Source organism: Lagenorhynchus albirostris, chromosome 17 (genome assembly GCF_949774975.1).
Source record: "Lagenorhynchus albirostris chromosome 17, mLagAlb1.1, whole genome shotgun sequence".
NCBI classification, from domain to species: domain Eukaryota; kingdom Metazoa; phylum Chordata; class Mammalia; order Artiodactyla; family Delphinidae; genus Lagenorhynchus; species Lagenorhynchus albirostris.
The window spans coordinates 81,059,145-81,185,246 of NC_083111.1; the positions used below are offsets into that span (position 1 = coordinate 81,059,145).

The window sequence follows — 126,102 nt, forward strand, 5'->3', positions numbered from 1 at the left end:
ATACTGCGGCCACCACCCCCATTCGTTACCCCACGGTGCTTACTGCTGAGAAGACACCTGCCTCCCCGCCCCCCAGGCATCCAGACTCGCCTGGTCCAGGGCTCCTACCTCAGGGCCCCTCGGAGGCCCCAGCCCTGGACCCCAGTGTCCAGCTGAGTCAGCCAGGGTCTCCCCCGGCAGACCCAGGGGTCCCCGCACACTGAGCAATGGAGCAGTACGGTGAAGGTGGGGTAGACAGGAAGGGGGATGCTGCCCGGGGGGTGGGCTGTGATGTCGGTGTCCACGCAACTGGCCGCGTGGGCAGAAGACTGGCTGTGGTCTCGGCAGGGCTGCCCGCGGTCTGTGGCCGTGAGGGTCAGTGTGGCTGGCGATGGTACTGCTGGCTGTGGAGACAGGCTGGTGCTGCCGTGGTGACCGTGCTGAGCTGGGTGGTGGGAGGTGCCAGGCCCGTGAGGGGGAGTGGGAAGCTGTGGGAGGGGCCGGAGGCCCTGCGCTCTGTCACTCCACGGAGGCCTCAGGGGCCAGGGGTCGGGACAGCAGGAGGGTCCTGGCTGACCCCAGACCCGGGTACTGCCAAGGGGACTCCTTCCCCACTGAGAGGAGGGGACCGTGCTGTCCGAGGTCCTCCATGCCCGACAGGTGGCCTGCACCGGGCCAGGAGGCTGGGCTGCTTGACTTTACATTAAATCGGCACATCTCTCCTTCTCTCCCCTCTCTCCTGGAGCCCTGCCTTAAAACTCTCCTGCTCCGCCAGCTGCATCCGTCAGCGGCCCGTCTCCCTCTGATCCCTCTAAGGAGGTGCGGTCAGCACCCCTCCTGTCACCTTGTCACCCACCCCCCTGGAGGGGCTCCCTCGGGCCCGGCCTCAGGCGGGCAGCACCCCGGGGAAAGCCCAGGGCCTAGAGGGCTGCCCCCTCACCTGGCGCTTCTCCCCGGGACCCCTGCCTGACCTGCTATAGTGACGGCCACGTGGCCTCGCCCACCGTGTGCCCACACCCCACCCAGACCCTGGTGTCTAGTCATTCCGAGCTGCCACCCCCCTGAGTCTTCCTGGGGCTCTGCTCGCCTCACTTGTTCACCATTCATTCATTTGCATGGCTCCGGAGCCTGTCCTGCGGTGCCGCCCGGCCGGTCCCCGCTGCCCAGATGGGGCTCAGTCCCGGTCCCTGCCCCTGAGAGGGGGTGGGTTACGGGAGGCCAGGCAGGTAAGGGGAGGGCCCACGGGTGTGGGGCAGGAGGCCAGCCCCGGGGTGGGTTTGGGGCAGATGCGGTGCTGGCCCGGGGATTGGCCCTAACGGTGGGTGCTGGGCGCAGCAGAGGGTGGTGCCGGGGGCCGGCCCGGGGCGGGGTGCAGCCCCGGGGGGCTGAGGCCGCTGGAGGAACCCCTCAGGGCCTGCGAGCCCACCTCACCACCCTGGGCCTTGCTGCAGGAGATGGCCCACGGGGAGCGGCACACTCAGGGGGCCTCCCCGCTGCCTGGCTGTGGGGACCCTGGCCCAGAGGGGTGGCTGCCCCGGGCCCTGAGCAGGCGGGGCAGCGGGCCCAGTGGGCTCCGGGCCTGACTCCGCTGCCCGCCTGCCCCTCACCCGCCCGGCTGGAGCCAGACAGTCGCGCTGTGGCCGGCTGTGATGTTGTGGATCAAATCCCAATTCATTAGCGGTGCTGGCCGGGGCGGGAGGGTAATTGTGGGCAGGGGCCGAGACCCTGTCTGCAGTTTTCCGGGTGGCCTGGCCACCTGGCTCCAGAGGCTCCCAGACCCCACCAAGGGGACCCACTTCCAATAATCGGTCGGGGATGGTGCGTGCCAACTGTGAACCCCTCAGACAGTGCGGCGAGCGGCCCAAGGTGACCTGAGCCTGGTCCCGCCTCTGAGGGGCGCCCAGGAGCGAGCGGTGGGGGCCCAGGTCCCGGCCCAGCCCTTTCTCTGTCCTGGTGTGTCCGTTGCCCCCCTTGTATTGGTCTCTCCTCGGGGTCTCGGCTCCCTTCTGCTCCTTCCATTCCTGGCCTGTCTCCCAGGTGCCCCTCTCGTTCTGGATCTCGTGCATGCATGCCCTCTCCGTCCGGGCACCTGTCACTTCTCTGCCTGCACCCTCATACCTGGGCAGGTCTGGGATGCCCAGGACCAGCCAATGCAGGAGGGAGCCAGGCCCTCCAGGTCAGAGGGCCCCTCAGTACAGGCTGGCAGTGTGCCTGCTAGGGTTCAGAGGTCACAGCCAAGTTCCCACTTTGGCTGGGCCGAGGGTCTCCCTGCCAGGTAAGGACAGTGTGTCAGGGTGTCTTGAGCCTGCACAGGGCCAGGGGCTGGCCCGCTGAGGCCACGGGAACTCTAGCTCCCCACCGCCGGCCAGGCCTCAGCTCTGCCCACTGGGATGATGCCAGGGCAGCATCCAGATGCCCCGGCCTGGGCTTCCCTGGTGGCGCCGTGGTTGAGAGTCTGCCTGTTAATGCAGGGGACGCAGGTTCGTGCCCCGGTCCGGGAAGATCCCGCATGCCGTGGAGCGGCTGGGCCCGTGAGCCACAAGTACTGAGCCTGCGCGTCTGGAGCCTGTGCTCCGCAACAAGAGAGGCCACAGCAGTGAGAGGCCCACGCACGGTGATGAAGAGTGGCCCCCGCTCGCCACAACTGGAGAAAGCCCTCACACAGAAACGAAGACCCAACACAGCAAAAATAAAAATAAATTAATTAATAAACTCCTACCCCAACTTCTAAAAAAAAAAAAAGATGCCCCGGCCTGAGGGTCAACCAAGCAGAGGCTGGTGGCACGAGGAAGGGAGTGTCTGCACCTCTACGCCCACCCCCTGACCACACTGCATGGGCGGCCCCCCGCCTCCCCCGGGGCCCAGCCAGGCCAGCATCTGTCTGATCTGACATCCTGAGCGGGGCATGGATCTGCTGACCCAGGCCAGCCTGCCGCATCCGTCCCATCAATAGCAGGTCATCCGGTGCTGTGCTGCTCTCAGCCCTCCAGGGAGCCTCGGCAGGACGATGGCCGGGCCCTGCAGCCTCAGTGGGGCAGGCCCTGAGAGCGAGGTGGGCAGGTGGGCAGTCACCTGGAGGCTCCTGGGCCTCTCCACCTGCCCGTCTCCCTGGTGGCCTCCAAGCCCCAGCAGAGTGGGCCCCCAAAGCTGCCTGGGGGCCTCCACGAGGCCTCACGCCCAGGACTCCTGCAGGGCTTTCAGGACAGCTGACCCCTCACCTCTGAGGCATGGCCTGCTGGGTGGAAGGGACTGGCACTGGGAGGAATTCCTGGGCCAGACTACTCTCAGTTTGGAGAACTTTCTACGAGGCAAAGCTGTCTCAGATAGTGGGGGGCCGTGGAAGGCTGAGCTCCCCGTCACAGAGCTGTTCACGAGGAGGCCTAGTGGCCCTGACGGCAGGCAGCCAGGCCCTGTCTGGTCAGAGGCTCCACCACCCACTGTCCCCAAGAAAGCGGGCCCGAGCTCCCCACGCAGCGTTCACACCACGTCGTCCTGCACTTCTGTGAGCAGCCTGACCCGCCAGACAGGGCTTCCTGCCCAAAGAACAGGGGCTCCAAGAGGAGATTAGCCAGCTGGGGGCAAACCTGGCTCGAGAAGGCTTGGCAGCCTGGCCCACCAACGGGCCGAGGGCCAGTGAGGAGTGGGTCATGGCCGGGCAGCGGAGCAGTTGGTCAGAGGCAGTGGAGGGTGGGCAACCTGAATCAGCAGCCCAGGGCCCCTCTACCACCGGGACCACCACCCCTGGTCCTTCAACCCACAGTCTCCATGGTGACTGAGCGACCTTCTGTCTGCAGGCACTGGTCCTCCAAGCCCTGGACCATGACACAGCCTCTCAGGTTCATGGGGCAGGGCTTGGACTTCTGTTGTAGTGCCCAGAGAGGTTCAGAGACCTGTACAGTGTCACATAGCATTTGGGCAGAGTCGGTGGACCTAGACACTCACCTCTGGGCCTGTTCAGAGCAGTTTGTCAGGGTCTGACTGGGAGCCCCGAAGGGCAAGCCCACCTTCTGTCTGCCAGTGCATCCCCTGCCATGGGCGATGTGCACAGTGGGGGTGAGAGGAAGCAGGGCAGGGCCCCTGCACTCTCTGCCCTGGAGGGAGGTTGTGTGAGGGCATCCAGCTGCGCCCCGCCCGCCCCCCCCCCCCCGTGGCTGACTTGGGAGGGGGGCTGGGTTCACCTGCTCTTGGAACCGGTGTTTATGAATATTCCTAAAGAGGAAAAATCAATCAATTATCCCGGAATGTGGCCATTTCTCTAACTGGGAGAGCATGCAGTTTTATACACCTTGGAAGAGACGCCGGGGTGGATGGATGGCGGAGCGAGCTACCCTTTAAATCCTCTCTGGGCTGGCAGCCGCGCGGCCGGCCTCCGCAGGCAGCCTGCCATCTCCCCGCCCGGCAGAAGCCACACTGCCAGGTCAGCAGCCCTCACCTCCTGCTCGGCAGGACGGCAGCCGTGAGCCCTGGGGTGGCCAGACTGGCCAGCCTGGGACAGAATCACTCCTTATGGGCAATCTCAAGTGCCCCTGCCAAGGTCGCCTCCCCAGGCCTGAGGGCCCCCCACCTACACTGTAGACACAGCTTGTGGCCAACACGGGGATCTGTGAGGAGCGCCCTGCGGGGTCGGGCCTGCCCTTTCCCAGCCGGGCATCCAGATGGTCTTGTGCTGAGGGGAGCGGCCAGCCTGCCCTGTGCAGGCAGAAGGGGGTGGGTTAAACAGACCAGCTAAAAGCTGCCCTGCTTTCTATCATCACCGCACTAACCAGTGTCAACGAGAAAGTGCCCCTCCCTCTGGAGGACCCTCCCCTGGCCCCCTGCCCTGCTTCCTTCAGTCCCAGCGCTGGTGCCCAGCTCTGCTCACCGGGACAGCCTGGGGTGCCCTCCTGAGCCTGGGCTTCTCCTTGGGGAGCCCCAGGCCCAAGCTGGCCTGGAACACCAGCCTCCCCAGCCCCCCTCGGCCCTGCCCCCTCGCCCACTGCCACCCCACCCACGACAGTCCTCAAAGGAGGGCCTGGCTAGCATGGGAATAGAAGGAATACGTGAAATTTATCTTAAGTATATTTTAACATGTAAAAAAAAATCTGTATAAAATCTTAGCATTTTTATAAGCACAGTTCAGTGGCATTAAGCACATTTATATTGTGGTACAACCTTCACCACCTTCCAGCTCCAGAACTTTCTCATCTCCCCAAACTGAGGTTCTGCCCCGCTTAAAGTCCCCCAACCCCTCCCCCAGCCCCTGGCCCCCTCCCGGAGAGCGGACACATCCACCAGGCTCGGCGGCGTCATGGCGTGTGTGCCCGCAGCTCTGGAGGAGGGCAGGTATCCTGCCCAGGGAGTGGCAGGCCTCACCCAGGGCAGGGAGGTGGGGGAAGCCAAGGGAGACCCCGTGGGTGGAGGGTCTGATGGAGCAGGCACGGGGGAGGGGAGGCGGCAGCGGTAACGGTAACTACCGTCCAGCAGCAAATTGATGTCTCCAGGCGGCCAGAGGCGGAAAGGGTTTTTAATGGTCCCTCAAGCCCTCGGTCAGCCGGCAGCGCTGAGCTCAGCATTCCCCCGTGAGGCTGGGAGGGGCCCACCCCTCTCCTACTCCCCTCCAGGGCCACCGGAACTGGCCGCCAAAGAACTCAAGGAGCGGCGGGCAGAGCCCTGTCCTGTGGGTCTTCAGACCTCAGTTCTGACCCCTGCCTGCCAGGCCGGAACTGCCCTGCCCTTGGGGGCCCTGTTGGGGGGCAGGGACAGATCGGAAGCTCCCCCAGCATCCTCCATCCTGTGTGTCAAGGGACCCATTAGGTGCTGACAGCTGCTTCCCCGTCTGCCCACCTCGGTGCGGGGCCTCGGCCCCCAAACCCCATCAATCATGGACCCTGGGGTCTGCAGCCCCCTCCACCTTGGTCTGGGCCGGGGGCCCTCAGTAGGACTGTTCGTTCGGGAAGGGCACCGTGGAGGGCTTGGGAGCATGTAGCGGGGAGGCAGCTCCCAAGCCAGGAGGGGCAGTAGTACAGCCAAGCCCCGGGTGGCTGGTGGCCAGACCAGGTGCCTGGCCTGGAGCGTCCGGGTCAGGCCGGTCACAGCCCCGCCCCTAGCGGCCCGCCCTCTGGAGGGGGCCTGAGGCTGACACTGCTGGGTCTCTGGGCCTCTGTTTGCCCATCACCTGGGCTAGAGGGTGCATGGGAGGCCAGTCAGCCCCCAGGAGGGTCCAGCCGCTGGTCTCATTGGGCTGAGCCGCCGCCGGCATGGGTGCTGGGCCAGGGAGAAGGAAGCCACCGGGAACGCCTGGCAGCTCCTTCCGTCTTCCGGAGGCTGCGTGCAGGCCTGGATGCAGGTGATGGCCTGCTCAGGCACACCAGCTGCCCCGGTCAGGACCGCCCAGCAGGCTGTGGTTTATTTATATGACGAGGTTTATTTATTTCTAGGGCTTCCACTGGGCAGTGTCCAGCCATGGACTGGGAACTCCCAGCTGCCAGAGGGGCCTGGGCCCTGAGATACTCAAGGCCCCACTGCAGAGAGGCCCACTGCAAAGGTGGCTGGTGTCCACCCCCACCACGGGGAAGCAGTCCCCAAGGGGCCTCCCGCCTCCTTCTGGGTGGGGAAGCAGCGGTCACGCAGGTGAGGGTCACCAAGGGGTGTCAGGTCACAGCCGGGCGGGACCACGATTATGACAACAGTCCTCCAAGACCACGTTTCTGGAGCGCCCACGCCCTGGACCGGCTCTCGGCTTCTTGGTGCCCTGCTGGTCATGACTGTGGGAGGCTGGTGGGGCTGACTGGGCCTGGGGCGGTGTGGGCCCTGCCAGGCTCTGGGGTCACAAGGCTTCCCTCCTGCCTGTCCCGTGCTCCCTCGCCAGGGTCTTCAGGTACAGCCCAGGACCCAGGGGCATGTGCATTTTACACAGGCGATGAATACTTCTTAGTGTAAGTAGTCCCCAAATCAAGCATGGGGCGCACTTATAACTCGAATTGTTAAGTTTTGTTGATCTGAAATCTGACTGTAACGGGGCCTCTTGGGTTTTTATTTGCTAAATCTGGCTGCCCTCCAAACACCGGCCAGGCAGCTGTCTGGGACCCCCCCTGAGGACAGAAGCAGCCCCACCCCCGCAGAAAAGGGCCCTGAGGGCCAGCTGGCCAGACCTGTCCCTGCCCTGCTTCCTCATATTTCAACCTCCACTTGCCCTGTGCCCACACCCCTGCGCCTGGATTAATTTGGGAAGGACAATGTTTATATTAACCATTCATTTATCGACGTCTGCTTGCTGGGTCAATGGCCAAATTTATTGTCTCACAAGATGGGCCTCACTGAGCCGTGTACGCACCTCCCCCCGCAGCCCTGGGTGGACAGACGCTGTCAATCACAGACAGCTGACCTTGGGCCTGCCAGGCTCTGCTGGGGGCTGGGGGTCTCCCGGGAGAGGCTGCAGGAACAGGGAGGAGAGCAGGTGGGGGGGTTCACCCCCGGACCCCACCATCGCTGTGGCCCCTTAATCGGCTGCACCCTCCCTCATGGATGGGGGTGGCACTGCCCAGAGGCCAGGGCTCTGACCCAGGCATCGGGAGTTCAGAAGCTCGAGAGGATGGGGGACATCGGACCACAAGCCCAGTGGGCACTGCCCAGTGATGCGAGGCCCGAGGCATCAGTGCGTAATTACACGTGGCACCTCGTGCCCAGAGCCTGCGGGGAGGGCCCAGGGCGGGGACGGGGCAGAGGAGCCAGGGGTGCAGAAGGCCTGAGAGCTGGCCACCCACCCTGCTGCCTGGCCGTGTAGACGGCTGGCGTAGACGCCTGGGTCAGCGCTGAGGTCCTGTGCAGAGAGACCGGGGTGTGTGCAGGCCTCAGGGACGCCTGCGCCTCCAGGCCCGGCCCGCCGCTGGCTGAGGGGGAGGGCGAGGCCCGCTCTTGTCCTCCCTCTGTCTGCAGAGTCCTGCGGGGCCTACAGACTGGGCTGTTCTGGGCAGGGGACCTGCCAACTCCAGGGTCCGGAGCAGGAGGGGCAACAGGCGGGGGGCCAGGGGCCAGCAGAGCCCAAGGAGGCTGTTCAGCTCAGGCTTTGGCGGGGCCGTGAGCAGTGAGAAGGTGAGTTCTGGTGTCTTTGAAGGACGATCACGTGGGTATGAGAGAGAGGGGCCTGGCGCTGGCGGTGGGGTCTGCACACTTCCGGGGCAAGGAGCTGGCTGGGGGTGGGGGAGAGGCGATGCTGTGGAGCTGCTCCTGCCGGAGGTGTCCTCCTGGGGCGCAGCCCGCACGAGCCCCTTCCAGGTCCTCCCCTTTCAGCCCCACCCCCTGCACTGTGCCGCCAAGGGGAGCTGGCGGGTGGGCTCATTTGTGGGCAGCAGGTGGTTTACGGGCCTGGGACAGCCTGGCGCTGATGAAGATGCCCCTGGAGTTACGGCCTGCTGGAAACAGGGGTGATCCATCGGTCAGCTCAGCTCGTCCGGGGAGCAGGGCCCAGAGGCGGGAGAGACGGGGATTGGGTCCGTCCCCTTGGGGTAGGTGGATCCCAGCCCCTCAGAGATGCCCCTAGCCCTCCATCCCTTCCAATGGGGACAGGGTCATACCAGGCCCACATCTTTTTTCTGTTTTCTTTGATAGATAGATAGATCGATCGATCGATAGATAGATAGATAGATAGGTGTAGATGTAAAATTAATAGACTTTTCTGGGTTCCAGTGGTTAAGACTTGGCGCTTTCACTGCCGTGGCCCAGGTTCAACCTGTGGATGGGGAACTAAACCCCACAAGCTGCGCGGCCAAAAAAAAAAAAGAAAGCATGTTTTTGAGCATTTTTATATTTATGGAAAACTGAGCAGGCAGCACAGCGTTGCCACATCCACCCTCAACCCCTTCCCAACGCGTTGCGTTAGTTAGTGTGACACTTGATGAGCCAACGTTGATACGTTATTATTATTGACTAAAGGCCATAGCTTTCCTTCGGGTTCCCTTCGGTGGGGCATTGTATGTTCTGTGACGTGTACCCACCACTACAATGTCATACAGAAGAGCTTCCCTGCCCTAGAAACCCCCTGTGCTCCCCCTGTTCTTCCCCCCTCACCACACACACCCCTGGCAAACGCTGGTCCTTTTACTGTCTCTATAGTAGTTTTCCCTTTTGCAAAATAGTCATAGAGACAGAATCACACAGTATGTAAGCTTTTCAGATTGGCTTCTTTCATTTACTGATAGGCATTTAAGGTTCCTCATGCCTCTTCATGGTTGGTAGCTCATTTCTTTCTTTTTCTTTTTTTTGGTAGCTTTGAAGAAATCTCTCTCTCTCTCTCTTTTTAATTGAAGTGTAGTTGATTTACAATATCATGTTAGTTTTAGGGGTACAGCAAAGTGATTCAGTTTCATACACACACACACAGAGCTGTATATCAATATATAGATTCTCTTCCAGATTCTTTGCCCTTATAGGTTATTACAAAATATTGAGTACAGTTCCCTGTGCTATAGAGTCGGTGCTTGTTGGTTATCCACTTTCTATGTAGTAATGTGTGGATGTCAATCCCAACCTCCTAATTTATCCCTCCTGATAGTTCATTTCCTTTTAGCACTAATATTCCATCGCTTGGATGGACCACAGCTTATCCACTCACCTACTAAAGGACATCTTGGCTACTTCCAGGTTTGGGCAATTGTGAATAAAGCTGCCATAAACATCCAGGTGCAGGTTTTGTGTAAACATAAGTTTTCAGCTACTTTGGGTAAATACCAAGGAGCAGCAACCCTGGATCCTGTGGTAAGGATATGTTAGTTTTATAAGAAACCACTAAACTGCCTTCCAAAGTGGCTGCGCTATTTCGCGTCCCGTCCAGCAATGGATGGGAGGTCCAGTTGCTCCACACCCTCGCCAGCACTTCCGGCGGTGTTTTCTCCATGTTTCCAAATAATCTGTGAACGTGGCTCTCTTGATCTTTCAGCTTTAGTTGTCCCCAGTCCCTTCCTCCTCAAAACCAGGGTCTCCAGCCCCTGATTTGTTCACATCCTCATCATTGCCAGCTGTGGTTAGAGCACCGTTGCTGGTTGGTCATTACTGTGGCAGTGTAGATCTGTCCACGGCTGACACTGTGTGTCCTACAGCCCACAGGATCCTGGAGCCAGTCCCCCTCCCCCTCCCCACCCGCCCCCTCCTCCCTGAGGCTCAGTGCCCTCCCTACGTGGCTTCCCCCCACCCCTGTCTGCAGTGTGCCCTCGGCCTGGGATGACCTTGCCACTCCTGTGGCTGCTTCCCTGGGCCTCTCTCCTATGCCGGGTCCCCCTTTCTGGGGACCCATGTCTTCCCCCTCCCTGGCTTTCTCTCAAGCTGCTGTCTGCTCACTTCCCCAGGGACACTGCAAGGCAAACCTCTGGGGTCTTTGCACACCTTAAATTGTCCTGATTCTACAACCCACCTCAAGAGGCAGCTGGCCCAGGATTCTGGTTGCAAGTCGGCTGTGAGGGGACGCTCTGCTGTCTTCTGACTCTTCCCCTTTCTGCTTTTCTTCTCTGTATGTGACCTGGGCCACCCCCTCCCCCAGTCTTTTAGGAGATTCTCTTTGTCCTCAGGTTGGGGAGTTTCATAATGATGTTTGGCCTCTTTCCACCAGGTGTCAGAGCAAGAGCTCATGGTCCAGGAGTGGGACGTGTTCCACCATCCACAGGCCATGACGGGCAGCATCCCTCCTCCGTGTTCTGGGAGTCGAGCGACGGGCACCGTGGGACCCACTGGGGAAGATCCCACCTTTCCACACAGAAGAGGGGTGCCCCCCTCCCCAAGCTGCTGTGCCCCCTGCCTGCCCCCAGCAGCTTCAGCTGCACTGCCGCTCCACCACTCACGGCCTAGCAGGGGCCAAGGGAGGCTGAGGTATAGGTGGGCAGCCAACTGGATGCCCAGGCAGGGCAGGGGCTGGGAACCTGGTGTCCTGGTTGGCAAAGGGGAGGCTAGGACAGGCTGGAGGCTCTGGGGGTGTCCCCACCCCCCAGGCTGAGGTCACCTTCCAATCTCAGCCAGCTGCATTATTCATGTCACGGTGGAGTGGCCTGAAACCCAACCCCACAGCTCCAGTTCCCTCTGCAGAGCCCAGAGCCCGACGGGAGGGCCGGGAGGGCTGGCCCACTGAGGTTGCTGTCCATCACTGCCCACCAAGGGGGGCCATCACTGGCCAGGGCAGGTGAGGTGAGCAAGGGAGAGGGCAGAGGGGGTGGCGGCACTGCTTACAGTCACCTGGCCGGGGCCCTGTCCTCTCCATTCCCTGGCTAGCCTCTGGCCTCTCTGCCCTGGCTGCAGGTCACCTGTGAGGTCATTTCAGTGCCACCTCCTCAGGAAGCCCTCCCTCCCAAACACTGTCCCTCCACCTCCCAAGGCCCTTGTGATCAGCCATGTGATCCTGGGCCCTAGGAGGCCCTCCCCAGACTCCTGAAGGCAAATTCTGGGTGGGTCCTTGGCCCCTGGGCTGTTCTGCCACCCTGCCCGCGACCCCTCATCCATGGATGTCCCCCCCAGCAAGATCGCCTCTCCTTTCCAGCCCAGCTTGCCCCCTCCCACCCCCGGCCCAGGGTCTGGTCTCCTACATGCTTGGCCTGATGCCAGGTGTCCCCAGCGGAGTAGGTGGCAGGATCTCTGGGGCATCTGTAAAATGCAGATTCCCAGGCCTGCCCTCGGGCCTTGGGATCCCCAGGGTGGGATGGGGAGTGTGCACCTTGGACTGCTCCTGGTGCTGGGTGGGCACTGTGGAGGGGGCCGCCATCAACCACACGAGGTCGGGGACCCCTACAGAACTAAAGTCTCCGGAGGACAGGAACGTGTGGCCCTTCTCAGCCTTTGAGGACCTCACCCCCATCAACACGGGTTATTTACGATAAATGTATTCCACTTCGGTTAAATAGATTTGATTAGGAAAACACCTTAATTTCATTGCTTTGAGAAACATAGCAAATGCAGGTTGGAATGACATTTATTCGTTTTAATAAAAGTGCACTGAGCCTAGTGGGTTTTTTCTTTTTTGGGGGTGGGGTGCCTAGTGGTTTTTAAAAGAAGGCCACAGGCCGGAGCCTGTCCCAGGTCCTCACACCAGCCGTTTGCCTCCGGGCTAAGCATCCCGTGCCCTACCCCACACTCACTCCCGTAATTCCTGGCTGGCCACTCCTTCCAGGAGCCTTGTCTGAGGTGCCCCGTCGCAGGCTGCAGGACACCCCGCTCAGGACCAGGCGCAGGAAGAAGTCCTCAGATCCTCCAGACCCTTCTGCAGCCTGACCCAGTGACCTCACCCCGCTGCCCACAGCAGTCCCTGGGCTGCAGCACCACAGCACCATCTCCTCCAGGGCCTGGGAGGCGCTGCCCCTCTGGGGATCCCTGCCACACTCCAGGCCCCGCCCCTGGCCGCCCCTCCCCCACCCCTTTGCCTGCTGCACCGGACTCAGCACAGGGCCCACTCAAGGCGGCGGGAGGGCAGGGGGCCCCCTTCAGCGTGGGGACCCAGCAGGCTGGCCTGGCCTCCCCGCAGGGCTGGACAGGAAGCATGCTCCTCTCACAGCAGCCCTTCACACACCTGCCTTCACTCCAGGGCGGTCTCAGTTGTTCACAAGAGAGCCAGCTCCTGGGACCTCCACCTCCTTCCCGGAAGCCTCTTCAGCCCCAGGGGACAAGGCCGGAGGTGAGGCTGCGGGGGGGAGCAGACCCTGGGCTCCGGGAACGCCGGCCGCTAGCTCTGCCCTGCCTACTGCCTGCCGGGGAGCTGCGACCTCCTCCTCGGTCTCCAGCACCCGCCCCCACCAAACTGGGGGCCTCACAGGTGCTCACAGGCTGGCTGCAAGAGTCAGGGGACCTGCCTCCCCTGGGCCCCTAGAGCCACCACACGGGGGCAAGGCCACTGTCCGGGGACTCCCACCCTGTCCTGTGGATGTCTCGGGCAGTCATGTGCTTTGAGGCTGTGTGCCCCCCACTGCCCCCATACTCATCCTCATCCTGGGAGTAGCCGGCCTGGAAGAAGCTAAGATGGACCCAGTGGGCCCACCAACCATGCCCTGAGGGTGCCCTTTTAGCTCCGTCCTTGGCATAGGGCTCTCCGTGGGGAAAAGCCCCCAGGAAAACCGCGGTGTTTTTCACTTTCTGACAAGGAGACAAGGGTGACTGGGGTTCAGTTCAGTTGGGCCACGGGAGCTTCTTTTTGTTGCTGCATCTCCTCTTCTTTTATCTTAAGAACGTCTATTTTCTGCCTTACCTGTGGGTTTCCTGCCCATTACCTCAAATCGTTATACGGCCCCACGCCCTCCTTACCCCCAGCCTGCGTGGAGAGTGAACAGCTCACCTGGGCCGCAGGGTCAGCTCCGGGCAGGTGCCATGGCACAGAGGCAGTGAGAGCCCATGGGGGGATGCGAGAGCCAGTGAGAGCCTGTTGGGGAACGCGAGGGACAGTTAGGGCGCGTGGGAGGGGTCACAAGGGCTGGTCCCCGGGCCGCCCGCCCCGCCCTGGGAGCCCCGGCCGCGCACGCGCACTGGCGGCCCGGCCTGGCGCCGAGCAGCTGCGAGGAGACAGCTGCGCCCGCCCGCGCGTTCCCACCTCGCCCCGCCGGGGCGCGTCGGGACAGCCCCGGGCACCGGCGGTGGCAGCTCGGCGTGTCACCTCTCCTGCCACCCGCGCGGCGCAGCGGGCACGCGGCCCCTCCAGATGCGCAGGGCCCAGGGCCCCAGCACGCTTCCTCGGCGGAGGCGGGGGTCCGCCCGGGGCGGCACCATCTGACGCCCCCCTCACCTATCCGCCCACCCCGCCCGCTGCCATCTGTCTGCCGTGGAGCCGCGCCAGGCCAGGGGCCAGGGCCCGGGGAGCGCCCCAGCCCCTCCCCACGTCCAGCCGTCCCCCGTCCCCACGCCGGGCTGGAATGCAGAGCCCCTGCTCGTCCCGGATGACGCCCCTGGGGCCGAGGGCGAAGCAGGGGAGGGAGGGTGTCGAGAGGTACGGGTGCCGGGACCTCTACGTGGAGCCAGAAGAAGAGCTACTGGGATCCTCCTTCCCGGGAGTCTCCACTGTGGGGCCTCCTCAGCTTCAAGCACCGGCCTGCTCTGGCCCTCACCGCGCCCCGGGCCCTGCCCACCCCCACACCCCGACCCCCAGCCCCGTGCTGCCTGGCTCCGGCTCTCCAAGCGCCCCCATCAGGTTCCTCAGGTTGGACCCTAGTTTGCAACCCCCGACATCTGCAGCCCCAGAGCAGCAAGGAGCCTGGAGGCGACTTCCTCCTCCACTGGTTCACTCTGCATGGCCCCTACTCAGGACCGCCAGCAGTGGGGGCTCCCCTTGCCCCCATGGCCATGCCTCCTCTCTCCTTGCCAGGGAATCAGGCTGATCAGCAAAGAACCACAAGGGGGGGCCAGCCCCATATCCCTGGAGGGAGGCCTGTCATCACCACCCACTTTACAGATGAGGAAACTGAGGCTTAGAGGGAGTGTGGCCATCCTTTGGCCGTTCCACCCTCCTCACCTGCCCATTGGCTCCTTCAGGGAGAGGAGGGGTGTGGTCCTCCTGTGGGGGGCAGGGTGGAATCCCCCAAGCCTTACTGCAGTGGAACACAGGCATTGTGGGCTGCACAGGGATGCCAGGAAGTCCCTCAGAGGTACCCCAATCCCTGGGCTCCCCACCCACCCCCAGCCTCCCCTCTCTCCCCCTTTTTCATCAGCCTTTCTACTCTCTACCACCTCTCTACTCACCCCCATGACCCAGTGGGGAAGGGGCTTCAAAGGTATGGGGGCCTGGCCACAGTCACCTGCCTGTTAGGCCACTGTGTCCACGTCCCCTGTAGGTCTGTGGCTGCTTGGGGTGAAGGGAGGGAGAGCCAGAGTCCAGAGGACCCCGGGTGGTCACAGATGGGCCAGGAGTCTGGAGAGGGGCAAGGGCCCTGCCGTGAGGTATGGGCACGCTGCCCTCATGGCCAGGAGCCACGGTCAGTGCTGGCGGCTGGAAGCTCTAGGACACATCTTCCCTGGGAAAGCCATCTCGAGAGGGAGGGGGCTCTCTGTCACTGGATGAGCTAGTCCTTTGGGCTCTCCTCTGGGCAGGGGTGCTGAGGGGGAAAGAGTGGCCAGGGGCTGATCTGTCTAAGGTGGTTGGAGAGGGACAAGAGCGGCCATGGGGGCTGTCTTGAGGGTGAGGGCCTCAGGATGGGGGCCAGGCTGGGAGACTCCAGCTGGGAGAGAGCCAGCCCTGCGGGGAGGAGCACCACTGCCAAGGTTGCCCTTCACCCTCCTCCAGCCTCCATCGAGCGGCTAATTAGCATCCTGACCACCCAATTAATTAGGCTGTGCGGGCTTAATTATGACGGAGTGCCCGGCGAGGGCGGGGTGGCACCGTCAGCCCACAGCCCCAGGCCCCCAGGAGCTGAGGTTTATTGACCAGAAAAGACATATGAGGAGACCCTGGCCATGTGCAGCAGGGTGGGGTGCGGGGTGAGTGGAGGGGTAGGGGAGGGAGGCGGGAGCCCCGAGTGTGTGTGTGTGTGTGTGTGTGTGTGTGTGTGTAGGGGGCACTACCGTATCCTTAGCCCGGTTCCTGCCCAGGTCCCTGGGGGCGAGTCCTCCCCTTTCCACATCTCTGGCCCCCAAGTTTCTACCCATACCTGCCTTGCCTGAAGACAGCAGTTACCTGAAGTTATCCCAGGCAGGGTGGGTGTGTGGCCTGGAGCCCCCAGAGTGGAGGCCACACCCCTGCCCAGCCCTCTTCTCTTGGGGCCTGGAGCAGGTGTGTGCCCTGGGCCAGCCAGGACACCTGGTGTGCTCACCCCAGATCTGTCTGCTATGCTGTTCAGCTCATTATGTGTTCTGCCAGACCGCCAACCAGAGTGGCAAGGCTCAAGGCCCTCCCAGACGACCCCAGCCCAAGAGACTCCTCCCGGTTTACTGTTCTGTGGGCAGAAATAGTCAATTTGGCATTGAGTTTTTCTCAGAAATACAAGAGGTTGTGTGTTATCTCCCAGCTAGATGATCATGAATCTAGCGAGGTCCACAGTAGGCACTGATAGCGCATAATGAAGTGGTGATAGTGGTGCTGGTGGTGCTGGTGGTGGTGGTGGTGATGGTGGTGGTGGTGCTGGTGCTGGTGGTGGTAGTGGTGCTGGTGTTGCTGGTGTTGGTGGTGTTGGTGGTGATGGTGGTGGTGGTGGTGCTGGTGGTGGTTGTGGTGGTGATGGTGGTGATGGTGGTGGTGGTGGTGGTGCTGGTGGTGGTGGTGCTGGTGGTGGTGGTGCTGGTGGTGGTGGTGGTGATGGTGGTGGTAGTGGTGCTGGTGGTGCTGGTGTTGGTGGTGTTGGTGGTGATGGTGGTGGTGGTGGTGATGGTGGTGGTGGTTGTGGTGGTAGTGGTGCTGGTGTTGGTGGTGTTGGTGGTGATGGTGGTGGTGGTGGTGATGGTGGTGATGGTAGTGGCAGTGGTGGTGGTGATGGCAGAAGTGATGGTGGCGGTGGTGGTGGTGGAGATGATGGGTGGTGGTGGTGGTGGTGGCGGCAGTGGCGGTGGTGATGGCAGAGTTGGTGGTGGTGGTGGTGGTGGCAGAGGTGATGGTGGCAGTGGTGGTGGTAGTGGTGATGGTGGTGGTGGTGATGGTGATGGTGGTGGTGGCAGAGGTGATGGTGATGGTGGTGGTGGTGGTGGTGGTGGTGGTGGTGATGGCAGAGGTGATGGTGATGGTGGTGGCGGCGGAGGTGATGGTGATGGTGGTGGTGGTGGTGGCGGCGGCAGAGGTGGTGGTGGTGGTGGTGGTGGTGATGGCAGAGGTGATGGTGATGGTGGTGGCGGCGGAGGTGATGGTGATGGTGGTGGTGGTGGTGGTGGCGGCAGAGGTGGTGGTGGTGGTGGTCGTGGTGATGGCAGAGGTGATGGTGATGGTGGTGGTGGTGGAGGTGGTGATGGTGGTGGTGGTGATGGCAGAGGTGATGGTGATGGTGGTGGTGGTGGTGGTGGTGGTGTTGGTGGTGGTGGTGAGGGTGATGGTGGTGGTGGTGAAGGTGAGGTGAGGGGACCTGCCTTGGGACGTTTCTCACAGGCTTGAGTGGCACGTGTCCTGAACACAGCCTGGCGAGGCTGAAGGAGGATGCCCTCATCTAGGAAGGGCAGTGCAGGGTGTGGGCCCCAGGGGCCTGGGAAGGTGTTTGGTAGAGGCTGGATGTCCTCAACAGAGACTCAGTGGGCTCTGGGGTTCCTCTGTCTCCTGATGTCACCATTTGTGTGGGGAAACCCAGGGTAGAGCTCTGCCTGATCTCTGACCTCTATCCCAGATGGCTTATCCCAGGCACACAGTAAGGCCACACTGTTGAGGACCCCAGTGCCTTCTGCCCAGCTGGGCCTCGTAGGTGACAGAGACCTGGAGGCAGAAGCATGGGGAGGAGAGAGACTGGCAGTGCTGGGGCTGGGGGGGGGGCAGCGGCTAGAACCCTGGGGGTGTCCAGGGCCTCTGAGGAGGGTCTGAGGGGTTGGCAGCAGCTCCCTAACATGTGGGGCTGGGGCAGGGTCCCCAGGTGTCTGGCCGGCATGACCCTGCAGTGACCGAGGCTCCCCCAGTGTGTGCCTGCCCCCCATGCAGCCAGAGTGGGCCTGGAAATCGCTGCTGGAAGGTCACACCCCAGCAGATTCAGAAGCCCGCCAGCCACGCCGTACAGCCAGGAGGCCCCACAAGGCCCTGCGGGGAAGCCGGGAGGCCAAGCGAGACCCAGACAGGAGCCCGGGGCGCCCTGGGGAGGGAGAGGGGGTGCGCTGTCTTGAGGCGTGCAGCCTCATCCTGGCTCTAGTCGGGGTGCCCTGGGCCCCTGGCCCACCCTGGGAGGGAGGCCCCACCAACCCTGGGGAGCTGAGAGCCTGGCGTTCCCCAGACAAGCGAGGCCAAGGAGGACCCCTGCACCGAGGGGTCAAGGGCTGGAGGTCGGTCCCAGGCAGAGGGCAGAGCTGTCCCGGCTGAGAGGGCCAAAGGCTGGTACACCCCCGCCTGCCCATCCCTGCAGCCATGGTGGGCGCTGGGAGTCAGATACAATTACTCACTCCGTGCATCATAATTACCGCAAATAGCCCATTAAAGGAAATTACCATCAATATGATATTAGCAGACAGCGGGGAAATGAAGAAAGAAAAGTGCTTATTCTCCCATTGTCCCCCTAATGGGGACAGGGGATGGGGAGGCAGTGACACCCCCCTTCACTGACCTGCAGGCCCAGGGCCGAGGCCTGGATTGGGGTGGGCCTCACACCTGCCCAGCTACCAGAGGCTCTGCCCGCCCCCTCCCAAAGGCAGCTCCAGCCGGACCTGGCTGGCTCAGGCCGTCCTCCACGGGCCTCCCCAAGCCCTTCTCTAGGGCCCTCCCACCCTCCCACCTTGGGGAAAGCCCTGCAATCGGAAGGGTCTGAGCTCTGCGCAGCCTGGCTCAGTGTGGAGACACCAGGGCCCTGTCAAGTCCTGGGAGCCCAGACCTCTGTTAGACGTGGCGGTGAGGGCAGGGGTGTCACCTCTTGGTGTCTCCCAAAAAGTGACCAGAATGACAGAGAAACAATAGAGAGAGAGGTGGTCTGTGGGAGCACAGCAGAGCCAAGAAAGCCGGAGAAGGGACGCCCAGCAGGAGAGAAGCCAGAGGTTCTGCTCTGGGCCTGGGGCACTATCTGTGGTCAGAGCCACTGGCCGCCCTGTGGCCTCTGCCAGCCACAGGGGACCAGAGACCTGCTGTTGGGGAAGCTGGCTGTGGGCACGGATCGGGGTGGTGGTGGTGGTGGGGCGTGTGGTGAGAGGACGTCTCTGTTTGCAGAGCACTGAGTGTCCCCTGTCTTGGCAGGCGGAAGGGACGTGATGACTGATGGCCAGGAGGCCACCTGTACCCAGGAGGTACTTGCAGGATGAAGGACCCCATCAGCGGACACAGAGCAGAGAACTGGCCAGTGGGGGGTGGCCTGACCCCGCCCTGTGCCCCCGCCTGTGTGCCAGGCCCCCGCCTGGGCTCACTCTGGTGGTAGCAGGTGAAGCGCGGACTTCAATCTTGGGGAGAGATGGCGGTGGGCGGGGGTCGCAGACGGACAGTGGCTCAGGGCGCCCTCAACGCTCAGAAGAGGGCGGGGATCGAGAGGGAGGGTCTCAGCACTTTTTTTTTTTTTTTTTGCAGTACGCGGGCCTCTCACTGACATGGCCCCCCCCACCGCGGAGCACAAGCTCCGGACGCACAGGCCCAGCGGCCATGGCTCACGGGCCCAGCCGCTCCGCGGCATGTGGGATCTTCCCGGACCGGGGCACAAACCCGCGTCCCCTGCATCGGCAGGCGGACTCCCAACCACTGCGCCACCAGGGTAGCCCGGGTCTCAGCACTTCTTGAGCAACCCAGGCTACCTGGAGGGAAGCAGGAGCCAGAGAACAGCTTAGGGGGCAGCCGTGTGTGGGCAAGGTGATCTCTGTACGGAGAAGGAACGAGGGGCTGGAGGGGGGCCTTACAAGGTCAGTCCATCTCGCCACCCCTCTTTCCTTTGTTTTCTCCTTTCAACACCTATTTATTAAGCACCTCCTCTGTGCCAGGCACTGGTGTCAGCTCTAGGAAGCCAAGAGTGGAGTCACACAGACCCCGCCCTCCTGAAGCAGATATTCTGTGGTCAAGAGAGACAGTAAATCGAGCAGTAGGTATATTAGAAGGTGACAGGAGTCCAGAGAGAAGCAAGCGTGGGAGAGGAGAGGGGAGCATCGGGGGCCCCAGTGATGATACAGGTTTCTCGAAAATGCAAGTGCAAGATTTGAGGAGGGCTCTGAAAAGAGGAGAGAAGGGGAGAGATGTGAGAAGGTTCTGGTGGGAGAATAATAGTTTGGAGTTGCCCTGTAGCTTTCTACAGCATCCACGTACCTATCCAGCCATCCACCCACCCACCCACCCATCCACCCACCCATCCATCCATCCATCAATCCACCCATCCATCCATCCACCCAACCACCCAGCCACCCAGCCATCCATCCACCCACCCAGCCATCCATCCACCCTTCCATCCATCCCCCATCCACCCACACAGCCATCCATCTAAGCCATCCATCCATCCCCCATCCACCCACCCACCCAGCCAGCCATCAATCCACCCATCCATCCATCCATCCCCCATCCATTCATCACTGTATTCGTCCACGCATCATCAACCATCCATAGATCCTTCTATCCAGCCACCATCCTTCCATCTTGTCACCCGCCCATCTCTCCTTCCATCTTCCTAGTCACCCATCCAGTTTTCTGTCTGTCCGTCCAGCCAGCCAGCCTACTCATATTATCAAATGTCTTCTCACTCCAGGTGGCCAGTCCTGACTCCAGGTTCCAGCTGCTACCCCAATAGTGGTCTGGATTGTGGTGGTAGGAGTCTTGGGGTCTAGACCTGGACCCTGGATTGTGGGCCTGTGGCTAAAAGTCATGCTTTCCTGGATCATAATCTCGACATGGCCCTAAGTGCCCTGTCCATGCACCAGATTTTCTGAACTCAGCTTAATTCAGCTCCCCAAACTCAGTAGGAGGTGCTGAGAGATGGGAACGGGACTGTCCCCCAAGAATAACCCCTGGTGCACAGGTCTGGACAACGGCAGTGGAGGGACAGACCTAGATTGGAGGTGGAGGAAATCTGAGGGGCGGACGGTTGGGCACCTCTGCGTGTCCCTCCTATGCTTCTTCCTTCCCTGCCCACCTCCCACCAGGACCAGGAGCCTGGCGCTAAGCTCCTTCAGGCGGTGGCTTCCATAAAAGTGTCTATGGACTGGGGACAACCCCTTCTGCAAACCCTGCCCCAGTGCACCTGGAGAGGCATGTCTTGCTCCATGCCCTCCCTTCCATACAGCACCTCCTCTTCCAGGAAGCCTTCCCAGAGTGACAGAGAACTTGCCTTTTCTCATTTGTCCCTCACAAGGACCCTGTGTGGGCAGGGGGAGCTCAGTGTCCTTTTTACCGATGAGGTGACCGAGCCCACAGAAGTCACTCCCTCCCCCCACTTCCATCTGGTGAGGGGCAGAGCTGGGAGTAAAGTCAGACCTGGCTCCAGCCTTGGTGTGGATGGTGACTGGGGCAGGGGAGGCTGCAGAGGTGTCCCTCCAACCCAACCCGGCCTTTAGGCCGGGCCTCTGCCCACCCCAAACTACCATGACCCACTTCCAAGGCATGGGCAGCCCCTATTCCACTCTAGAGAAGGGTCACTGAGGCCTTTTCTGGCTCACCAACCCCAGGCAGAACCCTCCACGCCACCCCATGCTTCCTGAGCCCTTGGAGTGTCATGGTGCTGGTGGGCTGTCTCCAAGCGCCCACAAAAGTGCCCGAGGGGCTGCCCTTCGGGGGCACCCAGACCAGCCTCCTGCTTTGGCTCTCTTGGAGGGCTGCTGGGATGAAGGGAGGGGCTCTGATCCTTCAGAGGGGGTGGAGGCTCTGGGGCCAAAGTTAACCTCACTACACCCATGGGGGACATCTGTGTCACCCCCAACCACAGAGGAGACTGACGCTAGAACGGGGCAGCCGTTGGCCCAGGTCTCACCCCAGGCAGCCTGGGGAAGTGCATGCCCTAGTACAGCACCCCCAGAAACCGGAGGGCTGAGATGATGGCCGGTCAGGAGGAACAAGAGGCTGAGGGGACCATCCACGCCCCCGCCGTGGCTGTACCTGCCCCATTTCATCCCCAAGCAAACCAGGGGAGCAAGTTCTATTATCATAGTCCCACGCTCCCGCTGGGAGGACTGAGGACTCTTGCCCCTCTGAACTACAGCACAGGGGAGGGAGAGAGAACTCAACTGGCCTGGCCAGCCTTCTCCCTGCACCTGGCGGTGGCCTCCAGCTCCATCCCCCAAGATCTGTCCCTAAGGACGAGAAGCGGTTGGGGCGGGGGCGGCCTTGCCCTGTTCCCACACCAACCAGGCTTCTGTGACCTGCCCTGCTCCCTCTCAGCCCTCCCCCAGCCCCTCCCCTGCAGCTTTGTGGGCCCCACCTCCCCTTCAGGCCCAGCCAGGCACCTCTGCACCTGGGCACCTGCTGCTGCCTCTGTCGGGAGGGCTCTTTCCCTCTCCCCTCCCCCCCCCGCCCTCCCCTCCCCCTGCACCCCCCCCCCAGCCTCCCTTCTGCTCCTCCCCACCCAGCTGCGCTGTCTCCTGTGCCTACCTCACCTCGCTCTCTGACTTACTCTATCATTTACTTATTTAACTTGCTGACCGGCTCCTTTCCCAATAGAGCAGAGCCCCCCACCCAGCTCTGCCCCTGCAGCTCGAGGTGGCGGCAGTGCTCACGCCGGCCCACCCTGGAGTAACAGGTCCCAGGGCTCTGCTTCCACGAGCTCTGTGTACTGATCCATGTATGTGTCCTGCAGTGACCCAGCCAGAGCGTCTCACCCACTGACACACATCTGGAAGGGCCACTTTTTGACACCTTCTGCCACTCACACCGACAGTCACAAAGTCACGTGCCCCACCCTGGGAAGGCGTGGCTCCCACCCCCACGGCAGCACTTGAGGAAAGCCTGGGCTGGTGGTGGGTGCAGGCCAGGGAGCCCTGCCACCTTCCTCCGGTGCCCCTCTGGCCACGCCCCAGCCCCCTCCCAAACCCCAAACGATGGGGTCCCCCGAGGATGGGGAGGTTTCAGCTGTGTGGCGGCCCCAGGCAGTGGGGGTGGAGCTGGGGCTGAGCCAGTGGCCTCAAGGGGTGGGTGGGGCTCCATTCACCACCGTATCTGGGGTGGATGAGTGTGGGGTCAACAGGAGCTGGCAAGCGGGATGCTGGGAGCAGGTGGGAGTTAGCGGGAAAGGTAAGGAAGGAAGAGGCACCTGGGACAGGAAGCAGAGAGCCCTGAGGCCCCAGGGCTACAGTCAGATCCCTCAGGAGCTGGGGGTGAGGGCACTGGGGAGCCACAGGCGGCTCCTGCCTGGAGTTGAAGAGGAGAGACCAGAAGCACGAGGGAGAAGCTGGGGTCAGGTCTGGGTGGACCCTAACCATGGCCAGTGGTGTTTAAAACCCCTTGTGTCTCAGGGAAGTAGTGGGCTGTGCCCCCTGCCAGGGCCAGGTCGTCAGCTGCTCGCTGGGGCACCTGTGCCCTGCAGAGAGCTTGAGGGGGCCTCGAGGGGACCCCGCCCCTGTCCCCTGGGTCTGACACTGCGGGAGAAGGGGCAGCGGAACTGTCCTTAACAGAGGGACTGGCCATTGCATCCTTGTCGACTGGCCTCTGGGGTCCAGCTGGGCCCCACTGAGCGAACTTGAGGACAGTCCCTCAGCCCAGCGCCCATCCAGGACCATTCCCAGGAGGCCTTCGAGCGATCTGGAACCTGGCACATGCTGGACACTCCACCGTGGCATTCCTGGGCCCCTCTGTGAGGACAGGGTGGGAGGGAGGAGAGTCAGGGGAAGGCCCGTGGGAGAGGAGTGCGGGGCAGCCTCCTGGGGGCTGGGCCCCGACTGAAGTGATGCAGGTGTCGAGGTGGAGCCCGCAAGGGACACGGCCGAGGCCACAAGGCAGAGGCCAAGGCGCCCGCCCCTGTGGGGACCGGGAAGGGAGGGAACGGTGGGATGGGGGGCAGAGGCAAGTCGGGGGGCGGCAGAGCGTGGCTCTCTGGGAAGGCGGTGGCCCAGCGATGGGGAACAGTTCCCCTTGAGGCCGGCACGGCCGATCCCAGCTGGCCTCAGGACACCTAACTGGGGCGTCCGCCAGCAAGCGCTCCAGAGGCAGGGAGGCCAGTGTGGAGGAAGTGGCAAGGCTCGGGGTAGTGCCAGGGCCGAGAGGGCTAGGAGGAGGCTGCTGTTGCAGGCAGCTGGAGCACGCCTTCCGCACGCTGCTCCCATCAACACTGGGCCGAGGTCCCACACCCACAGTCTGCTTCTTGCAGCACCACCCCCTGACTCCTGGGGGCGTCTCCCTGCAGCCCCTCCATCCTCCCAAACCTGTTTCCTCCTGCGATCCCACCCGGCCCCCAAAGAAAACCTTCTGGTCTCCACACCCCCTGCCCTGTGGCTTCAGCCCCGAGCGCCCTAGAAATGCTGGTTCTTGCTGCCCTGAGGTTCAGGGCGTCTGCATTTTAGCAGGATTCTAGCTTGGCGCCCGAGTCCTGAGAATGTTCCCGACCCGTTCTCCTCCCTAGGCGAGGACGTCAGGTCAGCCCGGAAGCTCCCTGAAGGAGGGGGTGGAGGAGGAGACGGAGGCGGGAGAGCGCGCCCGGAGCACTCGGTCTGCCCCTCCCCTGCGCCTGCCCCTCCGCGTCCCCTCCTCCGCCCCCGCCTGCCAGCCTTCTTTCCTCCGGGGTCGCGGCTAATCGGCTGTGACAACTCGAGCCCTCAGCAGCTGAGCGGTGTCACCGCGAATTAGGCCGGCGCTGAGCCCGCCAACGGCAAATTACTCGTCGCTGCTGCGCTGGGGCTGCGGGCGAGGCTGCGGCGGTGGCGGCGGGAGCCTCGTGAACGGCCCAAGGGCAGGTGTGCCGGGAGCTCGGCGCCAGCGAGGGTGTGGTGGCAGCGAGGGGTGCCCCACAGCGGCCCTGCCCACCTTGCCCTGCCCTCCCCCGCAGCCCAGCGCTCCCAGCACTGCAGCCCCCGCCGGTCCGGTCCTTCCAACTCCCGCCCTGCTGCCTTCCCCAGCCCCGCGCCCTCACCCCCAGGTCCACGCCCACCTTCTCTAACTTTCTTCCCAGCCCCGTTGTTGATCTGCTCTCCTTTTAGCAAAACTTCCCCCACAGTGACCTGGGCCCCCTGTCCCACTTCCCGGGCCCCAGCGCCACCCCGCCGGCTCACCAGCAGCAAACGCAGGACGGCCCTTCCGCCTCCTCTGCTGGTCCGGCCCCCAGGCTGGAGGGCAGCCTCCCACCAGAATAGGACCCCCAGGCAGTGGGCTGTCTGTCCTGTTCCCAGTTCTGTCCTCACCTTCTAGCATAGACCTTAGCACACAGCAGGTGCCCCATGAATAGTCTTGAGTGAATGAATGAGTCCCCTCCCCCTGGAGGAAAGGCAGACTTTTCTCCAGGCTGGCCCTCCTTCGATCCGGTGTGCTGTCCCCGTGGTGGCCAGGCGGGCTGGGCTTGTATCTGGGAGAGCAGGGGTGAGACCAGCCTCCCTGCACCCCAGCAGGGCCTCCCTGGCCCGTGGCCAGACTCTGTGGCCTCAGGAACTTCTGACAGTGTAGCTGGGCCCAGGGAGGTGACAGAGCTGGTCCTGTGGAGTCAGAGCCGCAGGCAGGGCTACGGGCTGTGCGGGGGGGCAGCTTTGGACCTCCACGGGACTGGTGGCCCTTCCCTGTCCCCCACTGTCCCCTCAAGTGCTGGGGACAACGCAGCCTGTCATCTCTGTGGCCAGCTCAAACCTGCCACTTGTCTGCTTCCCCGAGCAGCTAGAGGTGAGAAGACCCAGGCCCACTGGGGTCTGGGTGACTTGTCCTGATGCCCAATGCTCACCCTGTCCCAAGTCCCTCGGCCTGGGGCCAGAGAGTCCCAGGGCCGGTGCCACGGGGTGCTTTGACCCTTCCTTGGGCCCCAGGCTCCCAGCCCTGCCTGGTGGGCAGGTCACACAGCCCCGGCCCCACCAGTTCCCCACAGGTCAGTCTGCAGCTCGGAATCCTTCACAGCTCCCTGCGCCCTTCTAGGCCAGGCCCGCCCGGCATCACGCAGGCCCAGCCCGGGTCTGGACCTGGTACCCGCTGAGAGAGTGAATTCTGGACATGGAGCCCCCAGTCCAGTGCAGCTGGTGATGGTTCCCACTGGGGCAGGGCCTGGCCTTTACCACATGGCGGGGGACGCGAGGTGAGCCTGCAGAGGGCTCTGCTCTTGGTCCAGGCAGCGGGAGGAGGCCTCCATCCGGGAGGGCATCTGGAGCCGCACTAGTGGCACGGAGGACCCAGGCTGGCCAGAGGGAGAGGACAAAGGGGCAGGTGGGGCAGCCGTAGGGCCCGGAGCCGGGCAGTAGCGGAGGGTGGCACTGCCCTGGGGTGGCCAGTGTCAGAGCTCATGAGGTCACAGGGCCAGGACGTGGGGTGAAGGGCCTGGGCCTGGGACAGAAAACCCACGCGGTCCCTGTGTGTGTCTGTGCAGGTCCCGCGTGTGCCGTCATGGGTTCCGGGATCTGTGTGCTCCCGGGCACATCCATTCCTGTGTGTGCGTGTGTACGTGGGTCTGTGCATTTGCACGTGTCTCAGCCACGCGTGTGGCCGTGTCTATCTGCGTGTGCGTGTCTGCGTGTGCGCCCATCCTGGGGAGGGGGGAGGCCAGGGAAGAGGACACCTTGGCCTTGGCCGGCCCCACCCAGGAGCAGCTATAAATAGGCCGGGGAGGGGCCAGCGGACAGTCATCCGCTGCAGAGGGCTGGGCTGGTGTGGAAGTGGAGAGAGGCGGGGGAGGGGGCGCTGCCGACTGTGAGCAGAAGTGGGGGCCCCAGTACGAGCAGCCCTGGGCATGCCCTAGGGCCAGCAGCTGGGGAAGGGGCCCAGGGCCCGCCTCGGTCCCCTCGAATCCCAGCTCAGGGTTTTTCCCGGAATCCTTAACCAGCTGGAGGACGAGGGCAGCAGCTGTGCGGTGTTCGCATGTGTTCGGGGTGTAGGGATCCTGGCACAAGGGGAAAATGAGGCCTAGCTGGGTGCTCTGTGTGTGGGGTGAGGGCCTGTAATGCAGGGGCGAAGCAGGGCCGGGATGGGGTGTGGGGTGCTGGGGCCTCAGCTCAGGCAGCCTCCCTGGGCTGGGAGCTGGGGCTGTCGGTGCAGGGGTGGCCCTGGGGATCCCAGCAGTCGGCGGTGAGCGCAGCTGTGGTGGGCCAGGGCGGGGGAGAGGTGAGGGAGGGGGAGAGGGACTCCATCCTGCCACCCACCATCCGCAGGGGGGCAGCCATGCAGGGGAGTGTGTGGAGTGCACTGAGTGCATGTGTGGGAGCCACAGCTGCACTGTTATCTACACGTGGATCTGTGTATGTCGAGTGTAATGGGTGTGCACGTGTCCAGTGTGTGTGTATGCTGCCCTGTCCTCTCCAGGGCCACGGGTCACAGTCCGCTCACTCAGCCCGCAGGCCTCCGGAGGGCGACTCCTGGGCCCTCGGGGAACACGACGTCCTCATGCTGCCTTCCAGGCTGCCCCGAATCTGCTCTGATGTCCTAGACCGCCCCTACCCCGAACCGCCACCCCCTCCTTTCTTCCAGGCACTCGGCCGCTGCTGTGTGTGGGGGTGGTTGTCTCTCTCCCTTGGAATGCCAGGTGAGGGCTGTCCTTTTGGTCCCTGCTGTGGTCCCCACTGGGCCTGGCACAGAGTTGGGACTCCAACTGAACGAAGTAACAAAGGAATGAAGAACGGATCCCCCCAGAGGCAGGGGCAGGGGCAGGGGGTGGCCAGGGTGCTTGGGGCCCCAAGGCCGCTGCTGCAGATTCTGCCTGTATGCTGGTTCTGGGGAGCCCCCTCCCGGAGGGCAGAGGATGGAGGTGTGAGCTGACACGGTGCGAGGCTCTGGGATGGGCCCTGCCAGGAGTGACCAAGGCAAGGGCACCACCACGGCCCCCTGAACATCCAGGCTGGCACAGCAGCCCAGGGACCTTGGCATTGAGTGGAGGCGTGTCCTGCAGCCTGGACACTGCAGTCACCCCTACCCCAGGCGGGGGCCCTCGCTGCCCCGCCAGCTCCCTCTCAGACCCGTCCAGGTGGCTCCAGGGATCTCGGTGCTGCCACTGCCCTCCCCACACCTACAGGGACACAAGTCCCATCACACTCATACAGGCAGATAGAGACACACCTGAGCACTGGCTGTCACACGCCCGAGGTCCCCCTGCTCTCGCGGCCCCAGGCCCAGTGAGGTGGAGTCGCTCCACCACGCACCTCCCTCTCCCGCCCCCACCCCGGGCCCCGCCCCGCCCCTGGCTGCAGCAGCACCTCCCTCGTGGGCAGAAGCTCCGCCCCCAGCACCTGCCCGACGGCGCCCGGCTAGGAGGAGGGAGCAGGTAGGGGGCCTAAGCTCTGCACTCCTGGAGGACTCAGAGGTGCTCCAGGGGCTCAGAGATGCTTTCCACAGGCTGGCTGCTTTCCTGCAGGAGTTCGTGGATCCCCTGAAAGCTTTTGGGAAAAGATCTGTCTCTAAACACAAAACTAAGCGCTCCTCCTGCCTCCCCCAATAATTGCCCTGTCCTCCGTGTTCATTTGTCTTCTCCATCTTATCCTAGAGGGAAAACCAGAGGAAAGAAGAGGTGGGGAAAGAAAGGAAGGAAAACGAAAGAGGGAAGCAGGGAGGAAAAAGCAAAAGAAAATAGAAGAGGAAAGTGAAACCAAACCCAGCGCTCAGCCCCTCGCTCAGGCCCGCCCTGCAGAGGAACCCAAGCACTGGGGCGCGGGGGCGGGGGTACTTCCCGAGCCTCCCCGCCCCACCCCAGCCCCACTGCCCGGTCCAGGCCCCGAGTACTGGGCTCTGAGAGGCCTGGGGTGCTGGAGGGAGAGGGATGAGCGCGGCTCCCTGCCCACCAACCCCTCCCCGCAAAAGAAGACCGACCGTCAGGCTGCCCGGCCCTCAGCCCTCCATCCGCTTTCTCTGCCCGGAGGATGACTCTCCAACGGCCCCTCAGGCGGCAGCAGTGGAAACTAAGGCGCCCTCATCTAAACCAGCCAGAGGACCGGCCCTCGCGCGCACCCGGACTCCGGGCCCCTCGCGTCGGCAGGAGTCTGAGCCGCGGGGCGTCCTGAGGTTGGCTGGGACCCGCCGCGTGCTCCCCACCCCCTCGCCACGCTGCAGTCTCCCCAACTGCTCCCCTTAACTCGCTCCCCCACGCCCACACTTCTCCTTCTCTCTGCACCAGCGTTTTTGCCCGCGGAGAGGGCAGCTTGCTCCCCTCCCTGGGGCTTGGAGGACTCAGCCCCCGGGTTTGGGGATTTCGCTCAAACCCTCACGGAGACCCAACCTCTCAGTTCTAAGTTTCATTCTAAGGCAAAGAGGGAGGGGGCAGCCCCCGGCTTTTCTCTGTCTTGCAGACAGAGGCACTAAAACAAACTCAGGCGACATTCTCGCGGGACCTGCAGCTGTCCCGGCCCCGAGGAGGAGCCTTGCTGTCCGCAGACAGAAAAGCGCGGAGCCTTGGCGAGTTCCGTGGCAAGCTCTTCTCCAAATGCGCAAACCGTAGACTTCACCGGACTCCACCCCCTCCCGTCGTGAACAGAGGTAACAGTCAAGTATCTTACGGCGGCCCCAGCTCTCAGCGTGAAGTTCCCAGAGGTGCCGCCCTCCCTGGTGCCCTTGCAGTCCAGGCCTCGGCCCTTCAGCTGGGAGACCGCAGGCTCAGAAGAGCTGAGGACGGCGCTTGCCACCAGGACGCATCGGCGCTGTGTGTGGGGTCACCCCCAAGGACGGCCTCACGCACCGGGCCGCGTCCTGCCTTAGTGGGGCCGGGGCCGCCTTGTGCGGCCCTCCTCCCAGTGGGGCAGCCCAGGGGCGGCAGGGCAGGTGCCTGCGGGTCGGGCCCTGACAGCAGCCTTTTTTAACAACTCGGGTCAGTCTCTCCCTGTCGGCCCAGGCGGGTCACCCAGAGCTAAGGCAGGGCCCAGTTCAGGGACCTCCTTTTCTTTCTATTCAGGAAGAGATATGGCAAAAACGAAAGCCACAGAAAAACCAGCCAGGCTCCAGGGATTTTTGGATCTAAACCGATTTATTTTGTGTGTGTTTTTCTCTTTCTTCAGTTTCGTAGCAAAAGGAAAAAGAACCCAACGAATACAACAACACAACGAAACTTGCAACGAATTGGAGTCTCCTGTGCCCAGCAGAAGCAGGCGCTGGAGGAGTGCAGGATGGGCTGCGGTCTGGGGCCGGGGGCCTGCAGGGGCCGGAGCACCGGCCTCCCCACCCCCTCTTCCGGCTACTCCAAAAAGTGATCAGCTCTTAAAAGAAGAATCCACAAAAAACGAAACACATTTTAAATTAAAATAAAAACACTTTCTCCACCCGCCCCCATGCCAGGAGATTCAGGCGAAACCTCCTCTTTAAAAAAATTGTTTTTCTGCTAGAAATACTGTGCATTACTTTTTTTCTTTCACTTCTCTTGAGGGTTAAAATAAGATATATTTTCGCGGGAGTCATAAATACGATCTGGTGCATAGAGAAATAGCAGCTCGGGAGTCTGGGCCAGCTCCCACCCCCCTCCCCCCGTGGAGTACAGTAGGGCAGCAGGACTGAACACAGCATGGATAATGCTCCTCGGCTTCAATCTCTAGGGGATGCCAGTGGCAGGGTGGGGGGCAGGCAGGCAGGAGGGCAGGCAGGGGCCAGGCCCCTCCGAGCGAGCGACACATGCTGGGACACGCGACGTCCGAGGGCAACCCCGGCCGGGAAGCAGGGAGCTTCCTCTAAGGGTTCCTTTTCTAATCACCGAACAAAATAAATATAAATACTTCGAAAATAAGACCGCTTTAAAAAGGAGTAGAAAAGGGCAGGGTAGGGAGGCCAAAAGGAAGTAAACGAAGGAGCGCGAAGGAGCGCGGGGCGGCGGCGGAGGCCCTCGCGGCGGTCCGGGTGAGGTCGGGCGCAGAACCGCATCTCACGTGTGTACAAGCGGACGCCAGGAAGGACTTCGACCCGGCCCAACTCTCCCGGGAAACGCCGCGCTCCGAGCAGGAGTCGTGGCAGCGTCAGGACGGTCACCCGGTAAGGTGCGCGGGCCGGGAGCGAGGAGGCCGCGCCGCGGGAAGGGGCTTCCAGTCTGGAGCCTGCAGACGCCGCAGCGGGTCTCGCGGGGCCGGCCCGGCCGGAAGGCGGCGGCGTTAACGCGGGCGCGCGCGCGCGGCGGGCGCCTCGGCCCGGCCATGCGTCCTCGCCCTGGGCCGCGGAGTCCGAGCCGAGGCCCCGGGCCGCCCGCGCGAGCCTCGTCTCGGCGGCGGCGCGGGCTCGGGGTCCGGTGCTCACAGGAAGAAGTCGGAAGCGCCCTTGGCCCCGACTCCCGGCGAGGACTCCCGCGGGAAGCCGGCTCCGCCCGCGCCCCCGGGGCCGCCCCGGCCGGCCAGCTTCTCGTATTTCTCCTTGTACAGGTCCCGCTCCTTGGCCAGGCGCCCCACCTCCAGCTTCAGCTGCTCCACCTGGCTCTGGAGCTGGCACTTCTCGCTCTCCAGAATGTGCCGCTGCTGCACCCGCTTGAAGCGGCATGACTGAGCGTAGCCGCGGTTCTTGAGCGTGCGCCGCTTCTGCTTCAGCCGGATGACCTCCTCCTTACTGAAGCCGCGGAGCTGCCTGTTTAGCTCGCGCACGGACATGGACACCAGCTGGTCGTCGGAGAAGCGCTCCTCCAGGCGCACGTGGTGGCCCGTGCCGCCGCCGCCATGGCCCGCGCCGCCGTGGTGGTGGTGGTGGTGGTGATGGTGGTGGGCGGCGTGGTGCGTGCCGTGGTGGTGGCCGGCGCCCATGTCGTCCGCGCCGCTGCCGCCCGCATAGCCCTGGCCCCGGAAGGCCTCGTAGGCCGCGGCGGCCTCTGGGTGGTGGTGCGCACCGTGGTGCCCGGTGTGGTGGCCGCTGCCGATGAGCGCCTCCACCGCGTCCTCAGGCGTCAAGTTGAGCGCCTCGGGGTTCAGGTGGTGCTGGTAGCCGCTCATCCAGTACAGATCCTCCAGCGCCGGCTTCCCCGAGGCGCCCCCGACGGCGCCGGGGCCCCCGCTTGCCGGCCCCGGGGCAGCCCCGGCCTGCGCCGCGCCGCCGCCGCCCCCCGCGCCGCCGCCGGTGCCCGGGCTGGGCGCGCAGAAGCTGGGCGAGGAGGGCACGGAGGAGCAGGGCGTGCTGAGCGGCGTCGAGGATAGCGAGCCGGGCGGCAGACGGTGGCAGAAGCGCTCGGCCTCGGGCGGCTCCTTCTTCACCTCGAACTTCATCAGGTCGAAGTCATTGACGTACTCGATGGCCAGCGGGCTGCTGGGCAGCTCAGCGCCCATCGCCAGCTCCGCGGCCATCGCCCGGGGGGGCCCGCCGCCTCGCCCGGCTGAGCCCCAACAGGAGGCCGGGGGGGGGAGCCACGGGCCTCTCCCCCCCCTTCGCTCCCCACTGGCGGCGGGTCCCTGCGGGGGCGGCGGCGAGAGGCGCGGGCTCCTAGCTGAAGCTCGCGGGGAAAAGTTTCCCGCAGCCAACTCAGGGGTGGCCACCGGGGACGCCGCCGGGCAGCCCTGGGTCGCTCCCCGGCGGGTGTAGGCCGGCCGCGGTCCCCTGTTCCCGAGCCGGCGGCCGGGCGGTGGCCCGGCGGGTGGCGGTGCGGCCACCGCCTCCGGCTGCTCGGGTTCCCCTCGCTCCGCCCGCGTACAGCCCGGCCCCGCCTCCACCGCCGAGCGCCGAGCTGTGCGCTTCCCCCTTATAGTGCCGGGCGCCTGGGCCCGCCTTTATGGGAGGGGTACGCGCCTCCGGGCCAATCGGAGCCCCAGACCCGTCGCTCTCATTTGCCTATCCCCATGGCAACCCGGAGCCCAGCTGTCAATCTCCTGCGGGGAACAGCTGTGGGAAGGGGTGGTGACCCGCCGCCAGGGAGAGGAGGGGCAGGGCCCTCTGGTGGCCGCCTCGGGGGACTGCACGGGCAGAGGGCGCGGGGCGCGCGGGGGGCGCGGGACCGGGCCCGAGGCCTCCGAGGCCTCGCGTCCGCGACGGGACGGCCACAGAGCCTCGGGGAGCAGGGGGTGCTCCTCGGTGCCTCCTTCCCCTGCAGTCCAGCTGGCCGTGACCCAGCAGCCTCTTCCCAGGTTTCTTTCCGGCCGGCCGGGAGCCCGCGTCCAGCCCCGCTAGCGTGGCGGCGCCGGGACATTCCGGTCTCCCGACACAGGTGACACTGCGCGGCCTGGCCGGGCGCTGCGCGGGAGCGCCGGTTATTTTTAGCTCCGCGGTTCAGGCGGGTTCAGGAATTTAGTCAACAAAGTTGCTGGCACCTCCGTGCGGCGGGATCCACCGCGGGACGCCCGACTCCAAGGGTGTGCGGCGCAGGTGGGGAGGGAGTCGCGCGCAGGCCGGCGAAGTGGGGGCGCCAGGGACCCTAGTACCGGGGCCTGAGCCGCGGGACGGGTGAGGCCTGGGGCTCAGAGGGCCGCCAGGCCCGCACCGCATTAGGCGTCCGGGCTCCAGCTGCCCACCTGCCCGGGTCTGGCCTCTTGGCAGGGTTGTGGCGCAGAGCTGGGCGGGGGCGGGGATTGGGGCTGCGGAGGTGGGGAGCCTCCAGTGCGAGGAGAAACCGGGAGGGCTGGGCTCAGGGAGCGGAGGTGCGCCTATTGCCCAGGGCGTGGTGACTAGGTAAAGAACTGTGGAGCAGTGGGTGCGCCCAGAGCAGGGGGCGGTCCCTGCCACGGCCCTCCAGGGTCAGCTGAGATGGGAGGGCATGACCCAGAGAGGCCCCCAATCCTCTATACTATTATGTGACTTTTATAATTTAAAATCTCAGTCTTAAATGCAACCATCTATGCGCATAGAAGCAAAAGTCTGGAGGGACTGTGGGCAAGACGTCACCAGGGGCAGCCTAGCCACGTGCTGGGGGCGCTTATCCCCCAGGGTTTCTACCTTGTTCCTGGCATGAATATCTAATATTTTATAATAAGAAAAGTGTCATACAATGGGGAGTGAAACCGCACCTCTTAAGATGTCATGGGGGTGACCCGGCCCCATCTGCACAGTGGGCACCTCTTGCCCCTTCCTCCTTTCCCCCACGTCCCTCTGGGTGGGGCTGGGCTGTGAGGCAGGGCCATGCGGAGAACAAGGACCCGTCCCACAGGGATGGCCCAGCAAGTGGCAGAACACAGGCCCCAGGCGGGGGGTCTGGGCTCTAGGCCAGATGCATTGCCAGGTTTGGGGCTCCCTTAAAGCCCTCGGCGTTCAGGGGAGGCCACAGCTCAGCGGGGTGATGGCGAGCTGCGGTACGTCTGCCTGTCCGAGGGGGAGAGCGCGTCTGCATTGGGCTGCTGTGTCTGGACACCTGGCCTCTGCCCTCACACTGTGGCTCCAGCCAGGCCGCTGGGCCAGCCACGGGTTTGGCCTCAAGCTCAGAAGGGTGCTCGGTGGAGCCAGGCTTGTGCGCGTGGGGGCCCTCCTCACAGCTCCTGGCCTCAGGCCGAGGGGCACTGACCTACAGCCGTGCCTGGGCTCTGTGGCACCCCCAGTCCCGCCCAGTCGTCTTGTCTTGTCCTGAGACACTCAGTAAGGCCCATCCCAAGCCCACCCTGAACCTCCTCGAGTCCTCTGCTCAGCCACACCAAGTCAGGGACAGTTCCCGCCACATCCAGCCCCAAAACGTGATGCTCGAGGATGCTGGGCCCCGCCCCAGCCCAGAGCCAGCCAGCCCCTCACTCAGTCACACACACAGGTCGTTCATTCACGCCCTCCACTGGGGGAGGGGACCCAGTGCAAGGCCTCCTGCAGAGACGGCATTCAGAACTGGGGAGAGGCACGGGGGCCTTCGGGGCAGCCTGGGACCAAGTAGGGTACCCATGTCCCTGACGGGCTTAGGCACCCGGTAAGCTCCCTGGTCCCGGACTTTGCCTCGGGGTCGGACTGGCTTCCTAGAAGGTCTGGGCCAGCAGGCCTGGCCTCAGCTCCTGGCGGTCCCCAAGCCTGGGGAGCCCTCAGTCTGCTCCCTGACTCTGCACGGTCTCAGCTGAGCTTTCATCTCTCGTTAGTCACAGCCGGGCAGGTGGGAAAGGGGCCGAGAGTCCCCGTATGCAGGCTTTGGAGGGGCTCGCCGACCACCCAGCGCCCTGCACAGTGGGCAAGACAGGCTCTCCCAGCCCAGGGAAGGGGCCGCCCCTTCCTGACTCAGGTGGTGGGCTCCAGGCTGGCTCCTTTCTCTTCAAACTCCTCTTTGCCACTTGCTGGCCTGGGGTGGGGCAAGTTCAAGGAGGCGCTCACAGCAGAGTCTGGGGAGCAGAGGCCGCGAGAGACCAGGGTCCATCCTGTCTGCCAGGAATGGCTGGTAGAAGGCCACAGAAACAGCATACAGGTGTGCTGTGTGCCCTGGCCGTGGCTGTCTTCTCAGCTCCCTGGACGGTGGAGGCTGGGAGAGATCACGCCAATGCCATGTTGCCCAGAAAAGGATCACTTTCTTCCCATCTACCACCACCGCGTCCTCTGGGGGCCTCTCACACCCACCAAACAATCAGCACCTGAACCCATGGAACTCCACAGGGAGCCCCGTGGGGCTCGTCATTAAATGTGCCCCACGAGTCTTTACTGAGCACATTCTGTGCGCCAGGCTGCCTGCCCGAGGGCAGTGTCCACTGCCTTTCACCAGGGAGGTGGCCCTGGTGTGTGGGAAGCGTGATGCAGCCAATACTGTGCTCATGGGCTCTGCAGTGGACGTTTCTCTCTGACCCCGACAGCTGGGAGGACTTGAAGGCTAGAGCGACTGGACAGCTGACAGCTGGCAGATGACGGGGGCTGTAGCTGGACTGGCGCCTCCACACGGCAGCTGGCTGGTTGGGCTTCCTCGCAGCATGGTGGCTGGTTCCCAGCGGGAGTGTCCGAGAGCCTGGCGGACATGCCTGGCATTTTTGTGAGGTGCGGCAGTGCTCAGCCCACATCCCATGGGGGCACAGACACAGTCTCCTACAGGTCACATAGAGGAAAAACACTACACTGGTACAGCATCTCTGGCAAATACAGTCTACCAGCGTGGGGATGAGAGAGCAGGAAGTAAACCGTAAAATAATAAGCAAATTATCTGTTTCCCACTGCTGTGCAGGAAATCACCACAAGTCCAGCATCAAACGGCATCTTTATTGTCTCAGCGCCGTTGTCAGGAGGCCCGCGGGCCAGGGTCTCAAGGTCGGGGGTGCGTGCGTGCGTGCGTGTGTGTGTGTCTCTCTCTCTCTCTCTCTCTAGTCTGGAGGTTCCTCTGGGGAAAGAGAGCCCCAAGTTCCCTCAGGTTGTCAGGACCATTTCTTGGAGTCTGAGGGACCAAGGCCCCGGGCTCAGGGGGCTGGAGGCCGCCCTGGCTCCCTGCACCCCATGACTGCCCCAAGGTGGCCAGGCCAGCGACAACAGCCTCTGGAGGAGCCCCGCCCACCCGATGCGGAGGGGCCACCACAGCAGGTGAGAAAGGGGAGGGTCGAGGGGGCTTGGCCTGATGTTGGGGGTGATCAGGCGCCTGTGGTGCCACCTCTGGGGACCACAGGGCCGCCCATGGGCAGTGCTGAGTCAAAGTTCCAGCTCAGCGCCCTGGGCTCTGGGCAAGCCCTGTTGCAAGGGTTAAACGCTCCATCACAAAGTGCGGCGCTGCAGGGTCCGCACGGCCCGCTACCGAGCTGCCTCACGGAATTCACAAGGTGAAGCCCCAAAACTCCCGTCCCCGAACAGCCGGCCCAGGCTCTCCAGGCTGGGGCCAGAGGTGCCGCTCGGCCTGGGGCAGGGCGCAGCTGAAGGCCTCTGCTCAGCCCCACTCCCTCCCTCCGGGGATTTCCTCCTGAGCTCAGAGCGCTGCGGGTGCTCTCCCCACCCAGGGCCTCATCAGTGCTCAGTGAGGAACAGGGCCGCATACTCTGCGGGGTGGGCGGTGCCTCCCTGGGGAAGGGCTCAGGCCGCTGGAGCGCCACACACGCCCCCTTCCAACTCCTCCCAGCCCCCAGGAGAGGCCGGGCCGTGCCCAGGCAGCACCTCCTCCGGACTCCACGTGGGAGCCACGTTCACGGCCCCCAGGCCTCCCCAGTGCACCCCCCATCTCGGATGCCTCGCCTCCCCTGGGGCTAGGGGCCCAGGCCCATGCCACCTGCGGGTCACCTGACCTCAGGCCTCACCTAGAGGGCCTGCCGGCCACGGCTCCCTGTCCTTGGGGCCATCATCTGAGAGGCTGCACGACCTGCCTCACTAGAGCAAAGGGCAGTTCACAGGGTAGCGGGCGGGGGGGTGGACAGGCCTGAAGAGGGCAGTGGGCTCCTGACAAGGCAAGAAAGGCTCCAGGAGGCCCTGCCTGGGCTCCACAGCCCTCACGCAGTCGGGGCTGCTGCAGGGCAGTGGGGCGGCAACCCACGCCTTCAACCTCGGGGCGCCCAGCTGGCCTGCCCCTTAGCACGAGGAGTCCAGAGTGACACTGCCCCCTCCTCCTGCCTGGGAACAGAGACTCTGACCAGTCGGAGCCTGAGGCTGACAAGGTCCTCAGGGGGTCACAGGGGCTGGAGGGTCCCCAGGACACGGGCCCAGAGCAGCCGCTGGTGGGGCAACTCCTCTTCCCGGGGTGCCCAGCCCTTCCTGAGCCTTCCACGGTGGCCTGCAGCTGTCAGAGCGGCTGCTTCCGGGCGGTGGGCTGTACCGTGGGCAGTGGGGCCGGGGTACAGGTATGCACGTGGAGGAGAGAGCGCGGCTGGGGAGAGTAGCCTCCGGAGAGCAGTGGCAGTCCCAGGCAGGCGGTGGGCATCCAGCTGCCCACTGGTCTGTCGGGAGCCCCCGCCATGGACACACCTGCTCATCTCCTGTCCAGCTGGTGCCCACCTTGCAGTCTCAGGTGCGTGTACCCTCTTTTACCATGGAGGGAAGTACAGGGAGGTAGTGAGCAGGTGAGGGTCTGAGCCGGCCTCTCAGATCAGGAGGGAGCAACAGCTGTGTCCCCAGTGGTCTCCTATCTGCCCAGGCGGAGGAGGGAGGATTTATCCCCCGCCCTCCCATCATCGAAAGTTTGCCCGCTGTGGTGGCGCTGACTGTGGGCTTCAAGAGGGAGCCTGGGGAGGATCGCCCGTCCTAGCCGGGAGGAGGAGCCGGGCAGCGGGGCAGGTTGCATCCCCGGCTCTTGCAGTCTCCCCTTTGTCATCACTTAGCCCAGGATCCTTGGCCCCCGCCGCACCAATCCACGTCTCCTCCAAGGCCCTGGGCCGAGGCCACCACCGAGAGACCCGAGGGGTGGCTGGATGAGGATACGGGCTCTGCCAATATCTGCCCGCAGGGCCAGGCTGGGGAAGCTAGCTGGCCCACAGCTGGTCCACTCAGTTCCCTGACGGGCTGGGGGCCCTTTTGTATAATTAATTAATTAATTAGTTAGTTAATTATTTTTCTTGGCCGCGTTGGGTCTTCGTTGCTGTGCGCGGGCTTTCTCTAGTTGCGGCGAGCAGGGGCTACTCTTCATTGCGGTTTGCAGGCTTCTCATCGCGGTGGCTTCTCTCGTTGCGGAGCACAGGCTCTAGGCGTGCAGGCTTCAGGAGTTGTGGCACGCGGGCTTCAGTAGTTGTGGCGCACAGGCTTAGTTGCTCCGCGGCATGTGGGATCTTCCTGGACCAGTGCTCGAACCCGTGTGCCCTGCACGGGCAGGCGGATTCTCAACCGCTGCGCCACCACGGAAACCCCTGGGGGCCCTTTCTTCACAGCTGGGTCTGACTCCAGAATCCACCATCCTGCCGAACTGGCAAACGTCAGGCCCCAGCGATCAGCACGAGACGAGAGGACCCCTGCTCTGCTAGACTGAACAGCGCCACCGCACGCTGACGCTGGGCAGGACCCTTGCCACGAACTGGCCTTGGTTCTTGTCACCTCTGAGCTGCTGCAGGGGCGCGCCATCACACAGACGAGAGCTGGTGGAGAGCAGGACCCCCGGGTGCTCGCCCTGGCCTCCCGGGGCGGAGTGTCCGTCCCTCCCGTGCCAGGGCTGGGCCGAGGGGCCTTCGTTGGCCAATGCGAGGCACTGGCCATCGAGGATGGAGTGTGGGCGGAGGCCCGAGCTGCACCCACACGGGTGGCCCTCTTACCCTTCAGCCAGCGCGGCCCTTTCAACCTGGGCCCAGAAGGAGCAGGTGGAGGACAAGTGGCCGTGCAGCTGACCCGACTCCTGGCAGAAGCGTGAGGCTGCAGGCTGGGGAGCAAGGGGCCCCAGCACACGGGGTGGGTTGTGATGTGGATCCCGGGGCGGCCGCCCCAGAAGGGGGCTGCTGGTGCGCGCTCGCCAGCGGAGCACAGCTCGCTTCCCTGGGGGTGAGGGGTGAATACCCTGAGTGGCCGTGCACCCCTCTAAGCCGGGGCAGCGGCATCCAGCAGGGGGCCGGGCCCTGTCCGAGGCCCCCGTGCTCTCCGCCAGGGCTCCGCAAGCCCAGGGGCCAGAGACGCTGCCTCCTCCCTCGGGCCGCCCTGTCCCAGGCCAGGTGCCAGCTTGGGGCAGGTCCTCTGGCCCCAGGCTGTGGCATCCAACATGCAGGCAGGCCCCTCCTGGGTCTCTCCAGCCACAAATCGCACTGGCCTAGCCGTGGGGGACAGGCTGCCCCAACCCTCTGAGCCATCTAGGGGCGGCAGGGAAGTGGCCCATGTTCCTGCCCGAAGGCACGGAGGGGCTGTGCCTCCGCCTCACCAGGGCCAGGCGGGCAGGTGGAGAATGAGTGGGGGGCCACTGGAGGGGGGTCTGTGGCCTGCCCCTCACCTTCCCCTCAATCTCAGGCCTCCAGGCCCCCCTGGGGTGGCACCCCTGGGGACGCTCTGGGGCCTCTGGGCAGGCCGGGCAGCGGTGGGGTGGCAGTCAGGACAGCCACGAGGACACAGGACAGAACCTTTATTGCTGAACACAAAACACCCGCCAGGGAGGCCTGCCCGGCAGTCCCTCCCTGGGCAGGAGGTCTGCGGGAGGACCGGCGTGGGGGTGGGGGGGCGCGCATTGCATGGCTGCTGCCGCACCCACAGTGGGGACGGGCCTGGGGGTGAGCCCTGCCGGGCACCCCTCGGGGCAAGGCTGAAGAACCCGGGGTGGGTGGGTGGGTGGAGCCCAGCCTGAGGGAGGTGAGGCCTGGGCACTGATCACGCAGGGCTGAGAGCCAGGCGGGCAGAGCGATGGCCCTGCAGCCCCTGGGGGGGCGCTCTGTGGCAAGCGGTCCCTCCTCTGGGGCGGTGGCGGGCAGTCTCCTTCCTCTCCAGGGATGAAGGGCTGAGGTAGGCGTGGGCCGGCTCCCTGGGCCTCACAGACGGGGTTTGATGTGCAGCGATTTCCCTGTTCCGAGAGGGGCAAAGGTCAGGCACCAGGAGTCCCCCAGCCAGGAGGAATGCCCCCCCTCCCAAAGCTTCTGGGTCAGGGACCGCTAGCAACGGGGAGAGGGGCTTTGACACCATCGTCCTCTCGTCCACCACCCACTGCCCTCCCTGGGGTCCGGCGTCTAGCAGGGTGCAGGCCTGGCCTGTGGGGCTGAGAGCTCCCCTGGGTGGGGGAGCAGAGGCCTGCCAGGTGGGATAGCCCCTGGGGAGTGGGTGGGTCACGGCGGGAGCCACAGCAGTGTCCAGGCTGAGCTATAAACACCAGGTGCAGGCCGCCTGCACGCACACACAGCACAGGCTCGCACCTGGACAAGTCTGAGGCTGCCAGACGGAGCCCCTGGCGTGAAAAGCCAGGGTGGGTGTGAGCAGTTGCTGGGTGAGGGGCGGGGCTGAGGCCCCTGTGCAGGGTGACATGCCGGGGCGGGAGGGGCGCGGTGGTAGAGGCTTCCCACAGCAGAGCAGGCTCCTGCCCTGTGTGGCCCACGCTCACTGGGTGCCAATGCCCCTCCCCTCCTGTGAACACTCCAGGCCAGCAGCCCCGCTGACCACAGATGCCTCCGTGTGGCTGCCCATCGGCACGGCACTGTCCACGTGCCCCCTGCCAGCCCTCCTCTCCTCCTGGGACCCCACTTCAGGGCCGAGGACCCCAGTCACCGGCTCAGCTAAGCCAGTGCCTAGAGGTCAGCCCAGCCAGCCAGGGCCCCCGGCCTGCAGACTCCACCGGCCTCTGCTCGAGGGCCTCGGCCCCCCTCTGCCTGTCCTTCCAGCTCCCGGGAGGTCAGCAAGGCCTGAGCAGGGAAGGAGGCTGATGGGGGCCCCCAGGACAGTGGGGGTCTGCAGCCTCTCACCCACCCTGCCTGCTTCCTCTGATTCTGGGGCTGGTTGCAGGGCTCCTTATCTTACTTTAAAAAAAAAAAAAGAATTTTCAAAGGTGGCTGCCTCGGGCTGTCTGCTCCCTCCCCCCGTGCCCCAGTGTGTCCTCCCAATGGAAGGAGCTGGTGACCAGCCAGGCAGGGTGGGCGGGTGGGGGGCCTGGCCGCAGCCTGGCGTCTGGGACGCGGTGGCTTGAGCAGGCGTGAGCGAGCTCAGCAGAGCTGTTAGCAAAGGCTGCAGCAAGCGTCTTCCATTAACGCTACGACCGTGAAATATGACAATAAAATGACGGCCGTATGGTCGCAAATTTGCAGCCCGCCGAGCTGCGTGGGGTTTATCGTCACTCAAACGCGCAGAGAGCTGTAAAATGTTTACAGAAAGGGTCGTTTGCAGCCATAAAATCCTCTTTTCTCTCCTAAACGAGGCTGAGTGGAGCCATTTACCAAGCCCCAAATGTTCATCGGGGGAGAGGGAACATCTGTTCTCTCCAGGAGCCTGCAGTGATCTTCCAGAACAAATGAACAGAAATGGGTGCTTTCTAATTAAATCAGCCCTCGGCTGGCGCGGTCTGTGCAGGCGGCGCTGCTGTGCTCGCACCTCGCCGGCCCTGCCCCTGTGGGCCCCCGCAGGTGCACACCTGCCAAGCCAGGGACAGGGCACGGCAGCGCCCAGCCCACGCCAGCTCTCCGGAACCATCCAGGCCCCGCCTAGAGATTCTGACCCAGTGGGTCTGAGGCGGGCACTGCAAGAGTGCAGCTGCGCTCCGGCGGGCGGGTTGCCTACCTGAGTCCTTGGTGGGGCTGCTCCTGGGGGTCGGGGTCCTGGGCTGGCCTCCTGGGCTTGGCGAGGACTGCAGGGAGATGAAGGAGGGCAGCCTGCAGAGGCTGCCGGAGCCCGTCCCCGCCGAGGCAGCCTCCTCCGGCACAGACAGCTCCTCCAGGTCCAGGGGCAGGGAGGCGGAGGGGGAGGAGGGGGAGAGGCGGGAGAGGGAGGACGGGGGGGAGGAGGGGGAGGGGGGCGAGGAGGAGGAGTGGGGGGAGGAGACGGAGGAGGAGGAGGCTGAGGCTGCAGCTAAGAGCCGTGGGGAAGGCGGGGTGGAGGCCGAGCCGGCTGCCGCGGAGGTGGGGCAGCTGGACATCTGCCTGGTGGGGCGATGGGCGGCCAAGGACTTCCTGCGGGAAATGAAGGGGAGCAGAGGCGTGAGGGTGGGCGGCCGGCCGGCCACCTGTATACTGCCTGTCCCGGCGGCAAGGCTCCCGGCGCCGCCCCACCCCGGCAGCCATCAGGCATCACCGTGCGGGTTCAAGGCTGGCCCTCGGCCCAAGGACAGGCTGGCGGCGCTACAGGACCTGCAGCAACGCCACGCTGACCCTGTCCTCACCTTCTGCAGCCTTCCTCATGCACACGGGCTCCCACATTCACAGGGGGGTGAGCACAACAGGGGTCCCAGCTGTGAGCATCACCTGGGACCCTCCCCTCTCCTGGGGACTTGGAGGGGGCAGCTGAGAAGCCCCCACCTTCCTCCCCAGGGCGGGGGCTGGGCAGCCCTGCATGGCTTGGTCTGGGCCAGGGATGCCCTTGGCTCCGCCCAGCCTGGGGACCAGTGGGTGGGACACCTCGAGGTCACTTGATCGACTCTGGACTGAGGTTTCTTTTAAGGTCTGAAGCCCACAGAGCTGGGTGGCGGCGGGGTGGGGGGCTCCTTCCTGACCACCCCCCACCCTGCGCTTACACATGCAGCGCCCACTGTCCCCGTCACCTGGGCCCGTGGCTGGTGGAAGCCCTGCTCCTGGGGGGCGTGATGTTGGGCTCCGGGGCCGGGGCTGTGGCTGCCCGCCGGCCGAGGTGCCTCTGGTTGCGGTGGAGCAGCCGGCACTGGGCGCCCCGGGGGCAGACGCCCCTGCGGGAGAAGTCGGGACACAGCAGCGTGTGCTTCTTCTTGCACTGCGGGGAGAAGGGGCGTGGCTGGGCAAGCCAGTGGAGGCCTCTGCGCCACTGGGGTGGCCCTGCCTGCTCCGCCCGCTGAGGCCTGGGCCAAAGGCTTCCTGTTGGGGGGCTGAGGCCCGAGGGCCAGAGTGGCCCCGCAGCCCACGCCCCACCCATCAAGAAGATGCCCCTGAGCAGCCCAAGGGTCGAGGGCGCCGCCCAGTCCAGCCCTGCGCCTGGGCTGAGGGTCCTGTCAGGCTGAGGTGGCGATTCCCAGGGCGCTAACTCCTCCTCCTGACCACAGCCCACCCATCCTGGCAGAGGACCGGGGTGGGGGCGCTAGGCCTGGGGGCCCAGGGTGGAGGCCGGCTGCACACCTGATCCACCACACCTGTCACGGTGCTAATTACACCCCGTGGGGGCGGCCTACAAGCAGCTCGGGCAACAGGCAGCCTCAGCTCTGCCCGCCAAGCCCAAGGCCTGCCTTTCCTCGGCCCTCCTGCCCCCAGGACTGGGGCTGCAGGGCCCAACTCCGCAGCCGGGCTGTGTCCCACTTCTTGCCTGGCTCTTCTAGGGGAGGGGTCCTGTTCTTCCCCACACCCAACAGCTGGCTTAGGGGGCCCGACCCAGCAGGAGAGAGCCAGGCACAGCAAGCCTCATGGGCCAGGTGACAGGCCCGGATGGGAACCACTGCAAGCAGCGTCCCTGTGAAACCCACCCGGGGGGAGTTTAAAACCAGCCCCGGTGCCTGAGCAGCTCGAGCTGCCCACTGGCACAGCCACTGGGATACACGGCAACAGCCTCGAAAGCATCTTCCTCCCGGGCCCCATCACCTCTCCCCGGGCACGTGCCCCGAGAGCCCCTGATCTTAGCTCTGCTCCCAGCACCCAGGACAGAGCCGGCCGAGGACCCCACGGGGCGTGTACCCATTCTGTGAGCAGGATCTGGGCATCGACCCCATTCTTGGCCCCACACCTGGTCCCCGCTGCCCCCAAGGGACCAGAAGCCCCTCACACTGGAGCCTGGGGGCTGGCATGAAGACAGGCAGGCAACAGCCCGAGCACCCCTGCACCACATCCCTGTGCTGGGCAGACTCAGCCCTGCCCCCGAGCAGAAGGCAGGCTCAGGCCAATGCCTGCTCTCCCTCCCTCCCTCCCTCCCTCCCCTCTGCCCTGGGCCTGGCCAGTGACAGGATCCCGAACCCAGTGGCCCCGCCCTCGCTGTTGCACACATAAAAGAGACACATGGAGACGCTGGGGCCATGCAGGGCTGCCCCTCGGGGTCTCCTGGGGAATAAGGGGGGTCGGGGCAGGTAGAGGGGACAGGAAGGACCTTTGGGTGGAGAGGGCCCAGCACCGGGCTGCACACAGAGAGATGGCTAGAGGGCGCTGGACCTGCACTGTCCCGCGGTGACCACGAGCCCCGCGGCTGCTCTGAGCCTGGACGGTGTGACAGGTGCAACGCACAGGGGGCCCCAGGTAAAAGGCGGCACAGAGCTTTCCTCCCTGGTCGCACGCTGACATTTGTGATCTGCTGGGTCAAATAAACTCATCTCACCTGTTTCTGTTTCACTTTCTTAAGGTGCTACTAGGAAATGTGAAATCCTGCGTGGGGTTCACATCTGGCTGACCTTCCTACTAGAGATGGCTGGTCTGAACTAGCTGAACTAGCTCCCAAGAACTAGTCTGAACTAGCTCCCAAGAACAACCGAATCCTAGGCTAGAGTGTAAAGAACTTTCTCAAATCGTCCGAGAGCTATCGAGAAAGTGAAATGATGGAGGAAAATCTATGCAGAGATGTGGTGGACACAGGGCTAGTCTCAGGTCTCAAAGGCCCGACGTCCCCCTTAGACCAAGGCCACTGAGGAAGGGGCAAAACTCCCTGCAGAGCTGGAAATTAAGAAAGTCGCCGCTAAATAATTCATTGGTCAAACAAGAAACAATGGAAATCAGGTCATATTTAGAACCAAATGAAAACACCAAAACAACCCATCAAAATTCGTGAAATGCAGCTGAAGCAGCACCTGGAGAGAAGTCTTCAGCCTTACAGGCTCATGTTATTAGTAAAGAGGATATACCTCAAAAGTTAGAAGGAAAACACCAAAATGACCCAAGGAAAGCAGAGAGAAGGAAATAAAGAGAAAAGGAACATATGAACAGTATTAGGAATGACAAAAGTGCTGTTAAACTGCTGACACTGTAGAAAGCAAAAAGATATCAAGATGATACAATGAACAAACTTTATGCCAATGAATCTGAAAGCAGACGAAATCTACAAATTCTAGAAAAATTGACAAGAACTGATATAAAACCTGAATGAACATTCCTATGACCATAAAGGAATCTGAATCAGTAGTTAAAAAATAAGGAAAGCCCCAGCCCAGGGTTTCAGTGGTAGGTCAACCATGTATTCAAGAGTTACGTCATTCCAGCCTTACGTGAACTGGTCCACAGAAAAGGAAAGCAGAGAATACTTCTCAACGTAGTTTATTGGGCCAGAATAATCTTAGAACCAAACCCTGACCAGAACTAGATGATAAGAGAACATTTAGGGACTTCCCTGGTGGTGCAGTGGTTAGGAATCTGCCTGCCAATGCAGAGGACATGGGTTCGAGCCCTGGTCCTGGAAGATCCCACATGCCGCGGAGCAACTAAGCCCGAGCACCACAACTACTGAGCCTGCGCCCTAGAGCCCGTGAGCCACAACTACTGAGCCCACGTGCCACAACTACGGAAGCCCGTGTGCTTTGAGCCCGTGCTCCGCAACAAGAGAAGCCACCGCAATGAGAAGCCCATGCACCGCAACAAAGAGTAGCCCCCACTTGCCGCCAACTAGAGAAAGCCCGCGTGCAGCAATGAAGACTCAACGCAGCCAAAAATAAATTTTAAAAAAATGAAATTCAGCATCAATTCAAAGTTTAGCAAATTCATGATAGAAGGGAACTTCCTTAGCTTAATATAGAACCTTTCAGAAAGCCTCACTTGCCAAGGGGCATGGCTGGAAGCCCACGGCCATGACGAGTCAATATCACACTGGGCTTACAGGCAGGGCAGAAAAAGAAAGAAAAGGCGTTTAAACTCAAAGGAAGAAAATATGGTCATTACTTCAAAAGATACGACTGTTAATGTAGAGAAACCCAAGAGAATCCACCCTATGGGTGATTTACGACAATTACTAATAGAGTTTAGCAAGGTTGCTGGAAACAAAATCAATATTAAAAGTTGTATGTCCAGGGCTTCCCTGGTGGCACAGTGGTTGAGAGTCCGCCTGCCGATGCAGGGGACACGGGTTCGCGCCCCGGTCCGGGAAGATCCCACATGCCGCGGAGCGGCTGGGCCCGTCAGCCATGGCCAATGAGCCTGCGCGTCCGGAGCCTGTGCTCCGCAGTGGGAGAGGCCGCAACAGTGAGAGGCCCGCGTACCGAAAAAAAAAAAAAAATTGTATGTCCATACACCAATGAGCAGTGAGAAGATAACATTTAAAAACGTGTTCTTGATAAAAATAATGAATGTGACAGGAACGAATCTAACGAAGATAAGCAAGAATTTTATTAAATGAAAAGCTTTTGACAAAATTCAACACCCATTTATGATAAAAACTCTCCAGAAATTGGGCATAAAGGGAACCTACCTCAACATAATAAAGGCCATATATGGCAAACCCAGAGCAAACATTCTCAATGGTGAAAAAGTGAAAGCATTTCCTCTAAGATCAGGAACAAAACAAGGATGTCCACTCTTGCCACTATTATTCAACATAGTTTTGGAAGTCCTAGCCATGGCAATCAGAGAAGAAAAATAAATAAAAGGAATACGAATTGGAAAAGAGGAAGTAAAACTGTCACTGTTTGCAGATGACATGATACTATACATAGAGAACCCTAAAGATGCCACCAGAAAACTACTAGAGCTAATCAATGAATTTGGTAAAGATGCAGGATACAAAATTAATGCACAGAAATCTCTTGCATTTCTACACACTAACAATGAAAGATCAGAAAGAGAAATTAAGGAAATAATCCCATTTGCCTACATATCAAAAAGAATAAAATACCTAGGAATAAACCTACCTAAGGAGGTAAAAGACCTGTACTCAGAAAACTCTTAAGACACTGATGAAAGAAATCAAAGATGACACAAACAGATGGAGAGGTATACCATGTCCTTGGATTGGAAGAATCAATACTGTGAAAATGACTATACTACCTAAAGCAATTTACAAATTCAATGCCATCCTTATCAAATTACCAGTGGCATTTTTACAGAACTAGAACAAAAAATCTTAAAAATCTGTATGGAGACACAAAAGACCCCGATAGCCAAAGCAGTCTTGAGGGAAAAAAAACGGAGCTGGATGGAATCAGACTCCCTGACTTCAGACTATACTACAAAGCTACAGTAATCAAGACAATATGGTACTGGCACAGAAACAGAAATACAGATCAATGGAACAGGATAGAAAGCCCAGAGATAAACCCATGCACCTATGGTTAACTGATCTACGACAAAGGAGGCAAGGGCATATAATGGAGAAAAGACAGTCTCTTCAATAAGTGGTGCTGGGAAAACTGGACAGCTACATGTAAAAGAATGAAATTAGAACACTCCCTAACACCATACACAAAAATAAACTCAAAATGGATTAGACACCTAAATGTAAGACCAGACACCATAAAACTCTTAGAGGAAAACATAGGAAGAATACTCTTTGACATAAATCACAGCAAGATCTCTCTTGATCCACCTCCTAGAGTAATAGAAATAAAAAGAAAAATAAACAAATGGGACCTAATGAAACTTAAAAGCTTTTGCAAAGCAAAGGAAACTACAAACAAGACGAAAAGACAACCCTCAGAATGGGATAAAATATTTGCAAACGAATCAACAGACAAAGGATTAATCTCCAAAATATATAAACAGCTCATGCAGCTCAATATTAAAAAAACAAACAATGCAATCCAAAAATGGGCAGAAGACCTAAATAGACATCTCTCCAAAGAAGACATACAGATGGCCAAGAAGCACATGAAAAGCTGCTCAACATCACTAATTATTAGAGAAATGCAAATCAAAACTACCATGAGGTATCCCCTCACACCAGTCAGAATCGGCATCATCAGAAAATCTACAAACAACAAATGCTGGAGAGGGTGTGGAGAAAAGGGAGCCCTCCTGCACTGCTGGTGGGAATGTAAATTAACACAGCCACTGTGGAGAACAGTATGGAGGTTCCTTAAAAAACTAAAAATAGAATTACCATATGACCCAGCAATCCCACTACTGGGCATATACCCAGAGAAAACCATAATTCAAAAAGACACATGCACCCCAATGTTCACTGCAGCACTATTTACAATAGCCAGGTCATGGAAGCAACCTAAATGCCCATCGACAGATGAATGGATAAAGAAAATGTGGTACATATATACAATGGCATATTACTCAGCCATAAAAAGGAACGAAATTGGGTCATTTGTAGAGATGTGGATGGATCTAGAGACTGTCATACAGAGTGAAGTCAGAAAGAGAAAAACAAATATCATATATTAATGCATAATTGTGGAACCTAGAAAAATGGTACAGATGAATCGGTTTGCAGGGCAGAAATAGAGACACATATGTAGAGAACAAACCTATGGACACCAAGGCGGAGCGGGGGGAAGTGGCGGGGGTGGTGGTGGTAGTGGTGGGATGAATTGGGAGATAGGGATTGACATGTACACACTAATATGGATAAAACAGATAACTAATAAGAACCTGCTGTATAAAAAAATAAATAAAATAAAATTCAAAAATTCAAAAAAAAAAATTTTATTAAACGACATCAAAGGAGAACCCTGTATAACTAGAGACGGTGTGCCTTGATCATGGGCAGAAGACTCACTGGAGAGACAGATACCAACTGTCCAAGGAAACCTGACTACAGAGGGGCCCATGACAGATCCACAGGGCGAAGGGGCTCTTCAATGCAAGGTGTGTGGGCGAAACAACACTGGTCCCCTACACAGACACAAAATCACTTCCAGCTGGACTGGTGGGGAACGTCTTAAATGGCAAAGATCCGACCACAGGATGCAGTGGGGAAGGAGATCTCATACAAGCACAAGAGGTGCAAACTGTAAAGAGAGATGAATAATAATATTTCCATTAAAATTAAGAGCTTTTGGGCTTCCCTGGTGGCGCAGTGGTTGAGAGTCTGCCTGCCGATGCAGGGGACACGGGTTCGTGTCCTGGTCTGGGAAGATCCCACATGCCACGGAGCAGCTCGGCCTGTGAGCCATGGCCGCTGAGCCTGCGCGTCCGGAGCCTGTGCTCCGCAACGGGAGAGGCCACAACAGTGAGAGGCCCGCGTACCGCAAAAAAAAAAAAAAAAAAAGTTAAGAGCTTTTGTTTGTCAAGATACATCACAAAGATGGGACTTCCCTGGTGGTCCCAATGCAGGAGGCCTGGGTTCGATCCCTATCAGGGAACTGGATCCTACATGCCGCAACTAAAGACCCCATATGCCATAACTAAGACCCAGTGCAGCTAAATAAATAAATATTAAAAAGAAACATCACAAAGAAGTAAAAAAATAAATGACAAACTGAAGATACTTGCCACTAATGTGAATGACAAAAGATTAATATTCAGAATATTTTACATTGCTATATATAGATATATTTTTTTTAATTTAAAAAAATATTTATTTATTTTTAGCTGCATTGTGTCTTTGTTGCTGCGCCTGGGCTTTCTCTAGTTGCAGCGAGCGGGGGCTACTCTTCACTGCGGTGTGCGGGCTTCTCACTGCAGCGGCCTCTCTTGTTGCGGAGCACGGGCTCTAGGCACACAGGCTTCAGTAGTTGTGGTACACGGGCTCAGCAGTTGTGGCTCGCGGGCTTAGCTGCTCCATGGCATGTGGGATCTTCCCGGGCCAGGGCTCGAACCCGTGTCCCCTGCATTGGCAGGTAGATTCTTAAACACTGCATCACCAGGGAAGTCCCACAATGATATATTTTTATGTTCACATTTATATTTTATAAATTTCCCATGAGTCAGTAAGAGAAAACCGACACACTGGAGAAATGTCTCCACATTCACTTAAAAATAAAACAACAAAACCCCAGCTATTTTTCAGAAGAGAAGGCACAAGGGGTTTAAACATTAGGGAAGACGTTCTGCTTCATTTAAATCAGAGAAAAGCAAATTAAAAAATGCAAGGTAGCTTTCAATCCTTAAAATGATCAAAAAGATAACAGAGGGCGCCGTCACGATGAACGTGTGGGCACAGCCTCTGGGAGTCGCCTGGAGGTTCCGACTACAGCGACCTGCCACACACTCCGTGCCTGTGGCCGTCGCTCTCCAAGGGCTCTAAAGCCCTGGTCCCCTCGGGGGCGGCAGAGCCCGCGGCACAGACTGTCCCCAAGACGCCAGCCTGCCCTCCCGAAGCCCTTCTGCAGGGGCGAGGCCAGGAGGACCACTGAGCCGCACACCTGAGCTCGCCCCTCAGCCACCACGGCTCCTGGGGGCCACTCTGTCCAGGGCACGGCCCCGCTGGCCGACTGCGCCAGGCCTGGCGGTGACTGTGGAGGAGCTGGCGTGGGGCTGCGGGTCCTCTCCTCCTTGGCCAGCAACATGTCGGACTCTTCCGTCTGGCTTGTCCACAGCAGCCCCACATGCTGGTGCGGCCCAGGGGCCGTTGGCCCTCACACTCTACCTGGGTCCCGCCCACTCATTTCCGCCCTCCCGCGGGGGCCAGGTCCTCTCTCAGGAGCCAGCAACACCTCCACTGGGGGGCCCATCAACGTCCCCGGTGACTCACCAGCTTCCTTTCCACCCCCCAAACCAAAGCTGCCCCCTTTTCCAGCTTGGAAGCCCCCTCCCCCTCCCCCTCTGCCCACCACTGGCCCCGCTGCAGGCCTCTCGAGCGCGCCTGCTCTTGGCCACTGTCCGTGGGGGCCCTGCCTCAACCACTTCATCATTCATTCCAATACTGGCACCCAAATGCAGTGGGATATCCTAGAACAGAGAACAGAAATTCGGGGGAAACCGGGTAAAATCCGAACAAAGCCTCAGGTTAAGCTGGTGGTAACGCACCAGCGCTGACTTCTTAGTTCTGACAGACAGTGACAGCTATGTAAGACACTAGGGGCTTCCTGGTGACGCCGTGGTTAAGAATCCGCCTGCCAATGCAGGGGACACGGGTTCGAGCCCTGGTCCAGGAAGATCCCACACGCCGCGGAGCAACTAAGCCCGCGCACCACAACTACTGAGCCTGCGCTCTAGAGCCCGCGAGCCACAGCTACTGAAGCCCACACGCCTAGAGCCCGTGCTCCGCAACAAGAGAAGCCACCGCAATGAGAAGCTTGTGCACCGCAACTAAGAGTAGGCCCCACTCGCCACAACTAGAGAAAGCCCACGTGCAGCAACAGAGACCCAGTGCAGCCAAAAATAAATAAATAAATATTTTAAATAACTAACTAACTAAATAAATAAATAAATGGCACTTACCAAAATGATATTAAAAAAAAAGACAAGATACTAGCAGTGCAGGAGCCTGGGTGAAGGGTGCGCGGACCCTTCTCTGCACTATCTGCAACTTTTCGGTAAGTCTACACGATCACAAAGAAGATGCTTACTTATCACACGATAAATGACGAGCACTCTGTGCCGGGGCCCACGCAGAGAACAAGTCGCCCCCTCCCAGTCAAGGTGCCCGCTGGACTCCTTCTGAGGGCATCAGAGGCCACTGCGAGACCCGGGCCCTGCAGCAACAGAAGCTGATCCCAAGGGTGAGACCTGTTGTCTGAAAAGGACAATTAGATGGGCAAGCCTCGGGCGAGACAGCCCAGAGAAAAGGTGAGAAAATGCCAACTAAATACAGATGGAAAAGGTTAAGAGCTCAAGATGCAATGGGGAATGTTATACACACAAAGGCACACCAATACATTGAAAACCTCGATAAAACAGATCAATTTCTGGGGGAAAATAAGTCAAAACTGGCAAAATAAAGAAATAGAAGGGACTGCCACTTCCTGGAAGACGAAGGAGACATATTTGTCCCTACTCCTCCACTAAGCACCACCAAAACCCTGACAACCGCAGGAAGACCATAAAAGGTGGAGAGGAGGCAGGCCACCAGGGACCTGGGGACCCAAGAAGTGACGCGGTGGTGGCTCTTGGGACTTCCTGTTGCCTCGTCATCCTGACCTGGAGCAGAAGTTGTTGACAACTCGGAAGTGTCAGTGGGTGCGGATAAGGGGTGGCTCCCTCGCACCCGGGCCAGCAAAGGCTGAGTGGGGAGCCTTGACCCTGGCATCCCTCCCTGCCCTGCTAGGATGGTGCCGGAGGAGGCTGAGTGGGAAGCGAGTACTGCCATCCGCCCAGGACCACCAGGGAGACCCCTCCGCAGGGGTCAGTGAAGGCCGAGTGGGGGAACCAGGATTTCTACCTGCACGCCCCCTGCCCACCTCCTGGAGTGGACTCAGGGGAAACCTGCTGAAACAGAAGGTTTAAATAAGATCCAGACTCTCATAACAGCCCAAGCATCCAGGTTTCAATAGGAAACGACTCATCACACCAAGAGCAGCTGGCAGGGAACCACGTACACGGAAGAATAGCTGTAAAGTTGTATGTGGATTTTCAACTGCGCCGGGGGGTGAAGGGTGTTGGTGCCCCTGACTGCCCCCCGCCGTGCTGTTCAAGGGTCAACTGTATAGTGCAGAGACTGAATCAGTAATCAAAAGCCTCCCCACAAGGAAAAGCCCAAGACCAGATGGTTTCAACAGGTGAACTCTACTAAACATGTATAGAAGAACTGATACCTATTCTTCTTAGATTCTTCCAAAAAACTGAAGAGGCAAGAATACTTCCTAACTTACAACAGTCAAAACAATCTATGAGGCTAGTCTTACCTTGATTCCAAGACCAGACAAAGACACTACAAGAAAAGGAAACTACAGATCAATATTACTTATGAATACAGATGTGAATCCTCAACAAAATACTATAAAACTGAACTAGTGGCATATTAGAAGGATTATGCCTCGTGATCCAGTGGGATTTAGTCTCGGAATGCAAAGATGGTTCAACATCCAAAAATCAATCAATATAATTGTGACTGATCAATGTGATCAATATGTTTATTGACCAGCTTAATAGAATGAAGGGAAAAACCCCACATGATCATCTCAATTGACACAAAAAAGATTTGACAGGACTCAACACATTTTCATAATAAAAACACCAAATAAACTAGGACTGGAAGAGAATAACCTCAACATAATAAAGGCCACGTACGACAAGCCCTTAGCTAACAGCATACTCAACAGTGAAAGACTGAAAGCTAGGATAGCCCCGTTGTTCACTTTTATTCAACGTAGTACTAGAAGCTCTAGCCGGAGCAATTCGGCCAAAAAAAGGAAGGAAGAAAAGAAGGGAAGGAGGGAGGGAGGGAGGTGGGGAGGGAGAGAGAAAAGACTAAAAGGCATCCAAATCAAAAAGGAAGAAAATTATCTCTGTTAGCAGATGACATGATCTTGTATGTAGAAAACCCTAAAGAATCCACAAAAAAATTGTTAGAGTTAATAAGTGAATTCAGCAAAATTTTAGGATATAAAATGAACACACAAAAATCAACTGCAGGGGCTTCCCTGGTGGCGCAGTGGTTGAGAGTCCGCCTGCCGATGCAGGGGACATGGGTTCGTGCCCCGGTCCAGGTGGATCCCACGTGCAGTGGAGCAGCTGGGCCCGTGACCCATGGCCGCTGGGCCTGTGTGTCCGGAGCCTGTGCTCTGCGGCGGGAGGGGCCACAGCAGTGAGGGGCTCGCGTACGGCAAAAAAAAAAAAAAAAAAAAAAATCAACTGCATTACTGTACATTTATAATGAATGATCTAAAAAGGAAATTAAAAAACAATCCCATTTAAATAACATCAAAAAGTATAAAACACTCAGGATTTATTTATTTACTTATTTAGTTATGGATGGCTGCACTGGGTCTTTGTTGCTGCGCGCGGGCTTTCTCTAGTTGCAGCGAGTGGGGGCTACTCTTCATTGCGGTGCGGGGGTTTCTCACCGCGGTGGCAGAGAGCGGGCTCTAGGCGCTCGGGCTTCAGTAGTTGTGGCACGTGGGCTCAGTAGTTGTGGCTCGTGGGCTCTAGAGCGCAGGCTCAGTACTTGTGGATCACGGGCTTAGTTGCTCTGCGGCATGTGGGATATTCCCGGACCAGGGCTCGAACCCGTGTCCCCTGCATTGGCAGGCGGATTCCTAATCACTGTGCCACCAGGGAAGCCCAACACTCAGGAGTAAGTAAATTTAACCAAGGAGGCAAAAGACTTATACACTGCAAACTACAAAATACTGCTGAAAGAAATTAATGAAGGTCTAAATAAATGAAAACACATCATGCATTCATGTACTGGAAGACCTAGTATCGTTAAGATGACAATACTACAGAAATAGAAAAACCCATCCAAAAATTTACATGGAATCTCAAGGAACCCCAAATAGCCAAAACAACCTTGGCAAAGAAGAACAAAGTTTGAAGGATGCATATTTCCTGATTTCAAAACTTATTATAAAGCTATAGTAATCAAAACACAAACATATAGACCTATGTAATAGAAAAGAGAAGCCAGAAATAAACCATCCCAAGTATGGTCAATAAATTTTCAACAATGGTGTCAAGATCATTCAACGGGGAAAGGCCAGTCTTTTCAACAAGCAGTGCTGGGACTTCCCTGGTGGCGCAGTGGATAAGACTCCGTGCTCCCAATGCAGGGGGCCTGGGTTCGATCCCTGGTCAGGGAACTAGATCCCACATGCATGCCACAACTAAGAGTTCACATGCCACAACTAAGGAGCCCGCACACCACAACTAAGGAGCCCTGGTGCCGCAACTAAGGAGCTCGGCTGCTGCAACTAAGATCCGGTGCAACCAAATAAATAAATATTTTTTAAAAAGTGGTGCTGGGAAAACTGGATATCCATTTGCAAAAGAATGAAGTTGGGTCCTTATTTAATACCATATGCAAAAATTAACTCAAAATGGACCACAGACCTAAACTTTAGAGCTAAAACTATAAAACTCTTATAAGGAAACACAAGGGAAAGGCTTCATGACATTGGACTTGACAAAAATAAGTTAGATATCACACCAAAAGCACAGGCAATAGAAAAACAAATAAATAAATTGCACTTAAACAAAATGAAAAACTTCCGTGCATCAAAGTACACTACCAAGAGAGTGAAAAGACAACGCACAGAAGAGAAATATGCAAATCATATCTCCAATAAGGGGTTAGTATTCAGAATATATAAAGAACTCCTATAACTCAACAACAACAAAAAACTCCCAAACAACCCAATTCAAACATGGGCAGAAGGGACTTCCCTGGTGGTCCAGTGGTTAAGACTCCATGCTTCCAATGCAGGGGGCACGGGCTTGATCCCTGGTCAGGGAACTAAGATCCCACGTGCCACGGGGCACAGCCAAAAAAAAAAAAAAAAAGGAAAAAAGGCAAGGACTTGAAGAGAAATTTCTCCAAAGAAGATAGACCAGTGACCAAGAAGCATGTGAAAATATGTTCAACATCATTAATCTCTAAGGCACTGTGAACTGAAACCACAGTCAGATGCCACACGCTGGATGGCTATTAACCAATAAGGAAGGTAAGTCACGGGTGAGGATGTGGAGGAAGCGAAACCCTCGGGCGCTGCTGGTGGGGACGCGAACAGTGCAGTCATTACGGAAAAGTCCAGTGGTCCCTCAAAGAGCTAAATACAGGATTATCATATAATCGGCAATTCCACTCCTGGTGCCTCTCTACCCAAAGGAAGTGACAGGAGTAACCTGAAGAGCCACTCGTACATTGATGGTCACAGCATGCAAAAGGTACAACCCCCGTGTCCATCCCCAGAGGAGGGGACAGACGAGTGTGGTCTGGACGCACGATGGGCCGTCGCTCAGCCACAAAAGGGGTGAACCCTGAACGCATGGTGCTCAGCGGGAGAAACCTGACATGAATGGACAAATACTGTAAGATTCCACTTATGTTAAATATCTAGAAGAGGCAGATTCATGGAGACGAAATGTAGATCTGTGGTTGCCAGGAGTTGGAGAGAGAGGGGGAACAGGAAGTCATTGCCGACTCTTTATAGAGATTCTGTTTGGGGTGATGGAAAAGTTTTGGAAATAGACAGTGGTGGTGTTGTACAGTATTATAAATGTAATTAATGCCACTAAACTGTATGCTCAACAAGGGCAAATTTTATGTTATATTTAGTTTACTACAGTTACAAAATTAAAAATGTAATACACCAAAAACCACTGTCCTGTGCACTTAAACGGGTGACAGGGCTGGCAGGTGCTGGCAAGGAGGTGACAAAATGAGACCCTCACTCATTCCTGGTGGGAGCTGGACCGGTGCAGGCGGCTATCCCTGCAGGCTGTGTCCACACTGAGACCCGCAGACGCTCACAGCAGGCTCACTCCAACAGCCCCACTGGCCACAACCCAAGTGCCCATCCCCCGACGAGCGGAGAAACAGAAAGCGGTCTCTGCACACAGTGGAGGGCCGCTCGTGTGCTGCTCGAGACCACAGCACGACGATCCTCAGAAACACGTTCACGACAGAAGCCAGACGCCAAAGTCTGCATGGTAGGACTCCCTCGCGTGCGCTGCCCACAAAAGACTGGTTCACGCAGACGGAGGTACGTTAGTGTGTCCTGGGGGTGGGGGGGGCAGCAGAGACAGGACCGACCACAGAAAGGGTCGAGGGAATGTCCTGGGGTGACGGAAACGCTCCAGCACCGGGGGGTGGTGATGGCTGCACAACTTCGTAAACTTACTAAAACCTACTGAATCGTACACCTGCCCAACAGATGAACGGGGCGATATGTAAACCGTACCTCAATAAAGCTGGCTTTAAAACGTGGCACCACAAATCAGAGAGGAAAGAACGGACAGCTTAGCACGTATCTGTGGGGAAAGGCTCACTACGTGGAAGAAACGAAGCGAGGTCGCACCTCACACCACAGGCTGGGTAACAGGGACACCGGAGCCTCCCTGACACCCCAGGGCCTGCTCAAAGGGCTGTGAAGCACTGCACTAATGTATGTACGTATGTACGTATTTACTTACTTACTTATTTATTTATGGCTGCATTGGGTCTTTGTTGCTCCGAGTGGGCTTTCTCTAGTTGCAGTGAGCGGGGGCTACCCCTCGTTGCGGTGCGCGTGCTTCCCGCTGCGGTGGCCTCCCTTGCTGCGGAGCACGGGCCCTAGGTGCGTGGACTTCAGTAGTTGCGGCACGGGGGCTCAAAGGTTGTGGCTCGCAGGCTCTAGAGCGCAGGCTCAGTAGTTGTGGCACACGGGCTTAGTTGCTCTGCGGCAGGTGGGATCTTCCCGGACCAGGGCTTGAACCCGTGTCCCCTGCATTGGCAGGCAGACTCTCAACCACTGCGCCACCAGGGAAGCCCCCTGCACTAACGTCTTAATCTTCACAACCTTCCTACGTGGTAAGTACTACCGTTATCCCAATTTTACAGAAAGGAAACCGAGGCCCAGAGGGTGAACAACTTGTGCAGGGCCACGGCCGCGAGTGGACTGGGGTCTGAGCCCCAACCGGAGCCTCGCCTCCACCCCGCCTCACTGCAGCTCATAAAGCCAAACTGGAGAAGGTACAGGAGGGGCGCGTGGCCTTGAGTGGGGGCAGATCCTGGAACCAGACCCACATGGAGAAAAATGGAAGGATGCTCCCATAAAAACAGGAAGGATTTCAGCCTGGGAAAGGGTATCCGGGGCAAGTTATCAGGCGGTGACAAGGAGACACTGTCTGTGACTCCAAAGACTGATATGCCAGGACAAAGAGCCTCCGAAGGGCAGGAGGAAGCAGGGGACAGGGGCGGAGGGGCCTCTCCAGCAGGCAGAGCGCCCCTGGAAGCCCGGACCCTGACACACGCAGGGGCAGGGTGAGAAGGAGGTCGAGGAGAGTATGTGAGGGAGGCACGAGGGCCGGGACGCAGCCGGGCGGGGGCTGTCGGTACAGAGGTGGCCGCGAATGAGACTGCACGTGAGCTGCAGCAGGAGGCGCGGGAGACGCGCGACACCCCAGCTGCAGTGAGCACCCTGACCACAAGCTGTGAACACAAGGAAGAGGAGCCAGGGTGCCGGGAGGGAGGGCCGTTCCAGGGCGGGGTGCGCGTCCTGCAGCGCCAGAAGGCACCCTGGGGACCACGTGAGCAACTGGACAGCGACAGTGAGGTCCCGGTGGGAGTCGCGGAGTCTGCACTGCTACCCACTCCCGGTGGGGGCAGGCAGGGAAGGGGCACTCTCCCTCTGAGGGCAGCGCTGGTGACGGTGCTCCGAGCGCGGTGGACAGAGCAGCAGGGCTGTTAGCGCCGCGCCTCACAGTGGCGTCCCCCACGGCACGTGCATTAACAGCTGCTCCACGGACCCGACAGCAAGGGACCGAGGCGACCCCACCGCCAGCGCCAGGAGTGACGGGACTCGGGGCTCGCGCAGAAAGCTCTGTGGCGGTGACCCTGTGACATGTGGCCATTGGACCACCCGAAGTGACAGGCGTCCCACAGGAGGACGCCGTGTCCCCAGGTGTCCTGAGTCCGGAGGGACAAAGTGAGGAGACACGAGGGGCTGACCTCTGAGCCTCAGGCCCAGGAGCAGCGCCCGGCCCCCGAAAGGGGAAGGGGCAGAGACCTACTCCGGACCTAAATTATTCACAAGAAAAGGGAACGCGCCTCTTTAACAAGCCAGCGCTTTATGAAGCAAGGTTAACAATTCCACTCGATTCGGTGGAATATTATAAACTCTCTGGGGCCCATCTGAGGACTTCCACTTCAGGAGCAAGGTGACGACTCAGCACTTTTTATATTATTTAGAATAAAATTAACCCTCGCCGGCCCAGGCTGCTGCTTCTGCTCCCGCGGATCCGGCCTGCTCAGCGCTTTTCCCACCTATAATTACAAGCTGCTATCCATCACGGGGCAGCCTCGCAGCCCGAAAGGGACGCAGTAAGCACTTCCACTAATAGAGGCAGACCTTAAAGACCGCCTTGATATTTTCATTTAAATGGAATCTCTAACAATAATCATCCCCAGCCTCTGGGGGTCCTGCCCCACCCCCCACCTGGGCTGCTCTGGAGCTGCCTGCTGGGCCCCGCCTCCAGGAAGGGCCGCCCTCAGGGTCACCGCTGGCTCCGCTTGGGGCCCAGGGTCTGCGGAGCCGGCCCAGCCCTTAGGCTTGGGGCAGGAGGAAGAGGATTCGGGGAAGGGCTCGACCGACTGCAGAGAGCCGGGCGCAGGAAGGGAGGGGTGCGGTGCGCAACGCGGGGGCCGGGGCCGGGGAGCTGGCCCCGCACTGACACGCGCTCCCCATGCCCAGGGCCCAGGCCTGGTCCCCCACGGCAGACCACGGGTCCCCGAGGCAGGGCGGTCACTCACAAGTGTGTGGGGAAAGGGTGGCAGCGGGCCTTGCTGCAGCCCCTAGGCCGGTGAGGAGGCTCCCTCTCGGGGCACCGGGACCGAGGAGGCCTCTCCGGGGTCCCCCACGGCCCGTGCAGCCTCCCCCCAGCCCCGCAGGCCCACGGGGGCGGGCCCTCCCAGAAGGAGCTGCGGCGCCGAGGGCTGCTCAGCTGCTGGGGGCTTTCCCACAACGGCAGCCCCGGTGCTGAGCTGGGCTGAGCCCACAGGTGAGCGTGATGGGCGAGGACACACCCGCGAGCCCCTCCCACCACCCACGCCCCTCACCTTCGCACCCAGTGGGCAGTAGCCTTTGAGGAAGTCGGTGCAGACCTCCGCCTTGCGGGACACGTAGACGTGACTGTAGGGACAGTTGCTGTTGCTGCAGATCCCTTTCAGGAAGTAGGAGCACACAGGCATCTGGGGGGGTGGAAAGGCAGTGAGGCTGAGGGCAGGCCACTTCCCCCGAGCCCCCCTCCTCACCCCACTTCACAGGCAGGAACGCCAGGACCCCAGGGCCCCACCCAGGGCTCCACCGCCAGGCATGAGCCACACACTGACTGTGGAAATAAACACAGCGCTGGCCAGCAGGAGGGGCCGCCCACCCTGAAGTCAGACCCTCAGCCTCCCCAGAAGGCGTGGTCGCCCGGGCAGAGCTCGTCTGCCCTCACACGGTCCAGATGAGGATACTGAGACGGGGGACCCAGCCCAGCAGGCTGGCTCAGGCCCAGATGTGCTGTCACCTGAGTCCATCACCTGCCCCGAGCCTGCCTGGTTTCCAGGGTGTAGGGCTGGGGTGGCATGGGCCAGGAGGAGGTTGGTCTAGAAGAGCAGGGCTAGGGGGTAGGAGGGAGGCAGTGCATGGGGGCTCTAGGTGGGGTGTCAGCCCATAGGGCCTGAAATCCAGCAGAGTTTCCAGCTGCCTGATGCGTGGACACCTGGCAGCGTCCGTGAACTGGAGACCTGACTTGGCCTGGTGAAGCCTGGCCACGGGGCTCTGCTGAGCACTGAACGCAGGCGGGCACTGTGGAGGACTGGTGCAGGGGGCAGGCTCCCAGCACCCTGGCCCGTCGGCAGGTGGGTCCAGGGGAGACCTGGTGGGGGACACAGGGTGGGCAGCCCCTCTTCTCCCCCCCGTGGGGGGGCTGAGGCCTGAGGGCCAGCAGACAGCGGGAGGGGAAGGTGTGTGCCTCTGAAGTCGCCCAGGCTGACTCCTCGGTTGGGGCCCCTGGGGTGAGCCCTGCCCCTCCAGCAGGCCAGCCTCCTGGCGGGATGGAACCTTGCCAGGAGCTCACACGGCTGTCACCCTGTAGGTCTCACACCTTCCACAGGCCTGATACCTCTCGGGGGCCTCCTCCCTCCGCTGTCAGACCTGCCTGCCCTGCCCACGTGGTCCCCGGGCACCTCCCACTGCTGGCCTCTCCCGGCCGGACTCCTCACTGCACCCCACTGGACTCCCGCCTGCCTGCAGAGGACACACAGGAGCTTCAAAAAGCCACTTTTCTGGGGAGAGGTGTGGGGTCGGGGGCAGCTGAATACGACTACAGCCGAGGAGGGAAGGAGAGAAAGCAGAGAAACAAAGGGTGATTTAGCGAGGAGACTATTTTTAATTGTCTTTTAACTGCAGCGCAGAAGGGAGCGGCGGCCTGCGGCCGGCAGTGCTGCGGCTGCAGACAATTCCCTTAATGTGCGTTTTGATACAGGACCCAAATTAGCGCTAATAAAAAGGGGTAATAAAGCCAACTCTTGCACCAAACGGAACTCCTCTAGCCGTCAGCATCATTATCAAGAGGAAACTGCGTTCTCATTTCAATTAACCTTGTTTGCACCCAGCACGTCCACACAAATAACAATAACGTTAATTCAGGGCGCTGGTGCGGGGCTTCTGCGTTAGACAGCTCAGAGCCTGCACCAGCTTTGGAGCCGGAGCTAATGAACCCGAAACTCGACGTGAATTTCCAAATTGCTCACAGCAGAGTTTCGAAGCTCTACTAGGGAGAAAAATGCTGATTCTTTTCAAGTTCCTCAAGGGGAAAAGCTGCAGCAGCAGCAGCGCCTCCGCCTGATCCCGCCTCCTCTGACCCGCTGCAGCCCCCGCTCCGCGCGGTGGGCGGCCCCCCGGCCAGCACTGACCCCTGACCTCAGAGCTCCCCGCACTGTGCGCCCCCCTCCGCCATGGCCCGGCCCTACACAGCCGCCCCTCGCCAAGCCCAGGCGCACCTAGGGGTCACCGGGCACGTGGCGGGACGGAGGGGCAGAGCCTCCAGGTCCCACCCCCGGCCCCACGGGCACAGGGGACAGGGGAGAACTCACCTTCTCCTTGGAGACGTGGTGGGAGAAGGGGCAGGTCCCGTCCGTCTTCTTGCACGTGCCCCGAACAAACCTAGGCAAACAGGGAGGGTCTGAGGGGCGAGGAGCCCGGGGAAGCCCCCACCCCACCCGCAGGGAGGTCCCAGTGGGCGCACCTGGTGCACACGGCCACCTTCTCGGGGTCGTGGATGTAGGGGCAGTGCTCGCCGCGGTTGCACCTGCCGAAGCGGTTGTAGTACATGCAGTACTCCTCCTTCCTCCGCCGCCGCCTCTGCCGCGCCTGCCGCACGATGGCCAGGCTGCGCTGCACGGCCCGGCTGGGGAGGGGGCAGACGTCCGTGAGCCCCGGGAGGACGGGGAGCACCCCCGCCCCCAACCCCAAGGGACGTACCTGGCCAGGGAGCGGCTGCAGCTGCTGGCAGGGTCCAAGCGGCCTGTGGTGGAGAGAGGCCGGGTCACTCCAGGCCCACCGCCCCGGCTCTGCCCTCTCCCTGCTCACCTGCCTGGCACCGGCCCCCTGGGATGCCCCACCCTCAGCTCAGGCACCGCCACCCCTCCAGGAAACCGCCTGCCCTCCTGGGCCCCTGCCAGGCCACATCCCAGCCCTGTGCAGGGGAGAGGCCGAGGCGAGACAGCAGAAGCGGACGGGGACGAAGGCTCAGGGACCAGGTCTGGTGGCACAGCTCCTCGAGGCCACCCTGGTTGCCGGCCAGTGGTCTTTGTTTTTTTAATTATTAATTAATTTTTGGCTGCGTTGGGTCTTCATTGCTATGCATGGGCTTTCTCTAGTTGCGGTGAGCGGGGGCTACTCTTCGTAGCGGTGCGCGGGCTTCTCACTGCGGTGGCTTCTCTTGTCGCGGAGCACGAGCTCTAGGCACGCGGGCTTCAGTAGTTGCGGCACGTGGGCTCAGTAGCTGTGGCTCACGGGCTCTAGAGCGCAGGCTCAGCAGTTGTGGTGCACGGGCTTAGTTGCTCCGCAGCATGTGGGATCTTCCCGGACCAGGGTTCGAACCCGTGTCCCCTGCGTTGGCAGGAGGATTCTTAACCTCTGCGCCACCAGGGAAGTCCTTGGCCCGTAGTCTTGCCTCAAGGCAAGTGGTCGCAGGAACAGTGGGTGGTGGGGCTTCCCTGCCACCTCCCTCTGCCTGGAGGAGAACCCAGGGACGCGTGACCTGAGTGGGGTCTGGGAATGCCACCTGGTTCTGCAGTAGCTAAGAATAGCTTATTTAAAGCGTCGTAAGATAAAAACAAAAAAGATGTGTATGGCCACAAATCCTGAAGTCCTCACTCCCAGGCCCTGAGGAAGCCATGTGCCGACGGCGGCCTGTGTCGTGTGGCTGGAGGCCCTGGCGGGTACCCGCTCCGCACAGTTTCGGAGGCACCGTGTAAGACACTCCTCAAAACCCCAAGGGCACAGACCAAGCAAGGCCTCTCTGAGGTCACCGATTGTGGCCTGAAGGGGAGTTGCTCACAGAGTGGTCAGTGGCGACAGGAAGGGAACAGGTGGACGCGCAGCCAGGGCAGCTGGGGTTTGGGTGGGGCTGGGCCCTGGGGGCAGGGGATGCAGGGCAGGCGGGTGGCACTGTCTTCTGCAGCGTGAGCTCACCCTACAGAAGGGGCATCCGGGCTAATACACGGCTCCCGCCTGCCTTCTTGATACCAGGTCACTCCCCAGGACCAAGGCGGGCCGGGCAGGGTGAGAGCTGCTCAGGATGGCCACAGTTCCTCAACACACACATGACCCTTCCCAGACCAGATCCGGTTTCCCACAGGCAGCTGCTGAAATGGATCCGGCAGCAGGAGGCACGAGTGACATCACTCAGAAATTCTAGGGACCTGAGGCGATGACAAAGCATCCCAGGTTTAAAAAGGGACGCCCCCAAGCTGCCTGGCCCTGAGCCCCCCCCACCGGAGCCGGAGCCGCGTGGGAGGCCTGGGCAGGCGGCCCTCCTGTCACCTGTAGGGCCCTCTCCCTGGCTCGCCCCAGGGCGTCCTTTCCCAGGGCCCGCTCAGCTTGGTCTCCCGAGCTCCACACCCAGTCACACCAGTGTTCTGACACTTCACTCGGCCTGTCCAAACCCAAACCCCTTTGCGCCCCACAGGCCGGACCCTGAGACCACCTCCTCCGCAGCCCACCCTCTGCTAAGCCCTGCCGCTCCCTGGACGCTCTGTGAGCCCGTCCTGGGCCAGTGCCCTCTGGCCAGTGTCCGCCCTCCTCTGAGCCTCGGTCTCCTCAAGTTAAAAAAGGCGGCTCCAGGGCTGTGCCGCGAGACCCCCGCGGGAGGGAAGTGCTCTGCACGACGGCCCAGGCGGCTGCGTTACTGTGTGTGAATGGGGGAAGGGAACGCGATGACACAGAAGGGAGAGAGGGGGCTCAGAGCGTGAGGGCTGGCGGGGAGGGGGTCTTAGGACGGCTCCAGGCCATACTGGAGTCTGGTTTCCAGGCCGGGGACACCCATCCTCGGGGTGGCAGTGGAGGCCAGTCCAGATGGCACGCAGTGGCCCTCCGCCTGCCAGCCTGAGGGTGACAGTGCAATCTGATCACTGTCGGTGAGCGCGGCTTCCGGGGCAGTCGCCCAGGCCGCCAGTGACGCCGTGGCGCCATCTGCTCCCGCCAGGGGCCACTGGCGTCATGCGCCTGCCTGTCAGACCCGCCCGCAGGCCTGGCCTCTGGTCGGGGCGGCGGGGCGGGGCGGGGTGGGGGGCAGGGGGGGTGCGGGCAGGTTTACTCCTCTGTCCACTTCTGCTCTTACAAACATGCCAGTGCAGGGCCCCGCAGGAGTTTTACAAGCACAGGCGGCGCCTCTCCAAGTACTCTGCAGCGCTGAAACAGGCCCATGAAGTAGCTGTTCGAAAAGCGGTGTGGAGGCGCTGAAACGTTCAGCGGAAAACCCTTGGCCACCGCAGAGCAGGAGGCACTGAGCCTTCTGGAGAGCTTGCACTTCCCAGGGGTCTTCCCAAAACAGACTCAGGCGGTGAGGCAGCCCCCGCCCAGGCAGCGACTCAGACCGCCCCCACCCCCACCCCGCCCCGCACTACCTGCCCAGGGCACGTGGTGGCAGGTCAGCAGCAGGGAAACTGCCCACCACAGCCTACGTCTGCCCCGGTCTGGGGCCTGGGGCTCAGAAGAAGCCTGGGAGCCAGGCCTGCAGCCCAGGCTGAGCAAGGCGGCTCTGGCAGGGGGACTCGCGGCTTCTGCTCCACCGCAGGGACCTGCTGGCTCTTGGGGCCGAGGCACAGGCCAGGCCCAGTGGAGCCCCATCAGAGCCCCCGCCTGGGAGGACCCCCGCCAGGTTCCAGGCCAAAGCATGTGGGGGGGGTGGGTCCCAGGGTTGGGCCCTCTGGGTGGGCAGACCTTAGACCTGGGAGGAAGTGCTTGGCCCCGGGGTTCCAGGGAAGCAAGGTGTGCCTGCTAGAAGGCCCTGCCCCTGGGGCTCGGGAGCTGGGCAGGGCAAGGCTCTCCCCAACGAAGCCTGGGATGGATCAGGCACCCCAACCAGGGGCTGATGCTGTCCCAGAGAGGCCGGCAGCCAGGAGGGGGGGGAGCCCCCGCCCCCTCCCAAGGAGGCCTGCACTTTCTCGCTGGAGTCAAAGTTCTGTGACTCCGGAGGAGAAAATTTATTTCTTTAATTATCATTCACCTAAGTGGGCTGCTGGTCCACAGGCATTCCCACAGCTGGGAGCAATCCACCTTCCTTATAGCCAAGAATCGGCCACCCGTATGGGGGTCCAGGCAGCTGGTGCTGTGTTGGGCCGGCCTCATGTCCCCAGGACAGGCTGCCCTGTGGTCTGTGCTCCAAACCCCACCTCCCTGCCCCGACCCTGAGGCGGGAGGGCTGAGCCCCAGGGCTGCCCCTTGGCAGCCAGCAGACCAGTCAGCAGGGTATGGGCAGCTGTGGCCTGCAGGGGCGGGTCAGCAGGGAGGAGCCCCCCCACCCCTTCCTCACCTAATCGCCCAGAGGCTGGTGGGCTGGGGGGAGAGGGGTGGGGAAGGCCAGGGCGCTACCCTGCAGCTGTCCTGTCCCTGCCGCTCTGTCTGAGCGGGGAGGTGGGATTCTGCGGAGCTCAGCACTTGGAGGGCAGCGGGCTCAGCGTGGCATCCTCCCCGGGGAGAAGTGTCGCAGCCCCCTCCCCGGCCAGCTGCCAGCTCAGGCGGCAGGACCGTGCCCCACAGTCCCTAACGCCGGCCCCTCCCACCTGCTCTGACCGCACCCCGGGGCAGCAGCCGGCTCAGACCCGGGGCCCAGCGCCCAGCAGGCGGCTCGAACGTGGGGCCCCGCGATGCCTGTGGGCAGGCTGAGTCCAAAGCCGCTTCTTCCTCTCAGCCTCCAGGCGCCTCTCCTCCGCCTGGATGCAGGTGTGAGGGATGCGAGGGGACGCAAGGAGCCCAGGTGGCGGGTGCAGCCCCGTCCCACAGGCCCATTTCGGATCAGGCTCACGTGCAGCCCAGGGTCCCCGCGAGGGCCAGGACAGCCCCAAACCACAACCTGTCCAGCCCAAGGGAGGACAGCAGGGAGCGGAGCGGGGGTCCTGCCTGCTGGGCCGGTCGTGAGGGTGGGGTGGGGGGGCTCGGGCATAGCTGGGGCCAGAGGTCGGGCCCACGGAGAGGCTTGGTCCCTCGGGCCACCGGATGGCCACTCCGCCGAGCGGCCGCTGCAAGCCCTGTGCGTTTCTCTGGATGTCTGGGCACCCACGGCCCTGTCCAGCCCGCCAGCAGGCCTGGCTGCGGCAGCCCTGGGAGGGGCCTGGCTCAGGGGAAGCAGCAGGCTGGAAGCGGCCATGGACAGAGGAGGTCTGAGGTCCCACCCTCTGAGATGCCCACAGCTGCGTGTGGGCCCCACAGACTACGAGCACACGTGCTACAGGCCCGCTAGGCAATCCGGGTGGGACAGCAGATCTACCCGCCTTGCCTCAGGGCATCCCCTGACCCAAGGCGGCAGCCCCTCGGGGCTGAGTCTCACCAAGGCCCCTGAGGAGGCTCGGCCAGGCCTCTGCACCTGCTCCTCCACCACCAAGCTCTCGAGGTCAAGGCAGAGGCCCTGAGAGGTCACACAGCCCAACCCCTCAAGGTAGGAAACAGGCACGAGGCAGGCGCAGAGTGCCTGTCCTGGGGAGCCCGGGGCACCTGGCCTAGAATTAGGCAGCCAGGCGCCCCAGGCCAACAGACAGAGGCCCTGGGAGAAGAGAGGGAGGGCTTCCAGGAGGATCACCCACGCCCTGCCTCCTCCCTGGCCCGGGCCTCTTCTCCCTCCTGCCCCTTTGGGCGGGTCGGGCTGGGGGCTGGGGTAGCTGGGCCTGTGCAATCCCCATACCACCTGCAACCTCTCCTCGTTTTTCTCCCTTTTCGACAGCAGAGGAAAAGAGTAAAACTGGACTGAAACCAAACTATTTTTCTAGTTAATGTGCACAATAAGCAAATCCAAAGCATCTCCTTCTCTGCGGCCTGTTTCCCAGGCCGCGGAGGCGCACGTGGTGGTGGCGGCCTCCAGGCACAGCGGGGCGTTGCCAAAGCGATTAGGCACCGCAGCCCCAGGTGTTCACTCGCCCAGGCCGTGTTCACCATACCCGGCTCATCTCCTTTGTCCAGGAGCAAAACACAGAAAATCAGAGGCGGCTTAGCCAAGCAAGAGGCAGGGGCACCCAAGCCGTCCCTGGGGGGCCTGCCCATCGTGGCCGCTGCCAGCCTGGTGAGGGGCAATTGCTGAGGCTCTGCGAGCAGGAGTGAAGTGGCCCTGGGGCTGGGGCGCTGTCTGGGAAACCCTCGCTTGGGCCGGCCGGCTCCGGGAGAGCCCCAGGCCTGGGGCCTCAGACAGGTGGCCAGCCTGGAGCAACCGGCGCACGCACAGTCCTCACCCGCCAGGAGCCTCACCTGCGCGCAAGAGGGGCCTGCTGCCCCCGTCGCCGCCGGGCCGGCCGTAGGTCTTGGAGAGCTTGTTGGCCGACACCTTGTAGAGGACGCCTCCGATACAACGGTAGCCTTTGTTCCGCCACCGAGGGGAGCCGGGCTGGGCTTTCCCACCCGCTGCAGCAGTACGCAGGCCGTTCAGCACCAAGGACCTGCAAGGACAGGGAACGCCTGTCAGCCCAGCCCCAGGGCCCGCGGTCCGGGAAACCTGTCTCCCGCCCTCCACTGGCACAGGAGGGGGCACCCTCAACCCCACCAACCAGGCTGGGACTGAGCCTCCCCCTCCGACACGCACGCCTCTGCGACACGGCTTCGAGGGGGCTCCTTTGTGCCCTGGGCGCTTGCACTAAGGTGGCCCTGAGGGCCTACTCTAAGGCCTGTGGCCATCACCACTGCCCGGGAACACCTCCTGGGCGCTGCCCCAGTGGTGCCACCCCGGCTTTGGGAAGGCCGTGCTGTGGGGTCAGCAAGCTCCACTGCCCGCCCTCCCTGCCTCTCTTTCCATTGCACGGAGGGCCCTGCATGGAGACCGGGAGGGGACAGGCTCACAGACCCTGCTCCCGCCGGCAAGCTGTGGCAGGGGAAAGACTGAAGTCTCCTCGAGGTCAAAGGCTGGCAGAGGACTGAGCCGCCTGTCCTGGGGTTAGCGGACGCCCAGGCCAGCCCAAGGGCAGACGGGCCGGGATAAGCCCCCCGACACACACACAGCGGGCAGCGGCCACACACACCCTGACTCAGGTCCCACAGATGGTGGGCCTGCAGCTGCCCTGGTGGACCTGCTCCCCCGAGCTGCCACGAGGGGTCCAAGGCCCTCCCGCTGCCCAGGGCCTCAGGGCTCCAGAAGGACTTGGCCTTGCACCGCCCCCCAACCCCGTGCGTTTCAGCAGGAATCTGTTTATGCAACTTGAGCTTAATTCCCTATGAGCTCAGATTCTGCTAATCACGCTGTCCCCACCCAGTGTACATTCGGGCCCCACTGGCAAACCTGGGCAAGGGAGCACCAGCTGTCGCGTGAGCATCACCTCTACCCGAAGATGGCCCCCAAGCAGCAGGAGGGGCGGCGTGTGAGGAGGGTGGTCCTACTGCAGGCAGTGCCACCAGCAGCAGCCTGGGGCCCAGCAGAGGAGCCAGCTGAAGTCAGGGCCCGTCCTGGGGCACACATGGCACCCTCCCTCTGGGTTCTCCAAAGTGCTCCCGCTGAGGCCCCTTCCCCTGGGAGCATACGAACCCCAACTCCACCTGGGCAGCAGCACACCCTTTCCTGGCTCCCTAGGGCCAGGGAGGGGGCCCAGACCTGGGTCTGAATTGCAGACGGGACGCGGCAGGCCTCCGGGCCCACCCCTTGGCCCCCATCTCTCCATCTGCGAGTTGGGGGTCGTTCTCACCAGCCGAGTGAGCCGGGTGCTGGGGACCTGAAGCAGCACCATGAGGCGGGAAGCTGAGGAGGCCCGCCAGAAAGCGCGCAACCCCGTTTCCCCTAATTAAAACTTAAGTTCACAGAGACCGATCTTGGAGCGAAGGACTCCTGCCAAGGGTCCTCGGCAGCCCGGCTCACGCTGGCCGTGCCGACAGGCTCCAGCTGCCCTCTCACGGGGCACGTGGGCATCCTCTGGGGGAGGAGCCAGACCTCCAGGCTCTCCCGGACCTTGGGACTGCAGATCTACCTGCCTTGGCCTCAGGGCATCTGCATGTCCAGCGGGCACCTGCCCTGTCCCCTGGGTTCACACCAAGGCCAGGTGCAGGTGTGAGGAGGGGGCAGGGCTGGGTGGGGTCTCCTCCCCTCACTGCAGAGCGCTGTCAGCCTTGGGAGCCCGGGGCCCTCTGCAGGAGCTGTGGCTGCTGCCCGAAAGGCACAGCTTGGCCTGAGCCCTGATCTCCAAGGTTGAGAGCAGAGCCCAGGCTGGTGGTCACCACAGCTCACTTAGCCCGAGGCTGAGAGGCCCCCGACAGCCCCGGCCCCCAGCCCCGCACCATCCCGAGCCCTCAGAGGTCTCCCCGCCCACAAACCAGCTGCCCTTTCATCTGCCAGCCCCGGGCGAGGCGCAGCGTCGGGGCCCCCCCACTCCGCAGCCCCCACCTGTGCACCCAGGGTCGCCCCCAGCGCGCCGGCTGCCCGTGGCACTCAGGCCCTCACCGTGGGGCGGCTGCTCAGGGACAGCCCCCAGCCTCCCGCACAGGCTGTGCATCGCCATCGTGTGACTGCGCTTGCCAGGAACAAAGACGCGCTCAGCCGCCCCTCCCCTTACCAGGGGCACCCCCTCTCCCACCTGCCTCACCCCCCGCCCAGGGCGCTGGCCCCCATCAAACGTGAGAGACGGTGGGGAGGAAGGGAGTCAGGCCCTTCAAGAGGTGAGGAAGCTCCCCACCGGTGGGTATGCGCTCCTGGCTGAGGCTGGACAGGGACAGGCCACCGCCCCCAGAGGCAGCCACGCAGGTGACGCCGAGGGCCGTGGGATTCAAGCGGCACGTGGCAGCCCAAGGAAGAGGCCCCGCCCAGGCAGGACCCAGCAGGGTGGAGGCCGGCAGGTCCTGGGGCCAGAAGGAACTGGAAGCTTCAGGGCAGAGCGTGTGCCGGACCCCTCAGACGGCCCCCCCCCCCGAGGGCCTGCGTCCCACAGCTCTGCACACAGAGAAGCCTCAGTCTGGGGCTGTTGTTGGCCACCCACCGCCCCCAGGAGAAGTGGCCCCGTTAATCACTGCCTTCTGCGATTTGCTCTTACTGCTAAAACGCCCATCTCAGGTGACATTTCTTTCTCGGGACAATGTTGATTATTCTTATGGATGAACACGACCAACCGATCCATCCCCTTTCCGACCCGAAAAGCCATGCCCCTGGGCTCTGGTGCAGTGGCGGGGCGACTGCGGGCCTCCGGGAGGAGCGGAGGCGCAGCAGGCCTCCTGCTCCGAGGCCCCGGCTCTGTGCTCACAGTCTGTGCTCACACCTGGGCCCGAGGACCCCGCATGCCTGGGTGCAGGGCTGCAGTGCGAGAACAGCCCTGGAGCCACAGCTCCCTGGGGCACCCCAGGAGCCTGGGAGCCAAGCTGGGAGAAGCTGCATTCCCAGATGGTGCCCTGGGGCTGCCTGGGGGAGGTGGATGCACCCAAAGAACTCGGGGAGGGCTGGCGAGGGCTGGGGAGGGCCCCCAGCCCGTGGAAACCGGCCCGGCCTGCAGTCTCGCAGAGCCGCCTCTGCCCCTCCCTCTCCCGCTGGTCCCGCTGACTTTGGACCTGTGGCCTGGCAGGTGCCGGGCAGGCGGGAACTGGAACAGTGGGCTGGGCCCCCCCCCCCACCGCCGCCCCAAACACCTTGTAGCCTTTCATTGCCGTGGGTGTCACAGCACTCCAGTAAATTGTTACCCTAATGGAGAGGACAGCCTTTGGAAACGAACTGTATTGAGAAGAGGGGATAAAATTAATGAGATAATAGCAGGGCCAAGGACCCAGAGAACGCGCCTGCCCTCGCAGCAAGGGCCTGTAATTCCTTTTCTACAACAGGAGCCTCAGATCTAAAGGCTGCTCCCATCCGTCCGGCAGGCCCATGCCGCCAGGAAATTTCATTAAGGCTGGAAAATAGGAAAGGTATTAAGCGAGGATAATGAAGGCCGGGGAGGGAACCTGCCTTAAGATAGTCCTTTTTCTCGCCTTTGTGATGGGAGGCATGAACTTTCCCTTCAAATCCATTTCTAATCCATTTGAAATACTACAGCAAATTATCTTTCCTTCAGCCCGAAAGCGGCCAGCCAATTTACTCCGAATAGCAGTGACAATGCCCCAGGATTTATCACCATAACCTTGACTACTCTGGGGTGAGGGCTGGGCCTCCCCTCGGCCCCCTGGGGGCCACGAAGGACAGGTGGGGGGGAGATAACATTTTAAATGAAAAGCGGCAGTAATGGGGAAAAAGACACACACGCCACAAAAGTAGGTTTCAAAAGAAAAGCGGCCCGTGTGTCCGCTGCCTGGGGAGCAGCTAGAAACTTCTAGGCCCAAGGCCATCCAGGAACTCCAAGGGGCTCTGCCCTCTGAGGCCCCTCTCACCTGCTGTACCCAGGAAGTGAGTAGAAAGTCCCAGGGAAAATGGACCCCGAGAGATGGGGCATCAGGGTCTGGGTAACACAGGAAAGCTCTCCCCAGGGAGCCAGGATGAGCGTGACAAAACCTCTGCTCGGCCTGCGGGGCGCACTGCCGGCAGTGGCCGAGTGCCCAGCCTGCCAGGGCTCCCCCACTCCCCAGCGGTTTCAAAGGCTGGCCCTGGGCACCCAGGCTCCCTGCACGCTCCCTGGCCACTGCCCAAGCAGGTCTGTGCAGCCCCCAACACCATGCGCAGGGCGCCCCTGCTGCGGGTCCGCTTCTCGGGCTGCACGGCTGAGACGGGCCCACCCAGAGCATCCTGGGCTAAGCGGCCTGGCAGCCTGGGGCACAGGTGTGCGTGCACGGAGTGCCAGGCAGACCAGCACCTGAACGCCACGCACCTCACCTGCCCCAGCGCACCCAAGACCCTGGGCCGAGGACAGGCAGCCTGCCAGGCCACGTCACCTTAAGGCCCACAGAGTGGCTCCTCCTAACGGAGGGCATGGTCAGGTGCAGGGAGGCAAGGGGCAGGGAGCCGGCCTGGCCCTGGAGACCCTGGAAGCAGCCCCAGCCTCCAGGACACCCTGGGCAGGGCGAGCCTCACCCTGGAGCTGCGCCCGGGTGCCCAGGCCTCCTCGCCAGGTCCACTGGCCTTTAAACTGACACGGCCTCAGGCCGCCAGCACAGCCCCGCGGGCTCCTCCTCGGCTGTCACTGCTCAGGTGGGATGGCAGGACCACACTGGAGCTGAAGGGGCCCCGCTCCGGCGTACCCACTCCTGAGGGCTCCAGGCCTCTCAGCACCCAGTCCTAAGGCAGCCTGGCACAGGCCCCGTGGACCCAGAGAGGGTGGGACAGAGCCCGCTGGGGACAGGGCCAGGCCCGGGGAGCCCGCGCCTGGACAAGTTGCTGGCGGAACTGGCGGCTATGCTCCAGGAAGGCCCCTCAGACACAGAGCGCTTCGCTGGTACCTTCCTTCCAGTCCCCACAGTCTGCTCCCCTCCTCCGCACGCCCCGCACGCCCCGGGATGGGGACGCAGCCCAGACCTCTGTCACTGGTACCGAGGAAGTGGCCCTCTCGCCCCAGAGGCAGTCTGGGGTCCTGCCCTCATTCACGGCTCCCTGGTGGGGTCCCCATCCCATCAGTTGGTTTGAAAGCTGCACGTCTGCTCGAGCTCCCCGCGCTCCACCTGCCCCCGCTGCAGGCGGGTCTCTCGGGCCCTCAACGGCCACTGCGACCCCCCTTGAGCCAGGCCTGTGCACATGCCGTCCCTGTGCCTGTCACACAGGTCTACCTGGAGACCAGGTCAGACGTCAGGTCCCTGGGAAGCCTCCCCCAAACCCCGACGGCACAGGGCTGTGTCACACCTGGGAGCGGGCACCACGGGGCGGGGGCCGTGCCGGCGAGCGGGGGCTCCAGTGACCCGTGCTGGGTGAATGCACACCAGGAGGGAGGCTGGGGGGCCACCCGGGTCCCGCACACTGGGATGCCCTGAGGTGTGAGGGGAGACACACAGACGGGAGACCTCGGTGGGCGGGAGACAGGACACGTGGGGCACTTACACCAGGAGAGGCCCCTGGGCTCAGCTGGAGGGACTGAGGCCGGGGCTGGGCAGTGCAGGGCCAGGAGGCGGGCAGGCTGGCCGGGAGCAGAGAAAACAAGTGGGGAAGCATTTTTCAGGAAGTGGAGCGGCTTCCACGCAGCTCCGGGCAAGCGGGGAGTGCGCCGTCAGCAGAAGGGGCACCCGGGGAGGCGGCTGCGCGGCGAATCCCAAGTAGGTCAGGCTCAGCCGCTGCCGCCACCGTGACGGCTGCAAACTGCTTAAGCGGGCTTTCCACGGAAACGCTGACGGCCTGGCTCCCCGCCACAGGCTGCGCCCTCCCAGCTGAGGCCTCACTCGGGGTCCTGGCCGTCGTGCAGGGCATCCTGTCACGCAGGTGCTGACAGAACGTTCTGGGTTCTGGGGGCGAGGGACAGAGGCCCTCGGGGGCTAGGGTCCAGGAGAGGTGGCAGGGCAGGCTCCCGGGAGCCAGGGACTCAGCGGATGGACAGACGGACGGACGGACGGTGCGGGCCTCAGGATGACTGGGGCCACCTGGCTTCCTGGGACCCTCCTCCCGGCGTGTGATGTGCTCCTCCTGCGTGTGGCCCCAGCCACCCTGGGGCAGGGGTGAGGTGATGGCTCGGCTTCCCAGGACACACCTGCTCGCAGTGGATGCGGGGCTACGGGTCCGGGTGGGAGCTGAGGCCTGAGGGCCCTGGTGGGTCGCGACAAGGACAGGACAGCCCTGGAGAGAGCTGGCCGGCCCAGGGCACAGGCTGAGCACTTGAGGGTGGAACTGCGGGGGCGGGGGGTGCAGGCATGGGGCTGGCTCCCACGGGCCCCCCTGACCCAGCAGGACACCTAGGCGTCGTCTCTGAGGGTGCCGCTCCTTCCCAGGGGGTCCCCGCTAATGAACAGAAATGATTCGGGGCGCCCCTGGCCAGCCGGCATCTGGTGGGCAACACTAATCGTGCTGCCCGCAGTACGAGCGCCGGGGCTGCATGAGGGGGGCTGGGTTGTTTTATGTGCTCACATCTATTCAATCGGTATTTCGATCAATGCATGCATTACAAGCTTTCCTTTTAAGAGCCTAGTAAACAACAAAATAGAAAGTAAAATTCTCCATAAAATGACACTTCTAAAAATCCATTTCAGCTGAAGCTATTGGTGTTTTGTATGTTAGCTGCAAAAAACAGGTTATTATTGGGCCTTAATGGCCCCACTCCAGAGGGCAGAGTTCAGCTCGCTGGGCTGAGGGGCTGGGGGAGCCCAGGATCAGGCAGCCAAATAGCTGGTGTAGCCCAGGGCGGGACCTCGGTCCTCTGCACCCAAGGGTCGCCTTCCATGCTGGGCTATCGCCCAGGGCTCCCCTGGCCCCTGACGGCTGGTGAGGGGCAGGGCGGGCCCTTCCTCTGCTCCCTCGGCCCCTCCCACGTCGCTCTCTCTTGCCCACCAACTCCCCCCGCCCCCCCACCCCGGCCCTCACCGGCTCACCGTGCCCGTGAACTCCAGCCCACCCATCCCAGCCCTCTCCCGCAGGGCTGCATCGGCGAGGCGCTCCACGTGGGCAATAGACAAGGGAAGGCGGCTCAGGCAGTAAAGCGCCAGCCCCAGGTTCTCTGGCTCCCTGAGGACACCCCTGAAGGAGCCCTGTGCCAGTCACCTGGCTCGTCCGGTCTCCGGCCCTTGTACCCGAGGATGCCCCCGGGCAACATCCGCGATGCCCGGGTTTCAGGTCCAGCCCAGCCTCCACCACCCCTCCACGTCCCACCCCGAGCCAAGACCTCAGACTCCGCCCCACCAAGCCCCGAGGGCGCTTCCTCAAGCTCCCTCCTCAAAGCTGGGCCAGCGCGTCAGCCCCTGCTGCCCACACACCATCCTCAGAGCAACCCCTCCTCTGTGCCCTGGTGCACACTGCTCTGACCCCCATCACCAGGGACGCGGGGACCAGCGCCCAGAGAGCCCAGAGAGCGCCCCCACGGAGCCCTGGTAGCGGATGGGCCGAGGCCCCAGTGAAAAGCCAGGCCACCTAATCTCTGGCAGCAGAGGGCTCGCGCTCCTTGGCCAGGCCTCCCATCACCTACCTGCTCGGCAGCCCATCTCGGGGCCTCTGCCCTCACACTGCCCCGCAGCCCTGCTGGCTGGCGCTCGGCGCGCTCCACCTTGCAGCCGGCCCTTCTCGGGACGCGGCTCACAGCCTCTCACTCGCAGAGCGCCACGCGGCCTACTGCTCAGGGTTAGAGGGCCCTGGCCACCTGCACCCCTCCCCGTCTCTCCAGCTCCCCTCCAGCCCCAGAGCCAGGGCTGCCATCTGCTCGGCAGGCACCTCGCTGCATCCCCGCTGCACCTCTGGCTCTCACACCAGTCGCCCGTGTCCCTCTGGTGACCCCCTAGGACATTCACGCTTGCATGTACGTCACGAAGAGGCCCCAGCACCTGGACGTGGCCGAGCTGAGAGACACTGGAGGGCAGCCCAAGCGGGAGCGTGTGACACAGTGGGAACACGACCAGACCCCTGAATGCTACAAGCCCCGGCCCTCAGGGACCCGCATGTCACCGCTACGTAAAGAGACTCAGGAAGAGAGGAGTGGGGGGGGGCAGGTGCCCCTCCCGCACAGTCCCCAGTGGGACGGCTCCTCCGAGAGTCACACGTGAGCACAGCCTGGCTCCCCGGGAAAGGGGGTGGTGGCCGCGCAGACGCGGGATCCAAGCAACTCCAGGGAAAGGCCCACGAGCTCAATAGCAAAAGTTCCTGAGAGGCAGAGGGTGAGCAGGCAGCTAGCTGCAAAGTGAACACACGCCCGTCAAAGCCTCCAAGACACCAGCAGGACTGGCTGGGACCACAAAAAAAAGCAAAACAAAACACTAAAGGCGACACCTTGGCAGGTGTGCCCGCAGACAGGCAAAACCCACGCGACACCGTTTCTGCAGCACCGAGACGAGGCAAGCCCTGCACAGAGGGCAGGATGAGAAGCTTAAGTGCAGGTGGGTGGGTTTGGAGGCTGGCTGGCTGCGGAAGGCTGAGAAACTGAGCCAGTGTTGCTACGGTTCACCTGAAGAATACGGAGGCCAGACACACAGTCTCTGGCTCTGCATTTTGGTGGGGGGAGGGGCTCGTCTCAGCAAACGTCTCTGTGAGGAGACAAAGAAACCTTGACCCCCCACCTCAGATGGCGAGTAAAAGTTAACTCACGAAGGATCATAGGCTGAATATAAATGCTAAAATAGCCAAGCTTCTAGAAGAAAGCGTGACCTTGGGGTAGGCAACTATTTCTTCAACACGACACAAAGAGCACTACTCATAAAAGAAGACTGATAAATTAGACAGCACTGAAAGGCAAGCCCCACGCTGTGAGAAGATATCTGATAGAGAAATGTAGCCATAATATATAAAGAACACTAGCAAATCAATAAAAAACAAACTAATACCAAAGCGGGCAAAAGACTCCATAGGGCACTTCACGAAGGTCTGCCAAAGTGGGAGAAGACACTGGCACCGTGAGTCATCGGGACGTGAGATGCCACCCTAGCCCCCGTGACCGGAGCACCCTCACACTGTGGCACAAGTGCAGGCTAGGACAGCCATGGGGGAGACTGGCCTTCCCTGCTACAGCCCAGCATCCATCCACCCGCTGAGGCTGCAGTTCCATAGAGAGGAGGGCTCCTAGTCACTCGGCAACATGCCCAACAGGACAGAGAGCAGCAGAGCCTGGAAATAACCCAGACGTCCATCGAGAGCAAAACGCGCACAGTGTGGCACACCCAGAGAGGAGTGCGGCACAGGGAGGGAAAAGAAGACGCCTCTGCTGCACACAGCACCACCTCAGCTGGCTCAGGCTGCCGTAAGGCACCACAGATGGGCGGCTAGGTTGGCCCACAGTTCTGGAGGCCGGAAGCCCCAGCTCAAGGCACCAGCAGGGCTGGTTCCTGGTGAGGCCTTTCCTCCTGGCCTGCAGGTGGCGTCTGAGTGCTCAGCTCTGGCGTCTCTTCCTCTGCTTATAAAGACACCAAACCTATCAGATTAGGGCCCCACCCTAAATGACCACATTTAACCTTAACCACCTCTGCAAAGGCCTCGTCTCCAAATATAGCCACACTGGGGTTCAGAGACTCAGCCTATGAATTTGGATGATTCAGTCCACAACAAACGGTGAGCAAAAGAAGTCACACACAAAACAGTACCTACTATATGAATCCACTGGTATGAAGTTCAAAAGTTTGGAGACAGAGCTAGTCTAGAGGCCAGAGGCCAGAGGAGTGGGACCTATGGGTGGCTGGCTGGGGACGTGACGGGAAGGAGCATGTGGGAGCTCCCGGGGCAGGAGACGGGCATACCCCGACCTGTGCGGTAGGCACGCAAGATGAAAACCCACAGAACTGACCACTGAAAATACAAACCACCACAAATGTTTTGCAAAGGGAAATCAAAGAGAAAGATCTGTCCAGAAGGCCAAGTTCAGGAACAAGATTTGTACATGACAAAAGTGACATTTTTAAATACTGGAAAAAAAGTCTGAACGTCTAGTGGTCCAGAGACAACCAGGTAATAAGCGTTAAGCAAAATTAAATTTGACCTTTAGTCTTACACCATGTCCCCAATAAAGTCCAGGTAGGTTACAGTTTTAAATGCAAACCTTGAAAACATAGCACTAGAAGAAAATAACTGAACTCATGTAATCTTGGGATGAGGAAGGCTGTTCTAAGCAAATCAATATACTAAGTCTTAACAGACTGAGAGATTTAAGAACACAGAAAAGTAAAAAGTTCTGTTAAAAATCCAAAAGGGTGCCCCCCACCCCGAATACTTAGAGAGTCTTGAAAACCTGTAAGAAACAGGCCAGAGACAAATGAACAGTACACATAAAGAATGCTGAACTTGACAAAGAGCATGAATAAAACTGAAATTAAAAGAGTTCCCTGGTGGCCTAGCAGTTAGGATTTCACGCTTTCGCTGCTGTGGCCCGGGTTCAATCCCTGGTCGGGGAACTGAGATTCTCACAAGCCATGTGGTGTGGGGGAAAAAAAAAAAAAAAACTGAAATGAAAACTGGACAGCATTCTCCTCCAGTAAATTGTCGAAAAGTTTCTGGCAGTGGCAGTTAACGCCAAGAAGGACACGAGAAGATGCAAACCAGCACGGCAGGAGGTGCCCCCCTGGCTCTCCCTAAAGCCCAGAACCAGGGCGGCCCCTCCTGGGTGGACCGACCTCAGTGAGGTGGACAAAAGAGGCACAACTTCAACAGCCGGGTCAGGCTGTAGCCACCTACGCGGCAAGCCAAATGTTGCCTCGGGAACACATCCGGGCTGCAGACACCACGGGGCAGAGCCATCTGTGGGAGGGAGGAGGTGGCGGCAGTGCGGTCCCATCGGCGCTGGGTCTCACGCGGCAGAGACCTTGCTAGCACCTGCTGGTGGAGGATGGTCCAGGTGGAAAGCGCTCAGCCAGGGCCCGGCCCCAGGGAGGCCCTAGGGGTGGGGTGGGGGGAGCCCTGGAGGGCAGAGCGGCCAAGCCCACCCTCCCTCCCAGGGCCAGACACCGGAGCCCAGCAAGCCCAGCAAGGCGGGGTGGGACAGGTGGCCTGGCCACGCCCACATGCAAGCCCCGAGCTGGGCATACCCACCTGGGCCCCTACCGGGCAGGTGGGCAGGGCGGGGCGGACTGGGAGGGGCCTGGCGCACCCCCTCTGCCCTGCCCCACCCCCAGAGGATCCCCCTTGCCAAGGGGACAGAGCCTGGGCCATAATTCATGCTCCCCCGCCTATGCTTTATGGCCTTCTTAATTCGGCTCCTGCTACTATTAATGTAGTTAATGCTGAGATTATATCTATTTTCTGGCGTCAGACGGTGATTTATTCAAGCCATTTTTCCGGTGGAGGCTCCCACGCTGTTAAATCAAGCGCCTTGCCAATTAAGTGCTGACTTGGGAAGTGGACGCAATCTTAACAGACATCTAACCGCAAATTAAACCGGGGCTCCTTACTCTGGGGAGTGGGTGGGGCAGCCACAGAAACCTTGCTGACTTCGGAGAAAGTCCGAGGAAAATAAACCGGCTCTGCGCCCGCCTGCTGCTCTGGCTCCAGGAGATGGGAGTGCGGGCCCAGAGCCAGGCTCAGCCGGAGCTGGGCTCAGGGTCCTGCCTGGCCGCGGTGACTGCCCCGCAGAAGGGGTGGCCGGGGCAAGGGCAGCCGTCAGCGGGCCTGCCCCAACTCACAGAGGTCTTTGCAACCGCAGCCCCTCCCACTTGGGACAAATGTTTAAAAGGAGACACCCCACGATTCCTCCACTGTCCACCAGTTCGCACGTGCAGTGGCTGGAGAGGCCCTCTGACAGCCTTAGCAGGGTGCCAGGGGGGAGAAGATGTGACGTGGACGCCCCAGCAGTGGATGGACGACATTCTGGCTCAGCAACCCCGGTCCTGGTTGGAGCCCTCAATGGCCAGGGGTGGAAGAGGGGCAAACCAAAGGCCCACCTCTGAGGACCCACATGGCGACATGCTGGGGGTGGGGGTGGGGGCTAAGTGCCGAGTCATGGCAGGGGGAGGACATGCCCACCCAACCCCCCAAGGGCCCAGCAGCTACTTGGGTGCCCCTGTGCCCTTTGGGAGCCCCCTGCCCAGAGAAGCTGAGGGTGACGCGGAGCAGGGCTGATGCCACAGGGTGGGGCACGGGGAGGAGGTGGTGGCCAGGCTGCCTGAGGCCCACCAGGGGCCTGAGCGGGCACCTGCTTGTGGGAGCCCTTTGGGCACGGTCCCCAGCAAGGGGAGCCCCCCGGACCCCACAGCCAACGCAGGGAGCCCATTTCCCTGAGCTACCCAGACCCCTAGAACAACGCCTCCCCCCAACCCATCTCCAGAGGCCCTGGCTAGGCCCCGAGGGGAATCGTGCCGTGGAGTAAGCTCAGGCAGGAGGCTGGACGCACGCAAAGAGTTAAATACGGTATTGATTATTTGAACGATGCTTTACTACCACCTCTAAGCCAGGATAAAAGTGGCATTTCAAACGGCGTTTGACTGTGGAGGGCACCCAGGAAGCACTGGTGGACAAGGACGCTTTCTGTCTCCCCGTCGGGGGCAGTACTTTCAGCTGCCCCTGCTCCTCATCCCCCGGGACACCGACACAGACGCACGAGGGCCCACAGTGCAAGGTGTGGCCAGGGCCTGGGCACCCCCGAGGGCCACCTCCCACAGGGCCCCACGGGGAGGGACCTCACGGGACCTGCCCAGCTTCCTTCCAACAGTACCGCTGCCTTCGGAACAAAGCTTCCCCCGGGGCGAGCGGCAGGGATGCTCTCTCTAGGTTTATCCTGAAACACCCAACCTGGCCTGTCCCACTCTTCCTCTGTGAGTCGCTGTACTGTCACCAAGCGCACGGGGAGGCCACACCGTGGCCTGTGCTCTGGCCGTGGCAGTGGCAGTGTCGCACGGGGCCCTGCAGGGTGCTGTCCCGTCAGCGCTGGCCCACAAGGAGCCAGGCCCGGGCGAGGCTCCTGCCTGCCTGACCCTTTTCCACGCCGGTCTGGAGGCTGCTGGGCAGGGCTTGGCCACACAAGCCAGCTCCCGTAGGGCAAAGAAGCCCCCTGCACGTCTCATGATCAAGACGCAGTGCGCTACGGCAGGCGAAGCAGGCCCGGCCACAGGCAGCAGAGATGGAGGGTGGCCTGGGAGAGCCCTTCCCCGAGGGGCAGCTGCAGCGAGGCGCGGAGGCTGGGGGGTGGCGCTGGGTCACGGGGTGGCACCAGGCGCGGGCGTTCTAGAGTAAGAGCGCTTCACAGCCTGCCACCGCCGGGACCCCGGCCACTCGGCACGCCCTCCCTCCTCACCTCCCTGTCCCCGGCACCACGCGCACGCCTGAGGCGCCAGGGAGCGGCGTCCCACACTGCAAGAGGAAGGGCACGGGGCAGTGGGAGCAGGACAGAAGGGAGACACGCGCACGTCCGTCCATGGAGAGAAAGACACCAATGTGTGGAGGCAGCGACAAAAAAGCAGGGCCAAGGGATGAAGCAAGAGGGCTGAAGGCTCGAGGGCCCACGAGTCACACACAGACGAGGCACCAGCAGGGCTGGGGCTGGCCAGACGACAGAGGCCGTCCCAGGAGGGACCTGCGGCAGAGCGCCCTGGCCTGCTCAGGGGGCCGCTGTGCCCTGCACCCCGGCCTTGGCCCCAGCCCTGTGCGGCAGCTCCTGCCTACCAGCATGGCCCTCAGGGACACTGACCCAGGGGTGCACCCTGGGCCAGCGAGCTCCGGGCCAGCTCACCACGGGCCCGGAGAGGGAGGGACCATGGCCACGGAACGGCAGCCCCTGGCCTGAGACAGAGCAAATGGGGGCTCCAGTGTAGGCCGCCAGCCTCCGCTCCCACGCCGCCTGCAGATGGAACACAGGTGCCACCTGTCAATGTGGTCTCGCCACAAACACTTCGGCTACAGTGCCTGTGAGCCTGGGCCCACGCCAGTGGTCCCCATGGCCAGGGAAGAAGTGGTGGCACAGAGCTGCGTTGGGGGGCAACTGTCACGGGGGGCTGTGTGGCCACTGGGGAGGACGGGCCAGAGGCTCAGACCGATGGGGGAGAGGCACGTGAGCCCCACCCGGCCCCACCCCACACCAGGTGCCCGCACGCCGCACGTCAGTGCCCCCGCAGTGCCGGCACAGCAGCCGGGGGGAGCGTGGCTCTGCCCCGCCCCCGCCTGGGAGCACACGGGCCGCGTGGCACTGGGGTGGCCCGGCCGAGCACAGCCTCCCCCGCTCAGGGCTCCAGACCCTTAGTGCTGACTCCCTGCGGCGCTGGCCATGTCCCCCGACATCACGGGTCCGTCCTCGAGCTGCCCACACGGGGCAGGACGGGGACTGAGAGAACGAACAGACCCTGGACCCAGAGGGACAGGCGGGCCTGGTGCTCGGCTCCTAAGGGCAGGGGGTTCCACGTGCCAGCCCACACCGGTGGCGGTGCTTGACAGAGCGCACAGAAGAGCAGGAAGGCAGCAGCGCCACCTCGGCCTGTGCACCAGCTGGGCCCTGGCATCCAGGGCCCTCCCCTCAGGGTCCTGCATCCCAGGCCAGGCCCTGCCAGCGAGGGGCTGGGCTCTAACGTGGCCAAGAAAGGCCCCACTTCTGGACCAGGTTCCGGAGGGAGAGCGGGTAGTCCTCAACGTCCCAGCCTCAGTGCCGACAGGGGACAGCTGTGCCCTGGCAAGGCTGGTCTCCTCCCTCACCTCCCCGAAACCATCAAGGGGGTGAGGGGTCAAGGCCCCACATCGTCGCCCGAGCCCCAGGCCCTCCCCAAACCCACCGGGGAGCGCAGGCAGGCATTCAGGCCTCAGGGCTGCTGACAGCTGAAAGGCCTGCTAGACTCAGGCAGAGAGAGAAATAAATAAGCAAGACGCGCTTTGAACGGACTTCCAAATTAAGAGTTGCATCCTTGCTGTCAGGCCCCTGCCAGCAGTTTCCGCGGCACCTCCCGTGCAAAAACGCACCTCAGCCCATTTATTAGAATGATGAGGGCAAAGGGACCTACAACTGCACTCCTTCCTTAATGAGCAGCCGAAGGGATCGGTAAGCATAATTTCAGAGGCCAGTAATATTTTATATAATCGCAGAGTGGTTTAAATTGAAAACCCCCAACCGAATCAATATTTACTGCATTGAAACGAAATGAATAGTAATAAGTCACTAAGCTCTCTGTCCTGTTTCATAAAATAAAAAATTATAAAAATGAGCCCAGGCGCAGGGAGGCCATCACATTAACTTTTACAGCACTTGGGGAGCCGTAACTGCCTGTTCTCATAAAATAAAATTCTAAAAAACCTGCCAGAGGAGACCTGCTTCAGCACCACGTGGGGAAGCAGGCGGGGGCGGGGGGCAGGAAGGGAGGGGGCAGGGTCACCCCAGGTCCCTCCCTGACCCCTACTGGCGCCCACCAATTCCCTTAAAGAGGTCCCACCCTAATCTCTCCAAAGCTCAGCACCAAGAGCTGGGTCACACCTCCCTGTCACCCTCAGGCCAAACTTCCTGCTCTGATTTCTTTTCTCATAATCCTTTTTCTTTTTTAATAAATAAATTTATTTATTTTTGGCTCTGTTGGGTCTTCGTTGCTGTCCGTGGGCTTTTCTCTAGTTGCGACGAGCGAGGCGCTACTCTTCGTTGCGGTGCGCGGGCTTCTCATTGCGGTGGCTTCTCTTGTTCCGGAGCACGGGCTCCAGGCACGCGGGCTTCAGCAGTTGTGGCACGTGGGCTCAGCAGTTGTGACGCACGGGCTTAGTTGCTCTGCGGCATGTGGGATCTTCCTGGACCAGGGCTCGAACCCAGGTCCCCTGCATCGGCAGGCAGATTCTCAACCACTGCGCCCCCCTGAGGGAAGTCCTTCCTGCTCTGATTTCTTTACCTGTTTCTTCCAATCCCACCCTGAGGGATGCCCTTGGCTGCTCCCGGGGCACAGGCAAGGCTGTCCTCTGACCACTCGCAGGCCCGGGGCTGGTAAGGGGTGTATGTGAGTGAGGGTGGAGGACAGGGTCCAGCACAGAGCAGCAGCCTGCGCTCCCCGTGGGCCTGGAGAGGTTGAGAAAGACCAGGCTTCCCCTCTGGGGCTCCAGGTCCCCCAGGAGACCCAGGCCTGCAGGGTTCCCTTGGGGGCTGGGGAGGCGATGCTGGCAGAGAGCAGAGCCAGGTGAGAGCCTCCGGGGGGAAGGGTCCTTGACCTCACACTCTGAATGCGGGGCTGAGGATGGCGGCACAGCAGCCACGGGGCACAAGCCCCCCAGAGGGCCGAGAGCCCCCGTGGACCCACCACCAGACTCCTGGGCAGGAAACAAGGCGCTCATTCAAGCTGAGGCTGACTTGGCCAGGAAAGGCGCGGACACAGAGCCTTGAACAAGTGGACCACTCCCGCAGCTCAAGAACAGGAGACAAACCAGCAATTAAAAACGGGCAAAAGATGTGAGCACAAAAGAAGACACAAAAGAACACAAGAACAATCCCGTGCCTGAGCGGTCAACATGACTGGTAATCAGGGAAATGCAAATTAAACCATGACGAGATGCGATGGGAACTGGAACAGTAAGGGGGCGCTGCTCCGGGAGGGGACCCGGGTCTACACAAAGAGCCCTGCGAGAGCGGGGAGCCGCCCGCCCTCGAGAGCAGGGCAGTCAGTAATCGCTGGGGGTGGCTGCAGGCGGAAGTGCCGAGTGTGCACCTCCCCTGCGGCGTCTAGAACCAGCCAAAAGGACCACAGTGAAAGCGGCCAGAAGAGGGCTCCTCAGGGGAGTCACGAGGGCACAGGGGGAGGCGGCCTGAAGCAGCAGCAGCAGCAGCATGGAGACAGCTGTGCGCACAGGTGCGCGGACTCTGACCCAGGAAGGCCTGCAAGGAGGACGCACCCCGCTGCCCGGACCCGCTCGACATGCTCCCGTCACCCCTTGGCACTGTTGACGAGACCCTCGGCAGTGCGGCTGCGAGCGGCCAGGAGCCACTGTGCTGCCAGGAGCCACTGTGCTGCCAGGAGCCAGGGTCCGCAGACGCGGCTGGTTCCGGGCTGGAAGAGGGCAAGTCCCAGGTGAGCCTGGAAGCTTCCACTGGGCAGGTGAGGGAGGCTTGGTGAGTGACGGTGCCACGTGGAAAGGAGACAGGGCCAGCCCAGAGGGGGCCTCCGTGGGCCAGCGCCATGGCCGACGAAGGGTCGAGTGAATCACATCAACAGATTATAGCCTGAAAAGTAAGAATCGGGAGTCCACACCATTATAAATAAATGAATATACGAGGCAACGGGAGATGAGGGACAGCAGTTCCTTACAGGAACCCGACCAACCGATATGCAAGGAACGAGGGGCTGGAAATCACTAAGGGTCTAGGAGGAGCGGGTGAGGCCCAGCAAGGAACAGGACGCCCACACAGGCTCGACGCCACAATCACCTAGAGGGACCCACAGCGCTCCTGCCCAAACGGCGAAGCTGAGTCTCGTCACACCCGAGCAGACCTCTGCTGCCCTGGTCAAGGGCACCAAGGCTGCAATGTCCTCACAAATGGTCTGTGCAGAGAGTGGAAACAATACAGCAGATGCGGCAAGGTACAAATAACCGGTGGATTTAGGTGAAGAATACACAGCAGTTCCACGTACTACTTTTGCAACTTTTCTATAAGTTCAGAAGTATGTAAAATAAAGTTACCCCCAAAATTAAACGCAAGACACTGATTAGGAGGGACCAGGAGTGAGCCAGCAGTGCACGGCGACAGCCCCCGTCCCCGCCCTGCCCACTGGCCCAGGCCTGCCCTGGCTCCTCCATGCATCCCTCCCACACGACAGCCCCTGGCTCACAGCTCTCCTGGGGCTGAGGGGTGGTCAGCAGCAACAGGGCGCTGCCCCCAATGTGCTGACATAAAAGTGGCCCACTCAGGCCACAAGCCACAGAGCAGGGCTACAGCCCAGTGGCGACCATCTGCAGGGCCAGGCAGAGAGAGTGGTGGTCAGTGGGCAGCAGGGCCCTGGGCCGCAGCTTCCAAGCAGGCAGGGGCCTGACACAGGACAGGCCCTCTACGGACACTTGGGGAGCGAGTGGACTGGCTCCTCTTCCGCAGGCCCAGGGGCAGCTGGGAGCCACTAGCCACCCGCCTGGGGACTCCGCCTGTTCTGCTCCACCAGGCCTGAGCTGCAACACACAGGGACCAGGCAAAGAAAATGCTCAGGTGCCACCCAACTGAAAGCCACAACCCCAACAACCCCAAGCTCCAGCCCGGATGGAAGGCCCTTCTCCCGGAGGGGACAGCCCCGTCAGGGCAGAGACCAGGCTCCACAGAATGTGTTGGGGGACCCCTCCTGTCCCACTCCTCCACTCTCACTGCCCCCAACCCCGGGCACAAGCCAGGTGGGGGGCAGGCGGCGGGGAAACCCCGCCTCTGACACGAAACCAGGACAGTCCTGACTGCCTGCTGCCGACGGATCAGGCGGGGCCCGAAGCGGTCATCCGGGACCCTCAGCCCAGGGGGCGTCCCGGTGAGACCAGGGGAACGTTCTCCTCGCTTGAGACGGGCACTTTCTGCTGTAAAAGAACCAGTCCAGAGCTCTGCTACCTATTCGCCAAAACCCCTTCAGCCCCTTCACAGGCAGCCGGAGCGGCGCTCGGCCCGGCAGCCTCCTCGGCTGTCAGTACAAGCTGCCCACGGGCAGAGCTGTCGTGGGGCAGCTAGAGGCACAGGGCTGGACGGAGCCAGGCGCGGCATGCAGCTCCCCAGCCTCCACATCAGAGGCAGGCGAGCACCCCCAGGACCATGCAAGCCAGGTCAAGGTCAAGGTCGGCCACGGTGTGTGCCCAGGGCCTGCACACAGCAGTCACAGCCTGGGAAGAGGGGCCGCCAGGAGGAAGGGTCGCAGCCCCCACCGACATCTCCCCAGCCCCTGTGGGTCCAGCAGCAGGGCCCAGGTCCCACCTTCCACACCAGCCTCCGCTGCCCTCTGAGCAGACATCCCGGGCTCCTTCCCAGCCCCCCGGGAAAGGCCCTCACAATGTGGCCCACACGGACCTCGCTGGCCCCAGCCCCAGAGGAGCCTTCTCTGGGCTCCTTGGTGGTCCGTCCACCCTGGGTGAGTCTCAGTGCTTCCCAGCACTCGCCACCCCGTGAAAGTATTCGCTTCATCCTCTGCTTGCTTCCTGACCCTCTGCCTACTGGGAGGCGAGTGCTGCGGGCAGAGAACTCGCCCGCACAGGATGGCTGCCCACAGGGATCTGCAGGGGAGCCCCGCTGCCCAGCACTGGGCACCCTACTAGCTCCGTCACAGGGTTGCGGCCTGGGCTGAGCTGGGAGGGGTCTCTGCACACCATCAGGCTGGGGCCTCACCAGACAGACAGCGGGACCCCGGACTCTGGCCATGGTGGAGGCGACTGGAAGGGAACACTGCTTTCCCAGAAGGGTTCTCCCCGGGGTCCCTCTAACTGCCACACTCTTCAGGGCAGGGCAGAAGGCTGTGGGGACCCCCGTTCCACTGGTCTGCACAGGACACTCCCTTCTCTGACTGAAGGCTGTATTCCCCCCTTCAATTCCTATGTTGAAGCCCTAAACCCAGTGTGATGCTGTTTGGAGGTGGGGCCTTTGGGAGGTGATGAAGGTGAGATGAGGTCGTCAGGGTGGGGCCCTGTGATGGGATTAGTGTCCTCATTAAGACCCCCGAGCCTTCTGCTCTCCCTCCACACATGAGGACACAGCGAGCAGGTGGCTGTCTGCAACCTGGAGGAGAAATGGGCCCGGCCAGCACCCTGACCTCAGACGTGCAGCCTCCAGACTGTGAGGAACACACACCTGTGGTATAAGCCGCCCCGTGTGAGGCGTTTCGTTATGGCAGCCCGAGCTGCCCAACACCCCGATAACCAGAGGTGAGAAGGAGGCCGAGCAGGGCCAAGGCTGGCCTCCTGCTCTCCAGGGAGTCGGCAAGGGTAGGCGTGAAGGGAGGACGTGGAGCCGAGGCCACCCCACAGGGACACTGCCCATCCTCGCCCCGAATTCCTCTTTAATAATGACTCGTGGGCTTCCCTGGTGGCGCAGTGGTTGAGGGTCCGCGCCTGCCGATGCAGGGTTCATGCCCCGGTCCGGGAAGATCCCACATGCCGCGGAGCGGCTGGGCCCGTGAGCCATGGCTGCTGAGTCTGCGCGTCCGGAGCCTGTGCTCCGCAACGGGAGAGGCCACAGCAGTGAGAGGCCCGCGTACCAGAAAAAAAAAAAAAAAAAAGAAAAATCGCAGCCCAAACCTCGTCAAACTGCCCAGAGATTACTTAAGATTTACGGCACAGACACAAAAATAAAATAAAATAAGGCAGCCCAGCGAGCGGCAGCCCCTGTGACAGCACCATTTGTAGTCGGGATGGAGCAGCCGCCAGACTCATCTGCTTAAGCACAGGGGCTTCTGTTTATTCTGCACTTTCATGTCAAATGAATTTGGAAAGAAAAAAAGTGACAGACAGTTTAGGGATAAAAGTCGCATTTCAGCTTCAGTTCAGATTAATGAACTTGTTGGAAGCTGGCGAGGACACAGGCAAATCCACAAATCTTAGAACAAAAAAAATTAACTCCTCGCTTAGTGTGTGCCTCAGCCCCGGGGTGTGCTCGTGGGCCCCCCTGCTGCCCAGGTCCTGGGAGCCAGCTCTGGGCAGTGGCGCTGTGCAGTCCTCGAGCCCCAGCCACGCCTCCTGGGGCCCTGGACCCGGCCTGCCCGGGCCAGCTTCCACTCCCCCTGCACGCAGGCAGCCCCAAAGCCGGAGCCGTGGTGCCGAGGATTCTGCCCCACTCAGGCCACAGTCCTTCCCAGGAGGGGCAGCCACCCCCCACCCTGTGTGCCTCCTGCTCCGGCCTCCACACGCTCCCCTGGCCAGGGCAGCGGCTGCCTCATCCGGCCCATGGCTCTCAACGGGATGGGCAGTGCCCACGGCGTCCAGGAGCTGCTGCCCGGCCGTTTCCCACCTTCCGTCTGCCCCAACGTGGACGAGGGCTGACCGGCCGACAGAACCGACGGGCTAACTGCCCTACTTCCAGCTGACTCTCCTCTCGGGTGTTTCTGGAGTCAGGGCCTCACCACAGAAGCACCAGAACCTCTTCCACCTCCAGACCAGACAGCTGGTGGGGGGAAGGGGACCCCAGGACTCCTGCTGTGAATGTGGGCTACCATGTGGCCCCTCAGCTCCCCACATATTAGGCCAAAACTGACATGGGGCTCAGAGTAGGTTTCTGTCTAAACCGGGAAACAGTGCAAAGCCGCCTTGCGAGGCAGACGTGCAGCCTGCCGCCCAGGACAGCAGTCAGTGGTGGCCACACTGCCACGGTGGCTCAAGTCATGGTGCGGAACACGGGCTTCCGGGAGGGGAGAGGCCAAGGACCCTGCAACCCTCTGCCTCTTCCCAGACACTAGGAGCCAGGCCTGGGGATGCCCACCTCCCGAGCCCCCCCAGAGCAGGGAGCGGGCAGGGAGCCGTGCCACCCCTGACCCAGGGCCAGCAGGGTGGGGAGAAGAGGAGAACGCTGCAGCGTTCAAAGGCAACGTGCCTCTCCTGAGGCCGCCGGCTCCGCCCCAAGAGTTTGGAAGGCGAGGGGCCCCAACATGAGTGAGGGCCGTGCTGAGAGTGGAGGAGGGGCCTGGGCAGCGCCCTGTTGCATCCCTCTCGGGAGAGGGCTCGCAGCAGCCCCGCCACCTCTGAAGTCTTTCTAAAGCCAGGCCCCTCGCGGTGCGGGACTGAGCGTGGCGTCGCACAGGGAGGGCAGGGATTTGCCAAGGCCATGGCCGTCAGGCGCGGGTCTGGGCTGAGCCCAGGGTCACACGCTGTGTGCCGCCTACCGGGGGCTCCCTGGGCTCCCCCAGGCTGGCAGCCCCCGCCACGCACACACAGCTTCCTCTCTGCAGAGACTCACAGTGAGGGGTCTGCAGGGGGGTGGGGTCCAGGGCCACCTCATGCTAACACTGGCACTCAGCTGCTGGGCCACCCGCCTCACCTCCCACCTGTGTCCACCAGCCCCCAGCTCTGCCCACTGAGATTTCCAGAACTGCTGGGGCCTGCCTGCCAGCCCGCCCCTCGGAGGTGTCGTCTCTCCATGGGGGACACAGATCGGGAGGCCCAAGAAGAGCCTTTGGTTCCTGGGCTCAGCCCCGCTGCCTGGTGGAACCGCCCTGCTTTCTCATCACTGCAGCAGCCCGTAGCCCACACTGGCCTCAGTCCAGCCACGAGCCCCCCACCCCCCTTCTGCCAGGGAGAGCTGAGGAACCTGCAGCTTACAGGACAGAGGCCAAGGCCATGGCCAAGGCCAGGTGGCCCAGAACCTCTCTGGGACCTGCTGACCATACACAGGCAGCCCCAGCTCTGATGGAGCTGAAGGAGGAGGGTGGGAGGGCATCAGACTGGCCTCCGGCCCTGGAGACAAGCCCTTCCTGCTGCCTCGACAAGCTGAGCCTGGCGTGTACGGCCGACGGCAGGCTGGGCAGCTGGAGGGTGGCAACTGCTGAGAAGGCAGCCTCGCCAGGGCACAGGTGGCCTTGAGCATAGGAAGCCCAGGCCACTGGCAGCCCAACCCACGCTTCCCAGGGCGTCCTGGCCGCTCGGCCCTGCTGCCCCGCAGACCACGTCCAGAGGCCAGGCCCTCAGGGTCCAGGGCTCTGGGTTCAAGGAGCCTCCCAGGTGCGTGGCGACGGGTCAGGCAGGCCTGCAGAGAGGCAGGCGGGCGGAGGGAGGCCTCACCGAGCACAGCCCACACATGCCCTCAGTGCACACGTGGCCATCCTGGCGTGGGCTCGGCTGCACCTCCATGCCCAGGGAGGGCACTGGGGCCTGGTGCAGCTGGGAACCTGCCTCAGAGCGCCCAGACACCAAGCACAGGCCAGGGCCGCGGGGCCTGAGCCATCGGGCACTCGGCACGGCCCTTGGCGGGGCTACACACAGCCATCTAGGGGCACGCCCTCCCCATAAGGCCCGGTACCACCTTTGCTGGGAGCTTGAGGCAAGCAGTGGCCGGGCAGGGCTGGCAGCTGGGCTGGGCCTGTCCTGATGGCCCATCCTATCCACCTGACCCGAGTGCGGACCTCACACACCTGTCCATGAGGCAGCCCCCACCTGTCTCCAGAACTGAGGGGAAGGCACACCCCCCGCCCTGCTGCTGACCGGGCTGTTCTCGGCCTGATGGGCTCGACACTCCGGCTGAAAGTAGGAGGCGGCTGCTGCCTCGGGGGCGCCCCCAGCCACCGCCCTCCTCAGGGGCCCTCGAGCCCTGAGCCTGGCACCTATTTCTGCTCAGTGGCCACATCAGGGCCTGGCACACTCAACACTGGGCCAGCTGGACCCACACCTGGGCTTCCGTGGCACTCAGAGGCCAGGAAGGAGAGGCCCGCTGGGGCCTCCCTGACGAAGGTCAACCCCCAGCCCCCAGCCAGGCCCCCTGGGAGAGGCGGGGCCAGGCCAGGGCTGCCAACGCGGGCAGGAAGGCCGACTGCAGGAGGGCGAGAGAGGAGCAAGAATCAATAAATCTGAACCTCATTCACGAAGATCTGGGGCTCTTATTAAGTAAATTAATTGAAGTTAATTTAGCTCGATCATGACTCCCAATCACAGTGATTTAGTGAGGGGGAAATTGCATTAGGAAAGGCCATGCTCACCAGATAGGAGAATGGAAGAAAATTAGACCCACTTAGCACCGTGAATTAATATAGAAATAGAATGTGTAAATTTAACCTTATCGAGAGAGTGAAAATTATCTTCATAAATTTGTAGAAATAGCCCCCAAGATGCTTATAAATCTATTTAAAACAAAAATACTACAAAAAGTGCAGTAAAATTAATTTAAAATATACTTCCAGCTACTGCCTCCAGAAAAGTCGTAGCAGGGCCAAGTTTCGTGTGGCCTGGTGGGAAGGAAGGAGGGCAGTGGCCACCGCTGACCTCCGGGCACACCTACCATGGGCCAGTAGGCCAGCACCTCCTCTCCCATGTCCAGAGAGTGGGGGGCCCGTGGGGGGCTGGCAGGATGGCCCCTGCCCAGGACTATAGCTGCTCTGCCCCGTGGCCCAGCCCTTTGGGGCACAATGGCCCCCTGGCCCCAAGGCCTGAGGCCATGTGCTCTGGAGTGCCCAGCACAGCCAGCTGGAAGCCCACACTGGGCCAAGGGGCTCCCACACCGCTCCCCAGAAGGACAGAGGGAGGGGACCTGCCACTGCCTGATTCCAACCCACCCAGGCTGTCACCCCTTCCCCTGCCTCATTGAAGGAAGGAGCCGCACCCCAACCTCTGCAGCCCTCCTGCTTCTGGGCCCAGGGGACCCAGAAAAGAAGAGGGAGCCGACCGCACCACACATGCCCTCCAGCAGAAGCAGCCTGGAGCGAGGCCACAGCGCTCAGCGTGCAGGCCAGACCCTGGTGTGGGCGGCCGGAGAGGCACACAGCCTCACCCCCCCCCACCCCGTAACAACCAATACATCGATAGTGAGATGGCCCAGCCTCTCTCACCAGAAGCTTCTCCCTGAGGGACACCCAGGTGGCGCGGCTGCTCCCAGACCACCACCACCACCCCCCTGCCCCAAGCTGGCAGCTGGCTGCTAGCGGACGGGGAGCGAGCGTGTCTGCGTGAGTGCACGGCACACACAGGCCGGCCACACGTCTCGTGCAGAAATTGCTAGACAGAAAAATTAGCCCATTCCCCAGCCAACAACTGTAGACCAAGCACTTCTGGGGGTGTGCTCGGTCCTCAGGCCCCGCCCTGCACTTTGAAGCCCAGCAGCCACAGGCCTCCTACCTGGACAGGGAGAGCCGCAGTGCCCGCCAGGAGGGCGGGGCCAGGGGCCCGGGGGCGGGGCTGAGAGGTGAGGCCTGGGTCTTCTTGACGATGCGGTAGCGAGTCTTGATCACTTTGCTGGTGGGAGGGGTCCGCTGGCCGTGCAGGCTGGAGGCTGCAGGGAAACCCAGACACGGGTGGTCAGTGGAGGTCGGTGGGGCCTCCCATCACCCCCTGATCCAACCCCCCGCCCACTCCCAGAGAGCTCAGCAGCCCCGGGCTGCCGGAGCCGGAGGCGGCCAGCGCGGCCTCCAGGAGAGCAAGCGGGGCGGGTGCGGCCAGCTGCAGCAGCTGGCGTGGCAGGCTGGTGCTCCCCGTGGGCAGCGAGGAGGGGCCCACGGTCGGGTCCGCGAGGCTGCGGGCGTGAAGCGCTCACCGCCCTCTCTGGGAACCCTCACCGGGTGTCCATGTAGATTTATGTACTTAATCACTTCTGTTTTCAGAACATTTTGCAGGGTGATGTACACCACAGCTTTATTTCTTGCTGAATGTTTCATGCAATTAACAGGGATCTGTTTTGCCCCAGTTCCCTTCCACTTGATAGCCAGCAATTTCCCCATAGCTATGAGGAACGCATCTAATTGCCCGGCTTTCATAATATACAGCTCTAACTGCCCAGATAATTAAAGCTAACGCAGCACGGGAACACGGGCGCTGCTGCCTCTTGTGACCGATCCAGCACCTCAGCCCCTCAGACCAGGCTGCTCGGACCCTGGTTCCCAAAGGCGCCTCCCTGTGGCCCCACCTAACCTGCCTGCACGGAGCCCAGGGCTCTGCTTGGAAGGGGGGCCCCTACCAGCCACCCCAGCAGCAGACACCTTCTGGGCAGCACAGCCAGGCAGGGGGTGAGGGGCGTGGGGGGAGGGTGAATGCGAAGGGGCAGAGACAAGGAGGCCAGGAAAACACACACGTGCTCTCACCACCAGAGCTTCGGCACAAGGACAGGCCTATGATCCCTGGGCAAGAATTAGCTGACCCTCAGCTGAAGGCCGCCTGGGGTCCAGGGTGGCCCAGGAGAGGGAGCACAGCAGGGGCACGGTGGCACCAGACACACAGGTTCCCACACTCCTGGCTGCTCAGGGCCAGCCACCCCGCTCCCTGACAGCACAAACCGGTGCTCCACGACCCGAACCTGCTCCCCTGGGCCCCAAGGACATATCCTCCCAGCACCTGCAAACTCCACGAGAAGCGGTGACTGCTCAGTGAACAGTGACAGTAACACTGGGTAGAAGTCACCTTCCAGAGCCCTAAACACAACAGACCACCAGCCCACAGCCAGGCCCTCCCCCAGTCAGCAATCAGCACCTTGGCCCAGATGCCTTCTCTCCAAGGCTCACCCAACCTGATGGGCGGTGAGGTGCGGGGCCTGCCTGGGAGCAGGCAGGACAAGTCCGCCCCACGGGAGCTACCGCACCTGCACAGCCATCAGGACAGCACTATGCCTCCTTGTCCAGATGCTGGAAGAGCCCCTCCCTCAGGTGTCCCCAAACCCATCCCTGGGGCACTGCAGCCTCTAACAGGGCTCCCGTGCACCCACATGAGAAGGCCAGGACACAGCACAGGCTCAGAGCCCCCCGAGAGCCCCCAGACCAGAGGAGCAGCATGTGCAGGCTCCACGCACCCAGCCGGGGTCGGGGTGGACATGGGGCTGCGAGGTCCAGGGAGTGCTGAGAGCGGAGGACGCCTCTGCCCCCGGGACTGGAGGCAGGGGCCCACAGCGGCTGCCCACCAGGGGTCCACAGAAGTTCGCGCCAGGCCAGGCCAGCACCCCACAGTCTCCATCTCCGTCTCCGTCTCTCTCTCTCCTTCAAGGGTGGCAGCTCAGGGGGCAGTCAGGGAGAAAGAGGGAAGCTCGGCAGAAGCACCGGGCATCACCCGGGATGCCTGATCCTGCTGAGTGACCAAAGCGAGGGACTCTAGCTCCAGGCAGCCCCCACACATTTGGGATGTACGGGAGAGCCTAGCACACAGGGGGCATCGGTAAATAAATGTTTGTTGAATTGAATTTTCAAGGTCTTACAAGCAAGAAGAGACCAATGAAAATGGCTAACAGCTTGTCCCAGTTAAGCACTCAGGAGCGCAGGAATCCCTCTAAGTCACTGCCAAGCCCCACGCTGACACCATGGCCCCAAACCCACTCCCTGCTCCCACAGCCTCTGCACCTGGACAGCCCACCTGCCTATCCCCTCCGCCGCCACTGGGGCCACCCGCCCTCGGCCCCCTTCTGAGGGGCGGAGCTCCCACACCAGCCACCACCTGCCAGTCTGGGCTGCAAAACGCACCCTAGAGCCCCAGGGCCCTGGCTGTGCAGCTCGGGGGCACCAGTGTGCAGGGTGGGAAGGAGGGCTGGGCTGTGCTGGGGCAGGGCCCCTCCTCAACAACTTTGTTTTCATCCTGAGCACCGGGAGCCCCAGGCCTGGCCAGCTTCACCCCCGCTCGCCCAGAGGCACAACATCGGCTTCTCCCATCCCCCTCCCTGTTCCACCAGATGCCACCTCCTCCAGGAAGCCCCCAGCCCCCAATGCCCAAGGGACTGGACTCTGCATTCCGCAAAGTTCCTCTTGGGACATACCACCTCTGGGCCTGGCCCTCATTCCTGCTGTTAACGGGCATCAGTATTTATAACATTCCTTTGCAATGCAGCCCCACTGTGAAATTTAACTTTTCACTAACTTACTGCATTTTACTTATTAGTACCTGATAACCACTTCTAAGAAAATACAAAGTAATAAAGTAGGCCCCCCTCTTAAAAGGCTAAGCGTCACCTCCCAGACTTCGGCCCCCGTCAGACCCCAGCCCCTGCGATCCCGAGAGGCAGAGGGGAGGGCACAGCAGCCCATGCCCCGCCCCCCAGAGTGGGGCTGTGACCCTCACAGCCTGGCCCCACAGACCCTCCTGGTCTTCCCCATGAGCAGCCTGGCTGTGGGGGTGGAAGCACTCAGGACAGCGGCCCTGCAGAGAACAGGCCAGGGCGCCCACGCTGAGGGCACAGAGAGCTCAGCAGGGCGGACAGATGGCTGGTGTCGCCCCCCATCCTACGGCTGATAGGAGTGAGAGCTCCTCAGACCACGCATGGCACACAGGGACCGGAACCTCGAACCCAGTGCAAAGGCAGAGCGGCAGGCATGGGCGAGCTCCCCGTGGGCAGGGCACCCGGCCTCCCCCCGGCCCTGTGGTGCTGGAGGGTTGCCCCGGCAGCAGCCCCGGCAGGCAGCAGTCTCTCCCCTTCCTCCTGGCAGGCTGAGGGTTTGTGTAGATAATCATGTTATTTAGATAGGATGTTGGTTTAATTCCCTTCATTACAGACTCCCAGGGCTGTAATTTTTTTCTCCGCATGATGTATTCCCCGTGGCACGTTTCACTCAAATCAAACCCTTCGCGCCTTTATTGCCAACGACGCTCGGGCGCTGCGTTATCAGGCTCACACACACGCAGCCCTCTCCGCCCTGCCGTGCAGAGGTCACTTCTAATGACTAATCGATCTCATTAGCTTCCCTAATTAAAAACTTTACTACCGCAGTGGAAGACAAACTACAAAAAAACTGCTGGCATCATATCTGAATGGGATGTGAGCCCATCTATCAGCAGGGCCCGGCTCCTGCATGAGCGAGCTGGGGAGGGAGGCCACCGGCCAAGAGGCGGGGACTGGACCGACAGCAGCAGAGCCCAGGCAGTCTGGCACTCGGGCTGCGGAACTGGGGAGAGCGCCAGCCTTCCCGGGGCCTGTGCAGCTCGCGTGGCCGGTCAGGCGGCGCTGTCTGCAGCAGCCCGGCCTCCAGCTGACCCCGGCCCCGGCCTCAACGAGCCACCACAGATGGCAGAGCCCATCAGACGGAGGTCACTGCTCTCGCTGTGTTTCACCGCGACTAGGGGCGTTGAGAGGGAGTTCAGGTTTTTATGGAACTTCAAAGGGAGAGAACTAGAAGAAGGGGTGCTGCCGATCTCACCACTGCATAATGAGTAAGGAAGAGAGGGAGCCAGGACCCCTCTGAGCAGAGACTGTCTGGGGCCGCCGGCAGGAGAGAGGCAGCTATGGGACAAGCCCCAGGAGTCCAGCTGCCAGCAGCCCCCGCAGCCGCCCAGCTGTCTGTCCAGACACACCGAGATCGATTACCCATCGCCAAGCATCCCCACCCCGCGCCCCAGGGCCCCCTGCTCCTCCCCTCTCCCGGCCTTAATCTCCACCAAGGCGATGGGCCAGCCTGTGTCTTCAGAAGCCTTGGTGTTTGGCTTTATGGCTAAGCGTGTGCCCCACAGTCGGCACAGCCACAGTGGGGAGCTGAGGCTCTAGAACAGCTACGGAGGCCTCTGGCTCTTGGCCTCCCCTGGGGGTGGCTGCCCTGAGCCTGTCCTTCTCCTCAGTGCCGTCCAGGACATTTACAAAGGACAGGCGACCCCACGGGCCTCCCGAAGACCACTGCCCCCCATGGCTAGAGGGCAAGAACGACCACGTAACCCTGGCTCCCCTCCTGCTGCCCCGTCTCCAGCTACCGCCGCAAAGGCCCTGCCTCCTGATGCTGCGCCAGCTCTCTCACCCCAGCCCTGCACTAGAGGCTTGTGGGCCTGGTCGCAGTCCCCCCGTCCAGTACCAGTCACCGCAGTTTGGGCCCCCCTGAGCACAGAGCCTGGGAGTTTGGGGTACAGACGGTGTATGTGGAAGGCAGCAATTTTGGAAGCAGGCGAGAGGGAGCAGGGAGACAGGAGAGCAAAGTCAGTATAGAGTTGCCACTGCAAGTGTGCGGGGCACGACAGCTCCAGGACCGTGACCGCTGAGAGGCTGCAGGAGGCGTCTGGGATTGTCCATCAGAGCGCGGGAGATGGGACACCTTGCTCCCAGACTCTGCGCCCGCACAGGGACAAGGACAGGCTGGGCCGAGGGGGACAGGTGGGTCTGGACAGCGGGCAGGAAATGAGCTCACAGAGCCTGAGCCAGGGAAGGGTCCCCAGAGAGCCAGTGGGCGGGACTGAGCCCAGACGGGCCCCTGGTACCCAGCTCAGCACACATCACACAGCCCCTCCAGGGCTTCACCTTCCCACCCATCTGACAGGGAAGCCGGGCCTGCCGCTGGACTGTGGGGGCCCAGAGGCTCCTGGCCCTGTCGGCAGCAGCAGGCGGGCCTCACACAGGACAGGAAGCCACATGCAGGAGGCCGACGCGCAGGGCCCGGCCAAGCGGGGGTCAGGCAGCCTCTCTCCCACCGTGGCCGAGCCGCCCTCTTGGGCAAGTGGCCGCAGAAGAGCCGGCGCGCATTTCTGGGAGGCCCCACAGCACCTGCAGGCTCGCGGCCCATCCGAGCTGTGTGCAGAGCCCCGGGCCCGGCAGGATGGCGCTGACCACGACTGGAGCCAGAGCAGAGGCCATGCAAGCGAGACGCTGCATCTCCCGATGAGGGTGCACTGCTACTGGGTGGGGAGACCCTGCCAGACCACACGATGAGGGGCATCGCCCTCTCTGGACACTGCCCGTCTACCAGGGCATTTCCGAAAGTCAGCCCCATCTGAGCTGTCCCCTCAGTGACACAGTCCTGGAGATAGCGAGGCCACAACAGCATTTGGGGGTGAAAAGCGCCCTGGGGCTGAGGAGGGGCGAGCAGACCCCAGGGGCCACAAGGAGAGGCTCTGCCACCATCAGGAAGCAGCAAGAGGAAGGCCGAGGCAGGCGCTAAGGAGGCCACACAGCCAGAGCAACTGCCAGAGTGGTGGTCCCCAGCAGGTGTCCAGGAGGGGGGTGGTGGATGGGGACGGCAGCCCCCCCGCGGGCCCCTCACGTCTCGTTGAAGGGCCGGGCCAGGAGCGGAGCTGGGCGAGACACCTGCTGGGAGGACCCTGCCGCTGCCTGCGAAGAAGCAGATGAAGCCAGTTCCCCAGGGGGCTGGGCCCTCATCCTGCCCAGACCTCCAGGCCCCTCCACTGTTTACAGGCAAGAACCCAGGGAGGACTGGCTCTGGCCAGCTCAGGTGTCACCTCCCTGTCAACAGAAGTGAGGACCCTCTGTCCCTGCATCCCCTTCGCACAGAATCCACAATGCCCACTGCACAGCAGAGCTGACGGGGCACGTCAGCCCCCCGGTGAAGAGATCAGAAGACTAAGGCCTAGAGAAGGAGAATGACCTGCCCACCATGCCCAGCAGGATGGGGCCCAGGCTGGGCCAGGGGGCACTGGGCCAATGGGCCTCTGCTCAGGAGTCTCTCAGGAAGGACAGAGATGGACTCAACTCCCACTGACATCAGCCTAGAAGACACACACCGCTCCGTCCCATAAAGACAGCTAGAAACACACCTGCAGACCTCCCCTTGCATGCCTAGACCTCTGTCTGTATTCTCACACGGGCGCACTGCTCACCTGGTGCCAGCCCTGGGCCCACTGCATTCAGTGCTCCGGCACCCAGCCAGCCCCTGCCCAGGCCCTGCAGGTGCAGGGAGCACGCAGGTGACAGGGCTTGGCCGTCCTGCTCCCACCCACGAGAACACAGTAATATCATGACAAATCCCCAGCCCCGTGAATGGTTCTTCACGTGCTTGCAGACGCCTGTCCATTTCTCCAAATGAGCAGGGATGGCAGCCGGCAGGAGGAGGCAAACGCCCCGCCACCGCCCCTGCCACGCGGGAGCTGCCAGGGACCGCGCTCTAACAAGCTTCGGGCGTGGGATGACTGGGATCGCAAAGTATGAATTTTTATGAGTCTAATAAGTCACTCCACTTTTCCTGCGCTTGATGGTTCCCGACACTGCGAACACGGAAAAGCCCGCTGCAGTCAGGCGGCTCAGCCCTCACCTCCGGGGGCAGTCACAGAGGAGGCGACGGGCCAGCCAGAGGCCCCTCCGAGGCACCCAGGACACCCCAGCTCTGCACCCTGGGCCACTGGAGGCCAGCACTCATGCAGGTCCCTCAGGAATGGCTCGGGCGGCCCGCGGAGAGACCCTGCCAGACTCCGACACACAGGTGGCTGCCTGGGAGGATGAGTGGACGTGCTCGCTAACACATACACACACACACACACACACACACACACACACACACACACACACACACACACACACACACACACACACACACACACACACACACACACACACACACACACACACACGGTGTGCACTCGTCTGCAACGGGGCGGGGAGGGGACCCCAGGCCCTGAGAGGAGAGGTCTGGCCCTCGAGGGAGAGGGAGTGGCCCCTGGCCCAGGGCCTCACCCTGTTGGGCTTCCTGCAGCACTGCTGTCTGAACTGGGGACCAGCCTCTGACACACGTTTACCGATTACAGAGACTCAAAGCAGCCAAAAATAAAAAATAAAATAAATTTATAAAAAAACCCACAATGTTTACTGACTACTAAGTCACAGTGGCAGCCCGACAGGGCCATACGTTACGGAGCAGCGGTCAGCACCGCCGCAACAGCAGCGTGGGCCGCTGGGTGATGACAAAGCGCCGCTGTCAGCTGCCGGGCCCTGCGGCCGCCTCCTCTGTCGTCCCGCACTACCTGGTGTTTAATGACAACACCGTCAGCCTGAGACTCGCAGTGCTGGGACTGTCGGGGCCCTATTAGAGGAAAGATTGAGACCCTACTCTTCTCAAACTCACTCAAGCGACACATGCCGCTCGTTCCTATAATTACTGTGCGCGAGCCATCGATCGCGCGACGACACTGACCCGTCTGTATGAAATGGGAGTAGTTTACTCCCTGACAGCCGCCGTACATTATGGGGGTGGGTCTTCCCTCCCCTTTTAACCATCCCTCTAGAGGATGGAAGAGGGGAAAGCGAGCACCTCCCAGCCCCCACCCCACCTGCAGGCCTTGGGCCCAGGGGGAGGGGAGCCCCAGCACATCCCAGGGAGGCGCGCCCCAGAAGACAGCACAGCGTGTGGCTGGGAGATCCAGGTAGGGGGCAAACTCGCTGAGCGGGGCCCACAGGAGCAAGAGGCGGCTGCACCCCAAGGCCATGAGCCCCAAGCAAAGGCAGGGAAGGCAGGGTCCGTGCCAGGCAGACAGCGCGCCCTCCCAGGACCGCCCCCCAGAGACAGGACCAGGCCTGAGCGTGCTGCGAGCAGCGCCCACGTGATGCAGGCTCGTCCAGGGGCACGGCTGGCGCTCACCCCTTCCCCAGCAGACCAAGCAGCCCCTGCCCGCTTGGGGCCACACCCTGTAGGCACCGGACTGTGAGCCAGCTGCTCCCCCCAGTGCCCCATCTGACCTCAGCCAGAAGCAGCTATGACAGGACATCCTGGGACTGGGTACTCTACCCTGTCCGCTTTCACTCAGACCCCGATGAGCAAAATCCACCTCTTACTGAGGACAAAAGGCAAACCCACTTCTGGCTCAGCAGCCCCGGCAGGGCTCCAGGACCCGCGGGCACGAGAGGTGCCAATGTCCAGGACAGCGCGTGGGGTGGCCATGGATGTACCGATGCGAGCCCCCAGGGCCTCACAGGTGAGGGCACGCACGTGCATGTTAGAGGCAGGAATCTGCCTTCAGCGGGAGGCAGGTCCTAAGGCTCAGGTCCAGCCTCCAGAGACGGAGCTCACAACCGGGGGGCCCACTCTGGACCCTCCTCCCTCGGCCCTGGGTCATGGAGGACTGTGCCTTCCTAGGCTCCCAGCCCAGCCCTGATCACAGCGACCCTTGGGGCCCCTTGGCCCTTCTGCGGCCTACTGGCCACTCCTGCTCGCCTGCGGCCCTCTGATCGGGCGTCCCGGGCCCAGGCCCCCTCACTGGACCCACGCTGACAGTGCACGATGCTAGGTGATCAGCCATCTGTCTGCAGCCCGACACCGAGCCAGGCCTGTCATCTCACAGCCTCTTTTGCTTTTGTGGCCTGAGGTCCACTTGTTCCTTACGTGGAATCAAGCGACCAGGGACGTGAAAAAGCTTAGAAAGAAAACAGTGAAAATGAAGTGTTTTAAAAGCAACTGCAGACCATAGAGGAAGCCAGAGAGGGAACTGGACCCTCACGCTTGACAAAAGCCACCCCAGAGGCCAGAGGGCTGAGGAAAGGATGCCCAGGCAGCACCAGCACCAGTGTGTCCCTTGCACAGAGCTCGCTCAGTCAGTCAACAGACATTTGGCGAGCCCGCTGCATGCTGGCCTCTGGGCTCTGGGGAAGCAGCAGGGAGCACAGCAAGCGCCCCTTCTCAGGGCAGGCGAGTCCCCTCAGCTCCTCCCGGGAAGGGCAGGTCCCTCCACAGCACGCTGGAAGAGGCAGAGGCAGCACCTCATACGTTAGCCCTGAACACGAACAGCGTCCGCACCGGCGTCTGGACTGGGCAAGCCCTTCCTGCCCAGGGTTTCAGGGGCTCTGGAGGGCCAGCACCACCGGAAGCACCTAAACTTCTCTCAAGATGGCCCCCCTCCGTGCCGGTGCCCAGGGACTCAGATGACCCCTTGGTCCTGCCCACCCGATGCCAAGGCTCTCTCTCCACCTGCTGCAGGTCTCCCTGCCTGGCAGGGCCCAGCACCGGTGGCCCCGAACTCCCTGAGAGCCAGGTGGGACGAAGCACAGAGCTGCTGGCTGCCTGCGGGGACCCCCATCCAGGTAAACACGGAGCCGGCCACAGTGCCCCCGCCCCGGGCACGGTGCTCAGCCCAGCTCCCTGCACCTGCCAGGGGACAGGAAGTGAAGCTAGCCCAGCAGGAGAGACCCCAGAGCAGGCCAAGACCTCACGCCGAGGCCTCTCTACCTACACTGTGCCTAGGGCTGACATGCTCAGACGCAGAGGCCAGAGGCCTCTGACTGCCCAGGAGGGACCAGGTACCGGCCAACACCTACCCCGCACTGGGTCTACTGGCGTGTCTCTGCCCTCACAAAAGGGCAGTCCTCCGTCATCACTATGTCCCTCCATTTGAGGGCCTGGCCCATATGTGCCACGAGGGCTGGAAGGGGTGTCCATTCCCTTACCGGGCTGAAACTCTAGAAGGCCAGAGCCCAGGGGAGCAACAGGGGCTCCCAAGTCCCCAAGGGAGAATCGAGGGGCCTTGTCCACACTCCACCGACAGCAACGGGGCCTCCACACGAGCTGGGCCAGCCCAGCTGAGGGGACAAAGCCCAGCCTGTGAGGCGAAGGCCCACCCCACCCTGGCAGCTTCTGCTGGGGGCTTTCAGGGGCGCAGAAAATTGCCCGCTAGTCCCAGGTGGACAGATACCCCACGTTCCAAGCCACGAGAGACGGAGAGGGACCAGTCCCTGTCCCTGAAGGGGGTGCTGCAGAACACACCTCGTCCCCCCCCGCCAGGTGCTGTGACAGTAACGGGGCACCACGGGATGGGCACCGACGAGCCTGCCTCTGCCCTTCTGACCCCCAGGGACACCCCCATCCTCTCCCACAGGGGCAGGAGCACAGAGGGGGGCTTCCCCCAGCAGACACAGGGTGGGCAGCACAGCCCCGCAGGTGTCTGACAGACACTGGGCCTCAGCCACCCCAGGGAAGCCCGGCTCCACCACGTGGCCCAGAGCCGGTGGCCCTTGTGAGGGCAGCACTCCTGCTGGCCACAGCCTAGCCTCTCAGGATCGCTGCCCTGCTTCCTCGGAGTCAGGGCCAGAGAGAGATGCTTTCAAGAGAGCCTGGAAATAAGCCCACTATCAAAAGCAGCGGCCACGGAGAGAAAACCACGTACCCCTCACAGGCTCCGGGATGCTGGGCTCTCCGGCTGCTCACCCGTTCCTTGCTGGTGGCCGAAGGGGCAGGGCTGCAGCACAGGGGCAGCGAGCAGGCCGCGGAGGGGAGCCTGGGTGTGGGGGGGGCCCCGGCCTCACTCAGCCCTACAGCCAGCCTGCCCGGCGCCGGGCGCTGCGGCGGCAGAAGGAGGGCAGCGCACGAGCACGGGAGCTCGGGCCGCATCCCTGCCTCCCTACCCTCAGCTCCGTGGAGGCCACAGGGAGGAGCCCGGCCTTAGCTGCGGCTGAGGCTGCACCTGCGCTGGGCCAGCAGACTCCAGAGTGAGCCTTCCGCTCCCCTGCCCTCCCCCTCTGCCCTGCCCTCCCCTCCCCTGCCCTCCCCCTCTGCCTTCCCTCCCCTCCCCTCCCCTCCCCTCCCCTCTGGGATCCTCCAGTCCCTGCCCAGGATGCAGCCCCTGAGCCGGCAGCAGCACCCGCCTCAGGGTCAGTTCCCAAGCACACAGCCGGCAAAAAGTTCCTGCTGGGGCCAGTGTAAGGCTGGGGGCAGATGGGGCCATACGGGTGAGGACCAAGGGCCGTTTGGGGGCCCCTGAGAAAGGGGGCTCAAGGCAGCCCCACCCATCTGTGAGAGCTGGGGCTCCTGCAGAAGACAGGGTCTTGGCCCTCTGTGAGGAAGGAGGGGGAGGGGGGAGGGGAAGGGGGAGGAAAGGGGTCTGAGGAAGGGCTGTGGGGCACAGGGCTAGCCCGGGCAGGTCAGGCAGAGGCCTCCCAGACTCAGGGTGGTGGGCGCCCGCAGGCCACCCTGCTGTCTCTCACGCACAGGGCGCCACACCTGATGCACATGCCATCTGGTGGGGGAAAGGGAGCCCCGAGAAACTCAACAGAAGGAAGAGAGGGAAGCAAAGGGGCTCCCAAGAGAAGGCCTGGGGCGCAGGCTGCCCCCCAGTGCTGACGCCCCAGGTCACGGTGCCCACTGGTACAACGGCCTGGAGGGGCAGCCGGGGTGCCTGAGCTCAGCCGGCCAGGTCCCGGGGTCCAGCCCGCCCCCCATTTCAACATTCCAGACCCCCACGCGGGTGGAGAGCGAGCAGTGACGGGAACACATGGCGCTGGTGATTTGCTGGACCACCGTGGGCTCCAGCGGGGCTCACCCCAGACACGCTGCGAGTTGGTGGGCCCGGGCCTGCTCAGACCCCCGGTCTCCCACCTCGAGCAGGGCCTGGCACAGAGCAAGCTTCTCTCCTCGGCCTTCCCAGACTCTGCGGCAGGCCCGGGCCACGGAGTTCAACTTCTCTCACAACACCAGGCCTGCCTTCCATCTCCTGCAGAAACAGGGAGGTGCGCCCTCTCGCCCCGCCGCCCCGTGCGCCTCCCCCGGCCCGTGGCAGTTCAGGGTCTGGCGGCTGCCCTGCTGCAGCCCAGCGTGCGGGGTGCGAGCAAGCCGCTCTGAAGGCACCCCTGCAGTGAGCCGTCCTTCGCGCTACAAGACGTCTCCTGCCAAGCAGGCTCACGCCCCTCTCCGCACCAAGCACGTGCTGCCTCACAGGACGCCACCTGCCGGGTCGGGCGGCCACCTGCTGCCAGCGGCCGTGCTGCTGCGCCCACTCTCGGCTGCCACCTACCCGCACGGCCGCTGGCGCTGCCAGAGCCCATCAGGGATTGGCACAGCTTGGGATACACCGTGAGAAGGAAACACAACAGCTCCGAATTAATTTCGAAAGCGCAGCACCCCGAAGAATGACAACAAACGGCCGGCAAGCGCTGGGGGCAGCCAGGACGGGCCCTGCCCACCGGCCCACGGCTCTCCTGGGCAGAGCCAGCCGGGGGTGGAGTATCTCAGAAGTCTCCCCATCCACAGATGGGCAGGAAAGGCAGAAGCGGCAGCACGTCCCTTAGGTCCCTGCCACACCCAAAAACTTTAACGAGACGGGAGGGGGCGAGTGTGCCAGGGACAAGACCCCTGGGCCGGCGCCACAGTCTGCAGACGCCCCGAAGCATCCCAGGATGGGTCCCGGGGCAGAGGCAGTCAGTGACCCGTGCCCGGTCCGGAGAGAACGCTGGCCCCGGAACCCACCCGGGCCTCTCCACGCACAGCACCTGAGGGTTCAGCCCGCGGGGGGCACAGGAGGGCGTGGGGAGGGCAGCAGCTCGCTTCCACGCTTGCAACCCCACAGCAGGGGACCTGCCACCTCCCTGAGCTAGACACCTTGTCCCAATGCTGCCCGGACCAGCCAGCAGTGGGAGCAGGAACAGTGCAGACCCCTGGGGACCCCTGGGCCAGAGGTAACCAGAAGGGCCAGGGCTCCTCTTGCCAGGCCTGGAGACACTCAGGCAAACCAACAAATGAGGGCGCACCTGATGATTAGAAGCTGATAGGTTTACAGTCGTCGCGTGAGGCTACAGATTTTCCTTGCAAATTCCATCAAGTCCATGCATCAGGGCCAAAGCTTCAAATCAGAAGGATACCTGTGGCCGCTGAGAGCCCCGGGCCACACAGGTGATGCCTAGGTGGTACCAGCAGGGCCCAGCTGGGCTGTGGTGCCTTCTCAGCCTGGGATCTGCCTGGAAAGGGCTCAGTCTTGGGGGAAGCACTGCTCACTTCCCATGGACACGAGAGGGAAGGCAGGAAAGCAGGAGGGCTACGAAGAGAGGGCCCCACGGACACGGCGCCTCTCCACGGTCACGCGGCCTGTCCCGAAGCCCCCGGCAGAGGCACACACGGCCCTGCCCTTTCCAGGACAGCTGAGCCCACCGCCCTCGGGGCCCCCCTCGTCAGAGCAAGTAGCGGGGCCCCGGCAGGGTGGGAAGCAGAGAGTCTCAGCTCAGAGCCTGGGGGAGGCCCATCCTTGGTGCCCACCCAGACTGGGCTCCCTCTGTGTCAACATGCTCCCAGGAGGACACGGTGGCGGGGGGCAACCAAGGGGACACAGCCGAGGGGGCTCCAAGCAAGTGCACCATCGCTGCCCACAGGCTCTGGGGCAGCAAGCCCTTCCTGCCCACGACCCTTCCCGCCACCCCAAGAAGAGAGACGCGGCCTCAGGTACAACAGAGCTGGGAGCCAAGTGTCACCAGGTCCTGCTCCTTCCCCAAAGCCAGCAGCTCCAGCCCACGTGAGCTGCAGGAGCAGGGAGGGAGCTGCTGGGACGTCTGAGCCCCACCGGCCCAGCCTGCACGCCCTGCGGGGCAGAGAGACACCCACCCTCCCAGGCTGAGGCCTTTCCATGCTCAGGCGGCCTGCCAGGCCGGGCCCAGAGAAGTGTGCCCCGAGGCGGTCAGCTTGTCCAGACCAGGCTGCCCCACTCCCTCGGGCAGCCTGTGCACCAGGGCCCTCTGCCGGTGGCCGCCTCAGAACCCAGCGCTCTCCCTGGATGTCACCGGAGGCCCTACTGACACAAGCGCCGCCACCCCAGCTGTCACGCACCCCCACTGCAACTCTTCGCCCGCCCCTGGGCAGGCAGCACCCCTGGCCCCTCACCCGGCCTCCACCGCCTGTGCCCAGGCCTGCCCAGCCCCTACAGCAGGCTCTGCATGGGGAGGCAGGCAGGGCTGCCAGAGGCCCCTCCCAGGGCCTGGAGCGGAGGCGGGGCAAGGCCTACAGGAGCAAGGCCATCGTGCAGGAGGCCCACGGGCTGCCCCATCTACCCCACACCCAGAGACCTCTACTTCTCAGAGGCCACGGGTCAGTGAGCCCCTCCTGTCCCCAGCACACAGGTTGCTGGGGGTTGCAGGAAGCCTCCCTTCTTCCCCCACCAAGCACACACTGGGGACAGGTGGGCAAGTGGGCTCCCACCACCCCTCCCCCGTCCTTCTCCTGCACAGACCCTGTTCTGCAGGCCAGCCTGCCGGTGCAGTGAGCCCGCCCCAGCGTGGGGCCCTCCCTGGGCCGGAAGTGCCCGGGCACTCTCACTGCCCACACTGCCCTGATTCTGTAGGTCTGCTCCCCCAGGGGCCACGCACCCTGTCTGGGGGAACATGACATCATCCGGCCTTGAATTAGCTCCAGAACTCCATACACAACGTCCACCACTCGATACAAAATAACCAGACATACAAGCAAATCACACTTGACACAAAACTAAGAAGGAAAAAAACAGGCAATGAAATGAACAGGGATCCAGATAACTGGGTGGTTAGACACGGACTTTAAAAACGATTAGTATATTCAAGGGCTTAAAGACAAGATTGCAGGACTTCCCTGGTGGCGCAGTGGTTAAGAAGCCGCCTGCCAATGCAGGGGACACGGGTTCGAGCCCTGGTCTGGGAAGATCCCACAGGCCGCGGAGCAACTAAGCCCGTGCGCCACAACTGCTGAGCCTGCGCTCTAGAACCCGTGAGCCACAACTACTGAGCCCAGGTGCCGCAACTACTGAAGCCCACGCGCCTAAGGCCCGTGCTCCACTACAAGAGAAGCCACCACAATGAGAAGCCCACGCACCACAACGAAGAGTAGCCCCCCTGCTCGTCACAACTAGAGAAAGCCCACGCGCAGCAACAAAGACCCAACACAGCCAAAAATAAATTAATTTTTAAAAAAAAAAGACAAGATTGCAAATTTTGGCAGAGACCTAGTAACTATTTTTTAATAGAAATTTTAGAATTTAAAAGTCACTAAAACTAAAACCTCAACGGATGCGTCTTGTAGCAGATTATACAAAGCTGAAACGACAATAACTAAACTAGAAAATAGGTTAGAAGAAACTACCCAGATTTAAGCATGGAGACAAGTCACAGAAGACACAGAGAAGAACACAGGAAACATGTAAGATATGGTGAAAAGGCTCAGTACAAATGCAGCTGAGGTCCCAGAAGGAGAGGTGGGGATGGAGCAGAAGCAATGCTTAAAGACAGAATGGCTGAGATTCCAAAATTGATGAAAACCATCAAGCCACAGATTCAAGAAATAGCACCAACCCTAAGCAGGATAGATAAATGTACAGGAAGCACCATGGCACACCTGCTGAAGACCAGAGACAGAGAAAGCCCCACAGCCAGAGGGGGGAGAGCCACGCCACCCTCCTGGGAAGGACAGCTGACGTCACCAAACGCCGTCAGCTGGCGCTGGGAAGGGTCTCTCCCCAGCACCGAAAGCCCCACGGCTTCCCAGGCAAAAACACTCTCCAGAGAGTAAGGCGAGAACAAGGACTTTTCAGATAAACGTCTATTGAGAGCAGTGGTCCCCAGCACACCTGCAATATTACAGGATGTATTAAGAAGTGTTTCTCAAACAGACAGCAAGGAAAGGAGGAAGAGAAAGGGGAGAATAAATACATAGTCTAGGTCAATGCTAACCGTACACAATTTTTTCTAGGGTCTAAAATATATGGAGAATTAAAATCATGGCAGTTCTCCACGTTTGATGGAAGAGAGGAAAATAGGGTTTAAGTACTCCAAGCTTCTTACGTTGTCTGGGGAGGGATCAGACAGTAATTTCTAAGTACCAATAACAGTGAGTCAAGAACACACAATATAACCTCTGGGGAAACCACCAAAAGAAGAATAAAAGAATGTATAATAAGCTAATTGAGGAGAAAATGGAATTAAAAAATACACATCCAAAAGAAGAAGAAAAAGGAGAGAAAAAAACAAAACAGGTGCAACAAAGAAAAAGCACAGAGGAAGACAGCAGATTTAAACCCAATACCCCAGTAATTGCATTAAATGTGAACAGACGAAACCCTTTTTTAGAAAAACAGTTTCAGATTGCACTTAAAAAACAACTATTTGCTAGATACAAAAAAATCTAAACATAATAACGGATGAAAGTAAACATGTCTGCACATGTCACACATAAATACATTTGCATAGAGTGTGTGTGTGTGTGTACACGAGTATATACACACATTTTGTGACACTAACTAAAAGGAAACTGGCCTAGCTATACCTGCTTCAGAGAAAGTAAATTTTAAGGCCAGAAGCTTTACTGGAGATAAAAAAGGACACTTCGTAGCAGTAAAAGATTCAATCCACCGGGGAGATATAACAATTCTAAGTGGTTTACACTCAGTCAAATGACCTCAAAATGCTTAATGCAAAAGTGACAACTGGACAACAGTGGAAGATCTTAACACTCTCTCTCTGTGACTGGAAAAAGCAGACACCCTCCCTGCCCCACAAAATCAGAAAGTATACAGAAGACCTGAACAACACAATTAATACAACTTACCTTACAGAGCCCCAAACTCCCCAAGTGGAATCATTCTCTCTAAGTACACACAAGAGCTTCACCAAAACTGACCCTAAGCTGGTCCTTAAAACAAGTCTGAGCAGACTTCAAAGGACTGAAATCACACATATAGCTCGCCCAGTGGAGTGAAGCTGGGGAGCGGTCATTACAAAGAAACTCAAAAGCCCCAGGGGTTTGGAAATGAAGCAATCCCTTTTGAATAACCCTGGATCAAAGAAAAAATTACAATGAACATTAGAAAACATTTTGGAGGAACACAAAAATAATTAACTTGCAGAAGACAGCTAAGGTTATGCTCAGGGGAGAATTTATAAGCTTACACCTGCATATTTCAGAAAAAAAGAGAACCTGGAGGTCAACTGTCCAGCCATCTGGTCCTGTTGCGCTCCGTCCAAGCTCAGACCCACTGGCCATGTGGGCAGCTCTGACCCTGGACAGCAGCCCCCAGCCCCGGCCTCGGCTCCCCGGCTGCCTGTCTCCCCACGTGCTGCCCCTTGGGGCACTGTCTCACGGCCCAGAGTCAAGGACATACACACCCGGGCCGGCCCCAGGGTCAGGGCAGCAAGAGGGGCAGTGTGGCCCTGCAGTCCCGCCCCCTGCTGCCCTGCCTTCCCAAGCCGAGGGGACCACACAGCATGGAGGTGGCAGCCTGAGACAGATGCCGACCACAAACCCCCACCCTACCTGGCATCTTCCCCCTAAAACGCAAGCAGTAAGGGGAGCCCGGCTAAAGAGAGCTCCACAGGGGAAACATGTCTTTGGAGCTCCTTTCTGAGATGACTTCTCTGTGCCCAAGCCCAGCTGCCCACCTCGGCGCCCCCAGCTTCACTCAAAGAGAGGGCCAAGGAAGAGCAGCTCCAGCCCAGACCCCCGGCTCTGAGTCTCATAGGGAGCCCACTGCATCACTGGCCGCCCTGGCACAGGGCCAGGCCGAGGTGTGCGGGGGAAGGGGTGCTCCGTGACGTAGCCCGCGGCGGGCTCCTGGACTGGGACCATGGGAGCATGGAGGAGTGGGACCTGGGTCTGGATGGGGTGCCCAGCAACATGCTGAAGCTGTGGAGAGAAGGTGCCACAATCCAGGACCTGGAAGGCCATGGCCCACCTCCAGCAGGTAGGAGCTCCCACGCCCCCATCACCAGGTGGCCCCCACTCCCCAAGGGAGGAAGGGGCTGGGCCCAGGAGAGCAGGTGGGACAGACCACCTGAGGGGCCAGCGGCAGCCACAGGGAGAGCACTGAGGGCCCAGGGGGAGGCTGGGAGACAAAGCAGCCCTAGAAAGACTCTGCCCTGCACCCCGCGCCCACGGACAGGTGGGCTTCTCAGAGCGCACCGGCTGAGGGACCCTCGGGCCGGGCCAGGCCCAGCTGGCAGAGAGGCTGGGTTTAACTCGGTCAGCCAGGACACAGGGGCGGGCCACCCTCAGCACACCGTCTACACTCGTCGGACACCTGGGACCCTGGCCCACGAGACCCCGGGGCTGCAAGCTCTGGCCGTCGTGAGAACATCACCCCTGCTTCCCAGGTGAGGAGCGGCTCCCAGGGCTTCAGCCTCATGGAGTCACTCAGGTGCCCCTGACTCCGCGGAGGTCACAGCTCCCCTAGAGCCCCACGCCTGGCAGGCGCCACACAGGCAATGCGCATACGCATACACGCACTCCCACGCCAGCTCTTGTGGAAGAATTCATTAGCACGGCCGTGATGAACGTAAAACTGGAGGCCTCCGCCACGCCTGATCATTTATGCAAGGCTCAGGATCGCTGCGGCTGCCTTTTGCAGGGCCTACTTCAGCATTTTCATTTTCCCTTAGGAAAGCAGGGCTCCAGATTGAACTGCTCTCACGCCCTTTACAGCGTCTGCCGTAGTAAAGCTAAACAACCCAACTGCACGCCAGCGAGTGATGATGGACCACAGACCGCTCCACGGCGGGAAACTCCAGCAGGGAGAAGAGCGACAGGAGCACCATCACCCGCCCAGCTGAGACCCGCCAAGCCGGCCCCACCCCCGCAGCCGGCACAGAAACCCCCGAGAGATGCCCTTCCACAGCTGTGGGAACAGAGCAAGGCAACGCCAGCACCAGCCTGGAGGCTTAGAACCAGGGCTTGCCCACACCTCAGGACCGGGACCCAGGACCAGAGCACTGGACACGACGGGGACACCACAGGGGTCACCCAGCCCCGGCCCTGCGCCCACCCCTCTGGGCCACAGCAAGCCTACCTCCTTCTCCCACGTTCCCTGGCTCCTGATCTTCCCAAAGTGCTCCCAGTGGGCGCTGGTGGTGAAAACATACTACCAATGAACGCGGAGGCCCAGGGCGAGGCTTCACTGCGCTCCCTCTGACCACTGGCCCTCCCGCGGTCCTGAGGCCAGCACAGGCCATGCACAGGGCTGCCCAGCGCCGAGCAGTGGGCTCTGGGCTGCCTCCCAAGAGTGAGGCTGCCGTGTTAGTACCTGGCCCGCCGCCTGCCCGTGTCCACTGGGTACATGTGGTCAGAGGGGAGGCGGGGCCTGTTGGGAGAGGCTTGGGGCGCGGTAAGAGGGGCAGGGCCCAAGACCACACCTACCTCTTCTGCCGATGACCCAGGACGAGTGGCCGCCCGCTGCATCCATAAACAGGTGACAGCAGATCCTCCAGACCGCGTGGCTGGCACGGCAGACTAAGGGACGTGAGGGAAGCGCCCGCCACGTGCTGGCAAGCTCTGAGCCAGAGGCAGGCGGCTGTGTGAGGCCCGGCTTGAGTGAAAGCCTCGGCAGCGCTCAGATCCACACCTGACGGCACTGTGAACACTGGGCCCTTCCTGTCAACCACAGCCCTGCCGGCACAGCCCTGAGCGACCCGCCAGGCCCACACCCCACCCACCGCGCTGGCCACTTGTCTGTGCAGAGGCAGGCGAAGGAGAGGTGGGTGGGCTCTTGCCACACATGCACTGTCCTGGGCAACCCCTGGGAGGCGAGGACGCCACTGCCCGCCCACCCGCCCGGGGCTTGTCCTTGGCACCTGACAGCAGACCTCTCCAAGTGACTGGGAGGAATCACATGGCCTGTTGCTCCCAGGAAGTCCGCTAGCCTGGGGCCGAGTGTGCTGGGTGGGCTGCCAGCCCCCAACAACTGCAAGCGTCGTGCTGGGTTGGTGTGGACCAGGCAGCACCCTCTTTGCACACACGAAGCCTGTCACCTCAGGGCAGCCCGAGTCATGGCGCTGGGCCCGCTGTGGCCGGGGGAGAGGAGCCCCGGAGCTGGCCCCGACGCCCCAGGTCTGCACTGGAAAGCGCACGTCCACACCGCGGGCTGTGACGACTAACTTCCGCAATCGAACGGGTGGCCAATCGGAAACCATCTTTGAGGTCTACAAAAAGTTCTCTTCTCTGCTGCCTTCTCTGGGGTCTGTCGGCACTGAGGCGGATCAAGTGGGGCCTCCGGCAGCCAAGGTGCGGTTATCCCCCCAGGGAGCACGGGGTGGGGTAGGGGTGTCACGTGGGGACCCCCAGGGACCACCTGCCCCACCCCCCAGCCAAAGTCTGACTCTAGGCCCAGGGAACTAGGTGGGAGGGTCAGAGGGCTCGGCCAGAGAGGGCCGGTGGGGGGGCAGAGCGAGAGGAGGAGTCAGGCTGGAATCTTTGTAAGGTCAGGTCCCCAAGGCACGAGGCCACAGGCCTGCTGAACATGCAGTTTCGAATTCAATTAAAGCGATTATCTGCTGTGTCAAATAAACCGTGTGCAGCATATATCGGGCGGCACTGTACACCTCGGGCTCATTATTCCCTAACTGTTTCCTCCTGTTTACGCGCCCTCAAATTAAACTGCTGATAGTATGAGCCCAAATAAAAAATGAGCGCACCTTGTCCCGAGGAAATGGATTCTCCCTTCCCCTGGACCGGCGATTGCCAGGTTTTATATACTCTGCTCCTGGTGACATTAGTAATTCAATTTTCTTTTTATTAGCCCCCTTATCTGCTGAGCAATACAGTGGCAGAGCTGACCTCTTTCGCACGGGTAAATGTTTAAAATCTTTTCCCTGATTAATTTTGCCAGTGAAGAAAAAGAGGAGAAATGGCCCGGCTCTTAACCATCACAATGAATAAAGCTTAATGTTGATTGTGATGGAATTTCTAATGCCAGGGAGATTGATTGAACACGGCAATTACACTGCAATAGTAACTCAAGGAAGACGGGATCGCTTTCTCCTGGCCATAGCCTTTTGGTTATTTAAAACAATCCAATTTGCAAGGATAATTACGTATTAGTGTTTTATCTGCCACTTGAAATGAACAGGGGAGTTTCGATACTGGCCCAGCACTAGCAAGTTATTGCTGCAAATTACTTGATATCTGCTTTCTTTCACATAAAGAGGAAATTAGGCAATCAATTACCAGAAAAAGGTGGATGAAGAAATAAGAGGGGCAAGTGCGCCCTCTGCTGGCCACCAGGCTGCACAGCCGGCCTGAAGTGGGGACCCCAGCCGGGGAAGCCCACCTCTCCCACCTCTCCCACTCCCCCTCCTCAGCCCTACCGGCCTCAGCAGCGAGGGCGTCCCAAAGGGGGTCAGGTCTGACACAGCTCCAAGCGGAGGGCTGCATCTGGCACTAAAAGTCTGTGTGGGAAACAGGGCAGAGAAGCCTCAAAGCAAGTAGATGCAGAGACAGCCTCTGCCCCCATTCCCAGGGAGGCCCTGCCGGTGGCCCGTAGGTGGGGTCTGCACTTTCCAAGAGACGGACACACACACACACACACACACACACACACACACACACACACACACACACACACACACACACACACACACACACACACACACACACACACACACACACACACACACACACACACACACACACACACACACACTCTCGGCCTGTAGTTCAGTTGCCTCACCCGCAGTCTCATCCTGGCTGCTGCCCCTCCGGGACCGCTGGACATTCCTGGGGCCCCAACGTGGCCACCTTGTGTCCCTGAGCACACCCGTGCAGGCCCAGGTGCCTCCACTGTCCCTCAGGGGCTTCCCAACAGAACCCCCTTTTCCTTGCTGTGGCCGAGCACCACTTCCCATCCCTGGTCCTGCCTGCCCTCTGGCCTCGGCCCCTCCCACCCTCCAGGACACCGGCCACACAGGACCAGTCTCTGCTCCTGGAACAGGCAAAGCTCAGCCTACCTGTGACTTCGCCTGCAGAGGTGTGCCCACGCGCCCCTCTCCTCACGCAGGGCTCGGTTCAGATGTCACTCCTCAGAGACGTCCCCGCCGCCCACCCTCCCCGAAGCTCCCTGCAGCACTGCTGCCTGTCTCCTTTTCCTCAGAGTGCTTCTGCCACCTGAAAGCAACTTTTCTTTTCTTTTTTTTGGCCGCGCTGTGCAGCCTGTGGGATCTTAGTTCCCCGAGCAGGGACTGAAGCCGGGCCCCCAGCAGTGGAAGCGCTGAGTCCTAACCACTTGACCGACGAGGAATTCCCCTTGAAAGCAACTTGTCAGTCTGTTTACAAGCACCTGAGGAGCCGTTTGTGTCCAGCAACGCAGCACGGCCTCAGCACACACACCCCCCAGGAGACAGCACACTGCCCTGCACAGCTGTGCAGGAAACGGGGAGGGGATGAGGGGGTGGACAGAGGATGCATGGGGGGATGGACAAGTGGCTGAGTGAGGGGAAGCCTTCTGCAAGCCCTTCCCCCAACAGGACCCTCTCCCCTCCTGCAGGGCATTCTGTGCGTGGTTATCACACTGTCTATAACTATGAGCTGATTCATCTGCCTCCTAGTGGAGAGGAGCGTGAAGGCAGGGACTGTGGCAGCCCCATTGGCAGGCGCCACAGTCCCCACCTGACAGCCCCACACCCAGCGGTGCCCTCAGCCTTTCTCCCCCTCCCACCGAATACCATGGCTGCCCTGCCAGCAGGCGGCAGCCACCACCGTCCCCAGCCTGCACCCCACTCTGCTCTAGGCCTACAAAGGGGCCAGGCTATTCACAAGTGCAGGTGCAGCTCCAGGGACGACACACGCCACCTCCTCTCCCACCTGGTCTGGTTACCGCATCTGCAGGCCCAGCGTCTGTGCCCCCGCCAGCCCCTCACCCCTCTGTCCACCCCGCGACCGGGTGAGCATCCCAGAACATCTCTGGCCCATGGCCCTGGGACGCTGCCCACAGGCCCCTACCCAGCTCTCCAGCTCCCCGGCCGCCCCTTGGCCAGTGGTTCCTGCAGCAAGGCTGCTGCCAGGCTGTTCCCATGCCTGGGGCAGCCCTCACCCCGGCCCCCAAGCCGCACCAGAGCCCTCCGGCCTGGAGCCGGGAGAGAGGGCACCCAGGACCACCTGGCCGGCTGGTGGGAAAGCTTGGCTCTGCGAGGAGAGCTCCCGATGCTACTGCTGCCCACCCATCCGCAGAGGGCCCCTCGGTCCGTGGGTCCCCAGCCCACTCCTAGACCGCGTGGCGCTCCTTCCCTGGGGTGCCCACTGCACAGGCCAGCAGCAGCCTGCCTTGGGCCTGTCGACCCCCAGGCCAGACTCCTTGGAGGCAGGGGCAGCACAGGCCTGGCAGGGACAGAGTCAAGGCCAGTGTGCGTACCTGCATCAGGACTCAGCACCCCTGGGTGGCAGGAAGGGCGCCAAGAGGCCCAGGGCCCTGTCTGCCGCGACCATGCCACACTCAACACCTGCCCAGCAGGTGCTCCACACACACACCTGCTTCCAGGCCCAGCAAGGGGGCCCGACGCCCAGCAGACGCGCGCCAGATCCCCCAAGAGCTCTGCTGTCAGGAAGGGCCCAAGAAGGCAGGACAGGGCCTTAGGGCCTTCCCAGCACGCTGCCCCGGCTGGGACACTCCTCCCCCAAGCCACCTCCAACCACGTCCATCAGTCAAGCCTCGCTGAAATACTACCTCCACAAGGGGCCCTACCTGGCCACCCCCTCTCTGTCGCCCCGACACCCTGCTAGTGGCAAGTCACGATGGGAATGTCTCAGCAGCTGGCCAGCTCGAATGCGGGCACCAGAGGGCAGGAGGAACCACCCCTGTCTTGGGTCTCCTGGACCCCCAGCACCTGGACCGCCCACTTCCCACAGCCGGCCCTGAGCACCACCATCATGGCCTGCACGCTGCCATCCCGCGTGACACCTCATCTGTGGGGACAGATCTGTCTGCAACTTCTCTGCACACCCGACATCTCGGCCGGCTAAGACAACACCGTGACAGAGAGGATCTGAACAGGGGCCATGAGTCCCCACAGAGGCCCAGATGTCCACAGACACCACCTCCTGGCCTCTCCCCCAGCTGCCCCAAGAGGCCACCTGACCCCCCACCTGCCCTCAAGCTCCCTGGGGGCCCCCCCGCCACCAGTCTCTCGAAGAGAGGGGCATCCTCAACTCGTCCTCTCCAGTCAACCCGCGGCAGCCTAACCGCTGGTCACCTTCAACCTCTTTGCTCCCAGCCAGTCCTGCAGCCAAGGCCCGCCCCCCAATCCAGCCACCTCGCAGGAACCAGGAACCACTAACGGGGCTCCCTCTGCTCTGTCACCCGGCATGAAATCCACACTTGCCATGGCGCACGGGATACGGCCAAAGGAGAACGGGTGGGAGGCCGGCACCGGCACCCTCCAGCCTCACTTCCCCACAGCCCTCTCACCGCCCCGCTCGACCCTCTGCCTGGGACCCCATGGCCCACCCTCCCACGGCCGGCTACGCGCAGATGCTCAGCACAGCCCAGGCACCAGCTCCTCCAGAAGCCTTCTTCAAAGACTCCCGGCCAGGCCAAGGACCACGCCCTCGGCTGGGCTCCCCAGGCACCAAGCGTAGCACAGTTTCTAGAGCACGAGGCCCCGGCTGGAGCGCCCAGCGCCGAGCCTGCCCGGCCCCAAACCCTGTCACCTCCAGATCTCATACGGGTCAGTCTAGAAGCCGCTGCCGCACGTTCACCCCGCCGCTCAGAGGGGCCACCTCAGGACCAGGCACCCAGATGAAGCCTGGCTCTGCAGCCTCCCCAGAGCACTGCCATCGTGGCAGTGGGGAGCCAGCCTCCTGCGGGGGCCACGCCCACAGCGCTCCCCATTCTGTTGCTGGACTCCAGGGACTCTAATTAAGAGGGCAAAGCCGACCCCTCCCAGGCCAGCTCAGGCTTCCCGAAGAAAAGGCAGCGCCAGCAGGGAGGGGAGGGGTAGACCTGTGGCCCAGGCAGTGAGGAAAGGAGGGAGAGGCCCTGGGCGGCACAAGCCACGTCTCCTCCCACTTCAGGGCTGCGGGGCTGCCACCCTCTCATCTACCTTCCCGCTCCTCCTGCCAAGAGGGACTCGGCTGCACATACACAGAGGGATGTGCTGAATAGACCACCACATGCCTGCCTGGAAGCATCTCTCCGACCCAGAGTGCAGGGCACGGTACCCCGGTTCTTCTCCTTCTCCACTCACTAGCCCAGGCCACCCACTGCCCGCCAGGCTGAGCGCTCCTGGGCCAGGGCCCCACAATGCAAGGTGGACGGCGAAGGTGGGTCCCAACAGGGAGCAGAGCCGTCACAGGCCCAGGGAGCCCCTCCTCCTGGTCATACCTTCCTTGGTGGGGAGGTGGGCCCGGCCAGGAGGCAGGCAGCACAGCCGGTGCCTGCTGACCTGCATCAGGCCCTTGTTGGGCGTCTTCTTCAGCACAGGGCTGCTCTTCCCCCGGAGGGCCTGCCTCCGCCGCAGGCTGAACTGGCTCCTGGCCGTGGTAGCAGGTGGGGGGCTGCTCTTCTTGTCCCCAGGAAGGCTGCAGAGACAAAGAGCAGACGGCTCCTAACAGGCTCCCCCAGCGAGTGGCTCACCTCCCACCCCTGCCCACCCAGATCCCAGCAACATGGACTCAGCCCCCGGAGGGAACCAACCTCAGCAGCCGTCAGAAGGCTGCTCCCCACCCATCCCCCCACGCCACCCCCTCCTCCTCCCTGCCAGGGCCAGGCTCGCAGCCACAACCCTGGAGGATCCCAGAGCCAAGGCAGGCGGAGAGCGCAGGAGAGCAGCCTCGACCCCCACCCAGTGCTCCACAAGCACCTCCTGCACCGCCCCAGGCAGATGAGCCCCCGCCTGGAGCTGGAGGAGAAGCAAAGCAGGCAGGCCTTGTACGGAGGAGGCGCTGCCACCAGCCTGGTGACCCCCTCCCCACACTGGCGGAAACAGAAAAAGTGAGGAGGGCAGGGAACCCGAGGAATCCAAGACAGCACCGATTGGGGAGGGCAGGGCCCAAGACCAGGTCAGACAGCAGGAAGGACCTCTGGAGTGGGACTTGCTGGGAGGTCAGCGAGTGTCACCACGTCTGACGGCAGAGGCAGGCCCTCTGCCCTTGCCACTGGCAGCCACCACAATTAAGTCCCTGACCCCAGACGGAGCACTGGGCCATGACACCGTCCTCGAGCCTCCTCTAGACCCGAGAGGACAGAGGGCGGGGAAGGTGACATGGGTTCAGTGAGGCCGTGACTCACCCTGTCACCCGGCCATCAAGGGGCAGCATTCCTCCCCGGTGGAAAGGCGACCCCCTCCCACAGAGACACTGCGCCCTGGGTTTGCTTGCCCTGCTCCTGGCCTGGGCACAAAACCTGCAGGCCCAGAACAGAAACCACCCAGCAGTCTCTGGTCTCTTGCCCACAGGAGAAAGGGTGGGATGCTGCCACCACCTCCACCTGTCCCCACCTGGCTGGGGGCCCCAGGCCAGCCCCCAGCCAGGTTGAGCCCTGTCACTCAGCTGTAAGGGACAGCAGTGACCCTGGCCTCATTCCTACTGACTATGGTGACACCACCACAGGCAAAGCTCCGCGCTCAGGCCCCGTCAGGGGTGATGCTTCCTCTCCACCTCCCACACCCCTGCGGGCGGGCCCTCCCTCCCACCTGCTCTGCATACAAGGCGGAACCTGCCTGGCCAGACAGGGCCGGGGGCGGGGCAGGGACACACACCTAGCACTCCCCCGCCTCCGGATGATCTTGGTGCGGCTCTTCACTTTGTAAGCCGAGAGCGGGGTCTCACTGAAGAGGGGCTTCAAGCTGCTGGGTCCCACTGCTGGTCTGTCCCCTGGGGGGAACCTAGATGGGACTGGGGAGAGCTGGGAGGCATGGTCCTTGCTGCCGGCCTCTGACTGCCAACGGAAGGAGGAGGCCGAGGAGGCCAAGGGGCTGGAGGCCTTCCACTTGTACTTGCTCGGGGAGGCCCCAGGCACGGAGGCTGCGGCCGACCTCCTGGGCTTGGCATCCAGGTCGCCTCTGAGCTGCGGCTTCTCCGTTCGTTCCGCTGCAGAAAAGGGGGCCTTGCACACATTCTCCGCCACTGCTCTGGGACTGAGGGCCCTCCGAGGGGCCCGGGGACTCTTCGCCGAGGCAGCCACCCATTTGTAGTTGTTTTGCCGGAACTTGTTGCTTCGACAGGACACCAGCAGCAAGGGCTCCCGGGTCTGCCTGGGTCCAGCAGCAGGTCTAGCTGGGCCTGCCACCAGGCCAGAGGCAGCTGACTGATCTGCATGGCCGGCGTTCGCTCTCCCGTCCCCAAGGAGCTGTGTGCCGCAGTTGGCCGCAGGTTGTGAGCCCACCTTCCGGCCCAGGGCCGTGCCGCCCCGCTGGGGTGGGCTGGAGGGCGGGAAGCGGGCCCTGGCCGCAACTGCGCTCTCACCGACCATCCGCCGGGGCTCCGAGGGGCTGCTGCTCACAGTACTCATCGACTTCACCACCCGGGGCTTGCCAGGCTCCTTCTGGCAGACCAGAAGGGGGTCCTCCTCACTGCAGCTCCCCTTAGCTCTTCCTGGCCTCGAGGGCTGCTGCTGCCCACCGGGAAGCTCACCCTCACCTTCCTGAGGCCTGTGGTTGCTCCAGGGGGCATCCCCGTATTCTTCCAAGGAGCCCCGCAGGACCCCTGCAGTGCCCGCTGAGCCCGGCTTTGACGGTGGTTTGACGTCGATGACCATGTTCTGATCCGGACTGAGCTGGACCTGCCTCTCCAGGATGTACTGCTGGGGCTCGGGACCCTGGCTGCCCCCAGCCCCAAGGGGCGGCTGCGCAGCACAGTCGCCGGGTGGGTCCGAGGATCCCAAGGGCCGATTCACAAGGGAGTATTTCTTGCGCCACACGGGCCCATGGTTCGGGGAGAAGCCCCTCCGGCTCAGACGAGGGCAGCGAGCACTGAAGGCCCTGCCGCTGCTGTAAGCGGGCGGCTGCCACTGGGAAGCGGCGGAGGTGCCTGGGGCAGAGGCATTGCCATGGAGGTTTTTGTAGTCATCGATCAGACCTGAGGAGACAGGAGCACAAGCCCCGTTAACCGGAGGGTGAGTAAAATCAGTGAGAATTCCCTGGAGGGGCATCAGCTGACCAGACACCCCGCAGACCCCGGTGGATCCTGTCACGTCCCAGTGCAGGAGGGGCAGCTGCCAATGCGTGAGAACCACTGAAAGTCAGCCCAAATTCCCTAGGCCAATCTTCTCCATAAGTCTTTTCCCGTCAGTTCTATTTCAATCCTATTTCTAGTTGCTTATCCTTAAAATGTATCCCTGTGGCATATTCCCTATTCTCCAGGAATATTATGCTAGGTTCACAATCCTTTGAGAAGAAGTGTCACTCAGTATGAAAAGACCAGCAAGGCCCTATGCTGTAATGCCTCAAGAGACATGGAGGCCCTCTGGCTTGCCCACAGATAGAAAGGGAGCAGGGCTGCACCTTAATGAGCTCCCTGCCTGGCACACAAGGCAGTGAGGGTGAGGTAAGTGACACCCCTGGGTACTCCACACTTGACAAGAATGTCACACCATCCTCCCCTGAGGAGAGGAGAGGCCTAATCATCGGGAATCGCAGTGCAGTGGACCGCCACGGGGCCTTGCCAAGGAAGCCCCTGGACAGCTGTGCCCATGCAGGTGGGGCACAGGCCTCGGCTGAAACAACCCAAGCTGTTACAACTCAGCCAACAAGCCCCACCGTTACAACGCTCCCCCACCATATGTCCCGCCCCCAGGCCCAAAGAGAGCCAGGTCCAGACCTGGTGACACCTCAGGGCAGATATGATGGAAGGCCAGGAAGTGCCTGGAAGGTGGGCTCAGCCCACCTGACCTCTCCCCCATACACACTTTCCAAGTCCTTAAGTCTTCTCTTTGTGGGAATAACTTTACAAGGGGAATTTTTTTTTTTTTAAGTATAGCAAACCACATTAGGTCTAAAAATGGAAAAGTTTGGAAACTGAAGACTGGGGAGTCTGGGCCGGGAGTATCACGGAGAGTGTGACTGTACGGACGGAAGGAGCGTCAAAACGGGCTGTCCAGGGAAGAAACACACACCTGGCCCCGAGCGGGCTTTGCCACTGTCGGGCGCGGGGAGCGAGGGAGCGCCCAGGGGGCGCCGAGTACGTGCCCGCGCGTGGGGGTGGGGGGCCCCCTCCCGCCCGCCGGTTACTAAGCGACCGCCCCGCCGCCACCAGCCGCAGCGCCGGAAACGCTCGCACCCTCCGTCGAAACCCGAGCTGGAGGTGACCCAGGCCAGTCGGGACGCCCCTCCGGGTCCCCTAGACCCAGCCCGACCCCACCTACCTCCCCACCCGACCGGACCTAGCCGCCGAGACCGCGGGCGGAAAGCCACCCCCTTAGGGGAGGCGGGCAGGGGCCCGCTGTGAAGAGAAGGGGAAGAAAGGGACGCGCGACCCGGGCCCGACCCGACCTGACCTGACCCACCCTGCAGGAGACGGATCTGCCGCCGTAATTGCTCCTTTTCCTCCATCTCCAGAGTCCGCGACGCCCGGCCAGGCCCCCGCGACGTCATCGCCGCGCGACCGTTTCCCCGCGGGCTGGGCGGAGCGCGGGGAGGTGCCGAGACTGCGCACTGAGGCGAGGCCTGGGCGACTGCCGGGCCGCGGGGAGGGGGAGCAGAAGAGATGAGCCCGTCGCCCTGGCAACGGCTGGAGAGGCGGGGTCACGCATGCGCAGAGCTGGGGGGGTCGCGTCACTACGGAGCGCCGGGAAGTGGACTCACAGCTCGTGTGAAGGGGGCGCTGCGGTAGGTGGTCGCCGCCCTGGAGCGCTCTGGCCGCGTTCTTCGCCAAGAACTCTCGTTCCTTGCGGGACTGGGCGAGGACCGAATTCCAGACCCCACCCCAGCGGCGACCTGGTGGGATGAGGGCCCAAGAGACTCTATTGTTGCGCGGGCCAGGACAGGAGAAGAAACGTCCAAGATCGAAGAGGCCCTACAGAGACGTGTTAAACCTCTGAAAACTTGAAAGATTTTGGTGTATCAGTGGAAACAAGTATAAAACCAGGTGTGTAAATCCCTCGATAGAGCTGGGGCGTGTAAAATGGTATGGCCGCTGTGGAAAACAGGCTGGTGTTTCCTCAGAAAGTTAAAAACAGAATTAGGGTTTGTCCCAGCACTTCCACTTCCGGGTATATACCCTGAAGAAGTGAGAACTCAAACATGTGCCAGTGTTGGATGGAGCATTATTCGCAGTAACCAAAAGGTGGAAATAGCCCAAGTGTCCATGAGGATGGATGGGTAAACGGTGTATATCCGTACAATGGAACAGGATTTAGCCTTGAAAAGGAATGTAGTACTGATCCGTGCTACGGCATAAATGAACCTCAGAAACATTACGCTAAATGAAGTAAGCCAGTCACAAAAGGACAAATACGGCAAAATTCCACTTATATGACATAGCTAGAATAGGGAAATTTATAGAGACAGAAAGTAGATCAGAGGTTACCAAGAGCTGAGGGGAGGAGGAATGGGGAATTAATGCTTTTTGGGTAGAGTCTATGTTTGGAGCGATGAAAAAGTTTCGGAAACAAGCAGTGGTGATGGTTGCACAACATTGTGAATGTACTTAATGCCACTGAAGTGGACACTTTAAAATGATTATATAACAATTTTTATATATTTACCACAATAAAAAAAAAAGTGGACAGAATGTGTCTGCACAGACCTGAAAAATAGGAAATGTTAAAGGAAATTCTTCGAGCTGAAGGGAAATGATACAATATGGAGACAGAGCTACCTGAAGAAAGAGGACAGGAAACGGGAAATATGTTAGTAATTTTTTTAAATTCTCATTTCTTATTTTCTCTAAAAGACAAATAGATACAGCAAAAATAATAAAAACCTATTGTGGGTTTATAACATATGTAGAGGTAAAACATATGCCACCAATGATTCAAGGGGTCACGTGCTCTGTCTCCTGCAGGTGAGGATGCAGCCCACAGCCTCTTAGGTCAGCACCTGAACCCACCTTAGGGAGTCAATGTTACTCCACTCAACATACAGCAGTGGGCACCCTGGGATTTCTTTGGCGGAGGTGGCCCCAGGCTAGGAAGACCAGACAATAGAATGGCCCCTGCACTCAGGCTGTGAGATGGGGTGAGCCACAGGTCGTGCCCCACCAGCTGAACGCTGTGTAAGACCCTTAGGCCTTGGCCGAACTCTGAGGGCAGGGTAGGGGAGTTCTCGTGGAATGACGGAATTTCCCACCAGGGATCTTGAAAAGCACTTCTTTGGACTTGCCCTGTCTTGCTTCTCTTGAGAATCCTGCAGCCATCACCTTATGAATGAGCCAGGGCTGGCCTGATGGAGGATGGACAACACATGCCTAGTTAATACCACTGACCCTCTTGACAGCCAGCCGTCTGCCAAACAATGAGGCCAGTGGTTGCCAGCTAGCCACAAAATCGATGAACCCAGGTGATACCATGTGGAGCAGAGATGAGCCTAAATGTCATAATTTAGGGCACCTCACGTGATTATGAGCAAACCAGGGGATGTTTGTGTCACTAGGTTTTGGGGTGATTTATTAGCACACACTGACGGATTCATGGGTCTAGCGCTGAACTTGTCTTCTGTGCCCGACAAGCTCTCTGCTCCTGGACTTCAGTCCTGGGGTGGTGGAGCGGAGAGCCCAGCCACTTGCTGAGAGGAGGCAAGGTTTGTGGGTTTGTCTCCTGGAGTTGTGAAAGTGTAAGTGGGATGTAAGTGCTGTCACGATTAACTCCTTAAAACTGACCTTGACAGTTACACTTAAAACTCTGATGCCCATCAAGCTGGCACCGATTAAAGCAGCCTGCCTTCAGTGTTCGGGGCGAGGGCAAGAGACTCCACTGTTCACTTTTTGGATGTTGGCACAGCCTTTCTGAAGGGCAATTTGCAACACGTGCCAAGACCCTGAATACCGTGTGAGGAATTTCACTTTTCAGAATCCCCCCAAAAGAGATAATGAAACACGTGCAAGGCCTTATGAACAAAAATATCAGGTGCTGGGGGGAAAGGGATGGGGAGGGATAAATTAGGAGTTTGGGATTAGCAGATACAAACTACTGTATATAAAATAGATAGCAAGGTCTTACTGTATAGCACAGGGAACTATATTCAATATCCTGTAAAAAACCATAATGGGAAGGAATATGAAAATACATATGCATGTATAACTGAATCACTTTGCTGTATACCAAAAACTAATAGAACATTATAGATCAACTATACGTCAATAAAAATTAAAAATTTTAAAGTCAGGTGCTGAGTTCTTTACATGGAACAAAAATATTGAGCATGTTTATAGCCCATTACAGTGTGCCAGGCCCCCCCCTTTTTTTTTTAAAGCACAGGTCTGTGTTTGTTTGTTTACTTATTTATTTATTTGGGCTGCGCAGGCTCTTTGTTGCAGGCTTGTCTCTAGTTGCAGCACATGGGTTTAGTTGCGCGGCGGCATGTGGGATCTTAGTTCCCTGATCAGGGATCGAACCCGCGTCCCCTGCATTGGAAGGCAGATTCTTAACCAGTGGACCAGCAAGAAAGTCCCTAGGCCCCATTCTAGTGTTAACACACATTAATGCATTGAGTCTTCACAACAACCCTGTCGTTTCCAACTTAAGGATGAGGAGACCAACACAAAGGGGGTCAATCTCCCATCCCAAATCACAGGGTAGCCTCACCCTCCCCAGACTCCTGCGCGTCCTGGGCCGACTACTTCCAGGCCATCTCTCTCCTCCAGTGGTCTCTTCTTGCTGGCTGCCCACTCTCCGAGTGATCTCTTCTCTGCCAATCCTCTCTCTTCCCCGCAGTGGACCTTCCCATAGGGCTGCCCAGGTGCAGGTCTGGGGCCATAAAAAGGACTCCATTACTGGCATTCAGCAAACAAGTGCTGAGGAACAGACATACCTGTTGCTGGAAGGCCATTTCCATGGACTGCTCCCTCTCTCCCCTCACAGGGGAGTTGTCTCCCACCGCCACCCCTCACCTCCCTCTGCTCTCCTCCCTTCTCCCACACCCAGCTTCCTGCTCTTTTCACCACCCTAGCCCAAGCAGCCTTCCTGAGTCGCACGCTGTTCCCCCGGCCACCCCACCCACATCTGCCCTTGGCCTTGCACACCCCCCTTCTCTCCAGCCCCACCACATAAGGCTACCCCAGGCACCAGCCTCTCTGAAGGGGGTGGGAGAGTAGGAAAGCAATGCAGCTGTACCGAATGCACTTTTACCAGGGCACGAGCACAAAATGTCAAATCCTTCCTGAGCTTGTTACCTGTCTCCTTGTTCTGTGGCCTGCAAAAGTATCTGCGTCCCCCCTCCACCAACCCAGCCTGCACCTCCCTTGGGGAATGTCCCCCTCCTGCCATCTCCTTCCCTCCAGGAGGTCTGCATGCGATGGGAGTCAGGCACCCTGACTCACCGGGCCCTCACGTGGGAACAGGTGCTTGGCTGGCTGGGACCGCTACCCCATGGATACCTCCTTGCCTTTTATCCCAGAGGGAGAGAGGCAGGAAGTGAGTGTAGAAGAGAACTACCATTGAGGGCTCTGTGGGTCCCTCCTTCATCCCAGCCTCCAATCCCCCACTTGACCCCCCACCCTCACGGCAAAGCATGAGCCTCAGAACCAGATCCTCTTGGGAGAAAAGTTGATTAATCTACTGTTTCCTAGATGGCAGCATTTCCACGAGGCTCTCAGGGACCACGGTGGATGGATGGTGTGAATCTCACCTCCACAATTTCCCACATGCCCTAGTACTGGGCAAGCCTAACTAGGTGGAAGAGACACCCCCCCCCCAGCCCAGCAATGCCTGGATCCCAGCAGTAAGAGCCCCCTGCAGCTGGGGCAAAGTGAAGTGAGGCTCAGAGCGTCGGAAACAAGAGCCGCTTCCCTCTGCAGAGGACCAGTTGGAGTGGGGCAGGGTTCTGAGCCGCTCCCCCGACCCCTGTCAGCAGAA

The 126,102-nt window shown here is 61.2% G+C and overlaps 2 protein-coding genes across 4 annotated transcripts; both read right to left on the reverse strand.

The window, feature by feature from the left end:
• Positions 1 to 29,515: 29,515 nt before the first annotated feature.
• MAFA (MAF bZIP transcription factor A) lies at positions 29,516 to 32,164 on the reverse strand. Its single transcript, XM_060128605.1, has one exon. The coding sequence runs from the start codon at positions 31,810 to 31,812 to the stop codon at positions 30,781 to 30,783; it is 1,032 nt and encodes a 343-aa protein (XP_059984588.1). The 5' UTR covers positions 31,813 to 32,164; the 3' UTR covers positions 29,516 to 30,780.
• Positions 32,165 to 39,324: 7,160 nt separating this feature from the next.
• On the reverse strand, positions 39,325 to 121,694 carry ZC3H3 (zinc finger CCCH-type containing 3). Of its 3 annotated transcripts, XM_060128601.1 has the most exons (12): positions 121,597 to 121,694; positions 118,853 to 120,170; positions 117,478 to 117,674; positions 92,134 to 92,287; positions 67,248 to 67,435; positions 61,770 to 61,812; positions 61,534 to 61,695; positions 61,382 to 61,451; positions 59,357 to 59,488; positions 42,447 to 42,631; positions 41,471 to 41,859; positions 39,325 to 39,773 (listed from the first exon to the last, which is right to left on the reverse strand). In XM_060128601.1, the coding sequence occupies exons 1-12, from the start codon at positions 121,682 to 121,684 to the stop codon at positions 39,742 to 39,744; spliced, it is 2,958 nt and encodes a 985-aa protein (XP_059984584.1). In that variant the 5' UTR covers positions 121,685 to 121,694; the 3' UTR covers positions 39,325 to 39,741. The 3 variants fall into 3 exon arrangements, with proteins under 3 accessions (XP_059984584.1, XP_059984586.1, XP_059984587.1); XM_060128603.1 differs by lacking the exon at positions 59,357 to 59,488; XM_060128604.1 differs by lacking the exons at positions 39,325 to 39,773; positions 59,357 to 59,488; positions 67,248 to 67,435 and having other exon boundaries at positions 41,694 to 41,859; positions 61,382 to 61,695.
• Positions 121,695 to 126,102: the final 4,408 nt, after the last annotated feature.

Coding starts and splice junctions, on each gene's coding strand:
- MAFA (XM_060128605.1), bottom strand. CDS start 31,812: ATGGCCGCGGAGCTGGCGATGGGCGCTGAGCTGCCCAGCAGCCCGCTG.
- ZC3H3 (XM_060128601.1), bottom strand. CDS start 121,684: ATGACGTCGCGGGGGCCTGGCCGGGCGTCGCGGACTCTGGAGATGGAG. Junction 120,171..121,596: donor GCAGATCCGTCTCCTGCAGG/GTGGGTCAGGTC, acceptor CTGTCTCCTCAG/GTCTGATCGATGACTACAAA. Junction 42,632..59,356: donor ACTGCCCACTGGGTGCGAAG/GTGAGGGGCGTG, acceptor TTCTCCCCGCAG/TGCAAGAAGAAGCACACGCT.